The 144179-nt window shown below is 36.9% G+C and overlaps 5 protein-coding genes, 1 long non-coding RNA gene, 2 other non-coding genes and 3 pseudogenes across 8 annotated transcripts; 7 read left to right on the top strand and 4 right to left on the bottom strand.

Annotated features, from left to right (window-relative positions):
• Positions 1-16094: 16094 nt before the first annotated feature.
• On the top strand, positions 16095-18837 carry LOC143609167 (F-box/LRR-repeat protein At3g48880 pseudogene; annotated as a pseudogene).
• Positions 18838-31421: 12584 nt separating this feature from the next.
• On the top strand, positions 31422-33487 carry LOC143609158 (uncharacterized protein At1g01500-like; annotated as a pseudogene).
• Positions 33488-33622: 135 nt separating this feature from the next.
• On the bottom strand, positions 33623-35867 carry LOC143608676 (uncharacterized). The gene is made up of 5 exons (XM_077083647.1): positions 35752-35867; positions 34554-34730; positions 34374-34472; positions 34043-34288; positions 33623-33968 (listed from the first exon to the last, which is right to left on the bottom strand). The coding sequence occupies exons 1-5, from the start codon at positions 35827-35829 to the stop codon at positions 33708-33710; spliced, it is 861 nt and encodes a 286-aa protein (XP_076939762.1). The 5' UTR covers positions 35830-35867; the 3' UTR covers positions 33623-33707.
• An 8928-nt stretch (positions 35868-44795) lies between these two features.
• Positions 44796-46327, bottom strand: LOC143608668 (uncharacterized). Its single transcript, XR_013149308.1, has 3 exons — positions 46144-46327; positions 45789-45853; positions 44796-45409 (listed from the first exon to the last, which is right to left on the bottom strand). It is a non-coding gene; the product is annotated as an uncharacterized LOC143608668 (long non-coding RNA).
• A 1916-nt stretch (positions 46328-48243) lies between these two features.
• On the top strand, positions 48244-48316 carry TRNAK-UUU (transfer RNA lysine (anticodon UUU)). Its single transcript has one exon. It is a non-coding gene; the product is annotated as a tRNA-Lys (tRNA).
• A 1920-nt stretch (positions 48317-50236) lies between these two features.
• LOC143609147 (glucose-6-phosphate isomerase, cytosolic 2B-like) lies at positions 50237-54557 on the top strand (annotated as a pseudogene).
• Positions 54558-67630: 13073 nt separating this feature from the next.
• On the top strand, positions 67631-110109 carry LOC143609574 (protein ESSENTIAL FOR POTEXVIRUS ACCUMULATION 1-like). Its single transcript, XM_077084296.1, has 11 exons — positions 67631-67647; positions 68965-69053; positions 69136-70011; positions 70080-70197; positions 70277-70342; positions 70420-71112; positions 71207-73376; positions 73477-73643; positions 74206-74265; positions 74343-74814; positions 109990-110109. Exons 3-10 carry the CDS (start codon positions 69175-69177, stop codon positions 74729-74731), a joined length of 4500 nt encoding a protein of 1499 aa, XP_076940411.1. The 5' UTR covers positions 67631-67647; positions 68965-69053; positions 69136-69174; the 3' UTR covers positions 74732-74814; positions 109990-110109.
• On the top strand, positions 76163-78175 carry LOC143609136 (uncharacterized). The gene is made up of 2 exons (XM_077083980.1): positions 76163-77037; positions 77287-78175. Exons 1-2 carry the CDS (start codon positions 76163-76165, stop codon positions 78173-78175), a joined length of 1764 nt encoding a protein of 587 aa, XP_076940095.1.
• On the top strand, positions 102482-109960 carry LOC143609584 (protein ESSENTIAL FOR POTEXVIRUS ACCUMULATION 1-like). The gene is made up of 10 exons (XM_077084301.1): positions 102482-102583; positions 103477-103565; positions 103654-104736; positions 104808-104925; positions 105014-105079; positions 105160-108031; positions 108800-108963; positions 109048-109107; positions 109207-109488; positions 109782-109960. The coding sequence occupies exons 1-10, from the start codon at positions 102523-102525 to the stop codon at positions 109910-109912; spliced, it is 4926 nt and encodes a 1641-aa protein (XP_076940416.1). The 5' UTR covers positions 102482-102522; the 3' UTR covers positions 109913-109960.
• An 11581-nt stretch (positions 110110-121690) lies between the features above and the next one.
• LOC143609562 (proteasome subunit alpha type-1-B-like) lies at positions 121691-124113 on the bottom strand. The gene is made up of 2 exons (XM_077084287.1): positions 123750-124113; positions 121691-122283 (listed from the first exon to the last, which is right to left on the bottom strand). The coding sequence occupies exons 1-2, from the start codon at positions 124098-124100 to the stop codon at positions 121810-121812; spliced, it is 825 nt and encodes a 274-aa protein (XP_076940402.1). The 5' UTR covers positions 124101-124113; the 3' UTR covers positions 121691-121809.
• A 12521-nt stretch (positions 124114-136634) lies between these two features.
• LOC143609637 (small nucleolar RNA R71) lies at positions 136635-136740 on the bottom strand. Its single transcript, XR_013149453.1, has one exon. It is a non-coding gene; the product is annotated as a small nucleolar RNA R71 (small nucleolar RNA).
• Between the last annotated feature and the right edge of the window lie 7439 nt (positions 136741-144179).

Below are 144179 nucleotides of genomic sequence, written 5' to 3'. Positions count from 1 at the left end.
GAGTGATGTTCTAACTGGTCATGAACCGAACAGTTGAACACGGTTAAAACTTATATATTGATGACAATTAGTTCTGATGATCATTGATTAAGATATAAAACCGATTTCCGACCAATGTCATTGGATTTAAATGTGAAAATTGTTAGGAAACTAACTGATACGTCGTTGATATTCATCGTCTTTGACTTTGATTAGTCAAAATTCAATTTAATTTTTCACTCCTGATAGTCAAATGGAAAATTTAATTTAGATTCGTTACCTTTGTAACGAATGATCAGGTCAGATTCGTTAAATTGTTAACGAAAGACTATCTGTTTCGCTAAGGTAGTGAATGGACAGTGAAATTGATAGCGAATAAGTGTAACGAATCAGAGTTGATTCGTTAAAGTAATACACATTGGTTTGTTACAATAACGAATGACTTCACGTATAAGTATGATTCGTTATTTGTAACGAATGTAAAACATTAATTGTATAACGGATGTCTCATTCGTATAAAGTAATGAATGAGATGCTTATTCGTTAAATCAGTATGATGTATTTAAACAGTTTGCTGAATTTTTTTTTTTTAAACAGAAATGGCAGACGAGTTCATTCAACATCCAGTTCCCGAGCAACAACCAGCAGATAATCCAGAACAGCCTCAAATTTAAGATGAACCTGTTCAAGCTCCCGTCATGCTGTCATGGAACAAGAGCCATAATATTTGTGCCTATCTTGAGCCGAACTTTGAAGATTCTCTGATATTCGGGGGAATGATTAGTTTTTTGATTCGCTCGCAGAATCTACAAGGCCATTTCTACCCGTACAGTTGTTTATCAGAAGATAATACAAGAGTTTTGGAATACTGCTAAGTTCAATGAAGAAGATAATCAGATAGAAGCGATTATTCAGGAAAAATGGGTGGTGATTGATATTGGCGTGATCAGAGACTCACTGGGATTTAATGACACAGTTGATGACAGATGTGAGTTCGATAGAGCATTGATCAGAGGGTTATTTGGCCGTGTAAAGTATAATGGTGATTTGGACAGATCTATGTACAACAAAGCGAACTTGTATGAACAATACAAGTATCTGCTTCACATATTGATTCATTGTTTCGGTGGACGTAAGGGTGGATTTGACGAGTGCCGAGTGATGCTTCAATCTGCGTTTGTTGCCCTTGTTCTTAATAAACCATTCAATTTCTCAGAATTGGTTTATTATCATTTTAAAGAAAACATCACCAGTAGACATAAGTTTTTAATGTATCCCAGTTTTTTGCAAATGATGATAAATGATCTGGTGCCTGAATTGGAAAAAGATCAAGCAGACGTGATGAAGCTCGATCATATGAATGAAGAGATGATGCGACGTTTGAGATCAAACAAAGGTCAAAGCTTGGCAGATCGACCAAAGTTTAAGCGTTTGATTGGTCATCTGGCGAATATTGATTATATTATGCCACCTAATGATCATTGGGCTCATGACGATTCAGATTCAGAACGTGAAGGTGGTGATGGTGGTGATGATGGAGATGATGGTGGTAATTGTGGTCCAGGACCACAGGCCGAGTTAAGTTATGAACAGAAGCGTAAGAGTAAAGGTAAAGAACCGATGATGGAAAAGGGGGAGAAACCCAAGAAACAACGAGTTAGAAGGGGTTCGGGTATTGAGATACCGAGTCAGCCGTTTGTGCCTTCTACTGCTGTTTCAACTCCTATTATTCCTTCTACTGCTTCTCAAGTTCCAGTTCCACAAATTCCACGATCTCCTATTTCTACTACAATGTCAGATTTTCCTAGTTCTCCAACACCTGTGCAGATGCCTACTTCTCCAATGCCTCCAACTCTGACTTTGGCTACTACTGTGAGGCATGATCCTCATTTTGGAGACATATTACATACTGTATTGGCACGGATGCCTACACCACATCCAACTACTCCTGTTACTCCAACACCGTTGCCGAGGCCTGAGCATTCCTTTATGACATTCAATCGTCCTCAGGGTCCAATGCAACCAGTGCATCCTAATTTCTATCACATGGCTCCTCATGCTCAATGGTTTCACATGATGAATTTGTTGCATTTACAGCAAAATCAAATGCAAGCAGACAGAGCTGCAAATGAGCTAGCGCAACGGAATTTGCTGCGGCATCTTCTATCGGCTCAACGTGATAATATGGAACTTCGAGCCCTAATTGCTGCTTAGGGGGAGAGATTAGATAAGCAGGATGAGATCATTCTTCAGTTGACTTGTAAAGAAGATGAATTGAAGAAATTAAAGAATGATGAAGATGATCAAGATGGTGCAGGGGGTGGGGTAGATCAGCAACCGGGCGGAAGTTCCACACCGTCGGCGGGCAATAAGACTGATGCGAGTGTTGGTGGTGGGTCTGAAGCTAGTAATCTACAGATTTTTCCATATAAAGATTACACGAGAGCCAAACCAATAGATGTTATTCCGGCTAACATGCTTTTGTTTGTAGGAATGGATGGAGTTGTGTACAGTATGGTGAATGCAGATGAGATCGAAGAAGGTGAATTTGTTGATCACTCATTAACAAAAGAACAAATTGCCTTGCTTCTAGATCTAAATGAGGAAGAGGTAGATGTGTTGGATAAGAGTATGGATGTGGAAATGGAAGAGAGTGAAATACAGGCATTCCTCACGGGAATGTGCCTGACTTTGAAGAAGTAGAAGTTGAAGATGTTACTGCTGAGGAGTACCCTGAGTTTTACACCGACAACAACACTGACTCAGGTATTCCATTTTTCACTATTGAGCACTTTGATGCAGCAGAACGTCGGTTACAAGAAGAAAAAGAGAAGTGGAATAAAGCTGCAAAGACCAGTCACGTATCGACAACAGAGAAAAAGTGCAAACGTGCTTTGGATGGTATGTTCGAGCATAACGTAAAGAAGATGAACAAGATGATCGAGACCTTTCGTTATCATGAACAAGAGGAAGTCAAATTAACAAGGGCTCGAGCATCGGCATACCAAATGAAGAAGTACAAGCCAACTAAAGATGTGAGAGGTGATATGGTACCATGGCAGTATGATTCAGATCTAAGGTATATATTGTGAAGTGGGAGCATGGTATTTATTATTTCAAACGCCCACACGATATCTTATCTATGCCCAGATAGGATGTGAGAACCCTAGCCAATCGACCGTTTGTGAATCGTGGGGACGATAAGTGGGCTAGTTGGTTCTATAAGCAGTTATTACATGAAACCCGTTTTGGTTTCAAGTTCTTCAAGCCTCAGGTGCCTACTCATAAGTACATCGATGAGATTGATACTCACACAGGCTGGAGAAAGTTAATTTTACAGGTAAAGCCGCCGAAGACTATGAAGAGGGTTCCAATGAAGACATTTCCTCAGAGTCTATTCACCATGTTTAATTATTGGTACTACGACAATCGTACAGGTGAAGCGGTTATTGTATATGGTCACGATTCTAACACGAAGACAATACGTGTGATTGATCCAATGTGGCTGGTTAACTTATCTGAGTCTGACAACGATGCGCTATTTACTAGTCAGATCAGATTTGCTAACGTAAGAGACTATGAGCTTGCTATGCAGTTTCAGAAGGTGGTTAGAGTCTGTTACGCATACAAGATTCACAGTTGTGTTGACTGGAAGACGAAGATATTCCAGAACTAAGAGATAAAGAGCTCGAGACGAGGGGGAGTTTGTTGATGCATGTTTTGTACGTCTCGATCATCTTTATCAGGGTTATTAATGTAATAGTTTAATGTATAGGGGTTATTATGTAAATATGCCTAAATGTAAATTCGTCTAATGTACGTCCCATTCGTTAATCCAGTTTAACGAATGGAACATAACGAATGTTGGCCATTCGCTATCTTTAATGTAATAACGAATAAGGTTGTTTATTCGTTAAGTAAGTGTAACGAATGACTCATTCGTTAAGTTTATCTTAACGAATGAGGTCATCTTTCTATATATACCCCTGTAATCTATTCTATTATAACAGTTCTGATATTTTGCAATTTCTCTCTCGCTACTCTGCTGAATTGTTCACTCAACATACACACTACACACACATAACGTATGCAAGCCTAATCGTATTAGAATCAACATGTGTATCGTTGTTATCAAGATCCAGATCCGTATAGGTTCTTTCACACTCCAACCACCTTTTGCGGTTATATATATAGATACCATGAAAGTTTGCGATTATTTTATTTACTTCACGCGGATTTGATTTGACGATGACTTTAGTATTCATCACGGTTTTGCACAACATGAAAGTGTGCGGTATTCGTTTGCAAAAAGCCTCTTTTTGGCGAGCTTTGATTTACAAAAATAAAATAAAATATATTATGTTTCAAACATAAATATAAAAGTTCTATAAATATAATACAAGCATTTAAAATTTATAGTTATCGAATCTTCCAGAACAATCTTCTTTTTTGTTTTTCTAACGGGGCTTGGTTGTGAATCGGGTAGTCATTGTGAATATGGTATTTGTTGTTGTTGGATCCATATGAATGGCGAAACGATAAGGATACCACATATCCAAAGAGCCTTATTTTGTCATAACTTTGTTATAATAGTGAGAGTTTTGAACAAATATCCGAACCAGAAGGAGGCAATATGTAAAATATTAAGGACTGACACCGGTCAGTGTCTCAGTATAACGTTTTCTGTTGTCGCATCGCGAGTCCGTATAGCTGTGGCTGAGTTGGCGCACTATCTCCTACGTGTGTCATGCCTTCCTCGTTTCTCAGCCGTAGATTTCATGCACTTGTGTACCCTAGGTTTATAGATATTATAATCGTACGGCGATTATTTGGAGTATGATCTGTACAGGATGTTATAGTGATTGGAGCATGTGATTCATTCTGGGCCGGTCAGAACTCGTGGGAAAGTGGAGAAAAAGAAAACACTCATCTTCTCTTTTTCTGTTTTGAAACATATTTATAATAATATGTTAATAGTATATGATATATACTTTGAATTTTAATAATCCTGTTCTAATCTACTTAAATAACAGCCATTCAAACATCAGTCAAACCCATTGTAGAACAAAACTAATGACCATATGATTTTTAAAGGGTCGTGACACTAACACACCCCATATACGCAACTTATAGGGGCTCGAATAGGGTTATACGGGGTCCTATACATCTTGTATAGGACTATAGGGACGTATTAATGGATTTTTTTTAGCAAAAAGGTATGGGTATCTCTAGAATTCCTCTTTTCAAATTCGGGTAGCTTAGACGAGTACTGTAGCACATGCCAATTTTTGGCCGCTTATTTGGGTGCCATTCTGGCCATCTCTGCTATCAAACTTCTTTTGATCTTCTCAGTTTTAAAACTTAGCAGGCCATTTTTTGCCCTCTTATTTAGTTGTTTTATTATTAGCTAGACTCATTTAGGTTGTTATTTATACAATTGGACTATCAGTATTATTGAGCTCTATTATTTGTTTTAACCTTGATGCATAAGCCTCTTATGCAGCTGTTTTCTAAATTTATTTGTTCATGTCGAAGTACTAAATAGAAATATATCTTAATTTCTCTAAATGTTGATAAAAAAAAAAGCACGTCTAGACAGTGGCTGAGGCTTGCATGGCCTTCAGACCGGCACCGACTCTTTTTCTTCGGAGTCACTAATTTGAGTATTCATGAGATTTGCTTTAGGGCATTTTTTTAAGACTGACACGGTTTTGTGAAGCCTATAAGGAGCTATTGTGAGTGTAATTTAGAGTTTTTGATTTAATTTATAACTTCGTATGAGTTTTTTTTGGTTGTTTCAAATTATTTGATTTGTATGAATTTTGAATACTAATAATCATCTAGGCATAACAACTCGATATACACGAGATACACATATGAACTTAACTCATTTACTAACTTTATACTCAATTATTCATGTATCATCGTAACGTCCTTTAGACTGTCCGCATCAGTTCAGAGTAATTTTTTCCAAAAACAGCCTAGTCAGCGTGCCACATCAACTTTCCATTTATTTTTTCCACAAACATTTTTATCTACGACAATAACCTATTCATTCTTCTCACAAACAACCTAATAATTTCTACATCACCAATATAGAGGACCCACAAACCATCATCTTTCACCATCCTTGATAAAGGATCTTCAAGGATGGATGACCTCCACCTCAACCTCCACAACACTTGCCTTTTCCATCCTTCTCACAAATCTTCTCCACATAAGCTATGGATGGCCCTAATACGCAATATTTTAGAAAAAGAAACATATCCATGAAACATGTTAAATTATTTCACAGAAGTTATATCAACATCATTTCCTTGTTTTGTTTTATCTGTTTATATCCCTTCGTATACAAAGCAAGTACACGGATTCTTCTAACTTATGTGTATCATCGGACATCATACTCGCTACTTTTAAGCCCGTTTTTATAACTACCGTATTTGTTACTTACTTTTGATATTCAAAAATCAAAAACTTATTATTTAAGCATTAAAGATAGCTTATCCACATCAATGCAATATAAGACAATTTTAATGTCTCTACCATCCAAAACATTGTGTGTTTTTCCTACTAGCGCTTTAACTCATTAAAGATCATGTACCGCATTGTGTGTTTTTCCTTTGTATTCACTCTTGGTAACATATATAAATTACAAGATTATATGTGTAAGTTTTATGCGGTTCTGATTGTAGGCTTACTTAACAGAACCGTCTTTAAGAGTTGTGAAAAAATTTGGAACGAACGCGAAACATATTTGGGCCTTAAATTAGTTGAGTAATTAGATTTAAACATTTAACAATACATATATTTTTTCAAAAGAGTATATATAATTAAAAAAAAAAGTTTAAGCCTTTTGGGGCGTCGGGCCGGGATCAGAATTGGCCACCCGGCCCTGCCTCATAGCCGGCCTTGTAACTTGGGTTTCTTGTAACATTTCGGGTTTTTCATTTCTTGTTATCGTATCCGTTACCCGACCGTTTCATACTCGGATAATTTCGTCAATAAAATCCCGCATGATTTAGAATATATATATATATATATATATATATATATATATATATATATATATATATATATGGGTGGGTTCTAGTGAAAACTCCTCTTAAAGAGAAAACTTAAAAACTCCGAAAAATTTCTAAAAAACTATTTTTAACTTTTTTTTTAATTTTTTTTAAGTTTCTTTTTTTTCCATTATTCTTATATGTTGTTATTGGTTCCAAAAAAAATGAAAAAAAAAACTTGTCGGTAACCTCGCCGGTATAGTGCGCATGTGTAATAGTGTGCATTGCATATATGCAAAAGTGGTTGTATTTCATAGAATACAATACTATTGCACATATTTGATACACACTATTGTATATATGCAATATAAGACTAATACACACATCGAATACACATTAGTACGTATGTGTAATACAACATTAACGCACATGTGCATCACACAATGTTGTAAAACTCCCGAGTATGCGTCCGGGTACTCCCTGATTACTCCCCGCCTAGATCGAGTACTCCCCGCCTCGGCCGAGTACAACTTAGGTATTTTCTGAGTAATCCCCGACTACTCCCGAGTACTCGCAACTCCCCGGTCGACCGCCTAACGACTTTTACAACACTGGCACCACATCGACTTTTATTTTATTATTATTTTTTTTCCATATAATACCATGACGTGAGGTTGAAGGCTCACGTAAACTTAAACCAAATACAACTAAATAGGTAGCAGTAAGTGGGTATCGAATACGAAGAGTTTGTGGAAAATGTGTTAACCAAGTAGCTTAACGATTAAACTAAGATAAATGTAAATGACACAAAGTAATTTCCAAGTTAGTTTTGATTTGATTTTTAACACTAAATTAAACTAAACGAAAGTTGTAAACGAATAATTAAACAAGCATTCTTCTCGGGGTTCGGGTTATTGCTCAACACTCTTGTTAACATTCAATGGATAGACCGTAATATCTCGGTTTTGTGTACATGCAATTGTTTGTGATTAATCAAGAACTAAGTAGTCAGATTCCTAGAATGCGAGGTTGTTACTTAACAATCAATCAATACTATTCTTTCTAGTCCTTCCCACTAAATCTCGATTGCCAACGACACCAAGAACATATGGCTAAAAGCTAGATAGAAACAATATGGACAAGTTACAAACAATCACACAAACACAAGATTACGCTAACATAACATTTTAGATAATCAATCCAAGTTCAAGAACAATAACAAAAGTGTTTTGCAAAGAACCTTACATCCCGAGAGAAATACCATGAAACTAGCCACTCTTGGCTCGAGAGATCATTGTTGTGTCAAGAATCTTGTTACTAGAAATCCCAAACATAAAACCAATGATACCCAGACCCAAAATAGTGTTCTTGTTCCTCCCAAATTGCCCTTAGCCGTCCTAAGTGAAAAAGTAGTTGAAAAGACACTCCAAATCGGCCTATTAAAAGACAAGCATGTGAGTCTCCGCTTCGGACCGTGGGCCACGGTGTCAACCGTGGTCCACGGTTGACCAAAGTCAACCAGTCTTCCTAGCCAGACCGTGGGCCACGGTTAGGACCGTGGGCCACGGTCACCTTCACGGTGCCCTTTCTTCTCCACTGTACGGTGGACTCTGGAATGTTTGCTTCAGGACCTTGGTCCACGGTCTGGACCGTGGGCCACGGTGGAGCTCATTCCCGCGACTTTTTTTCTTCGTATCTCTCGCGTTCCAGCTCCGTTTTCTTCACCATTTTCGCCTGTGTTCTCGTACCGCCCTCTAGCTCCTCAAACCTGCAAACACACGAACAACCGTAGTCAACTAATTCCACAGAACTAACTTAATCTCGTAAGCATAATTATATCTTTTTCATCACTTAGTTGCTTTCTTACGGGTCGCCCGTCACATTCCCACACTTACCCGTTGCTTGTCCCCAAGCAACACTTGCAATCACAATTGCTTTCAAAACACACCACCAAACATACCACAAGTTAAGGTCTCGAGTCATACCTTATTCCCACATAATTAGAGGTTTGCACTAGCTTACTTGATATTATATTTTAAAACATAGAATTCTAGTCAACCTTAACATGCTTTCGGTCTTTACTCACACATAACACACCGTCACTCATTAACTCACTTATCGGTGACCGTTCCAAATATCACAATTATACTTGATTCTCCTCGCATACGCTTGTACCATCGTCAAATCTCCACCTACTCGTGCTTTAACACAAACGCAAATCAAGAGGTTTTAAATGGGTTGTAATGGGGCTAGGTGTAAAGGTATGGAATGAGGAATACTGAAAGTGGCTCAATTGATCCGACCCGACTTGTTACATCAAAACTAAAATAAACAAAGGAACACACTACTATATACATAACAGCTTTCATCACAAACTCGAACCACAAGGCTTTGAACATTGCCTCGACTTTTCCTCTTTTTTTTTCAATCTTTTTTTTTAACATATAATAACTTGCATAAACAATTAACTACTACTCTCTATTGATTGCTAACAAAACAACTACAATTACAAAGAACAACCTACTAAGCCGGATCGTCTCACAAATACATCAGGGTTTGATCAAATAAAAAGAATAGGTCCAATAAAGTTTTCTAAAGGAACCAACCCCCCGCCTCTCTCATTACCCACGCTCATATATGTAATTTATGAGGCCCAACCCCCAAAACCCGCATTCACACTCATCCGAGACGAGGCTTTAACCTAAGTGCCTCAATCACTTTTGCATTTATGCCAAGCTAAGGTCTCGAAGTGCATTGATGGCACAAGTTCTAACGGAGAATTACCAATTCGTCACCGCTCTTTGTTTTCCCAATACCCAAGTGACCGTGGGCATGTTATGTGATTTGATAAACCGAAAGCATGCTAACCTTGCCTAGAATACTACTCGACCACATTTTTAACATAGCTAAGCAAACTTGATTTGGGGGGGGGGGGATTATGACCATGACAGGGGACCAACAATTTGCCCCGCCAATCTTACCACTTTTCCGGTGTTTCTCTTTCAATTGTATTCTTTTTCATCAAAAATTTTCATTTCATCATCAATTTTTTTTTATTTTTTCAAAAGATTCCCCATCCCCACACTTGGGATACATTGTCCCCAAGATATGGTTTTGAGAAACTAAAAACACACAAAACACCGCCAATTGTCATAACCATAACATTCTCCTCTAAACCCCCCAAATACGCAAAAGATAGCATAAAAAACACCAATATACACAAAATATACAAAACAAAGTTCACCTGGTATGATGAAGTCCAATCGGTAGTAGGGTGGTTGTGGCGGCCAGAAAATGGAGGTCATAAAGTCCGAAAATTCGCCAAAGTTGAAAGCTCCACTTCCACCGCTGCTACTCTCTCTCGATGATGGTGGTGGTGGTGCCATCGACTGCATCGGATCCACCCACATGGAGTGATGCAATGTAGGCTCGGGGTATCGAACTGAGCCGTCATACGGTGGGAGAGAAGTGTAATCCACACTTGGTGGATCTGGAACGACCTCTTCACCTGCATGCCATTGTTCGTGCATTCTTCTGTTTCTGTCGTCCATATACCGCATGTTTGATTCGTGCTCGCGCGCATAGGCGTGAGCACGGTTCCACATCTCGTTGCGGTCATCCCTCTCTTTCTTAGCCCGTTCATGATAAGCCCCCATGAAATTTTGGTGGTCGAAAAGGCTTCAGGCCTCCTCCGACCAATTATCGAAAGTGGAGGGCCGATGCCTCTCCACCACCTCATTTATCGACCCCATGTGGGCCCAATTGTCTCCATATGAAGCATATCCAGAAAGAATAGTCCCAACCCCTTTGTTGGGATCCACTACCAACAGCATTCTCGTCACCACCAACTACCTCCATGTCATCATCGTCACTTCCTTCCTAAATTATTCCTCGTGGTCTTCACCCGGCTCTTGTTCAACATCCTCCCTTAATACTCTCCATTTCACATTACCGTTTTTCAATTGATGGTTCCTTTCGCTCTTTGTATACGTCCAACCTGGGCCCAATGAATCCAATTTATGTTCCGAAAAACCTTCTTCAACCCAATTGCGCCTGCTGGAATGGCGCCATGCAACTTCAGTATCGCCGTGATCAACCGGCAGTAAGGGATCAACTTTCTCTTGTTGCTTTCTCTACTCGTCCATATATTGAGCATGGCTAAGTAGCGAAAGGAAATTCTCGGCTTGCCACTCATTAAAGCGGCCAAAATGGGCATGTCACTGTTTCTTACCACCGAAATGTCACTCCGACGGGGTACCATATTGGAGAGACATATGGTCATCAACAGTTGAGCTTCAATTCTCAATTCCCTTCTTTTAAAATTCGACCCTGTACCTCTTCCCCCCTTCAACACGGACGATAATATATTATACCATTGCGGGCTTTTGTCCGGATGGTCAAACGAATCCCTGACCGATGGGTAGACGTACGAGTTGGCTGGCTTGCTATCAAACTGGGCAATTTGATTGAGTGTCTCGAAAGACATCTCCACCGTCGTTCCACCCACGGTACCGATCAATTTCAACTCTGAACCCTTCCTAAACGGTGGGCACCTCAACGTAGAAACCCACTCCACAATGTCCCTGTCATATAACACCGTGCTCTCTCCATCATAACACTGGAGAGCAGCTTCCCAACCTAATGCTTCGAATTTGTCGAACAAGCCAAACGCTTCAAACCCTGAGTCGTTCACATCCTTCTCACACATGAACCCTTTCAACCTTTCTCTTATGGTACTCATCTTATCCTTGAACAACTCATGTTTCCATTCTAAAGCATAACTCGATAACACCCCACCCTTCCAGTCGGGTTTTGGGATTTCTACTTGCACATGCTCTTGCTCTTCCCGTAACCGTTGTCTTTTGGCTTGGGCAGGCAGACCACTCGAAGATGTCGCCTTACCCTTCCCCTTGTCCGAATTCCTTCCCCTTGTCTTTTGGCTTTGGCTTTAGGAGTTTTTTAGTTTTCTCTCTAAAGGTGAGTTTTCTCTTGATCCTCTCCGTATATATATATATATATAATTTTTTTATGTTACTTTATCTAGAAATTGATAATAACTATCAAATATGTGTAAAAACAACCCTAAATTATCAATTTATCAACTTTTGTACCTACCTCAAAAACCAAGGACCTTTTTGCAAAATTTAAAATATCAAACTTCTTCTTCTTTACCTCCATCTCTCTCGGCCGACAACCCACACCCACAACCCATTTCTTGGCCATTAATTCTCGGGTATAATCAAAAATTAATATTGTCAAATCGTTTATTAACCAAATTCGAATCCCACCGACGATTTAATTGAAAAACTATTTAAATTGACAAGTAATACTTCATAGTCAAACCCGTGGCCTACTCCATGTTGTTAATCTATAAATAGTTGTGCATAATGCAATTCAACTCGTCCACACCTTCCCCTCGATATCACCATTCAAAACCCTAACTTAATTTTACTAAACGAAGCCGTCAAGGTTAGCATTAACATTGAGCTCAAGCCGTGAATCATTTTTGGCCATTAACCTTCAATTTGTTAACGTTTATGGTAATTGTTATATGCTTTTAAATAGTTTTTAATTAACATACAAAACCGCCAAATCAATTGCAGCAAACAATAATCAATCAAACCATTATGATAATCTAGGGTTTATGATTAATAGCTATGTATGTATATATATTTAATTTGTTGAATGCTAAACGAGTTAGCCGCCTGCCTTGATGGCAGGTGCATGAGTGTTAAAATGTTAGCCGGCCTGGGAGCGCGGGTTCGAACCCCCAGGCCCGATTTTGCTTAATATTTTTGTTTCTTTTGATTTTTTTCATTTTAATTATAATATAATGTTAAAAGAACCCTATTTTGATGAAACTGAACCCCGGAATTATTGTTACATGTTGCGTGCAGTGATTCGTCCTCATCAGTTCGGAATCCGGTGATGCTAGCGCGATACTTGGCAGTTTTCTAGTGGAAAGTATTTTAGAATGAATTGCTCTACCATCTGATTCCAAGTGGCATGGCCTCGAAGTGAAAATGGGAATAGTTTAAGTCTAGCTTGATCTTCAGATCAATTTTAGATTTTGAAAGTTCCACGATTCGAAGGAATCGGGAAATATAAGACAATGGATCTTCATCGAGAAGTCCATGAATTTGGACAGAGTTTTCAATCATATGAATGGTGCTAGATTTGATTTCAAAGTTTGCGAGGAATTCAGGTGGTGCAACACTATTGCCATAGCCATCGAGTGTCGGCTTGCCATATTGGCCATGTTTAGCTCGTTTTCAAGTTCCGCCATCATAGCCTCCTCCTGGTTTTCCTTGGTTGCTGTATCTCATTCCAGTTCGTCCTTAACTCCTTTGGTTGCTTTACTTGCTCGAGTATATGTTCTTCGGTGAAAGTGGCGTTCGCATTCAGAAAGTGGCGAAACGAGTTTGGGTGTGGATGTAGTGGACATACACTACTTAGGAAATTAAAAAGGTCTAATGGCACAACTAAAATTAAGCTAACGTAAGCAATTTATAAAAGTAGAATGACATAAATAAAGAAAATAAAAATCTTTTTATTCTTTTTGATAAGCTTTTAAATATAGACAATATAAACAATGACTTTGTAAATACTTGGATTATTTGTAAAAATTCACCAAGTGTCCCCGGAAACGACGCCAAAAACTTGATGTGGGCGTGTGGTATGAAAAGTTATTAGTTTTTCAAAAGAGTTTTACTTCACATAAAGTCGAGTTTTAATTTATAAAATGATTTTTATCTTAACTAGACCACACACAAATAGGCAAGTGTACCTATCGTATATGGAGTATAGTATGGGTAAGAACCAAGTCGATCCACGGAAATTCAATTCGTGAAGATCATAAGTAGAAAGTTCATATTCTTCATAATTGATTTATTGGTTTCTAAATCATGATACAGAACTCGCTAAAATTCTAAACCATGCCTTTTAAAAAACGAATAGGTTGGACAGGTGCGGGTTAAACCGGGTATTTGGGTAATGATCAGACCTCAACTGCAATTAAAAATAAAGCCTAGGAGCGGTAATATAATTATTCTCTTCCCATAGTTCCATTTTTTTCTTGTAGCACCACCATTATGTATCCGTAATGATGAAAGTACGGGAAGGGTATCATTATTATATATAATAATTAAGAAGTTTGGCGACGTAAACGTTGTCTCACTTTGTTTGTTGGCCTTTTTATTTGATTTTTGATTTTAATTTCGTGTCGGTTCGCTGCCGTAAAATACGGGAACTTTTTACCTTGGCGACGTAAACGTTGTCTCATGTTGTTTGTTGGCCTTTTTATTTGATTTTTGATTTTAAATTCGTGTCGGTTCGCTGCCGTAAAATACGGGAACTTTTTACCGTTGATACCGTCAAATTGTTCCCGCCAAATTTGCGTCAGCTCGCGATCGCAACCTAAGGTTTTTTTCATGCGGGTTTTTTTTCTCCATCAGTTCTAGACGAATTCGCGCCAGGTCACGACCACAACGCACATATATTTTTGGTTTCGCCACGATCTTTTTTATGTAAATATTTTAATTTGTTGTATTTTGAGTGTTGACGAATTAACTTATTGCTTTAATTTCGGTGTTGTAACCTGATACCAACCGAACTCGTGTGCTCACTGCCACAACACATGGTTCTCTCCGTACGATTTAGTGCTGACAACTTCGATTCCGACTGAATTCGCGTTAGTTCGCAAACGCAACATGCAGGTTTTTTTATCACTTTTTTTTGTCCCTCGATTCCAGAATCAACGAATTCGTATTAGTTCGCAACTACAACGCTCGTGTTTTTTTGTTTGCCACATTTTTAATATATTTTAAATATGTTAATTGTTGTATTTGGATGTGGACGTATTTATGGTTTGCTTTATTTTTGGCTTCGTAACTAGATACCAACCAAAGTGTTATCGGTTCGTAACCGCAACGCATGTTTTGTTTTGTTTTGTTTTGTTATGTTAATTTATTGGATTTTTGCGTTAACAAAGTTAAATTTTTTATTTTTTTCCGGATGGAGGGGGGTGGGGTTTATTATTGGTTTCGTAACCCGACACCGATCGAATTCACCTCGACTCGCAGGCGCACTACAGGATTTGATAAGTTGTACGAGTATAACTATCAATACATCAACCCGGCGCAACATGCCGGGAATCTTCCTAGTTATATATAAAATTAAAGTCTCTAAGCAATAATGATGTCTTATCATATATAAAACGGTTCAGATTTGATTAAATAAATACAGAGAAGATAACGGTTTCCTTAAGTTATGTCTTACTAACAATATTATTCCTTAACTGATCCTTGATCTCTCTCTATATATACACACGAACATGCATATATGTTGATGTAGGTTCATTTTTGTGTTCATAGATACATATATGGTAAATAACAGATATACACACATAAGTCCATATGAATTACATATTTATATGAAGTGCAATATTGTTTATTATTTGATACATAGATAAGTATGGGCCTAAGCCTAAAAAGTTTTGGGCCACATTTAAAAGATATGCCTATAATAGGATATTATTATGTAATTTGATCTTTTGATAAATAATGTTATTGTTTATTGGAAGCGTTCTAGACCGCGGCCCTCTTGATCTTGGTTCAAACTCCTCCACCGCACTTATTAACTTTTCGTATATTTTAGTATTCATTCATTTTAGTGTGGGCGGGCCGTATAGGCCCAAAAAAGACCAATTTACTTTAGTGGCCCATAATATATGGTATTAAATATCACACCACACTCAAGCGCTATCATAAACCTAATTCTTCATTCAATAATTTATTAGCACCACAGCCGTCATCATTTACAACCCTAAATGGTAAAGATTATTTGACAATGCTAGAGGAAAAGAAAGATCATTTCAAGGTAAGCATTCCTTAGTTCTTGTTTCATTACTTGTATATTTTCTATATTCTTTGGAGTTATTATTGTGAGAGAAATCCGTTTTGATTTTATTTTATGTTTTCGATTTTTTCACAAATATAGCAGGCTTACATCTAATTGGTTTCATGATACATGGCAGTGAAGAACACATACATCAACGGCTCACGACATGATGATTGTTCATAGCTATTTGTCACTACGGAGGATTGTTTGACCCAAATGAAGACGGGTCATTGGGAACGGTGTATGGTGGTTGGAAGACTTGTGATGCTGGCGATGATAACATGTAAGCTTGTAAATGAACATGAACAAAGGCATGTTCGTGCTTATTCATTTAACTTTAAATGAGCACGAACACTAATGCATAATCGAACACAAATTTTGTGTTCCTGTTCTTTTATTTAAAAAACTAGGTTATTAACCCGTGTGCGACACGGGTGGAAATATAGAAATCATCAATTAAATACTTATATAATTTCAAACGACAAGTTATTTTTTTAATATATTTTTTTGAGGCAATAACATTATTTTTAAGTGCAATTCATATTCATATGCAAACAAAGTACTGAAATACATAAACTTACAAAAAATGACTTTACATAGTAGAATGTTTACGAAGGAAATTTAAAACTTTAAAACATAAACTTCATAAAATTTTAAAAATAATATTAATATAAAACAAACAAACTTCACGAACATTATTCTGGAAAGCACGCAAATTAGAAATAAGCATCTAGGAAAGATTCTCGATATGCATCCAAGAATGATTCGAACTCCTTTTCTTTCTGGACGGAGAACACAGTTGATGACATAAACATTCATACACCAATCTAACAAACATAGTGACTAACTGACTACGAAAACTACTTTTACATTTCATGTAAAAAGTATTGCACCATAATAAACTGAAGCACATCCAAAACGCACTTAAGAACCAGAACAAAATCGAAACCTTTTTAAAATGACATGTTTTGACCATAATCAAATCGATACGTTTTGAGGATGACCCATATTAACCCGAACCAAATCGATATCTTCTAAAATTGACACGATATGACTCGAACTACATCGAATTAAAACTCATGTGAACATTTCACTTAATTTGTGAACTCTTCATAAAATTGACACTTAAAGATTAAGAAGAAAAATGAAGGGTAACACATATAATGTTCTTAGCTTTTGAAATCCTTTATATACCAAATGTGAATTCATTATTACTGGTTGTAAAGATCCAAAAAAATATATAAAATCTCAATGACTTCAACCCACTTGAAAGTTAAAACTCATGTGAACATTTCACTTAATTTGTGAACTCTTCATATTCTTTCATTTTTCAATAGACACTATAACATAAACACCAAATAAACTAAATACAAATTGAAACGAAAATAAATAAAAAACAAACAAAAACAAAACCGAAATCGAAAACCTAAATAATACCAGATACAATTAAAACAAAAGCAAAAAATGAAATGAAATTGAAAAACTAAAACTGATAAATTTGAAACCGAACCAAAGACAAAAACTGTAAAAACCGAAACAAAAAACTGTTTAAAGTTAAACTCATCTAAAACGAAACTAAAAAAAATCAAACTCAAACGAGATAAATTTATAAAAACTAAAACCGAAATGAAACCAGTATAAAAAATAACTAACATGAAACTTTGAAGAAAAACCTAAAATTATTAAGCAACACATGCATTATTTTATTAAGTTGAATTATACAATTTAATTTGAATTTTGAATTACTTTATTAGCAAAAAATTATGAGAATGGATGTTATTTTTGGAAAGAATTATTGTTTTAATAGTATAGTAGATGAAAATGTTCGTGTCCATTTGTTTAAAATCTAAACGAACAGTTCATGAACATAAACGAACAGTTCAACAAGATAAACGAACACAAATGTACATAACTGAACAAAGATAAGCAGTCATAAATGAACATATGTGAACAAATGTAAATGAATACAAACAAATAGAAAAGGAACATAAATGAACACACTTAACTAAACAAAAATGAACAAATATAAAACCGAAGTACATGACTCATCTAGATAATATTTAATTATTTTCTATTAATATATAATCGAGCATAAATGAATATAAATAAATGGGCATAAACAAATGAACACAAACAAACGTTCACGAACATAAATGAACAAACGAAACACATGTTAATGGTCGTTTATTTAATTAAAAGAATATAAATTTGTTGTTTATGTTCATTCGTTTATTAAATAAACAAACTTCCTGTCGAACGGTTCACGAACAGCTCATCGAACATTGGGTTCGTTTACAGTCTTAATAACATGCAGTCAAGCTCTGGCTAGGCTCATTTACTCCCCTATACACACATCCTCTTATTTACTTTTTATTTATTATGCTTGTAAATAACATAGGTACTCGAATCTCAAGCGTTTGGTGTCACCTATGTGGAATCGAATCAGATTGCGGGGATATGCAAGACTATTAGCATGAGGAAGGATCTAGAATCACTCACAATTCCAAGCATATTATATCCACGGGACTTCGTGGAACAAATTTCCAAACACCAAGAAATTCTCAGAACTTAAACTCATAGGCCCATGTGACATATTATTTGTTCAGACCCTCATACGACGTGTCCCAAACCTTATGCTAAGCCTTCGTTGTTTGATTGTTTACATTAATGCACTTCTACTTATCCTAGACGTGTTAAAGAACCTTGAGGTTCCTAACATATCTCATTGTATCATTGGAGACGCGTTGCCAACACCTACAACTACAAAAGTGGTTGAGAAGCTTGATGATTTGGTTATAAAAAACGGTAAGCAGTTACGTGAGTTCTTGGCATGCATAGATGTTACATGCATCATGTGCCAGAGGACAAGGAAGGATGAGGGGCTGCTGAGGTGGTATAGGACTATAGGTATGAAGAAGGACCGTGGGAAAAGGATGAGGTGAAGTCTCTTGCAGTTTGAGTTTTTAAAATCAGGAGGTTCAAAGAGTTTTTTTTTTAAGTTGTGGATAAAAAGAGAATAAATCTATGTTAGAACTTATATATAGGTTGCACCACCCAACTAAGAGATGCTCAATTGCTTCCTTGCATATACTATGGGATGTTGGTGAGGTATTATAAAGATTTTGATCAATTAGAGTTCTTATATAATGCAATAATCCTCACCAGTTAAAAATAAGCAGCCTGCGCATGGACAACCGCAGAAGAAATTGAAGCAGTATATAAATATTTTTATATGCTTGTTTTCATATGGGTAGGTTAGATTAAATTTCAGTTGTTACGTGTACTACAGTTGAAACCCAATTGAGGTTCACACTAAGTACATGATCATTAGAGTACTTGTGAAATATTTATATCAAGAATTGTTTTTAGTTATCAATTATTATATTTTAGTGTCAGATTAATTATTATTTATCTTTTATATCGGAACCTTCTTATTCTAGTATGTTTAAAGTTTCGCATATCTAAGTTGAGAAGCTTGAAGTTAGATTTCGTGCCTACTATTTTAAACTCATTCTTATCCATAGTTAACAATTTCAAGGTGGAATTCTTTTTAAGGAGGTAGAGTTGTAATACTCAGAATTTATCAACAATAACTGAAATTCAAATAAAAATAATAGTAATACAACACAAATAAATAAAATAATTCGACAATAAAAGAATGGTTATTCAAATAAAAATTGAAAACAATAAACAAGCATATTGAAAATAAAACTTGCAGATCATCACCCAACCAATGTTCATGACCATGACATGGCACACACCCTTGTTTTGAAACCACACCTAAATGCCTTATTTCCTACAACAAATTAATAAGAGATCTCATAGCTCATCACAACCCTCTCAGTTCTGATTAGGGGTGTTCAACGAATCGAATTTTGAAATTTGAAGCTGGATTCGAATACGATTCAAATTAGAAATAGATTCGACAAATTTGTTTCGAATTTAAAATAGCTAATTTGAAATTCGATTCGATTCGAAAATGAAGTTCGAATTAATTCACATTCGGCTAAAAAATATATTTCAATTTCAAAACCACTGTAAATTTGAGTTTTTTAACAACAAAAAGTACAAGTCTATAAAATAAATAATGTTATAATTTTACAAGAATTAACACAAGATTAGTGCTAAAACTTGAGAACTTTAGAAAATTTAGCAAAGAGAGAAAGTAGTGAAATGTATCACTTATGAATGTGTATGTATGAGGTGCATTTTCTCCTTTACATTGAGTTAGTATTTATACTACAAAAGATTAACTTTTTCTCTAGACAAGATTAACTATTTGATGGTCATTTGTGTGGCACGTTATCAATAAGTTTGACAAAGAGCTCATCCACTTGCTTGGAAGATCTAGATGGGTAAATCTTGATCTTGAATAGATATTCATAACACCCCCCCTTGGATGACACTTTGCAAACTTTGGGGACTTGAAGTACTGCCTCGTTAAAAACCTTACTAAAGAAAAACCCAATGGGATAAAAACTTTAGCTAAGGGAAAAAGAGTGCAGTTTGTAGCTCACCCTCAAGTTGCAGTATATAATGTGTTACATCCTCTGTACATGGCGCATGCCAATGTCATGAACGTGTTTCCGGAATGTTGCTGTGGGAAGTGCTTTTGTGAAAACATCAGCTGAGTTGTTGCTTGATTGGACATATCTCATCTCAACCTGATTGTCTTTAATAAGGTCCCCGAGTATAAGTATCTTGGTGGTATATGCTTTGTTCTATCACTTTTGATATACCCTTCCTTCATCTGCGAGACACAAGCTACATTATCTTCATAGATAGGAGTTGGACTTCGATCTTTCTCTAGTCCACTAGAGGTCAATATGTGTCGTGACATAGATTTTAACCATACGCATTCTCTTGAAGCTTCATGCAGTGCAATGACTTCAGCATGATTTGAAGATGTTGCAACAAGTGTTTGCTTTTGTTAACGCCATGAAATCGTAGTTCCTCCATTCTTAAATACGTATCCAATTTGAGATTTTGCTTTATGGGGATCAGAAAAATAACCTGCATCTGCATAACCAACTAACCCTTCTTTTGAATCGTTAGGATAAAACAAGCTTAAATCAACAGTACCTCAAAGGTATCGAAAAATGTGTTTAATCCCGTTCCAGTGCCTTTTAGTAGGGGCTGAACTAAATCTTGCTAACAAATTAACTGCAAAAGAAATGTCAGGTCTTGTACTGTTAGTAAGATACATAAGAGCTCCAATTTCACTGAGATATGGTATCTCTGGACCAAGAATCTCTTCATTATCTTCACAAGGACGAAATGGATCATTGTCAACATTGAGTGATCTAACAACCATCAGGGTGCTTAAAGGATTTGCTTTGTCCATATTGAAACGCTTTTAGAGTTTCTCAGTATAAGTTGACCGATACACAAGTATGCCATTATGCATATGCTCAATCTGTAAACCAAGACAATATTTGGTTTTTCCAAGGTCTTTCATTTCAAATTCTTTCTTTAAAAGAGCAATTGTTTCATTGATTTCTTTTTGCGTTCCAATTATATTTAGATCATCAACATACACAGCTATGATCACATATCCTGACGTTGTCTTCTTAATGAAGACGCATGGACAAATAAGATTGTTTGTGTATCCTTTACTTATCAAATAAGCACTCAAACGATTATACCACATCCTTCCAGATTGTTTTAGTCCATACAAGGATCTTTGTAACTTGATGGAATACATTTCCTTAGGCTTTAAGCTTAATGCTTCTGGGAGTTTAAATCCATCAGGAATTTTCATATAGATGTCACTATCTAGTGATCCATACAAGTAAGCTGTGACAACGTCCATAAGGCGCATCTCTAAATTTTTAGAGATTGCTAAGCTGATTAAATATCTAAAGGTTATTCCATCCATAACAGGGGAAGATGTTTCCTCATAATCAATCCCTGGCCTTTGAGAAAAACCTTGAGCTACAAGTCTAGCTTTGTATCTTGTAACTTCATTTTTCTCATTTCGTTTTCGTACAAAAACCCATTTCCCTACTGGCCTTACAAACTTTGGTGTAATAACAATAGGTCCAAAAACCTTTCGTTTGTTAAGTGAATCTAATTCAGCTTGCATAGCGCCTTTCCATTTATCCCAGTCATATCTATTTTGACAATCATTAACAGATTTTGGCTCAGGATCATCATCTCCACTCATGATGTCACTTGCTACAGAATAAGAAAATATTTCATCAATATTTTCCATTTCATCTTGATTCCACAAGATATGTGTCTGACCATAGTTTATTGACATTTCTTTATTATTATCAACATCCTCCTTATGGGAGGTTTTAGTATTCAATGTTTCATCAACATCATTCAGTTTGTGATTAACTTCCTTTTCAAGAGTTTTTATTTTTCGAGGATTTTTATCCTTTGAACCGATTGTTCTTCCACGTTTAAAACGTTTCTGAGATTCATGAGCCATTTTGTTATCTACTTGATTATTTGAAATCTCAATTCGAGCTAGGGCATTAGCAGCTGGTATGTGAGATTTAGTAACTCTGTTTGTATCAGTAAATGCATTAGGCAATTGATTTGCAATTTCTTGTATGTGCGTTATTTTTTGAACCTCTGTCTCACATTATTTAGTCCTTGGATCAAGATGTAACAATGTTGGTACATACCATGAGACATCATTTTCTTGTTTTTTCTTTTCTCCCCCTAATGCAGGGAAAAATGCCTCATTAAAACGGCAATCAGCAAAACGTGTTGTAAATACATCATCCGTTAAAGGTTCAAGATATCTTATAATGGAAGCCGATTCGTACCCAACATATAGTCCCAACCTTCTTTGAGGTCCCATTTTTATGCGTTGTGGTGGTGCAATAGCAACATACACTGCACACCCAAAAATTCTAATATGGGATATATCAGGTTGTTGGCCAAAGACAAGTTGTAGAGGAGAGTATTTATGATTTGCACTTGGTCTCATACGAATTAATGAGCCAGCATGTAAAATTTCATGACCCCAAACAGACATAGGAAGTTTTGTTCTCATTATTAATGGTCTAGCTATTAACTGTAGACATTTAATCATGATTCAACTAAGCCATTTTGTGTGTGTACGTGAGCAACGGGGTGCTCGACTACAATTCCCACAGACATGCAATAATCGTTAAAAGCATGTGATGTAAATTCACTAGCATTATCAAGTCTCACCCTTTTAATAGTGTAATCAGGGAAATGTGCTCGTAATTTAATGATTTGTGCAAGAAAGTTAGCAAAAGCTATATTACGAGTTGATAACAAAGAGACATGAGACCATCTACTTGATGCGTCTATTAAAACCATGAAGTATCTAAATGGTCTACATGCTGGATGAATTGGTCCACATATATCTCCTTGAATTCTTTCAAGAAATACAGATGATTGCTTTTCAACTTTTACAGGCGAAGGCCTTGTAATTAATTTTCCAAGAGAACAAGATGTACACACAGAAATTTTATCCGATTGTTGAATTTTTGATATTTCAATGGATGCCCATGAGTATTCTCAATTATTCTTTTCATCATTGTAGATCCTGGATGGCCTAATCTGTCATGCCATAAATTAAATGTCTCGAGATCACAAAAATTTTCTTTGACTGCCGTATGTGCTTGCGACACATTAATATGTGTATAGTGTAAGCCAGAATGGAGCATTGGCAGTTTTTCCAATATCTGATCTTTGCTTATGATATGCAAATATTTTTCATTACCAACAGTCTTTGACTGATTATCATATCCATTATGATATATGTTTTTGAAACCCAACAAATTTCTTGTTGATTTTGGGGAAAACAAAGCATTTTCTAATGAGCTTTGTACCATTTGGTAAAGCTAAATTAGCTTTTCCCACTCCTTCTATCAAGTTTGTAGGACCTGATATTGTATTCACGATCCCTTTTGTTGATTTCATTTCATAAAAATATTTTTTAGATCTAAGTATAGTATGCGTGGCTCCACTGTCCGCTATACATATATCTCCATTGACCTTGTGCTCCACTGATGTTCATTTTAATCTTGAAAGTATTAAGAAAAATAATAAGTGTATAACGAAGACATTAAGATATTTTAATTAGAACTTTATTTCATCAAAAGACAAACGGTACATAAAGGAAAAACACATAATTAAAGATAAAACACACAATTAAAGATAGTAGGAAACACACTCAGTTGTTGCATATAATTATTGTGGTCAAGCAACATTTGTTTCAGAGTTCCACATCAAAGTCTGCGTGTTCAGCTCAACACCGAGATCATCAAAGTTATCCACATGGTTCACTTCCTTCTCTTTTCTTTTGAGAGAGGCTTGGTAAAGTTCACATAGATGCGGAGTTGTGCGACAAGCCTTTGACCAGTGGTTTGTACTACCACATCTAAAACAGGAAGTGCCATTGTTTTCGGACCTACCAGCTTCATTCCATTTATTGTGTTGGTTGGAATTGTTATTTTGTGGAGCGTGATAATTGGTAGTTCTTTGATTTCGGCCACGACCACTGTAACAACTCGGGTTTTCCACATACGAATCTGTTACCCAACCCGTTTTATATTCGGGAAAATTTTAACACTAAAAAGTATCACGTTTATCGAGGAATAACTAAAAAGTATCACGTTTCTCAATTATTCTTTTCATCATTGTAGATCCTGGATGGCCTAATCTGTCATGCCATAAATTAAATGTCTCAGGATCACAAAAATTTTCTTTGACTGCCGTATGTGCTTGCGGCACATTAATATGTGTATAGTGTAAGCCAGAATGGAGCATTGGCAGTTTTTCCAATATCTGATCTTTGCTTATGATATGCAAATATTTTTCATTACCAACAGTCTTTGACTGATTATCATATCCATTATGATATATGTTTTTGAAACCCAACAAATTTCTTGTTGATTTTGGGGAAAACAAAGCATTTTCTAATGAGCTTTGTACCATTTGGTAAAGCTAAATTAGCTTTTCCCACTCCTTCTATCAAGTTTGTAGGACCTGATATTGTATTCACGATCCCTTTTGTTGATTTCATTTCATAAAAATATTTTTTAGATCTAAGTATAGTATGCGTGGCTCCACTGTCCGCTATACATATATCTCCATTGACCTTGTGCTCCACTGATGTTCATTTTAATCTTGAAAGTATTAAGAAAAATAATAAGTGTATAACGAAGACATTAAGATATTTTAATTAGAACTTTATTCATCAAAAGACAAACGGTACATAAAGGAAAAACACATAATTAAAGATAAAACACACAATTAAAGATAGTAGGAAACACACTCAGTTGTTGCATATAATTATTGTGGTCAAGCAACATTTGTTTCAGAGTTCCACATCAAAGTCTGCAGTGTTCAGCTCAACACCGAGATCATCAAAGTTATCCACATGGTTCACTTCCTTCTCTTTTCTTTTGAGAGAGGCTTGGTAAAGTTCACATAGATGCGGAGTTGTGCGACAAGCCTTTGACCAGTGGTTTGTACTACCACATCTAAAACAGGAAGTGCCATTGTTTTCGGACCTACCAGCTTCATTCCATTTATTGTGTTGGTTGGAATTGTTATTTTGTGGAGCGTGATAATTGGTAGTTCTTTGATTTCGGCCACGACCACTGTAACAACTCGGGTTTTCCACATACGAATCTGTTACCCAACCCGTTTTATATTCGGGAAAATTTTAACACTAAAAAGTATCACGTTTATCGAGGAATTACTAAAAAATTTATATTTATTTATTACATTTATTTAATATATATGTGTATATATATATATATAACTTTAGAAAATGTTTGTTTTTAACCCAAAAGTAAACTTTAAATCTTATCTATTTCCATCACCAAACTCCAGGGACTGAAATGCAAATTTTTCATATCCTTTTATAACCCACTTAACCAGATCCGAACCCATGATCCGTATATCCGATCCGTGACCTGTTTATCTTACTTGATGCACAATCCTCGTCATAAACTTAGAATTAAATCATGTTTTTGATTGATCTTTCCATTATCGGCCTAACCATCATCAATAATTAAGAAACAAGATCGTTTATTATACGTATTGATTCAATTGCTAAACCGACTTGACTTAGGATTGGTTATATAATCTAGGATTGATAAGAATTCAATTGCCCTCGTCTGCACACTCCTAAGACTATCGCCAACCAAACCCCTATAGTTAATTTGATTTTCAAAGGCCGATCATATCCTGTTCGTCACTCACCTCGCCGGCCCTGTTAAGCTTGCAATTGATCTATTTTTAATCAACGATACGTGTAATGATTTATATGTATAAGTTCGTCTGGGATTGCTGTTCATTAACCCTAACATTAATTTATCAAACATTCAATGGATTGTTTGATTTCAGATCTAGGGTTCATAATCAAAATTGGGGTTTTTCTAGTTCTGTATATATTAAACCGTTTCATTCCATTAACAACTGACACACCAGCGCGAGTGGCTGGTGTGTGTGTGTTCAATCCAGAAGACGGCTGAGGTCGCGGGTTCGATTCTTGGCCACCGTATTTTTTTGGTATTTTTAGTTTCCTATTGTTTTAATTGATTTTAATTGTTTATAATATATTAAAAATTAATATTAAATATTAAATAAACAATATTTTATTTAACCGACCTCATAAAGTTAAAAGTTTCGTGCCAATTAGTCTCGTCATAAGTTTTCATGTGTGTGTGTGTGTGTATCGTATTTATAATAAATCATTACTATTTTATTAAAAACCGACGCCAATATTGATGTTTATCGTTGTTAAAATATCTCTATAAAATTGTTCATATTTGTTATATATATATATACACATATACACACACACACACACACATATATATATATTATATGTTTTAAACAAAAATTATAATAAAGGTATTAAACATATTAATATATTTTTTGCAATCGGATTTCGTTAAAAATTTCTAGATATAAATCTTACGATAATTATATATTTAAATGTTTATTATAATAGATCTCAACTCATATTTATTTAAACTAACTGTACGTAAGCCGATTTCATGACAAACAATGATTTAATAATTCATAGAGATCAATCGTTCAATCCATATGTAAGGCCACGAACCGCGGGAACCCCACAGTTGGTAATCATTCAAAACACTTTTAAAATAATTAAACTTAAAAACAATTCTTTTCATTAAAATAAGCATCACAGAGTATAATTCAGCGGAAAACGTAAATAAGTAAATGAGTTCCCAAAACCCGGGAATTTTGCCCAAAATCAACATAATTATCCTTAAATAAAAACTTTTAAAAATAAATGTTTAATAATATTATCTTCAATTCCCATATGCCCTTCACCGTCCAAGTAGCTTCGTGCACGTCCAAGCGATAATGCATCCTCTTCCTAACCTGAAACTCACACTAACATGCACACAAAATCAGCTTGAGCTGAGTGAGTTCAAGTTTTAAGTAAATATATCAGTAGTAATAATTATGATAGTCATACCAAAAGTTTAAAAAGTAAAAGGGTGCATCCATCAAATCATCATTACCGAAAACCAAACATCCTCATACATACATATACAAAATGTATATGTAAACATCCTTTCAATTACATCCCTATATATATAACAGTATATGTATACATAACATCCACGTATAACATCAGGGTCGAGCAAACGTACAACCCAAACACGTAACATCAGTGCATGCAAACACAAAGTAGGCATACACAACATCAGTAGTCGAAACGACTACAACATCGCCAAATATAGGCCAAGCAATAATGTATATATATATATATATTTAACATCCCAAGGCCTACCATATACTAGCAAGCCTATATAAATTCGTTTAAAACATTTCATCGTGTAAGAAAACACTTAGGTGTGCATGCTAGCCCAAAAGTAAAAAGAGTAAAAAGGGCATCATAAACTCACCTGAAATCAATCGAACACCTACAACGAGCTAGGAAATCCCTAAGTGCACAATCACAAGCAAAGGCCTGTAAATTATACACAACGCGTTACTAAACTAGACCGTAAGAACACTCTTGCCTAATGGGCCGTTCAAGCCCAACATTTTGGCCCAAGGCCCAACAACTTGGCCCAAGGCCCAAGGGTAATCAAATCGGGTCGGATACGCGTGTAATAAACCTTAAAACCATTTGTTAAACGAATCAGCCCCAAATGGACCAAATTCCATTTTAAATCTTTTCATTCATCAAGATTATGCCACCCGAGTTGATAGGGTTGACGGTTCCTTTTTACAACTCTCACTTTAACATTTAAACGAAAATTAACGCACCGCCGACTCGATTGACGAAGCACTAACCAAAACAGCCCCGAGCATCAAAAAAATATTTTTTCCACAGCCCTTAAACCCCCCTAGGGCTGTACGAACTGATTTGATCGGTCACCCGATCAATTAACGCATCAAACTCAACAATTTGCAAATCTACACCCGATAAACCCTATTTTTGAACTAAAATCGATTGACCGACCTAAACACCTCCAATGACCACAAAATTTTAATATGATGTAAATGCCATACCTGGGGATCTTTCTACACCAAAAACTCTAATTTTTATCCACGAGAAGTGGGTCAATTACACCTTGGCCGAAAATCTGTCCAACGAAAAGTTTCGGCAAAATTGAGCATCAAAACGATTAGGGGTGAACAAAAAGAGTGTTGGGGATTGTAGTACATACCTTGAACTACTTATAGAAGCTTGGAATTGATCAAAAAGTCGAAGCAAGGAAGGGAGGGAGCTGGTCTTCTTGGCCGATCGGACAGGCTGCTAATAGGGTTTATTTTTTTTTATTAATGTTATAACATAAACATTTTCATTCTAGCCCCCGGAAATTTAATAATAATGCAACTAGGAAGAAATGTTAAGCGATTAGACGTACCGGGATGACGTAAAGGCTTCCGAGAACCGTCGGATAAATCCCGAGAATTTTACATACTCTACAAGCTTTAATTCTTCAAACCGGAATTTACGGGCGTTACACCATAACGTACCCAATCATAACTATAGCTCAAATCATACGGAAACCCTAAATTCGGTATACGTATTGTATCTATTATAATTCGCTCATAATATTATTTAATTAGGATTCTTGTCGATAATTCTCGAAGAGGGTGATTATCGTTTCTTGTCGTATTCATTCTCGTTTGGCTTACTCAATCAGGTGAGTTTATCATTCCCCTATTTTACTCAATTTTCTAAATATTTGGGGACATATGCGTACGTATTAGTATTTCATACTATATATATATATATATATATATATATATATTCAAACAAATACATACGTGTTATTGTGAGTAATTTAATCAAACTTACGTGCTACTTGCTTACCTGTGTTACCATTCAATCAATCGTATATTGGAATTACTATTCAATCAATCATATAGCGGGTGTTCCTGCTGGTGACCAATGCCCAATTCGCTTGGCAACGGTCTACATACTTGCTTGTGTTTTGATTATATTTACCGCACTTGTCACGTTATGCTTATTTATTGTATTGTGTCAAAACTGGTGATATTCTCACTCAACTTTATGTTGACAAAACTCCATTTTATACGCATATGCAGGTTAATGGTATTGAAGATCGAAGTTTGGATACGTAGACGAGACTTTAGGATATAATCAAGTTAACCTTTATTTGAGTTTATGTTGTATCTTTAAACTGTTTATTGTATTTGGATATTGTGTGTATAATTGAAATTAACTAATTAATTAGATATTGTCACATTTATTTCATGATAGTATCTTCGAGCCGTGAGCAATCGGATCACGCCCCGGCATTTCCGCCTTAGGTTGGGGTGTGACAACCATGGCCACGACCACGTCCACGGCCATGAAAATTTCCTCGGTAATTATTATTACCTTTGAAAAGACGATTTCGACCATTAAAATGGATTTTATCAAAATGGCCACGACCACGGCCTCGTACCCACTTTTTCCTAGAATCTTTAGTATCATTATTAGTAGCAACATTTGCTTCTGGGATTGCTAGTGATCCGGTGGGACGAGATTAATGATTTTTCATTAAAAGCTCATTATTCTTTTCTGCTACGAGGAGAAATGAATTTAGATCATAATATCTTTTAAAATTTTGCAACCTATATTGTTGTTGCAAATTTATATTTGATGCATGAAATGTGGAGAAAGTTTTCTCCAACATATCTTCCTCGGTAACAGTTTGCCCACAAAATCAGAGCATTGAGCATATTCTGAACAAAGCAGAGGTGTACTCATTTACTTTTTTGAAATCTTGGAACCTGAGATTGTTCCATTCATCTCTAGCAGTGGGAAGTAGAACTTCCCTTTGATGGTCAAATCTGCTTTTTAATCTTTCCACAAAACGTATGGATCCTCACAATTTGAATACTCAAATTGTAACATCTCATCAATGTGTTTGTGGAGGAAGACATCGGCATTTGCCTTGTCTTGTTCTTCACAATTATTTCCCTCCATTATCGTTTTCAAAACACCCATTGATTTGAGATGTCGTTTAACATGTGCCGTCCACGGCATATAATTATCTCCGGTGATGTTAAGAGCCGGAAATTCAAGTTTTGCGATGTTTGCCATTTTATTACTAAACACAAATAAGATAAACATTAGGATTACATACTTATTAAAATTAAAAGAAAATACAAAGGTAGAGCTAGAAATAGATAAAGGAAAATGAAAAAATCAAACTCCTTAGGTAGGAGATTACAAATTAAGAACAATAAGATTATCAGCATTATGGTGGTTAACACCAAAACCGGATGGATCATTTCTTGAAAATTATCTTGAGTAATCTTGAGTTGAAGAGTGTTTATGGTGAAAGAAATGAAATTGAAAATTGGAAATTTATAGGGTAATTTTATACCCGTTTGATAACGGTTATATTACCGTTATAACCATTGCATAACGGTTATATATATATATATATATATATATATATATATAATATTAATTATTTTAAAGTAAGATAACAAATATTAAATGAAGTTTATTTTATAAAGTATATAATTAGTACGCACAATGATAAGAATAAAATGTTAGTAAACATAAATAAATGTAAGTTTTAACTGAAATATTAGCGTGCATATATAAATAAAAGTTAGTTGCGATGAACGTAAAAGTTAGATGCGTAAATAAAAGTTAGTAAAAGTTAGATGCTTAATTAAATGTTAGATGCATAAATAAAAGTTAGATTGTTAGTAGTCTCATTGTTGTCAAATTTTAATAACATTCTTTATTCTTACTTATTATTGGTATTTATATATGTATGTGTGTGTATATATATAATGTATAAAATTAAAGAAGTGTTTATGATGTTTATGTGGATACCTTTGTGTCTAATACCTTTCTTAATTATGATATAAGCTGCTCGTGCTGATAACGTGTTATAATTTTACAAGAATTAACACAAGATTAGTGCTAAAACTTGAGAACTTTAGAAAATTTAGCAAAGAGAGAAAGTAGTGAAATGTATCACTTATGAATGTGTATGTATGAGGTGCATTTTCTCCTTTACATTGAGCTAGTATTTATACTACAAAAGATTAACTTTTTCTCTAGATAAGATTAACTATTTGATGGTCATGCAGTATGGCACATTATCAATAAGTTTGACAAAGAGCTCATCCACTTGCTTGGAAGATCTAGATGGGTAAATCTTGATCTTGAATAGATATTCATAAGAGATAAATCATTTAAAGTTATCGCATCCAAAATATTCAAAATGGTAATGTCCAATTACATTAATAATTAACCAAAAAACGATGAACTTTCAATTTTTAATCTCTATAACTTAAAAGATTTATGTAGTTTATCTTCTCATAAGTGTGTGTGTGTGTGTATATATAATAAAAATAAAATGCATACTTTGAATTTGAATTTCAAATCAAATCAAATTTAAAATCATAATTTCCTATTCGATTCGATATTCAATTACTAAAATCAAATGATTGAAAATTGAATTCGAACCATCAAATTCGAATGTGAGTCGAATCGAATTACGAGTTATTCGAGTCCAATTCGAATATTGAACCCTCTTAGCAGAGGTTGCAATATTGGCCCTAATCATTTCAAATTGGTCAATTTGGGTTGCTTTGAAAATTATATGGGTTGGTTTGGGTTAGATATTTTAACTAAAAGGGGCAAGATAAGTCGCTTGAAATTCCACCTTGTTATTTTCGGTTCAAAATGGGTCGACAAATTTAAAGAAATGAGTCGATGTGGGTTAATATCCTAAGAAAATGTAGCAGGTTCGGGTCGGAACGGGTTCTCCGGTGGCACAGATTTTCACACGAGACAAGTTTCGGCACAAAACAGGCTTTGGATTGGAACGAGTTCGGTTCATGTTTTGAGCCGACATAAGTTTTCACACGGGATGGGTTCGGTTTTGGTTTTTTGTTTTATTTTCTTCGATTTTTCGGTTTCAATTCCTTTCTCAAGAATTTTTTTTTTACAAAGACAGTTGGATGAAACATTTTAGTCTTTTTTATTTTTTTTTATTTTGATTTACATATCTTAAATCGTGATTACTTGCTCAACTTTATGTTGATAAAATATATCTATTTTTCGCATATCGCATGTAGCTATTTGGGATGATTGAATATGCAAGACTTAGTTAGACTTTAAGTTTTATTAAAATAAAGAACAATATATTTGCTTTTAGTTTGATGTAATAATTTTGAATTATAATGTTTGTGAAACTCTTATGTACGATGATTTGAATAAATTAATTAGTTATTGTCACTTTATATTTATTTAGTGCCCCGGCATGTTCCGCCTTAGGTTGGGGTATGACAAAACGTAACTCGGTTTAACTCTTGATGAACCCCAACTTTGTTGCATCTAGATGAACCCTAAGTCGGTTACATATCGTGAACCCTAACTTGGTTGCATCTCACTCATATGTTCTATAATGTCAAACCATTACTCGGTTTATATAACTTGCTAGTCAAAACATTACCAATTATAATTACAATACAGTTAATTATGACCGGCTTGTTAACATTGAGTTTACCGACTTGTGACTTGGAGTCTTAAATTGTGTTACTTGTTAACTTGGTTTGATATGCGCGTATCTATTTATGGTTAACGGATACACTCTGAACCATATACCTTTGATCAGAGGGTAGTTGTTGTTGTCTAATTAAGAAGAAACCGAGTAGACAAGCAATTTTAAGAAGCTAGATTTGTTAGTATAGACGGTATAAGGTTGTCTGGTAGTGTGAAAGTTGAGGTTTTTGATGCATGGTCAAGAATCAAGATCTTATTGATGATATCTGACGAAAAGGGTAGTGATTTTTGGGAATTGGAGTTTGAATAACGCTCTGGCGGTGGTGTGTGATTCAATGCCGATGATTGAAGTTTGTGTTGCTTTCAGGAACACCAATTATATATACTTTAACAAAAACATTGCAGATTAGTCATTACAGAAACATGATGTTAGTTTCCAATTACATCCCCGAGTATGAAACCACAGAGCCTTATAAACCTGAAAATTATGAGGCAGAATACATGCATGGAAGGTGAAGATGGTGCACTCTCGTGGTTCAATGCTGGTGTTTGTCTTGGGGTCGGGGTTACAGTCGTCGGTCTTCTTGTTCGGACATACCATTCGACCACCCGAAACTTTAAAAGACGCTTATAATAATTCCTCATTTTACCTTCACCTCATATATGTTATAGAGAAAGTAGAAAATTACTTATAATACCAAATCTATAAGATTTGTGGTACTTTAAGCGAATACAGAGGTCGATTAGGAAGGGTAAATGTATCATCATACTTAACCGCATATAATACAAGGAACAAGCAAAATTCAACAAGAAGATCAAAACGAGCGTGTAGTCTAGCCACGGACAGACCCTGGTTAGCATGGCCCGGACTCGTGTGCAGTCCCGTTAGTCTTTTGGTCCACACCACCCCAGTATTTAGCGGTTTTGGCATCGTCCTGAATCATTAATCTTGAAAATTCTTCATGGACATACTTCATAGTCGCCTTCCCGCCAAACTCAGATGGAAGATTATCCACATCAAAACATGATTGCATGAGCTCCACACTTTCTTTATTCTTCGGGTACACAAACTTCACCTTTTGGAAGGTTTTCGGGTCCAAGAAGTACTTGACAATCTGCATAATATTAATCATGTTGTTCAACTTTCGGTTGTATTCATTCATAAACAGCAATGATAGAAAGTGCAAACCCTCCAAAACGCGTAAAAGATCCGTGGTGGGTTGTAGAGAAACGCCACGGCTAGCCTTTGTGGATAGTGGTTCTGTAGTATGCTGATCGTTTCACGGGCTGTTTTAACCGACACGTTGGTGCTTAAAGACAATCCGGTGAAATCTATGAGCCACACCATTTCTTCCTGACCTTCCGGAAGATTAAGGATCGCGTTTTCTATCAAGTACACCAGATGTCTAATCTGGTTGTCCATTTCTTTTGTGTTCTGAAAACATTCGGTTTAATAATTAGTTACAAAGAAGAAAAACACGCGTGTAGATACTTAGAAGCTCGGGTTATCAAATGATCACCTGCATTCCGGGTCTCATTATCAAAACTGTCCGTCCAAAACGGTCACGAAAGTTTGATCTGAACACTTTCCCGGTTTCACCTTCGACAGCAATCTCGGGCTGACAAGACGAAAGATTGGATTTTTTAGTATTAAGTTGATGTACCAACATGATTTAAAGATAGAGGAATGAGGAACTAACCCAACGGATTTCTTCGGGTTTGTAGGTTGATCTCCATACAAGTGTTTCCTCCAACATCTTTTTAGCTTTGTCTACGTTCCAGTTTCGAGCTTCAAGATATCTTTTTAAGCATGCATCGGTGCAGTATTGTGAACTGCGGCTCGAGAGGGGACCGAGAGCTGATTTAAGCTCATTTATCTGCAACCATAGATTCAACAATGAGAGCTCATATTGGATGGGTACTATAGAATTCGATTCACTTATATACGCAAGAATCGAATTGTATTTGATTCATATAATGCGCTTGTTTACAGCATAATTAGATTATTTGTAATGCGCATCCTTGAAAAATCCAAGTATGTTATGTGGCAACGAGTGGTGCGCGTTTATGAGTATCGGGTACGTATACCAGTTTATGGTCTTTTCTGTTTAACAATTTAGGGCCCGTTCGTTTCACGGACTTTTTTTAAAGGATTTGGAATTGGAATTGGAATTGGAATTGGAATTGGATTTGGATTTGGATTTGGAATTGGAATGGAATAGAATGTTTGAGAATCCCTTTCATGTGTTTGGTTGGCTAATATGTATTGGAATTGGAATCTTCTTCATTCTCGGGTTTTTTTTTTTTTTTGAAGAACGAGGACAACGAAGGAAGCGTTTTAGTTTTTTTACATTTTTCGTTTTTGATTTATATTTTGAGTTATGATTTTTTTATTAATTTTTTTGAATTTTTTTTTGAGGGGTTTTTATTTTTCATAACAATCCTTTAAAATAGGTGGGATTTTGAAATCCCATGAAATGTGGGATTTGATGGTATACTTTCCATTCTCATTCTTTCATTTAATGAAACGAACATATCAATTCATGGGATTTAAAATCTCATTCCTTAGAATTCCTTCCAAATCCTTGAAACGAATAGGACCTTAAAGTTTCTAGAAAGTAAACATACTATTTATCATATGTTTTAAATTTATAAAATATATTAACATATCGGAGAAACAAGTTCGGTTATTGAGCGGTTATTATCTAGTTCCACGCCCGTCTCAAACCCTCATATGAGGTCCCATACATGAATACTCCCAAATCTTTCGAGTTTTCCCTATATGAATATATTTGTCATTCCTAGTTTATCGTTAGAAATGAATGGTATTTAGAAACCGACGTGATCACCGTAACTCTGTAAGTACAAAACTAAGGACGCGTGACAACAAATGGTTACCTTAGACTCGGGATGCTGCTCATGATGCTCTTGTTCTTGTTGTTGTCTGCGAGACCCGCGAAGCCGAAACATGGACATGATGAGTAATGCTGCAACAGATGAACGATCGAATCAACTTAAAAGAAACCAATTAACTACAAGGATGACAAAGTTTTTGTTACACTTTGAAAACGTTATAAGTGACAAACACCCAACAACAAAATATCGCATAGGATTTGTAACCAAAGTTTATTTATTTAATAGTAAGCCCGGCGATGGTCACGTGGACAAGAAAGTCGTAGGAAGGTGTGACGCATACCGAAGTTGACCGAATAACATTGTGGAAATTATGATACTTGGAAAACTGTTTCTATGGTCTTTAGTCTTTACAAACGACTCCAATAAATTATTTTAAATAATTACTATGACTAATAGATATTTGGTAAGATGATGACAGCAAATAAAGTTTATTGCACCCACCTCATACGGTGTGGATTATTGACAAAAACAAACAAACAAACAAAGTTACATGCTAGAATTATTTACCAATTAATTATTTATTTTCTCAATTAGTAATTATATATTTTATGTTAACGGTTTACTTTCTAATGTATAGCCCGTTAAACCGGTTTAATTAGTCGTGATATAACATATTTTAACATTATTATCATGACAGATTGACAGATGCCACAAAATTAAGATCGTAACTAAATTTATTTAAAACATAAATCAAATTTACTATTACTTAAGGTGTCAATTTTCAACACAGCATTGAATGTAAATTTAGCTGATTATGTTTGAAGGTTAAGAGTCTACTAACTAGTTAACACGGCTACTCTAGGTTCATAAATGAGTTAATACAGCTACCCGTTTAATTAACTGGTTAGGTTGTTCGTTGCGGAGGAAAAGGTCTCAGGCGCCATGGGGACATGGCGTTGATTTTTGCAGGTTTCCAGCGTCATCCGGCGCTATGCGGATGGCGGCAGAAGGGGAAAAGGGATGGCCGCTATGACGAGCTAGCTGTTGCTTTCTGATGTGGAAGGCCATAACGCCGGCCAGCGCTATCGGCCACGAACAACCTTACAGTTACAATTTGGTTTGTAATACCCACTAAAAATTAAAGCAAATTATAAATTTAGTTTCACTTTATATGATCTTAAAAGCCTGCCTTCATTTAATAGTTTTATCTTATACCTATGTATTAGTTGACACTAATTTGTGTTATAATTACACTAGTCACATACATTCCTAAATAAGCTAACCCGAAAAACAAATTTAACTTATGTATCTTCTAGATTATATTGCTAATTGTTTAACAAGATTGATTAATAGAGTTTTCTACAAACTAGGGTTGTTCGTTGAGCGCTAGGTTCATTTACAACCCTAATTACAAACTACCAACCAAAAGGCCTATATGAATGGCATGCCTATATATAGTCTGTAGAGTCTGCCTCGAGGCCACCGGACTTGACTTAACTTAAAAAAATAAACAAACAAATAAATAAATATTAATAAGCATATTTAAAATGATTGCCGTCTTGATCTAACCAAAATTAAATATCGAATTGAAAAGGAAATATAATAATAATAATAATAAAATAACGGATGATCATGCAGACTATGTCTAACCGGTTGATTTCCCATGAATCATGGATATATGATATATCAATGGGTTTATCATCAAACACTGATTTAACATAAAGATCGATCGAGTAGCTAGACGTGTGTATGTAATAAAAACAACAGACGCATGATTAATCGTACCTTGATCGGTATATTGTGGAAGTCAACCTTAAGTTAAGAGCAGAAGTGGAGAGAGATGTAATATCGATTTCTGTTAGTTTGTTGGAGGTAGCTGCACTCTTGAGACAAAGGGACGAAAGAGCTTTTTTCACAATTTATAAATGAAAGCGTTGATACTGTGGGTATCCTTTTCTCATTTTAGCGTGGCATGTTATATATATTCAAGAATTGAGAATAAACAATCACTAATTAATACGCATAATATATGCATACAAACTACAAACTCCAACGACTACTTACTTTTTAGAGAATTATTAGTTTTTAAGGGTCGTTTTCTAGTGTTTAATTATTTTTACACGTTATTAGTTTTTATTTATTGTGAACATCATTTTTATGACTCGTTTTTAGGAGAAGTTCTCGGATAAAAACTAGAAAAATATGAGATGGAGGTGGGGCCAGGTGGGAGTTTTGGGTGTAAAAGATGGTGATTATGTGATAATATTTTTTAGTGTTTTTAGAATTCCTTATTATGTGAGTTTTTGATGTTTTAATTTAAACTTTAAATAATGATATTTTTATGATGAGTATGCTAACTAAAAGTGTTTTTTCTTTATTGGGATGCTCTTATATAAGGCTGAGGGGTGTGGGGGCTCTAACGGGGCCGCGAGTGGGGGCTCCAGCCAATAATATTGTGACGTGTGGCAGAGAGAGAAACTGGATAAGGGGGTGTTGGAGCCCCCGGCCCTGGTGTGGAGGGGCTCCAGCAGGGGCTCCAGCGGATTTTTTTTTTTATTTTTTTATAAATATATTCAAAAAACGTATTATTAAAAAAAACTCATAAATTATTAAAAAAACACACATTAAAAAAAAAACACATTAATATCTAAAAATAAAATAAAAATTAAAGTACTAAAAAAACATTATTCTTATTCTTCGGCTTGGTCTTCTTCGATCAACCTCTTTCGGATACGTTCCTTTTGCTTTTCCATCAGCATTTGATCGACCGGATTTAGGTTACTGAAGTCTCTTGTAAGGAAGTCCAAATCTCTCATTCGACTTTTTTCCTTTTTGTCATTAGAGACCACCTCCATGGTTTTGTTGAATTTATTGAGGGATTCAACAAGATCGACGATGTTTACGGCTCCCCCCTCAGCCGGTTTTTTCCCCTTGGCGTCCCTTCCCAATGGCCGCCTCCTCGGCGGTGAAGACGTTTCCTCCCCCGCAATGTTTAGGTCGAATCCAACGCGGCAATCCGACCCGGCGGAAGTGCTATACGCTCCAGACGAACTAGTTTTAGTCCGTTTCGGCCCTACTTCCGCATCAAGGTCCGGCGCCACCAGCTCAACCCACTTGGAACACCTTTTCAACCTCTCCCACAACTTTAAATCGTCCCACGTCTTCACCATCCCATACCTCCGCAAACACTCCTGCATCCACTCTTCGACAGTGAAATTGTAAACCGCCAAATCATCACTACCACTTGGTCTCATACGACCGGCGTTCCTGTTGAAAAGATTAGTAAACAAGCCGACAAATTTTCTGATTTCGGACCACCTACCCGAAATCATATCGGCGTTTCGCTCTGTACTCCCAACGAGCGTATAGAACGTCTCCCTAACCTTTGTCCAAAAAACCTTGCTTTTTTGGTAGTCGGCTGCAAAATGAATAATTAAATTAGATTTCCAGTTAACTTTTTTATTTAACTTTTTTATTAAAAATCATTTTTAAAAACGTTAAAACAATTACCGCAACGCCGATCCTCAGAAATGACTATCCAAGCCCGACACAAGGCTTCCTTCTCATCCGATGACCACGGAGTGGTTTTCCGTTTCGTCCTCGGAGTCGAAGCCGGTCCCGGCCCGTCCGTTGCAAGTTGTTTTTTCCGGTGGACGCGTCTTCTTGCTCCCATAGCATCAACGTGTGATTCTTGTGTCTCTGGAACAACAAAGTTAGGAGACGGTTGTATGTTGGATGGTTGAAAGCCGGATGTTTCTTGCGGCCCCGAATAAAACATCGGTTGGTCTGGTGACGACCATAAATCGTCGTCAATATAATCTGAATCTAGGTTTGGGTACCAATTTCCAGACATTTTTGGGTATTATATAGGAGTTTGGGATATTATATAAGGGTTTGTAAGGTGAAATTGTGTTTTGATATGGTTGAAATGGGAGTAATTTGGGGTATTATATAGAGGTTTTAAGGTTTTTTTTTTTTAAAATAATGAGCTCCAACGGCTCTTTCTCTCGAGCTCAACGGCTCTTTCTCTCTCTTCTCCCGCGACCACACTCACGCCTGCCTGGGGGCTCGCGCTCGCGCCCCGTTCGCGCCCCGGTGGTGTGGGGTTAGCGCCTGGGGGCGCGAGCGGAGGGGCTCTCGCGCCCAGGTTAGCGCCCCACACCCCTCAGCCTAAACACATTGACACACATATATAGATTGAGCTACCAAGCATACAAATAACTAGAATTAGTAATCTAGTTGAACCCACACCACCCAATCAAAACACACCACCTCACTTCAACCGAAGGTTTAGCAATCTTGCTCAACCAGCTCCTTACCCTTTCAAAAATATAAAACTAAATAAATAATATATATATAAATAGTTTATCTCAACAATTAAATAAAGCAAGTACTGTAATTAATACTAATTAAAAAACATAAAAAAAAACTCAAAAATTAATTGGAAATTAGAAATAACAACTACTTGAAGAGGTGCGGGGAATAAATCTGTATAAGTACTTGTCATAGTCTAAAGTGTTTTACTTCATTCAAAAACTCTGAAATGATATCATCGACATCGAAGGATCTATCATGTACTTCAGTGATATTACACTGTCGTCATCCATTAACAAAAATAGGTAAAAAGCAGTTGTAACTGTATTGTATATTATATATTTCTATTGTCATATTTATTATGTACTTTCTAATAAACTTGATAATACATTTTTAGCATGTGGTCCATCCTTATTCCCAAACCGGACCAAAAATATATATAATTGAGTGATAGGTACCCCATGTCCTGAAACGAGGGGTGTAGGAAAGAGTAAAGATAGGGAGCGTATATTGCGTTTGGCTTCTTGGAATGTAGGAACATTAAATGGTAAGTTGCTAGAATTGGTAGATGTGCTTAAAAGACGTAGGGTTCAGATAGCATGCCTCCAGGAGACTAAGTGGATAGGACAGAGAGGGGCTGAGTGTAATGGGTATAAGTTGTGGTACTCGGGGTCTGATGGAGCTAGGAATGGAGTGGGGTTTCTAGTGGCTAAGGAAATACACACTAGTGTGGTGGAGGTGATAAGACATAATGACAGGATTATGGTGTTGAAATTAGTACTGGGAGAGGAAGTAGTGGCAGTAGTCTCCGCCTACGCGCCCCATGTAGGCCTAGGGGATCAGGAAAAGAGAGAATTTGGGATTGCCTAGACGCAGTGGTAGGGGGCATACCTAGGGGGGAGAGGATTTGCATAGGAGGTGATTTTAATGGACACATTGGTAAGGCTAACGATGGTTTTCAAGCCGTACATGGGGGTTTCGGTTTTGGTGATAGGAATGAGACCGGAACAGATCTTCTAGAGTTTGCGGTGGCACATGACCTAGGTATTATAAATTCTTATTTTAGGAAACAAGATTCTCATTTAATCACTTTTAGCAGTGGCGGACGCGACACGCAAATTGACTACCTTTTGATGAGGCAAGGAGACCGACGTTGGTGGAAGGACTGCAAAGTCATACCTGGGGAGGCAGTTGTGACTCAACATCGACTACTAGTGACAGATATAGCCTTCAGAAATAAGCTGACTGTTCGAGAGAAGAAATGTACACCGAGAATTCGATGGGGAAATTTGAAGGACGAAAATCTCCTACTGTTTAAGGATAAACTCATGCTGCATACGCGGGCTCGACTAAATGGGGACTCAACTCATATATGGGAAGCTATGGAGACAAAGATCATCCAAGTAGCAAAGGAGACTCTCGGGGTCACAACAGGAAAGACAAGTGGGCATAAGGAGTCTTTGTGGTGGAATGACGCAGTGCAAGACAAGATAAGGGACAAACAAGGATGTTTTAGGGAGCTAATGAGGTGCACGAATGAGGAGGAGCGAGTGGAATTGAGGGACAACTACAAAACGGCCAAGATAGAGGCGAAGAAGGCAGTGGCGGAAGCAAAGAAGGCGGCCTTTAAACGGATGTATGAAGGTCTAGAAACAAAAGAGGGGGAACATGCTATGTTTAAGATTGCCAAAGCCAGGGAGCGTAGAAGGCAAGATCTAGGACCGGTGAAGTTCATAAAGGATACAGATGGGCATGTACTGGTCAAGGAGCAGGACATCAAGCTAAGATGGCAAACCTACTTCCACAATCTTTTTAACAATGGGAGAGCTTTCCAAGAAGAACATGACAACACAAACTTTCAACGACAACAATCGAATAACTGCTACTGCCGACGGATCACACGAGAAGAGGTGAAGGATGCACTTAGGAGGATGGGAAGGTCTAAGGCGGTTGGCCCAGACAACATACCCATCGAGGTGTGGAAGTGTCTAGGGGAGGAAGGAGTCATGTGGTTAACTACTCTGTTCAATAGTATTCTCAAATCAGGTAAGATGCCAGACCAGTGGAGGAGCAGCGTTGTAGTTCCTATCTATAAGAACAAAGGAGACGCCCAATGTTGTGGTAACTACCGAGGAATCAAACTACTAAGTCATACTATGAAGCTATGGGAAAGAGTGATTGAGGGTAGACTTAGACGAGAAACTCAGGTTACGGTCAACCAATTTGGCTTCATGCCGGGGCGTTCCACCACAGATGCAATACACCTTCTAAGAAGATTAATGGAAAAGTATATGGAGAAGAAGCGTGATCTACACATGGTGTTTATTGACCTAGAAAAGGCCTACGACAGTGTGCCACGACAGGTGCTCTGGGAGTGCTTGGAGGGTAGAAGAGTGCCCAGGAAATACATAGAGATAATTATGGATATGTATACCAGGAGTGAAACAAGTGTCCGTGCGCCAGTGGGGGATACTGATTTCTTTCCTGTAGAGGTAGGTCTTCACCAGGGGTCAGCGTTGAGCCCGTTTCTTTTTGCAGTAGTCTTGGATGAGTTGTCAAAGTCGATTCAGGGGACTCTCCCGTGGTGCATGATGTTCGCAGACGATATTGTGTTACTTGCTGAGAAAAAACAAGATCTAAACATGAGGCTTGAGGAGTGGCGAACAACCTTAGAGACAAAAGGTTTAAAGATTAGCCGATCTAAGACGGAGTACCTCCACTGTGATTTTGGTGGGATAAACGACAATGAAGACGCACAAATCACAATTGAAGGGCAGGTGGTCCCGCAGGTAACCAAGTTCAACTATTTAGGATCATTTGTACAGAGCGATGGGGAATTAGACAGTGATGTCACCCACCGAGTTCAGGTAGGATGGTGTAGATGGAAAGCAGCCACAGGTATATTGTGCGACAAGAGTTTCCCGACTAAACTAAAGGGAAAATTCTATAGGGTGGCAGTTAGACCTACAATGCTATATGGAACAGAGTGTTGGGCCATCAAGAAGGCACAAGTGCGGAAGATGGAGGTAGCAGAAATGAGAATGCTACGTTGGATGTGTGGGCACACAAGGCTAGACCGAATAACAAACGTTGTGTTTCGCGAGAGATTAGGGGTGGCGAACATAGCAGACAAGATAAGAGAGTGGAGATTGAGATGGTTTGGACATGTAAAGAGAAGACAGACGACGAATCCTGTTAGATCCGTAGAAAACATTACTATAGAGGGGAGGAGGGGTAGAGGACGACCGAAATTGACTTGGGATGAGAGGATTAGGCATGATTTGATAGACCTAAACCTCTCCGAGGACATGGTTGAGGATAGGAATTCGTGGAGAAGTTGAATTAAAGTTAAGGATTTTTAGAGAGAATTGAATACCTTAGGGCTTATACTTAACTTATTTAGGTCGCATACCATAATGGTATTTCCCTTACATATATTATTATTATTATTATTATTATTATTATTATTATTAGCTTTTATATAGCTGTTAAACTGTGATCTTATTATTAATATTATTATAATTAGTAGTAGTTTGTATATAACTGTTAAACTTTGATTTCCTTTATTTTGCTTCATACACATGTACTTAGAGCCGATGGTCTCTCTGGAAGCCACCTCTTCATTCCTTTGGATGGAGGTATGGTGTGCCTACATCCCACCCTCCCCAGACCCTACTTATAGCTTTTCTGTCGGTGGGATTTTACTGGGCATGATTGATTGATTGATTGATTGATTGATAGGTACCCCGGGTTTAAAGAAAGCATCGTCCTTGAATACATTTGAAAATAAAAAATAATAATAACCTTAGGCCCATTACTATTGGTTTCTATCTTTAACCTTTTTGAGTCGCCTGCAAAAAGTTGTTTTTACCTGATTTCATAAGTTTATCGAGTTCTCACTATTGCCATAAAAATTATCAATATGTGTTGTATATAATTTAAAACACTTATTTAAATATTTATAGTATTCCTTATTTACTCAAGTTTACAAGATCAAGTTATATATTTGAATCGAGCAAATAAACTTTATTTCTTTTAATTAACATGACTTTCTAAAAGGTCGACGACAAAAAGAAAATGATTCAATATTATTATGATGAAAATATTCAAATTATTTTCCGGATTTATTTAAAGCTATTATTTAACGTCCAATTCACGTGGTTGATAAAATACTTATTCTTCACTGTAATATATAATTTTTTTTTTTTTTGAATTTAGAGGATGTGATTGCCAGCTTTGAGACGAGCATGTTCGGTTTTATAGATAATTGAACAAAACATCTAGGGGGTGTTTGGTACAGAGAATGGAATTGTAGAGAAATGGAATAGAGAAATGGAATTGCAGAGAAAGGGAATTGGTATGGAGAATGAGAATTGACTGTTATGTTTGGTAGTACAGAGATTTCAGTAGAGAAATATAGCTGAGAATCATTTCTCTTGTTTGGTACATAGAAAATAAACAGAGAATTATATCAACTTTATCATTAGCACAAGTATTTTTTTCATAACAAATATTTATTAAAAAATAAAAAACATATAAAAAGATGCATAAATTCCAACCAAAATATGCATTGATCAAACCAATTCACATACAAAACATAGTTTTTAAGCAAAAAACATCAACCATAGTTAAAACCAATTCACATACAAAACATACTTCAACCATACATCACAAGGCACGTAACATTTGAAAACGTTGAAAGATGGCTTAAAGAGCTTCGGGACCACACAGATCACAACATTGTGATCATGCTCGTGGAGAACAAAGCGGACCTTCGACACCTACGGGCCATTCAAACAGAAGATGCAAAGATGTTTGCGCAGAAAGAGAACAACTTTTTCATGGAAACATCAGCACTCGAATCGATAAACGTTGAGAACGCTTTCACCGAAGTGTTGACTCGGATTTATCATGTCGTGAGCAAACGGGCGCTCGACGTCAGTAATGATTCTACGGTACCATCAAAAGGCAAAACAATTGATGTTGGAGGGAAAGATGATGTACCTACTGTCAATAAAAATAATGCAGGGTGTTGCTCTAGCTAATGTTCAAGGTTGAATAATATATGTTTGTACATTTATAAATATGTAAGATGTTTTCATTTATTAAAACATACAGAAAAAGAACATTAAAACTTGAGAAAATTTTGGCAAAAAATAACCAGAGTTAACAAGAGACCAAAACCAATCAATGATTTATGCAAAGTTGCTTTTAAGATAATTTAAATGATAAAAACATAGATACCCCAACAATAGGCATGTATAAATCTCCAACATAAAACCAACTAAACGTTACACATAATATAAAAAACTACCGGTTTCCAACCATCATTCATCAGTTGCCAAACAGCCTCATTTCCTTGCTTCCGCCTTCTTTTGGTCTTTGGCTGAAAACACAAAATGGGGTTATATAATCAGTGAGCGCCTAGCGCGAAAGGTTGCTTTACTAAGTAATATAAACGTTAGCACTTTAGTTTGTTCAACTTTTTATGTACAAAAAAGTATGTTTTATACTTCTATCTAGTTCCAAATAGGTAGCATCATTAACCAAAATCATACATTCATACTATCTGAAAAGTAGACCAGTGTACAATATAGTTTTTATTTAACATAGTTGCTATTTATAACTTCTAAAATAGTGTTTTGTGTCAAGTTGTCAACCTAACCAAATCATGAACAAGACTAAAAAAACCTTTTTGATGGAAACCATCGTTGACCCGTTACCAAACCCAGCTTTTAAAAAACAAAAAGAACTTTGAACATTACCAGCCTTCTCTTCTTCTCGCTTCTTAGCAGCTTCTGCCTTTGTTGTCGGATAAGAGCCAAACGCTCTGACAAATACAATACACGAATCAAAGTCACCATTTGAATATATATAGATGAAATAAAAAGTCAATAAAAGAGCTAAATTATAAGTCACATTTATTGGAATTTATATATATATATATATATATATATATATATATATATATATATATATATTGGCCATAGTAGCATTAGAAATTAGTAAAATTATCAAGTTTTTTTCCAAAAAAATATACATATATAAATGCTATATGAATTTCATGTGCATATTTTGCACAACAATTATATAATTTCAAATAAATATCAGAATGCCCACCCAAATCCTTTCTTGCTTGTTCTGTTTTACCCTGTTCTTGCAACTTCATATACCTTTCATGAGCCCTCTGTTTCGCAATTTCTTCACTGCAACATAAAATTAAACACGTGATTTAAATGCATTTGCGCTTCCTCGTTTTTCATGAGCATCCGGTGATATTATAATTATATGCTTACTTAAACCAATAGCAAAACAAACAGGTAAGAAAAAGTAACAAGTGAATTGATTGAAACTTGAAAGTTGTTGAAACTACTCAAATGCGTATAATATCATAAATCCCTTTGTTTGTGAAAATTAGATCATTACTTTTCTAAAATAGCTTTTGTGATGATATTTAATACATGGAGTCCTCAAGTGGTTCAGATGAAAGCTAGCATGTTTTGCCCAAACCCAGTTCAAGCAAAACATATTCAATACTTGTGGCTTCCTTAAAACACCAAAGTGGATACAAAAGAAATAAAAATGAAAAAAGAAAGAATTTACTAACCGTTACAAATTAACCTCCATATTTACCTTTTTGAACGTGCGTGGGCGAGAAGAAGTACCGGCAACTGCAACCACCAAGAAAAAAACAAAACAAAATTAATTATCGCGCTAAAGAATTATCAAATTTCAACCGTTACAACAAAAAGATATATTTAACAAGAAAGGTTCATTGATCATGCACAAGGTCAAAACTCAATAGCATGGTTGTAAAAATCCCGACTAGGCGCCTATTAATCCCCGATTAATAATTGGTCCCCACCCTACTAATTAATTTTGGTCTAATCAGTCTAACGGCCAACCAAACTCGGAATAAATCAGACTTGGTCGGCGTTTTCTGGCCTGATTCCAACCAAAATCAGCGGTTTCCAGAGATATTCCACCCCACCGCCCGACTAGTGACTACCACAACCTTGCTCGATAGTCAACACTCATCTGGCATATTGAGAATCTTTTAAAACATTGCTCCTTTGTTGCATACTAATTTTATATTAACATTAATTAATAAGTTAATACATAAAGTAGCAGCTCCTCTGTTTAACATGTAGTGAATTAAACCCATATTAATCAAACAGATTCACATCTTCAAACTGATTATTCCAATGACCATCACATATAATCATCAATTTGAAATCACAATCTTAATTTAACCAATCACAAGACCTAACTTCAGCTAAAACCCCAAATTGAACCCTAAATCAGCGTAAGACGGATCCACTCATGAATTGCAAACTTACATACATCAGATATGAATCGAATAACAATCAATCAACAATAGAAACGAATATTAATGGTAATAAAAGCAGGAGTGTATTGAATTGACATACGCATCTCTTCGGGAGTGGAGAATTGACGGCGGCCGGTAGGCTTGCCCTTAAACTTGCCTCTTCCCATCCTCCCAATTCGATCTGCAACAAGAGATTGATTTGAGGGTTTTGAAATTTGGGATTTGTTCTTCAAGAGGAAAAAGAAACCCTAGTTGTGTTGTAGAAAGAATGAGAACTCCTGCTTGTTTCATGTTTAGGAATCAAAACCCTAGAAATCAAAATCAAATGGTTGCAAACTTGAATTGAAAATATATTACAAATTATGGATAGTTTGAATCCGTTGAAGATAAAGCAATCGTTACCAGTGGTTTTGTTGGTCCGGTGAAACGCGGCAAGCTCAGATGGCAGGGAGAGGCGTGAGGCTGAGAAATGAAATCAGAGAAATCCATTTCTCCGCTTTTTGTAGAGAAACAAAACCAGAGAAATGGAAATGGTTTATTTCCATTTCTCACCTCTTTCTTTCATAAACAAACAAGAGAATTCTTTCCAATTCCATTTCTCACCCCTCAATTCCCTCTACCAAACACCCCCTAGTGTGAAGTTAAAGAAAAGACACCAAAGAAATGGAAGGAAAAGAATCAGAATCATAAATGATCAAAAACGTGAGCCATCAAGTCAAAAAAATCAATTCTTTTTCTAGAAGATGGCAACCTTGATGAGAGTTGTCTCCCAAAACCTCGTTGAAAATAAACACACTTTTTAAGAAACCCATACTCGTCAAGAATGATTCTTGGTGAGATAAATGATCTAAAATATATCTTTTAAATTATATGTGGAAGCCTAAACAAAAGCCGTTCTAGCTCAGTTGGTAGAGCGCGTGGCTTTTAACCACATGGTCGTGGGTTCGAGTCCCACGGATGTCGTTTAGATTGCTTTTGTGATGTGTTGGCCTCTTTTTTTCTTCTTTTTATAATTTATCAAAAAAGTGTTTCTTTTACATGATTTGATATACCTTGCAACCACATTTAAACAACTTTACACATATTCACCACTTTAAAATGAACATCGATATTATTACATGTTTATTATAAGTTATAACGTAAAAATTGAAATATACAATAAACAATGATTTACCTTCGAAGTCCTATTATCTTCTCACCAACAATGTGATGGAATAATAATAACAAACAATATTTTCACGGTTCTTAAATAATAATGTTGTCGATCTACTTATCTCTCGTTGCTTTTGTTTCAAGAATCATTAAGAAACTTAATGATCACTTTTTCGTAGTAATTTTGCGGAGTTTTTCATCTAAATATATATGGGTTTAGTAAACCATTCTTTATGATCAATTTTTATAAAAAAAAAATTCACATAAGAAAACACTAAAAGCGACTAATTAAAGGATGTCACTTTACTTTAACGGGTGTTTGGGATTTCTTGGCATTGATCTCCTTATAGCTTATACCTTATAAGGTGTTTGGGAAAGTTTGGTTTTGTGAGTGCATAAGTCATAAGAAAGTAAAATAAGGAATCCCAAACACCCCCTTAGTGTTAACTATTGCTTGTGGCCTAGTGACAGGAAGGTTTAAGTTTTCTAATAAAGAGTCTTGTTTTGAGTTAGGTTTTGCGAGTTTGTCGGTGCGAATCCTGAGCCACCCAAGTTTTTGTCCCACACAGTGCGGAACCAGAATTTTTTTCTATTGGTTCGGCATTTTTCGATGCTCAACTTTTTTCTGGCGTCAGGTTTTCGGGCTCAAATGGGTCGGGTCGGTCATTCGATGAGATCAATAAACCGCAATATCACGATAATAATAAATGTATATCATCAACATTCATTAAAATACAAAGTCTTATTTAATTAAAAAAAATGCATATTATAATTATTCCCTACGTATTTTCATGTTTTGAAAACGATTCATAACATCTTCAATCGTGACTTTAAAAAAGAACTTGTTTTTAATAGAACAAATGCAAGCATCATATATAGTCGTCACCCATCTGATTACGCAAAATCAAGGATAGATTGGGCGTGAGGTCTTGATTGATTGAAGTCTTGAAGCAAGTAAAGAAAGAGGCGGTCGACTGTCGTTGTTGTCATCTGGTTGATGTCCGATAGGTAAGACGATGGCTGAAGCTTTGAGGTGAACTGGCGAAGACGATGAGGCGATGATCGTCTGGTCGATGGAAACATTATTTATCGATCGCTGAGGCGATGGATTTTATTTTTGTTCTTTTATTTAATTTTCACTTGGGTATTTTGTTTATAAATGTTAATTGTGTTGGGTTTATTAAGCAATTCCACGAATAATATGAACCCGTTTTTTATAATCTATATACGGGTTACTATTGACTCGTTTATAATGTTTCTTAGCAATTTTTAAACTTTTCATACTTTACAAAAACAAAAAAACAAAAAGCATCATCATCATCATCATCATCATCATCATCATCATACTCGTACTCAGTATATCCCATCAATAGCAAATATGCATATACATATTAATTACTATAAAAAATTTCACTAAAATTTTCCTAACTAATGGGTTCTAATATTATTTTTCTAAAGAATTGGTTCGAACCCCGTGATCTCAATGTGGCTCCGCCGCTGGTCTCGCAATTTGTTAAGCCACTTTCATCCAAGAACGAACAAGCCAGCTTGATCATCTCTCCTGTGGCAATCGACTCATAAAGTGACTGTTATTCGTAATCGTTCTTCAATCTGATCATCTCCAGGTAATTTATATCCTCTCAAACCCCGTTACTATTCAATCAAATCAGAACATGTTGTGTGGAATTGATTTAATTAAATTTTATATTTTTTTCTTGATAATCATTGCAGATGGGTAGTTTAATCTCTGACACTGCACCATGGAAAGACCTGAAGGTTATTAAACTTTATTGATTTCTACCATTGCATTCATTATTATTATTTGCAGGCCCATGTTGGGGAAATTGATAAAACACATTTGCGTGATTTGATGAGTGACACTGACAGATGCAAGTCCATGATGCTGCAGTATGTATATATGATTGTTTAAACTTCTTATTATCAATTACTACCATATGTTTATCTTTCGTTTGCAATGGGTGTCAATATCTTGGATTTTATAGCTCAAAAACATGTCATTTATTTTTATAGCATATACCCATTTAATAAAGTTTTTTTTTTTTTTTTTAAATCTTGGGTTTGTTTTCTTGAATTTATTATTTGGGATTAGAGAGTGATTAGTGTCTCTGTTCATTTTGGTTTTATTTAGTGAGTTTGATGGAATATTCTTGGACTATTCACGTCCGCTCTTGATACGGTGTCCAAGCTCTTTAACCTTGCCGAGGTAGATGTAACCGCATTATCATTGTATTTATTTATGAAATGTTGTTATTACTTATTAGCCACCAAAAAACCCAAAAATGAAGTGAAATATTTTCTGATCGGTTTCTTATTTTATAATGCAGGAAGCACGTCCGAAACAAAAGATTAATAGTATGTTCAATGGGGAGCATGTAAGTAAAGCTATAAGCTTTAATTTATTCGGATCTTGTTGTAGAAAAGGGTTTAAGAAAATAGCTGAATCAGTTTGATATATACTTCAGTTTAACAGCACAGAGACACAGGTCGGTGCTTCAAAGGACACGACAATAAACAGTGATGGAAAGAATGGGGTACCCAATGTTTGGCAAGTTTTGGACAAAATCCGTCAGTTTTCAGCTAAAGTTCGCAACGGATCTTGGGTAGTTATTCTTATTATAAACTGATTGTATGAAACTTATTATGATTATTATTATTTATATCTGGGTGTTTATGTAGTCTGGCTAATGTTGATCCAGTAGACGTAGCAAGAAATTTTCAGGATTGAATCCCGAGACCACTTTAGGTGATATTACTTTATTATCTGTATAAGTTTGTATTTATTTCAGGTGATATAAAACTTTATTTTCTTTTATGATTAAAGATGTGTTCATGTATTTAATGCAGTTGTTGTGGTTTCAAAGACTTTAACTACAGCCAAGACGATACTGAATGCTCGGACATTGAGGGAATGGGTCTCGTCTGCTTTAGGGTTAGTGCACCATTTATGTTTCTCTCAATAGTTTTGGATCCGATAACAATCCAATTTTATATATTTTGTACATACTAAACATATCATTTCGCTGCTTTCAGGTCGCAGGCTGTTTCAAAGCATATGGTTGCTGTTAGCACAAATCTTAAGGTTTTATTCTTTATCGTTTTTTCGTTTTAATGTTAAGGTGTAATTTGGTCATTTCTTAAAAATCAACAGGAAAGTTAACCTCTATCTAATTTAAGACAAATGGTGTTACCTTTTACTGTTTTGAGAAACTATTGGACTAAAGATGTAATTATTTCTAGCTTTTACCTTTCTATATATTTAATGCAGCTTGTGGAGAAATTCAGGATTGATCCTAATAATGCTTTTGCATTCTGGGATTGGGTTGAGGCTGTTACAGTGGTAAGATAGATAGTCTTTTATTATTTAGTTACACAAATATTAAAAAAAATTATAATTAGTGTGATATGTGATTAATCATTTTGACCCGCTTCGGTTTGCAGTGCTGTTGGAGTGTAACCTTTATCTCTCCAATGCGGTTTTTCAGTCGTTGAAAGTACATTAACATTTGAACTTTGAACTTCATTTCTCATCGGATGATTTTACCAAATTTACTAAATCTTTTACTTTAGGTTTCTAGAAGGTGCTAGAAGCATTGGTCAGCATTTCCAATCTGCCGCTTTTGCGAGTAATATACCTGTATGTATAGGTTAGTTGAATTGCTACATTTTTATCGTGTCTTTGTGGTTATTTAACGTACTAAACGTTTATTCATTTTGTTTGCAGGTTCTTTTAGGTTTGCTGAGTGTATGGAATGTCTCGTTTCTTGGATATCCTGCACGAGTGAGTTTTATAATTTATATATCTCACTTGCTTAGGCTTGTAAATGAACCGAACGAACATGAAGTCACAGACAATTAAACAAACGGGGTTTTCTTGTCCGTGTTCGTATGTTAAGAAAATGAGCATGTTTGTGTTCGTTTATTAACAATATAAATTAAGGGTTTACGAACGAATATAACTGAGCTAAAACCACTTAAAAGTAATGTGCACAACAACGCGTTAGGCCTAATAAGTTATTAAGACTAGACTAAGTTGAAATGGACCCAATAATTTTAAATGAATATATTAACGAACATAAACTAACGAGACATATATGTGTGTAAACGAACTTAAATGAACGAACGTCACGAACATATATGAACGAACGAGACATGTGTTCATGCTCATTCGCTTAACTAAAAGAAAATGTTTTGTTCATGTTGGTTTGTTTTTTAAATGAATGGACATAGTTAGATAAACAAACTTCCCGCCGAACGTTTTACGAAATGTTCACTGACAGCTTGGTTTGTTTACAGTCCTGGGTCGCTTAAACTGTTCTTAGTTGAATTTTTTAACATGGTTTTTGTATCTTCACCAGGCTATTCTACCTTACACTCAAGCTTTTGAAAAGCTTGCTCCACATATTCAGCAGGTATATTATTATTTTTATGGCACATGCCTTACTTTTTTAATTTTTTTTATTTAAATTTATGTGGGGTCTAAAAACTTTTTGTTATAGGTTAGTATGGAGAGTAATGGGAAAGGAGTATTTATTGATGGTGTCCGCCTTCCGTTTGAAGCAGGTGATATTGATTTTGGTGAGCCCGGAACAAATGGCCAGCATAGTTTTTACCAATTAATTCATCAGGTAGGCTTGTACTGTGATTGAAATTTCTTTTATAGTAAAGCTTATGTCAACCGTGTGCATATGGTTTCATATTTGCTGAAACCTCTGTTTCTTTATTATTAATTTTGGAGTCTTCAGGGGCGTGTTATTCCTTGTGATTTTATTAGTCTTGTCAAGAGTCAACAACCCGTCTATCTTAAAGGTACTGTTTAATTTTCCTCTTTTCTTTTGTAGGGGCAGTTTCTGGCACGACACGAAAATAATCATGTTTTGGGTTGTGATATGCAACTTGTTTAATAAACATGTTGTGTGCGGCTTGACATATTAAACTTGTTTAATTAAATGGGTCGTGTGTGGGTTGATCTACTTAACCAATGTAACTAAACAAGTTGTCCCGTCAACCCGTTTAATTAAAAGGCCAATCTGCCAACCCGTTAAACCTATTAATTACAACCTGTCAACCCATTTACGACCTGCTTACCCGTTTTACTCGTTTAGATAAATTGGTTAAAACTGGTCGTGTTTGGATTCAATCGCATTAAACTTTACATATAAATAAACGTAGAGATGTCATTTTTAATATATAGTTATACCAACAGTATCTTGTTTTCTTTCCAGACCCCCGAACAATTTCAAAGTGAGAACGTTGCAGCTCATCTTGTTTCTCACGAGGTAATTAATCTTCTTCATTATTTTAATTCTTTTAGCATGCAATTAAACGCTTGGTCACAAATTTCATTTTCATCATCAAACCTTTACCGGGAATAGACCGTCACTGAGCCTTCTACTTCCATCATTGGATGCTTACAGAATTGGTGGTCAAATCTATGTATCTGGTGCTGACATCATCTTACAGAACCTTTTTTTTTCATGCCTGTTTAGTTACTAGCTATATACGAGCACAGAATTGCTGTTGAAGGTTTCGTTTGGGGAATCAATTCTTTCGATCAATGGGGCGTTGAATTAGGAAAGGTATGCATGAAAAAGGAAAAAGAAAATATATATTGTTTTTTCATAAAATAGATAATAACATTATTTTATTGACTTGCAGTCACTAGCATCACATGTTAGAAAGCAACTTCACGCGTCACGTAAGAAAGGAGAATCGGTTGAGGGCTTCAATTTTAGTACCACAAAGCTGCTAACAAGATATTTTGAGGTACAAAAAAGCTGAACATTATGTTTAAAAAGAATTACTGGATGTTGTTACTTGTAACCAACACTAAATTTGGTTTTGGCAGGCGAGTGCAGACGTGCCTTCGGAACCCACGACACTTCTGAGTTCTGCCGAAGATGTAACTACTTGCTTGAATGCATGGCACCAACTTGCTTCTTTTTGTAACTACATGACTCATAATAATCCCTGCCATTTTGAGTTGATCCAGTATGATGTAACTATTGTCTTGGTTTTCTGTATAAGATGCTAGTTATGGAATAAAATTACGGTACTTTGTTATGATTGAATATTGAAAGTTACTGCAAAAATTTTAAGAAAAACTTGAAACTGGGTTAACTGCACACCAACTGTTTTGATGAAATGTTTCATCAACCTCAACAACTTTAGAGTAATGACTAATGACCACCTTTCATTTCAGACTTGACATGTGAAAGGTTGGAAAATATCAATAAAACAACACAAATTAGTCAAGCCATCTGATAAAAAAAATAGTTGTAATAACAAGCTAAAAGAACCTTATCATAAAGCATAAATTTGAAGAAACTTAGAAACATATCATTTTATATTATATAATAACTGAATAAGATAATTGGTTGTTTGCATTTAAAGCCACCCTTCAACAAAGTCAGCATATGCCTTCTAAATACACCAAACTTTCATTTCTTCTTTCTAATTATCAACAATGGTGCTTCTGCTTCCTCCTGCACCCCTCTCTCTTCTCTACATTCTCTCCATTGCCACTCTTTACTTGATGATATGCTACGCGGTCATCGGATACATTGCCAAATCCAGAGTCAACTCCCATGAAGTTGACCAACCATCTTCCGGGTTGTCCTTGGAAGAGTTAAAGAAGTTGCAATGTTTTAGTCACAGGGTCAATGAAGGCGACGAAGAAGCGTTAAGTTGCGCGATATGTTTGGATGATTTTATAGATTTTCAGGTATGCAAAAGGTTTCCTAGTTGTAAACATGTGTTTCATAGCCATTGCATTGACCTTTGGTTGGTTAATAGAAGAACTTGTCCAATTTGTAGGACTACTTTTGATAACTTGCTTCATGTTGTTTAAGGCTTTTTTGTATTTTCATTTTCTTGTTTTGAAAATATTGGGATTCTTTACTTTTGTTGGTCTTTTTTTTACACCAACCTAATTTGTTTGCATTTAAATAAAAGAATGGTAGGTTGGTAAATGTGACAAGAAGGCATTATTTGATAATTACCCGAAATAGAGATATTATACATAAATGGATTTGTTATGCTTTCAACATCAAGATTATGTTGAATGATTCTCACGCTCAATTATTATCAATACAGTTATTTTTATAAGAAATTGGTTTAGTTTATAAAATAAATAAATGTATAATATTAAGTTCATTAAAAAGTAAAAACTCAACCTAAAAACACATTATTTATACCTAAATATGATGAACCCTGACTTTACAACGAATGATATGTATTTTCATTGTTTGGCTTAAATTCTAAAGTTTGATTTGTTCAATTTGTCCCTACATAACATGATCGATCAACGCAAAATCTATGCATCGACCATGCGCATATTATGCACCACTGTTCTTCATCAACATGGGATCTTTTGGTTTTGGTCACGGTGTGTTAGTATTGGCATAAACATATCATTTTAGCATCATCTTCATTTCTCCCTTTATACGAACCATCCACGTGAAGTCCATGTATAAAGCTAATTTCATTTCAAAAATGATCATATTTCTTTATGTTAAAATCGTCACATAACAAGCAAAAATTCTCTTTATTAAGCATAAGAGATAATATAGACGACCCAAAATTGGTATAGTGTTTGTAGGCTTGTGATGTTACATATCTGAGGGCTACATGAAGGATCGGCTTCGGCCCAATTTCATTTAATAGAGTTTGATGTATTTTTGTTAACTTCAAATTGTTGTCAATAGAGACATATAGTTTATGCAACGGCGATTATGTTTGTTATCGACAACGTGATGAATACAACGTCGGCTATGTTTGTTATATAAGAAAAATGAGAATCTCATTATGATGAGTTTTTAATTTGCCATACATACTAAATATCCATAACTAGATGTGTTAAATCTAAAGAATTGAGTTAGGTCTCATTCTCAACGGTATTGTTTGGTGCTGAACCCACGGGTAATGGCAATATTTGAGGTTTCATATATTTAAAACGTTGTAAAATTTCTAATTTTAACACTTAATAAAATTTGATTTTCGATATTGCACAATCCACGATGATGAATTTGTGAGATATATCACCCATCTTGTTGTTAGATAATGGTAAAAAATGCATCTTGATTGTGTAATAGAATCAATTTAAAAGCACATTTTGAACAAAATAAATTGACAAAGTAATAAATTAATTAAAAAAATCAAGACAGTAGTATATCAAATAAACTAATAAATTAAAAGTAAAATTTACTTTCAAATTTCTTTTTCTTTTTTTCATAATATTTAGTAGCAAATATTCATACGTTGTAATGTTTGTGGTTGATTAATGAGTGTCAAAGTCAACTACCTTACATTCGTTAGATCAAAAGTCTAGCCAGCAATATTATGCATGTGTTATATGTGAGCTTAAATGTAAAAAGTCACAAAATAAATACATATATTTTCAAAAAAAAAATTATTCGGGGTTATCTTTCTTCTATTGAGAAATAACAATACGTTGAAATGTATACTTATTTTCAATTCAGCGTCAAACTTATGGTCATGTAGTGTTTTCTAATTTTTGGTGTTGTGTTTCTTTTCAATGTTTTTATGTTGGGATGTTTTTATTTGTTGTTAGGCTTTAATGGAATTTAAATGCTGCTCATTGGATTTGTGAGGGCTTAACAAAGAAGAATACTTGCTGGATTGGATTCGTATGGGCATAATAGCTTTGAGGGGCATAAGTCCAATATGAGCCTAGCGCATAATTGGGTACAAGTTGTGTCTTGATGAAAAGAGGAGAAGTGTATGTCTTCATCTTCTCAATCGTTGAAGACCATCTTTGAGGATTCTAATAAACTCAGTTATAGTGTATTATGTATGCTATTATCAAGTTGTTCATAAAGTCTTGTAGCTCTTAATCCTTTAATTCAATTGTCTATGCTCTTTCATTTTGCGACACCGTGAGATTCTTGTTTGGGAGTTTGAGAAGTCATGTTTATAATTTTCTTGAAGATTTCATATTTGTGATGTAATCACTTGTTTCCATAGTCCATTGTTGACCGAAAAATATATCGATAAGATGATCTTCGCCTCTCTCTTCATTCAACAACATTATAGGTAATACCTTAAGGGACAAACTATGAGAAATTGACTACTTATGAGACCTTACCGGTGATAAATTTTAATCGACAAGTTTGTGTTTAAGAGCATCTTTGATATGCGATTCTTAACATTTTTTGGAGGTCGAGTGGGTGAGGTGAGGAAAAAGGTGGGTGAAGTTCTTGGAGACCAACAATATATAATAGCTTAAACACATTCATTTGTTAATTTTACAATTCAGTTGCAATCTTATCAATATAAAAAAAATGTAACCCTAACAATTATTGAAATACAGATTAATATATACTATTTCCAACAACCAACTAAGTAAAGAAAAAATAGTTTATACAACAAGACATACATGTAAGTAGAGATGATATATAAATAACCAACGAAACGTCTAAAAGTTATATATTAATAGTTTCTAAAAGTTGTATATATTAGGAAAATTGGTTTTAAATAATGCTAACTATACTCTATTGGCAAATGACAGTCCCAACTTAACACTTGGCTGGTGACGATTCCAACTAAAGATGTATTTGTTTATAACAGTCCGCGACTAACGGACAGTTAACTCCGTTAGTCCGATGCTTACGTGGCATGCCTAGTTGTTCAAAAATTGCTTGTGTGGCAGCTTGCGTGGCAACAAGGCTTAATAATAATCAATACCATAATCTAAATTTTTTCTAACGGACCATCTTAATCCTTGGAGCATTTTTTTCAAAACATCACCACCACAGCCGGTTGCCACCCACCTCCATGACAGTCACCATCATTGCCGGCCATCACCCACCTCCACCACAACCCACCATCTCTTGCAGCACAACAACTCCCTCCCATCTCCCCTTTTCTCGGTCCAATACTGCCAACACTTCCTTATTTGGCGAGACGCCATCACCTTCTCCGATGAGCCACCACCGAAAGCCCTAATCTGCATCCGACCCAACGACAACGGTTGAAACCTTTCAAACCCTAACGCTAACTTTTATTTACCCACTCATTGAACACACATGTGGTTCAACAACAGAATTTACAGTCAATTTCAATTCAACTCATCACCAACGTGTTGCCGTTCTCCATAGGGTTTCAATTTCAAGTTTGAGATATTACGAGCATAATGCTCATCGTTCAATCGTCGATAGAATCGGTTTATGAAGAAACACTAACCGGACCCCGGGCAGATTACGAGTAACCTGGGGGTTAGATAGATGTTTCCCACGAGGGGTTAGACCCAGAGAAGATGGTTCTTCTGATAACCTGCAAAACAGACACCGTGAGCTTGTCACTGAGAAGGGGGGGGGGGTTCCTCCTTGTGACCACCCTCCGGCGTGAGAATCAGACTAGATTGCTCTTTAAATATAAATGTATATTAAGAGATTGCTAGAGCAGATATCAGGAATAATATGGTAAGATATGATAAGATATGTTGAGATTAGGTGATCATACCATTCGTGGTATTTATAGCCGAAGGTAGGTTTCCAAGGAGGTGTGGCCGGCTGCAACAGTATTCCTGTTCCACCAACAGTGGCCTACGAACGTGCCCTGCTGGTAGTTGGTGGGTAGGCAGCGGCTAATAGTGACCAGGCCTGCTGTGTACTATTCCTTTTCCACCAACTGCCGGCTATGCACGTGGTATGGCAGTAGTTGGTGAGTAGGCAGCGGCTAATAGTGACATACAGTACAGGAGCATGCTGCTCGCCATACTGTTGTCAATAAGTTGTCGTATCTTTAGTCAGATCTTTTTCCCATACCTCGTCAGGTACAGTACAGAAGATCTTCCCGTATCGTACGGACTGGCTTATTTGGGCGGGAGTATTCCCCCTCCCGCCCTTGTGCGGGATTGTTCCCGGCTTCGCTCATTCCTTCAGGTGACACTGAGTGATTGAGAGCCAAGTGCCTTGTGCGTGTAGCCTTGCTGCGCGGGTGGCCTTCCCTGATGGCTTGTATCCGAGGCTGCGGGGACAGGCGGAGTCCTTCACCATTGGGAGGCATTTCCTGCGGGAACAGCTTGCGTACTGCGCGTAAGGACGTCACGTCTCTGAGCATGGTTGGTCCTGCGGATCCAGTTGGTTTCTGCGCAGACGTTCCTCTTCAAGGTGAGTCTTGCGGGTCCAACTGGGCTCTGCTGGGACCTACCTCTTCAAGTCCCCCCAGTCCAATGTTCTTCTCATGCGTGTTTAATAAAGTGAGGTGAACTTTTGGACTTAAGCAAAGGGTTTTGAAAAGGGTTTTTTAAGGTTTTCCTTGGGGATTCTTCCCGCGGAAGTCCTTGTCACTTGCAGAAATTCCCGAGTTTCCTGCTTGGTCTTTGGGTATGATGCGGGTAGGTCTGTAACCTCCTCGCAAGTCAGGAGCGTTGAGTCCCACTTGTGTGGATTCTCCATGAGGTTTTGGTAGTTTTGAACATAGTGATCAATTATGTTAAAACCACCAATTCCATCATGGAGCTTTAAACAACGTAGTTCTCGACGTTCCCGCTATGCGGGGATGTTATTTCCGTTTCCGCAAGCATTGCCCAGAAGATCCTTCTTGGTTTCAATTCCCAGCGGAGCGCTAGGTATGTGAAGGGTTTTGCCTTAACACTGTACCAGCGCTCGTCTTACGGTTACTTTAGTTCCAAGGTATTCCTGGCGTCAATTCCCTGCGGGTGCTAGGTATGTGAAGGGTTTTGCCTTTACACTGTACCCGCACCCGTCTTATAGTTACTTGGTTGCCGAGGTATACTTGGCTTCAATTCCCTGCGGGTGCTAGGTATGTGAAGGGTTTTGCCTTAACACTGTACCCGCATCCGTCTTACGGTTACTTGTTTGCCAAGGTTTACTTGGCTTCAATTCCCTGCGGGTGCTAGGTATGTGAAGGGTTTTGCCTTAACACTGTACCCGCATCCGTCTTACGGTTACTTGTTTGCCAAGGTAAGGGGTATTTTCCCGCTTACTTTAGAATCTTTTTGAATTTTGAATTTTGAAATTCGAAGAGTTGGTGGAAAGATAAGAACAGTCCAAACCTCTGAAACGTCGTGCGACGGTTTCTTCTGACTGTGTCAGGACGTGCAGGAAGTTATGGTGACGTGACAGTACATGGTCATTCCAGACGCTTTTTCAGGCGCGTGGGCGCGATTTTTCGGGCGCGTGGCCTCGAAATTAATGGTATGCGTCCTGTCAACAGCTGTTGCCAGCTTGCTTTTTGCCACGTGTCATAGTTTCATTGCACCTTCGTTTTCTCTCTCTTCCGCATTAATTTCATCGCATTAATTGCGATTAGTATATAAAGGGGGAGAGGGTTCTTTGTAATCCACACTCACTCTTCTCTTCATCTTCTAAGCGATTTCCGGCGAATACTCACCTTTTCAGGCAAGCATTCCCTCGAAATCGTTTTCTTCTTTCTTTTACAAGATGTCTCGTGATCTCGAATCTACGGCTGACGACAAGAGTACTGCTGGCGAGTGCCAGTGTGCTCTGCCTGGTGATCTGTATCGGTACGTCGTCAGGAAGTTCATGCTCGAGTCTCTCGAGCCTGAGTTTCCTGAACCCCACCAGACGGTGTACGATGCCCCCAGAGGCAAGATCGGGGTTTATGCTGCATTCTTTGTCTATGGGAATCTTAGGTTCCCATTGACGAAGTTTGTTTACCGTGTCCTTGAGAGGCACGGCGTTCATTTGACCGAGTTGCACCCCATGGCGATCGCCAAGATTCGCCACTTCGAGTGGGTGTGCCGGATTTTGGGCATTGAGCCCTATGTTGACCGCCTGATGACCTTCTATACTTGGAGGTGCATCCAGGGGTGGTACACGTTGATAACCCGGGTTAAGGGTTTGAAGATTTGCGCGACTGAGCGCAGTCTTCGCGCGTGGAAGCGGGAGTTCTTCTTCATATCCGCTCGCGCCATCCCCCTTGCCATGAAGTTTAAGAACGGGCAAGCTCTTCCCAGCCTTCACGCCTCCAACTACGAGGAGGCGGAATGGTTTTCGAGGATTTCCCGGGTCCAATCTCCGGTTTACCGGTTTGCGGAGTCCGGGATGGTGATGTTGGGGATGAGCCGGGTGTGGAAGGCGGCGGATGCGCAAAAGGTTCCGATTGTCCTCGAATACGGTTCGAACTCTGTTCCTTACGGTATGCTTTGTTTCTTTTTGTTGATTCTGAATTTCTGCTAACTTTTTTCCTGTTTATTTCAGAGGGGAACGACTTGCAGTCGCTCCTGAACCCGCGGGAGGCTGACGGTCCCGCTCGGATGGGTACTCGCGCTCTAGACGAGAACGAGTTGCCCATCCTCGAACAAACTGCGGATCGGTTCGTGGAGGTCTATCCGCAAGGCCATGAGATCCTGAGCGCCAGGCGGCCAGGTAAGGCGCTCTTCAACCCTCGACCCCTCAATGTTGAAACCTCTGCTGGAATTCCTCTAATCGTATGTTCTGATGAGGAATCCGCAGATGGTCCTCCGTTGGTGCGGAAGAAGAAGGCTGCCGGCGGGAAGGGAAGGAGAAGGTGGCCTCCACTGCCGATCCGGTGCCTCGGTCTGACTCGGAGACCGAGAGCGAAGAGGTGGCGGGGAATCCCGGTGGTGATAAGATCACCATTCCGAAGGCTGTGACAACTGTCACCGAAGAGCCCAGGATGACGACGGTGACTGGCGTGAAGAGGCCGGCTCCATCGGGTTCATCCCCGCCCGTCCGTACTTTCAGGCTCAAGAAAACCCGTAAGTACAACTTCCTTTAGCTTTTATCTTCATAGTTTAATATCGTTAACACTTATCTTCTTTACGCAGGCGTGGATGTTGACGCATTCCAGGGTGGAGTGCAGAGTACCTCTCCGCCAATGACGGTAGGCTTGGTCAGCCTACCTGAGGCGACGACCCAGGCGCCTGCGCCTGCTTCCGCTGGTTCAGTTGCTCACTCCTTTGAGCCGACTGTTCCAGCTGAGATGACGTCACCGCCGGCTGTGAGTGCGATTTTTACAGCATCTTTCACCGAGCCGGCGGTTACTATTGCTGCGGATTCCGCGGCGGCGACCGCTGCGGCTGCTACCATGCCCCCGTCATCGGCAACGACGGTCGATCCATCAGGTACGCATGGGGCTTCTCACCGATTTCTGCCACATTCCCATCTGCCTGACCTCTTGGATGGATTTCCCTTGGGTTCGGTGATGGGTTCGGCGGCTATCGGCCTGTTATTAACCCTACAGGTGCGTAGGGTTCTTTTGTCCCTTTTTTATATTTTTTATCATCTTTTCCTAACTGCTTTTTGTTTTTTGCAGTGTCGGATTCCAATGAAGTATATGTTCCAAGATGGAACATTCGCCGAGGAACAACCCTTCGCACCCCTGTGGAGTGCGTGGAATGGGCTCGTCACGCTGCTCCCAGTGGTGCGTTGGGGGAAGCCATGGCTAGCTACCAGGAGGGTAGGCTAACCAATGAGCTTCGGGTTCTCCTGGCCCGGATGCAGCCGCGCGTCGAGCTGCTTTGTCGTGAAAACGACAAGTTAAAAGCAGCTCGCGTTAAAGAAGTAGCTCAGGCGCGGGCTGTCCGGGAGGAGAACCAAAAACTTACCGCAGTGGCTGCGGAGAAGGAGAAGGCCTTCAAGGCCCTCGAGGTTGAAGTTCAGGCTCGACTCGAGGCCCGTTCCAAGGCTGCCCAAGCTGTTAATGAACAGCTTCGGCTGGCTAAGGAGACTGCGAGGAACGCAACCGAGAGGGCCACCAAGGCTGAAGCTGTTGCTGAGCCTCTACGCGTGGAGAATGAAGAGCTTAAAGCCAAATTAGAGGCTCTCCAGCAGGCTCATGATGCCTTGGCGATGGAAGACGCCAAAAAGCTCCAGGAGATCTTGGACCAGAGGGGGGTGCTTGACCATACTGAGCAGAAGCTAAAGGGCGTCGAAGAGGCTGCGGCTAAAGAAGTGTTGCTTGCCAACCTCAACAAGAGTGAAGCCGAACGCGCCCGTAACGAAGCTCAAGCTGCCCTCGAAGAAGCTCTGGTTGCCAAGGAATGGCTTCTTCGAGAAGCGTTGTCTCAGGTATGTTTTCATGTCTTTACGCTTTTCTTTGTAAATAGAAAAGGTTTTTGACACTTGTATTTTCTTTGTAGGTTGTGCATCGGGTCTTCTCAGAGACATCTTACGACGATGCTATGAGCGCAGCCCTCAACGCTTCTCACGAGGATGGGGAAAGGGTCGGCTTCCTGCTTGGTCTAGGGTTCGTTGAGAAAGGCGTCCCGCCTTCCAACTTCCCTTTATATAATGTGGATACTGAAGCTGTTTACGACCAAGCAGTGAACCAGTATGCTGCCTTCCCGCATCCGGTGGTGGAGAAGGTGAATGAAGTCGCTGCTGCTGATGATGGGCTAGCTATCCTTAAAGCTTTCCTTGAACTGCCACGCTCTACTGATGGTGCTGGTCCAAGTGGAAGTGGCCCTGAAGCCTGATCCTGAAGATCCCTTCCCACTGCTAGGATAGATTTAGCTTGTATAGATTTATTTTCTTGTAGGCGGGTAGTTACCCGGCCATTCTTGTAATGAATATTTATGAAATATAAATCTTTGTGCGGGTAAGACCGTTTCTTTTATTGGATTCCTTGCTTTATAAACGTTATATGACTTGCATACTTTAGTTTAAATTAGCAATTTTCCAAGTGTAGAATAAGTTAACCTTTGAACGTGGTAGATAATAGGTTGAAGTTTTGCTTCCTCTTTCGTGATTGTGCGGGTAGGACCGTCACTTGCACTTAGTAGGATGGCTAAACTTTACCCGCGTCTAACCTGCGTGTAGGTTTTCCTCATCTTTTCTAAGGATAAGTTAACCTTTGAACGTGGTAGATAATAGGTGTGAAGTTTTGCTTCCTCTTTCGTGATTGTGCGGGTAGGACCGTCACTTGCACTTAGTAGGATGGCTAAACTTTACCCATATCTGACATGCGTGTAGGTTTTCCTCATCCTTTTTGAGGATAAGTTAACCTTTGAACGTGGTAGATAATAGGTGTGAAGTTTTGCTTCCTCTTTCGTGATTGTGCGGGTAGGACCGTCACTTGCACTTAGTAGGATGGCTAAACTTTACCCATATCTGACCTGCGTGTAGGTTTTCCTCATCCTTTTGTTAGAAATTCTGTTTTGAACCGTTCAACGCGCGGTTGTCAATAGGTTAGTGTTCAGTTCCCTTTTTCATGATTCATGCGGATAGACCGGCACTTTCATTTAATGGGATAACTGAACTTTTCCCCTTCAACTGACCTGCGTGAAGGTTTGTCGTTTTTTGGGTTTATACGGGTTTTGCCGCCTTCCCCATGCAACGACTTTCCACGTAATTATGCGGTGAAAACCGGCATATTAGTGTTGAATAAATTAACCGTTCGACGCTTGGTTGTTGATAGGTTAGTGTTCAGTTTCCTCTCATGATTCATGCGGATAGACCGGCACTTTCATTTAGTGGGATGACTGAACTTTTCCCCTTCAACTGACCTGCGTGAAGGTTTGTCGTTTTTTGGGTTTATGCGGGTTTTGCCGCCTTCCCCATGCAACGACCTTCCACGTAATTATGCGGTGAAAACCGGCATATCCGTGTTGATAGTTCATAAAAGTATAAATGTAAAACCATCAGCATCGATGTTTTAAGGAGAATCATTTCCATTAGAAGTGGCTCTTGGCCTTTTCTTTACAAATTTGGAATTGATTTACATGCAAACTGTGTAAATGAGCTCCCTTCCATGCTGTTGGGATGGGAGTGCCATCGAGCCGATACGCACCTGGTTCGGGATCTCGTTCTTTACGCAGCATGTAGTCTCCACATTGAAGCTGGAATTTTATTCGTGTTTTCCCCTGCTGGGGTTCTACACGCATCAGCCTGCTCAGCGTTCATTGCGCCACGAGGTGCGCGAGCGTCCCATCTCTGACAAATGCTTCGACCATGTCCTTTACGTCTATGCATTCTTCGGTGTTGTGGCCTTTTGTCCTGTGAAAGTCACAGTATTTGCTTCGATCAGCATTGTGACGATGTCGGATTATTTGAGGCTTTGGCCATGGGAGCTCCTCGGTGGCGAATATCTCGGTGACGCTTTTGGTGAGCGGCGTCCATCTGGAGTTCTTGTTTGACTGTACGTTATCCCTTCCGCCCAACCGATGTTGTAAGCCAGATGAGGTGTCAAAGTTTACCCTTGACTGCCAAATGCCTAGCTTTCGCTTTTTGTTTAATCGGGCGGTAAGCACGTTGTCTTCCCTTGTTTTCTGGGTGTAGAGGTTTGTGCTCTGAGGGAGATCTCTACCCAGTTGCTTCTCGGTTTCCGCAAAGCGTTTTGCTGCTGTCATGATGGCATCCCATGTGGATGGCATGCCATCTTTACCAGTTAAGGTGCGGATGAGCTCTATGTCGTTCGCGCCCTGGATGAAAGCAGCGCGAACAAGATCTTCGCTAATGTTACCCAGACTTAGCTTCTTCGAGTTGAAGCGAGTGATGAAGTCTAGCAAAGATCATCTTTCTCTCGAATGCATTTGAGGATTGTCCATTGCTCCTCGGTATACTTTCTTTGCTGGCTGAAGTGCTGGCTAAACTTCTGTTGGAAGTCTGCCCAGTCGTAGATGTGGTTGACCGGTAGACGATCGAACCACGCTCTAGCAGCCCCCACAAGCGTCATTTGGAACATGTAACACCACGTAGGTTCCGTCCAACTGCTGACGGTTGCCCCCGCTATGAATCTGTTCAAATGATCATCGGGGTCAGATATACCATCATATGTGCCTATGCTTGACATTTGTTTGGCACTTTTTGGGGCGATTGCTTCCGCAATGTCCCTTGCAAATTTGGACGTTCCCGCATTTGCAACGTTTGGTCTGAATGTTTTGGAGAAGTCACGTGGACTTCCACCTGTGCTTTTTGGTTTGAAGGCTTGTCCAAAATGCCTTCTCGGTAGAATCGGTTTATAAGATGAATCGAAAATCAGATGACTCGGAAATCAGATGAATCGAAAATCAGATGACTCGAAAATCGAAAATCAGATGTCCAAAATGCCTTCTCGGTAGTTTGATTTTATTCAATCGTCGATAGAATCGGTTTATAAGATGAATCGAAAATCAGATCCTCTGGATCTGAAACTTTATTACCGACGTGTTTAGGGTTAATCGGAAGCAGATGACTCGTTTTAGGGATGATTTTAGTGTGCTTGATTTTGAGGATAACTTTGGGTAATTAGAAGGCCATGGAAGATGATTTTGATAAAGAAGTTGCAGCTTTGAGAAAAAATGGTAGCGGTGATGGTTCTACAGGAGAGGGAGAGGGAGAGAGAGAGAGAGAGAAATAAAATCAAACTACGTCACATAAGCAATTTTTTAACAAGTAGGCGTGCTATGTAAGCATTAAACTAACTGAGTTAACTTTTCGTTAGTCAGAGATCGTTAGAAACAAATGCACATTTAGTTGGGATCGCTACCAGCCAAGTGTTAAGTTTGGACTGTTATTTGCCAATAAGGCATAGTTAGAATTATTTAAAATCAATTTTCCTATATATTAAAGACACCAAACCAGCAACACGTTAAATGCTACTTTAATTCCACGAATATAAACTCACATCACACACTAAAAAAAAAGTTTTAAAAAAATCAAATAACAATGAATGTAACAAATCAATTGTTTAAAGATTCAACATACTTAAGACACACGCTTTGAAACATAGCTTACGTCATTCTTACATATCCTTTGACTAATCAATCAAGTAAAGACGCGCGGTGTCATACTGACAGGGAGCTGATACGATAAGTCAGACGGAATAATTAATGTCCGGGATTCAAGGACAATACATGATGTTACAAACATAAGTAAAGTGACACCGACAAGAAATAACGGAATACTTTATGTCCGGGATTCAAGGACAGCACATGACGTCACGAACCCGAGCAACAAAAGTTTATAGAATTTATATTTTTATTTTTAATTTTTATTATTATCTTGAGTGAGTCAGTACATTTGCCCTTTGCTGATGTATTTCCCCCGCATTCGTGTCAATCTCGCTCACACCATCCTTCCTTGAGCATTCAAAACACAAATACAAACCCTTGGCGTCTGTGTGTCTTCGATCATCAATGGCCGGCATCGACAACACCTCTCAGATCTCCAGAGGTTGATTGCTTACTTACTCAACCCTAACTCCTTTTTCATTCATTCATTTCGCAAAACCCTATCTTATTATCTCTACGGATTCATTGTTGATTTTTAATCGCCAAGCTGCTATTTTTGTATTCTGTTACTGGTTATCGAGCCGCTAAATGTGACGGATATTTGTTCGACGTTTTGTGTTTCTCGTTAGGGCATGTATTTATTTGTTTTGAGTACGAAATGGTTAGGATGAGGTCTTCTATTGACTCTACGGTGGGATATTTAGGGTTTTGAAATTACGTAAGTGGACTAATTTGTGTTGAGGCTGATTCATAGGGTTTCAAGTGTATTATGAGAGTGACATCAGTTAGTGCTTTCTATATTGTGTTTATTATCTCCTTTGGTTATCACTTTCATTTCAGGAGTCAGGTCTTGGTTTCATATCTATCTACACACACACACACACACACACATATATGTTTATTCTCTTAACGTGCTTGGCTGCTTGCTTTTCATTTTATGCTCTTAATTTATCATTGCTTATGTATTCATGTGCTTACTGAATACAATAAGAAGCCCTAACTTGTTTCGTGCTCATATGCTGATGAAACAGAGGTGTTTTTACAAACAGAGGTGCACTAAAAACAACTTACAGTTCAAAACTTCAAGTTTGGATTTTTGTATTTTAAAGTTCACAAAGAGTTAACATCTAAAGGTCGATTTATGTATTTTTAATCTTTACAAGGAACTGTTTGTATTTAAATTGATCAGGCAGTTTTAGGGCTTTGTTTGTTAGTGTGCTGCTAATGGTTTTTTTTTTTTTTTTTTTTTTTTTTTGTGTTTATAGTTCTAGGCACTATTGGATGATGATTATGTACTTTATGCACGATATATGACTCCTTAAAACCCTCTGGTAGCCTCATGCATGCTTATACTTAAAAAAAATTGAGGATAACGCTCGAGTAAAATCATTTTTATGACTTGAGTACTTTAGATGTGTCATGTGTGTTTGTAGTGTTTCAGTTTTACGACGAGTAAGATAATTTTTTAACTGAGTACTTTAGATGTGTGTTTGTAGTGATTCAGTAGCCTAACACTGGTCCAGTTTTTTGTTAATGCTACAAAGTTTTTGGCTTTTCTCGGACTCAGGCTCAATTTAATTCGAGTATAGTACAAAGTTACTGATGGAGACATCTAGGCTGTAATGAAGTTATTTTAACGATACTATCTTGTTGAACTTTCTGAATGATTGTTAATTCTGCTCTTGATGACTTGATACTTATTGTACGCATATCTTATGTGGATTTGCTAATTGTTTCTTTTGGCTGTTTAATTGTGTAGATGGGCATGGGACCGACAGTTCCATTCCGCTTTCACCACAGTGGCTTTTCTCTAAACCTGGAGAGAACAAGGCAGGAGCTTTAACTGGAGTATGTGGCAGTTGTACCTGTTACACACACAAGCTTCACATATTTTCAGTTTTGGTTGCTGAGTACCTTTCTTTGTTTACAGGATGGCCCCACCAGTCCTTTTCCAACATTTGGCAACCGCATGGAGTTTATGAAATCACCTGGAAATGACAACCACACCCTTGATTCCCAAAAGAAGAAGGATGTGTTTAGGCCATCTGTGCTTGATAACCGTGAAAGGTGGCGCGATGAGGAAAGAGAGACAAACACCTTTCGCAAGGACAGGTGGCGGGAGGGTGATAAAGAGGTTGGAGTTGGGGATAACCGCAAGGTGGACAGGTGGACTGACAACTCAACTGGAAAACACTATGGTGAATCACGTCATGTGCAATCTGAAAAATGGGGTGATTCTGGTAACAAGGATGCAAACCATGATCAGACTCAGAGGCGTGAGAGTAAGTGGAGCACACCATCTGAAAAATGGGGTGATTCTGGTAACAAGGATGCAAACCATGATCAGACTCAGCGACGTGAGAGTAAGTGGAATACAAGGTGGGGCCCAGATGACAAGGAAACTGATGTCACTCATGAGAATGAGGTCCCTCGTGAACGGGAGGCTGACCATCCTCGCCCATGGAGATCCAACTCAGCACTTAACCGAGGAAGAGTGGACCCGCCACATCAGCAAAGCCCGGGTTTAAACAAGCCGACTCCTATGTTTTCTCATGGCCGGGGACGTGGTGAACATTATAATCCAACGTTTTCTGTTGGGCGAGGAAGGGGTGCCCCTGTAGGTGAGAACGGAGATGATGATTCATCACCTATGAGGTATAGCAGGACGAAGCTGCTTGATGTGTACAGGGTAACTGATATGAAAGCAAGTGGAATGATGCTAGATAATGTGGTACCAGTTCCATCACTAACACAGGATGAAGTACTGGAGCCACTTGCGCTCGCTTCACCTACTCCGGAAGAATTGGTAAGGTTAAATAGTAAGTCACTTTCTGTTAAAACTTATCTGGAATGATGCTTCTATTTTGTTGGCAGTTTATATTGAAGGGGATTGACAAAGGGGACATTCTGAGCAGCGGTGCTCCTCAAATTACTAAGGATGGATCAGGTGGACTCAGTGTGGCTGATGCTCAGTCAAGAAGGACCAAATTTGGTACACAGAACGCTATTTATCAGTATTATTCATATGTAAGAGTGAGCTTGTTATATGATCAATATGGCTTTTTGAGCAGGGAGTAGAGAAGATCTGCCACTTGCTTCTGACAACTATAGAGATGAAACTACTGACAGCCTCAAAAGTATTTATTCAGATTATTTTGTGTCATGCGCAGAAACTTGAAAATTTGAGAATTGACAAACCGTTTTTTGTTTGCAGTAATGGGAGAAGGTGGTTCTTATACCAGAAATGATGACAAAGGAGATATTAGAGAATCAAGGATGCCAGGTCAGCCTGGTGCACCTAGGAGATCATTATCCATTGGACAACGTGGTCAACCAAACTCAGGTGACTTAAGGGACATGCCTGGTGACATGAGGACATGGTCACAACCTCAAAAGGATATGTCCAATGAATGGAGTAGCAGCAGTTTAACTAGTCCAGTTATCAAAAGGCAGCCACCAGGAATTATAGATAGAGATGAGACAAGGGTAGTTTCTCAGCCTGCACCTGAAGATTTAGTTCTTTTTTACAAAGATCCTCAGGGTGCGATTCAAGGTCCGTTTACTGGCAGTGATATCATAGGGTGGTTTGAAGCTGGATACTTTGGGATAGATTTGCTAGTACGTCTTGCTAATGCACCACAAGACTCACCATTTGCATTACTTGGCGATGTCATGCCTCACCTGCGGGCAAAAGCCAGACCGCCACCTGGATTTACTCCAGCCAAACAAAGTGAAATCAATGATGTATCCAGTATGCCTGGTTTTATCACTAGTGGTAGTAGTAAGGTTCAAGCAGGGTTGGGTGACCATGCTATGATGAAAAACGACCCAGTTTTTCAACATGGTTCGACTAAAGAAGCTGAGAATAGGTTTATAGAGTCTCTCATGAGTGGTGGTCTCTCTGAAGGTTTGTTTTAAAATTGAATTTGCTTTCATAGTTTAGAACAGGTGGTGTGATGTTTGTTATATTTTTTTTATTATCAAATTTGTTTGCTTTACAGGTATGCAGGGATACTTTGGTAACCCTACCTCAATGCCAGCCAGAGGACCAGTGAGTGGGGATAACCTGCTCCAATTGGCCAAGCTGATGCAGCTTGAAAGGCAAAAATCTTTGTCTAATCCTTACTCTCTTTGGTCTGGGAGTGGTCCTCAACCTGAAGTTCTTCAGGCAACCACAGTTCCACAACCAAACATGTTTTCAAACCCTTCAAATCCTGAAGTTATGTCCATTCTTCAATGCTTATCAGACAGACCCACCTCCTCTGTAAATAGTTGGTCTAACTTCCCTGTTCAAGGTGGGTCCGGGTTGGGCAACTCACTTCATGGTCAACATTTTCCTGTTCAGCCGGGCTATGGTGTCCAACAAAGACTGCCAACACAAAGTGTGCCTTCACTAGCAGGTTTACAATTTGACAATCCTTCTGGTCCGCTAACTGCTGAAAAGCTTCTTTCTTCTGAGCTCCCTCAAGATCAAATTTTAAGTTTATTGCAACAGCAACACATGAATCCTCAGATTCCCATACCTACACAACATCTGTCAGTGTTGGATGAATATTTGTTGCTTAAGCAGCAGCAACAAAAACAAGAACAGATGCAGCAGCAGATGATGCGCCAGCAACTTCTCTCCCAAGTTCTCAAGGAGCAACATTCCATCCAACAAAGGTTTGGTGAGCAGTCTTGTGGACCAATGTTGACACCTGGGCTATCTGTTCCCAATCCTGCAGTGGATCCACTTGTATTCCCACCACATGAGATTTTGCAAAATCAAGTTCCTAATAGGCCGGATGCACCTATGCCTGCAGTTGGCCCTCAAGCTTCTGTGCATTTACCACATCAGTTTATGGGCAATACAATGCCACAAAACGGAGCTGAGGTGCAGGGGCTGAATTTGAAAGTCGATTTGAAAACAGGCCAAAATGATACGATACCTGTTTCCAACGCTGAATTTTATTCAGAGCCCGTAGACCATTATGAAAAACATTTGGTTGTGGGATCTGTAGATGATGCTAGTTTGCAGGAGCCACCAACTGATGTCATTGAGCCACCAATGGTTCAGAGTGAACAATTTAATGAAGTCTGTGCTCCGGAAGAAGAGAAACCAGTTGAAGTTCGCGAGGTTAAGAAAGCTTCTGAGAAGAAGTCAAAGAAACAGAAGGCTTCCAAGGCACAATCCTCCGATGCAGTCAAGTCAACATCTAAAACACAGCAGCCTAAGCAATCTGAACCTGAATTGACCAACGCCAATGAGGCTGAAGTTGTAGTCAACAAATCTAGTGTGGTTACTGAAGAGGATGCAATCGTTTATAGTGATGTTAACCCACAAGATAACACACAAGTTCAAAGTAGCCAACGAGCTTGGAAGCCTGCTCCTGGGTTTAAGCCAAAGTCACTGCTAGAAATTCAGCAGGAAGAGCAGCGGAGGGCCCAAGCCCAGGCCCAGGCCCAGGCAGAGATGACTGTTTCTGATCTTTCATCATCTTTAAAGTCAATGAGTGTGTCTAGCATCCCTTGGGTTGGTATTGTTGGCAATTTAGAGAACAAGCCTATGGAAACCAAGAAAGATTGGACCACTTCTGATGTTTCCAAGAACCAGCAGCAGCAGAACGAGAGCCAGTTGCATGATCATTTAGCTGAAGACGTGCAGCCCATGAAATCCAGTGAAAAGACATCTGCGACTTCGGATTTGATAGATGAAGGGAGCTTTATTGAAACTAAAGAGTCAAAAAGGAGTCGTAAAAAGTCTGCAAAAGCGAAAGCTGCATCAGCGAAGGTTGCTGTTGCTGCTGTTCCTATTGAAATTCCTGTGAGCTCCAGTCCAAACGAGAAAGCCAAAAGCTCACGGCAGGAGAAGGTTGCAGCGCCATTGCCAGTCATTCCTTCTGGTCCTTCACTTGGAGATTATGTTGTCTGGAAAGGGGAGACTGCCACATCGGCACCTGCTCCAGCTTGGTCTACTGATTCAGGTAAGGTTGCAAAGCACACCTCTTTGAGGGACATTCTTAGGGAACAAGAGAAAAAGGGTTCTTCACAAATATTAGTGCCAACACCACCACAAAAACCTCAATCTCCTGTCAAGGCATCTCCTATCCAGATGATGTCACAATCCAAAAGCAAAATTGAAGATGATTTGTTTTGGGGTCCATTAGATCACCCCAAGCAAGAAACAAAAGGGTATACCCTGCTACATTTAACTTTCCTTTTATCTAAATATTGATGCATGCTTAATGTTGATGTTGCTTTCTTTACAAACATTTTTGGTTGATGCGTGCAGGTCTGATTTTCCACAACTTGCAAATCAAGGAAGTTGGTCTAAGAACACTTCTGGAAAAGGAATTTCTATAATCCGACAGAAGTCTACTGGTGGCAGGCCCGAAATTTCTCTTTCCTTTTCTCCTTCATTGAAGGGAAAACAAGATCATGTGTTGGCTAAACGATCTGGTAAAGTCACTTCATTTGAGATAATGTCAAGCTTCATAATGCTGATTAGTTCCTGGCATAACGGGCAGGGTAGCAGGTTGGGACGGGTTTGGGTCAGGATCGGTGGCTTTAAAAGATGGTTATTTTGGTTTAGGTCAGAACTGTATTGGCAAAAATGCATGTGTCAAAGCCGGCCGTTTGAAAAGGCACTTAAATGTCAAAATTATTGACTCAACACAGCAGTTTTTTCCAACCCCGTTTAGTTTAATATGCAGTTTTAGCGTGTTTTTAACATAGCATTTTATAACTCGGAACTCCTTTTTCCATCATTTTTCGCTTTTATAATTTTGTTAACAGTATATACAATGCAATCAGCAAAACATTACAAAATATTTGAAAAAGAAAAGACTGAAGGTCGTTTCAAATCATGAACACATTTGAAGACATCTACTGCACTATATTTGAGAGGACCATTAGTGAAACAGGATTATAAAATAACAGCCAAGTATAAAAGTAGACAAGACGACAGCTTCTTTCCTATCATTACTGAGATTGATTATAACTGTGTACTGTGATTATTCAGAGGCTATGGATTTCAGAAACTGGTGCAAGAGTGAATGTGCTAGACTTCTTGGATCTAAAGGTTTACAAACTCTCACCTTGTTTTCAGTGTTTTTATTTGTACATTATGTATTCACTTTTTAAATGTATTGGTTGTAGATACAAGTTTTCTAGAGTTTTGTTTGAAGCAATCAAGATCAGAAGCAGAGATACTCCTCAAGGAAAACCTTGGATCTTATGATCCTGATCATGAGTTCATAGACAAGTTCCTCAATTACAAAGATTTCCTGCCTTCGGACGTCCTTGAGACTGCCTTCCAGAGTGGGAATGACAAAAAGATGAGTGGCGGCGATGAAGGCCTTTTTTGGGACTCTGAGGTGGTTGGTAGCGGTAGTCAAGCAGTGGCGGTGGCTGCAGATGGTGGTTCCGCTAAGGTAGCAGGTAAGAAGAAGGGGAAGAAAGGAAAGAAGGTGAGTCCTGCGGTTTTAGGGTTCAATGTGGTGAGCAACAGGATTATGATGGGAGAGATCGAGACAATTGAAGACTAGGTGGTGCATCGGGTGAGGGTTGGCTGGTTGGTTTGTTTTCTTATTGTAGTTGTAAATACTTTTGTCTCAAAAGAGAGTTGTCTGTCTGTCTGTCTGTCTGTCTGTACATGATAATTTTGGAGTTTAGGGTTTAAGAAGTGCTCCATCAAAACCTCTCTTATGTTGCCGGAGTTGGTTAATTCAAGAACTGCACTCAACGTTTTCAAACACAAATTGGTAGTACATTGTTCTTGATAATAAGATCTTTTTATTACTTGTTTTAAAATTTTCTAATATAGTTATTTTTATTACTTGATACAACTTTTTTCTCTCTACTTTTTTCTCTCCGTATGATCCTTTACCGTTGCCAAACGTTTACATTTCTCCTGCGGTATCACCGGAAAATCCTCCAGCATCAGGTAAGTCTCTCCTCTTCTCTACTCCTCCCTTTTCCTCATCACAGGTGCCTCTCAAATCGCCACCACGTCACCGATTTCGAAACAAAGACCTACAGGGGAGTTCGTCCTACATCTACTCGCACACTACCTACGGCGTATATCACTTGTGTCGAGAAAATCAAAACGAGTACCTCCGACGGTGTTCCTTCTTACCCAACAATACTACTTACTGGTATTAACAGTGGGCTGAATTCCTTCCGGTTGAACAAAATAACGACGACAGCGACGAGACCAAGGATCCGGGAAACCTTTTCTGGACTATATCACATGCTCGGGTAAAAAAAAAAAAAATCAGGTTGTGCATATCTATCTACTTGGTTGAAAACTATTAAATATTTTATTATTTTATCATAATTATAGCTTAAACTAAATCATATTTAAAAAAAAAACTTGTATCGTGAAGGGGCTGCTTTTATGATACATATATGTTTAAATTTAAATAAAAATAAAAATAAAAATAGTAGTAATAACGATAAATAATAATAAAAATAAAAATATATAAATAAATAAAAATAAAATAAAATAAAAATTCAGATTCTTTTTTATAGCCCTTCACTCCCGGTATTTATTCAAGATCACCGGTAATACATCTTCGGTCATACATCTATTACGGCCGTTGTGTGTTTTTCTATTTTTGTTTGTGTGACTAGCTACAACCATAGACCGTAGGAACCATGACTTTTCCCTAAGATCATGTCCTAGGACGAAGGGTGTAGGTAGGGGTAAAGATAGGGGGCGTACTTTGCGTTTGGCTTCTTGGAATGTAGGAACCCTAAATAGTAAGTTGTTAGAGTTGGTAGATGTACTTAAAAGGCGTAGGGTTCAGATAGCATGCCTTCAGGAAACTAGATGGAAAGGACATAAAGGAGCCGATTGCAATGGATATAAGTTGTGGCATTCGGGATTTGATGGGGCCAAGAATGGGGTGGGCTTTTTAGTTGCTAAGGAACTATACACTAGTGTCGTGGAGGTGATAAGGCATAACGATAGAATTATGGTGTTGAGGCTAGTACTAGGGGAAGACGTAATGGTAGTGGTTTGCGCTTACGCACCACATGCCAGACTAGGGGACCAGGAAAAAAAAGAATTTCGGGAATGCTTAGATGCGATCGTGGGAGCCATATCGAGGGACGAGAGGATATGCATAGGAGGAGATTTTAATGGACACATTGGTAAGGATAACGATGGCTTTCAAGGCGTTCATGGGGGTTTTGGTTTTGGTAATAGGAATGAGACCGGTACGGATCTCCTAGACTTTGCCCTAGCCCATGACCTTGGTATTATAAACTCGTTCTTCAAGAAGAGAGATTCACATTTGATCACTTTTAGGAGTGGGGGACGGAACACGCAGATCGACTATCTATTAATGAGGCAAGGAGATAGACGTTGGTGGAAAGACTGCAAGGTTATACCTGGAGAGACAGTCGTGGCGCAACATCAATTGCTAGTGGCAGATATAGGTTTTAGAAACACAATGATAGCGCGGGAGAGGAATTTTAGACCTAGGATTCGCTGGGGAAATCTGAAAGACGAAAAGCTTTCACTTTTCAGAGAAAAACTCGTATCATCGAACTTGGTCCAACTAGATGGGGACTCAAGTCAGATGTGGGAGGATTTGGCGACAAAAATTACTCAAGTGGCGAAGGAGACTCTAGGTTTTACAACAGGAAAAGCTAGTGGGTATAAGGAGTCCTGGTGGTGGAACGAGATAGTGCAAAACAAGATAAGGGATAAACAATGGAGCTTTAGTGAGCTTATGAGATGCACAAACGAGGAGGAGCGAGTCGGTTTGAGGGAGACATACAAAAAGGCCAAGAGAGAGGCGAAAAAGGCAGTGTCAGAAGCAAAGAACATGGCTTATAAACAGATGTATGAACGTCTAGAAACAAAGGAGGGGGAAAACGATATGTTTAAGATTGCCAAGGCCAGGGAGCGTAGAAGGCAAGATCTAGGGGTGGTGAAGTTTATAAAGGGAGAGGATGGGCGCATATTGGCAAAGTAGCAGGACATCAAGTTGAGATGACAAGTATACTTCCACAATCTTTTCAACAACGGGAGCGTTCACCAACAGCAAAATGAGAACACAACTATACAACAAAGGAATAATTGCTATTGTAGACGTATCACACAGGAAGAGGTGAGGAACGCACTTAGGAAGATGGGAAGGGCTAAGGCGGTTGGCCTGGACAACATACCGATCGAGGTATGGAAGTGTTTGGGAGAGGAAGGAGTTATGTGGTTAACCACTTTGTTTAATACTATTTTAAAAACCGAAAAGATGCCAGATCAATGGAGAAGCAGTGTAGTAGTCCCTATTTATAAGAACAAAGGAGACGCCCAATGTTGTGGTAATTACAGAGGAATCAAGCTTCTAAGCCACACGATGAAGCTATGGGAAAGAGTTATTGATGTTAGACTTAAACGGGAAACTCATGTCAAAATGAACCAATTTCGTTTCATGCCGGGACGGTCAACTACAGAGGCAATACACATCCTAAGAAGATTAATGGAAAAATATAGAGATAAAAAGCTTAGCCTGCACATGGTGTTTATTGACCTAGAAAAGGCGTACGACAGTGTGCCACGTCAGCTCCTTTGGGATTGCCTAGAGAGTAAAGGTGTTCGTGGAAAATATATAAAGATAATTAGGGATATGTATGCCAAGTCTGAAACAAGCGTGCGTGCACCTGTTAGGGATACGGACTTCTTCCCAGTAGAGGCAGGCCTTCACCAGGGATCAGCATTGAGCCCGTTCCTTTTTGTAGTAGTCCTAGATAAGTTGTCAAAGTTGATTCATCCTTGGTGCATGCTTTTCGCCGACGATTTCGTGTTGATCGCAGAGAGTAAACAAGATCTGAATATGAGGCTAGAGGAGTGGCGTTCTGCTCTAGAGAGTAAAGGTTTGAAGATTAGTCGGTCAAAGACGGAGTATCTTTACTGTGACTTTGGTGGGGTAAACGATGATGAAGATGTCCAAATCGCAATTGAAGGCCAGGAGGTTCCGTAGTCAACCAAGTTCAAATACTTGGGATCGTTTGTGCAAAGTGACGGGGCCATAGATAGTGATGTAGCCCATCGTGTCCAAGCAGGATGGTGTAAATGGAGAGCTGCCACAGGGGTATTGTGCGACAAGAGGTTCCCTACTAAATTAAAGGGAAAATTTTATAGGGTTGAGATTAGACCTGCGATGCTATACGGAACAGATTGTTGGGCCATCAAGAAGACACACATGCGCAAGTTGGAGGTAGCAGAGATGAGGATGCTAAGGTGGATGTGTGGACACACAATGTTAGACTGAATAAGAAACGACGCTCTTCGGGAAAGACTGGGGGTGACTACTATATCAGATAAGATAAGGAAAGGCAGATTGAGATGGTTTGGACATGTAAAAAGGAGACAGACAATGGCTCCTGTTAGATCAGTGGAAAGCCTTATTATAGAGGGGAGGAGGGGTAGAGGTAGACCCAAATTGACTTGGGATGAGAGGATCAGGCGTGATTTGCTAGAGTTGCACCTCTCTGAGGACATGGTTGAGGATAAGAGTTCTTGGAGACGTAAAATTAAGGTTAAAGACCTTTAGAATGACGGGCTATTATTATTACTATCCCTTTTGCTACTGCTATTGCTATTGTGGTGGGTGTTGTGGTTGTTATTAGTATTACTATCGTTCTTACTATTAATTCTACTTTTAGAATTATTATTTTCTACTTATTATTATTTACTAAATCCTACCATGTGTTGTGTTTTTAGTTTACCTATAGTGAAATGTTGAATTAAACAGACTAATATCATAGTACTGTAGTTGATTGTATATATATATATATATATATAAATATTATCTGTATATCTATTTACTTTTGAGTTGGGGGTCTCGCCGGAAGCAACCTCTCTATCTTTAGGGATAGAGGTAAGGTGTGCCTACATCCCACCCTCTCCAGACTCTACTTATGATAGCCTAGACTATTTGTAATGGGAAATACTGAGTATGTTTGATTATGATTACTTGTAGAAGATACACCCCTAATAGCCAAATGGTTGGTAGGCTGGGAGTTTTATGAAGCTAGAAATGACATCTTTTGTGACCTTTAATTTGGGAAAATCTATAAGCTTTTTTTCTTCTTTGTATTTGCTACTTCTCACTTCATACTATTTTGTTGTCTCTGTGCTAGAGAGAGATAATATTTTATTTTGATTCGTTACAAAGTAAACAGATTAAGAGCATGTTTGGGATTGAGTTTCAGAACAGATTATTGACTTATTGGCTTTTTTGAAAAAGATTTGTGGCTTTTAGAAAATATCTTTTTAATCATTTCAAAAGGCTAAGCTAAAATGAGAAAGATTTTTGTGATTGTTATACTTTTTTAGCTTTTAACTTATGATTTTTTGAAATAACCAATAAGTCAATAAGTTGTTTTCAAACTTAATCTCAAACGTTTTTTTTTTTTTTGAAAACACTTCCTATAAAATTTATAAATTTGTTAATTAAATACAAATAGTGTTCAAATAAACATAAAATGGTTCTTTTACCCTGATATAGCATTTCTTTTAAAAAAGCTGTTTTATAGTAAATCATGTATCCTTTTCATGTTGGTTTGTACATTCTTGTCACCGAGGTTTTGCTAATTTGTGTGAGACGTAATTTGGTTATGGTCTCTCTGCTCATGTTGTCAAAATCCAGCTCTTTTGTGGGAATTGACAAAAATGATTTTTAGCCGTATTTGGCATTGGTTTAGTCATTCTTGTTGTCTACCGATGTTATGATTTGATGGTTGTTCTCAACATTGGCAGAGAGGCCGAGAAAAGGGAAAAGAAAGATGGTAATTCCGACACCACAACTAGAACCACCATTAAAACCACAGTCCTCTCAACCACAACCAATACCAATGCAGGAAAGGTTAAGTAGATGCTTAGACAACTGTAAAATCTTTCAACCAATACTAAATGATATAGGCGTAGGAAGCTCCAGCAACTGACCATACCATTCCAAACCCAAAAAAATACAATTCCCCCTGATGAACCCATCAACCAAGCTCAATTAGAAGAATGGTGGACTAATGACTGACAGTTCCACACAATGATGGCAAATCCATACGCACCATTTCAAGCCGAAACATTCAACTACCCCAACATAACACCGGAGATGACGGCAGAATTACACCACTATGGGGAAGAGTTGATAGACACCGGCAATAGACTGAGGAATATTAGAGAGAATATTACTTGGAGATGTTATGATCGGGAGCCCCATATATGAAACTGCTAACATATAAATAATGTATATGTGTTCATTATTGTAATTTCTTTCTTGTAAAAAAAATAAAATAAAATGTGTGTGTGCGTGTGTGTATGAGATCATGTGAGAACTATTTTGAAATTGAGAACCATTTTGGACAAAAAAAAAACAGTTTAAAAAAAAATAAAAAAACGTGAAAATAAAAAAAGGAAAAAATCCAAAAAAATTTCTTTCATCCCGGTTTCATTAAAAAATATCGGTTTAGCAAAAAATATACATATATGTATAATACTTATTTTTTAAGTTTTATACATGTTATTTTTATGCACATATATACAACTAAGATAAATGATAATGTACATATGTGTACATTATATAAATGGAGATTAAATAAAAATTTACATATGTGTATAATTACCGGTTGTTTTAATGAAAATGGATAAAAAATAAAAAAATTGTTTTTTTTACTTTTCTAAATTTTTTGTTTTATAATTTTTTAAATATTTTTAGTGGGTTTTTTGTGGCCTAAAATAATTCTCAAAGTTCTCAATTTCAAAAAGTTCGCTCAATATCCTCACCACACACACACACACACACACACACATATATATAGGGAGAGGATCAAGAAAGAACTCCTTAAAGTGAGAACTAGAAGACTAATAAAGAAATATTTTAATTTAATTAAGAAAATATTTTAAAATTTTATTTTTGCCATTATTCTTATATTTTGTTACCATTCACTCGTATAAAAAAATAAAAAAATAATAATAAAAAAACTTGTTGTAGTGCACATATACAATACATCGACTTTTTTTATTGCATATATGCACTAGTGTGAATTTTGATATGTGCAATAGTGTTGAATAGCATATATGTAATTTTTTGTATTATATTAGTGCAATAGTGTTATATTATATCCATAAATATAAGAAAATCAATATAGTGCATATGTGCATTAGTGTTGTATTACGTATATGCGATAGTGCGTTTTGAGTACAATTATTAGTGTGTATTTGCATATACTCAATAGTGTATATTGTATAATGTAATTGTCTTGTATTATATGCTATAAAACACTATTGTATATATGTAATACACATTAGTGCATATATGCATTACATCAACGGTTTTTTTTAGGAACAACATCATCTTATTAGGAGGAAAGAAAAAAAATCGCAAAATATTTTTTTTTAAAAAGTTAAAAATAATTTTTATTAGTTCTCTAGTTCTCTCTTTAAAAGGAATTCTCTCAAGATCCCACCCCTATATATATATGGAAAATATAGATTAGATGTGAATAAGATGATGCATATATATATATATATATATAAATAGAGTAAATGTCGTAATGATCGACGATTTTGACATATTCTATGACAATGTGTTATTAATAGCTTGCTTACTCTATTATTTAATTACGATATTAATATTCCCTTCTTGTTTGCAATTCAGATGTTGAATGAAGTTCCCTCTAATAAAAACAATCGTGAAAATGAGCACAACCATGAAAATTTCAATCAAGAAAATGATCTGAATATGAATGTTATTGAAAATATGATAGCTCAGAATCGCTAAAACAATCCCTTTAATTGTTGATATTATTAAGCAACCAGTAACTGTAATTAGGGATAAGACCGAGAGTAACAAACGAAAGACTAACATTGAGGCTAGTAATAGTGTGAATGAAGGAAATATAAATAAATCACCCAAAAAATCAAAGACAAGAACTAATTGTTGTACTTATAATGATTTTTTAGCCTGTAAGCCAACTGAATTTTCTGAAAATGAATGATCAATTTCAGCATTGCACTGGGAAGAAAAGACAGAAACTGTTATAAGAATCGGTAAATGTGTTGAAGAAGATAAAATAATGTATGCCTCAAATCTCTTCATTAGTTAAGCATTAGAATGGTGGAATACAGTCTTTCAGACGAAGGGAAGTAACATAATTTATACTATGACCTGAAAAGAATTCTAATATAATGCTAAATATATATATTTCCCGTGTATAGTTTGTATAATATTTTATTAGTTTTTATTCATTTTTGTTCAGAATTTGTATACCACTAACATATTTGTTTAATGTAGGTTCCAGAACTTGATCGTGATTAAAAAAAGGCCAAAAACGAGCTAAAATGGAGAGCCAGAAGGATCAGGAATGAACCAGGATTGAACCGGAACAGGCCAGTCAAAACCCCCCCCCCCCCCATTTAGGCACGCCCCACGGCGCGACTAGGGGGCTCTTGGCTGGCCATGTGGCACGTAGACATCAGAATTCCAAAAACATCTACGATTTTGATCAGTTTTGGGCATTGCACATTATATAAACACCTCTAAACTTAACCCTAAGCAAAACCTACGAACCAGAGCCGAAATTGGTGTTTCCCGAAGCTTATGATTGCAACTTTTTGCGTGTTTGAAGGTAAGGAATCAACTGGTGAAGTGCTCCTCGATCAAGAACATAGACTACGGGCTATATCACCTATTTTCTTCCGTTTTCAATTATTTTCACCATGATTTCTTTGAACATTATTTCGTTTGATTTTATAATGATAGGCTAAACTTTATAGACTGCCTGGGTGTGATGAACCTTCGTTAAAGTTTGATTTTACATGGGATTTGTTTAAGTTATAGTTTTATGAACTAAGTAAAAGGTTTGATTATACTGAATTGATGCATATGTGTGCTTCTGATTATTTGATGAGTTTTATTATCCATAGTTGCCTTGGTAATCGTTTATCATATAATAGGTTGCTATTAGGTCATCTACAGTGTGTTTTTGACTAGTTTATGATATAATTGCAATAAGATCATATGAATAATACTAATTAATCAAATAAACCTAAGTGTGCTGCAAATCTAAATAGCTGTGAGATGCTAGATTATTGATAGGTCTTTGTTGACTAAGATTTCTAGATTTAGTTATTCGTAAGGAGTCTTTCTATGTTTGATTGATTAACTTTGTCTATCGAGTCAATTAAACATATTAAACTGCCTTTGATTTCCGTGCTGTAAGGTAGGATTTCACATAAAGGAATTTGTTCATAATTAATTAGGTGACCGTAAGAAAACTTGATTTTTAAAACTGGTTTACGTTAAAACTTATTAGAAACCCATAGGTGTCTTCTTGATTAGGGTTAGGGGTTCTGTTCAGGTTTTCTTTTTAAGTGTCTATTTTACGATCTCAGTTCCATAACAAGCATCTACTGGTTAATTGACAACTGCAACTTAGGGATTATAGCCTAAGTAGTTTTTCATCATTATCTAATTAAAATCAACTTAAATCATCTTTTGTTTAAATTACTTGTCTTTTCTTATTTAGTTTTTAATAATAGTTTAATTTTAGTATTTTAATAAAAAAAACCCCTTTAAACAAATATAAATAAATAGTCATGTCAGTTAGCTGAGTCTAATTAGCTAGTTAACGTAATTTAAAGAGTCTAGTGGGTTCAATATCCAGACTTACTTAGCTGTACTAGAGTCGACCGATTCACTTGCCAGTTAGTAGTTTTAGTTAAGTTAAGAGTCTAGAATTATTACTTAGTGTCTAGATCAGCGTAATTTTAGTTAATAAATTTATAACTACTTTTAGCACATCAAATTCAAAGAAATAGTAGAAAGGAAATTTTGTCCTCCCAATGAAAGATAAAATATTGCTACTATGTTTTTAAACCACAAGATAGTGGGTGTGAATTTTCGTGAGTATAAGACAAAATTCTTCGAATATGCAAGATTGGTACCGACTTTGTCTTTGCCAGAATCAATATTAATTTCTCGTTATATCTGGGGATTAGTAAGTGAAATCCATGATCTGGTAAAGTCTGTTAGACCTCAGACTATTAAGGAAACAATTGAGCTAGCCAATACCATGACAGATGGATTATTTCGAACACAAGAAGAAAACAAAAGGAATGATCTAGCCCAAAAAATTTCCCAAGAACTTCCTTCAAATAAAAGGAAGAAAGTAGCATAATAGTCCCATGCTCAACCTTTCTGTAATATTTGTAGAAAGAGGCATTTAGGGAGATGTGCTTTTGAAAAGACTAAATACTGTAATTATTGCAAGATGGCCGGTCATATGGATGAAGAATCTAGAAGAAAAGAAATTGGTGTTTGCTACAACTACGGAGAACCTGGCCACATCCATCCAGAATGCCTAAAACTGATAAATGTGTCTGACAACAAAGCAAAGAACGTAGATGGACCTAAGAAGAATGTGCGAGCTTTTCAGCTTACCGCGCAAGAAGCAACAATGATTCCGATTGTCAGGGTACGTTTCTTATTAATGATGTTTACGCTAAAGTACTATTTGATTTCGAAGCAAATCAAAGTTTTTTAAACACAAAAATTTGTCAAGCCCTAAATCAACCATTAACCAAGCTTAATCAAGTCCGCACGGTAGAAACAACCGACGGGAATTCCACTCATATTCGTGAAATTCTTCAAGAAGAAAATATAGACTTACTAGGTCACAAGTTTAAAGCAAATTTGCTACCAATGAATGTAGCTGGATTCGATGTCATATGAGGAATGAATTGGTTCGCAGCCAATCATGCTCGAATCCTATGTAAGAAGAATTCTGTTGAGATTCATACGCCAACAGGAAAGATTATTACAATTGAAGGAGAAAGTTTCTTAGCCTACAAAGTTCATATCAGTAATGAAAGCAGCAAACTACCTAAGGAAGCAAGGCGTAGTGTATATGATTTCTGTAATCATTACGCCAAAGAAAAGGAGCTAAAGGAAATTCCGGTAGTATTGGAATATTCTGACGTCTTCCCGGAAGATTTACCTGGACAACCGCCTGATTGTGAAGTTGAATTTCGAATTCATGTGATACCAGGAACAATGCCAATTACTAAAACACCATATTGATTAGCGTTAACAGAAATGTTAGAATTGAAGAAGCAATTAGACGAATTGCTAGAACACGATTTCATACGACCAAATTCATCACCTTGGGGAGCACCAGTACTGTTTGTTAAAAAGAAAGGTGGGTCGATGCGTTTAAGTATCAATTATAGATAATTAAATAAGGTCATAATTAAGAATCGGTATCCACTATCGAGAATTAATGATCTATTTGATCAACTTCGAGGAGCTTAATATTTTTCTAAGATCGATTTACGCTCAGGATACTATCAATTAAAAGTGCAGGAAAAAGACATTCCTAAAATAGCTTTTAGAATGAGATATGGTCACTACGATTTTACAGTTATGCCGTTTGGTCTAACCAATGCACCAGCTGCATTCATGGATGTGATGAATCGGATATGTAAACCGTATCTGGATAATTTTGTAATCGTTTTTATAGACGATATACTTATTTATTCCAAAACTAGTTATAATCATGTCAAACATCTTTATACACTCTTAACACTGTTGAGAAAAGAGAAGCTTTATGCTAAGTTCTCAAAGTGTGAGTTTTGGTTACAAGAAGTGTGATTCCTAGGTCACTTGATTAACCATGAAGGTATTCATGTGGACCTAACCATAATAGAAGTTATCACTAAACGGGAAATTCCTAAAACTCCTACAGATATTCAAAGTTTCTTAGGATTAATAGGATATTATAGACGCTTCATTCAAGATTTTTCCCGAATATTAGTTCCGTTAACCAAGTTAACATGTAAAAATGTCAAGTTTGAATGGGGACTCAAGCAGGAAGAAGCTTTTGTAACTTTAAAGCAAAAGTTAGCAAATGCCCCGATACTTACATTACCAGAAGGAACTGAAGATTTTGCAATTTGTTGTGATGCTTCCAAATCAGGATTGGGATGTGTACTAATGCAACATGAAAAGGTTTACGCATCCAGGCATCTGAAAAAGCATGAAGAGAATTACACAATATATGACTTGGATTAGGAGCAATAATTTTTGCCCTAAAGATCTGGAGACATTATCTGTATGGCAAAAAGTTTACTGTATTCACAATTCATAAAAGTTTAAATATATTTTTGGGAAAAGGAGCTTAACATGAGGTAAAGACACTGGATGGAAATTCTTAGTGACCATGATTGTGAAATTCAGTATCACGAAGGCAAGGCTAATGTAGTAGCCGATGCATTAAGCAAAAAGAGCATGAGAAATCTAAAAGGGTGCGAACTCTAAGGTTAGAACTTCAGATCAACTTAATTGATGAAGTAAAGAATGCTTGGAAACAAGCAATGGAAGTAAATAACATTGCTGATGAGAAAAGAAATGGTACCATTGATCAATTGGTCAAAGGAAATGATGAGATTCTCTGAATGGGAAACAGAATCTGGGTACCAATCATAGGAAATTTACGAGAAAGGATTCTTGAAGAATCTCATAAATCCAAGTATACGATGTATCCCGGAAAAGATAAAATGTATCAAGATTTGAAGAAAATCTATTAGTGGATAGGAATGAAAAAGGACGTAGCCAGTTGTGTTTCGAAATACTTAACTTGTTCGCAAGTTAAAGCTGAACATCAAAATCCATCAAGATTACTTCAAAAATTAGAAATGCCATAATAGAAATGAGAATTAATAACAATGGATTTTGTTACTAAATTACCTACAACAAGAAGAGGTAATGACACAATCCGGGTGATTGTGAATAGATTAACAAAATCAGCTCATTTTGTACCAATGAAGGAAACTTCTAAAATGGAACAATTAGATAAACTATATGTAGACAAAATTGTCTCATTATGGAGTTCAATGATCCATTGTATCTGATCGGGATAGCTGTTTTACTTCTCATTTTTGGAAAATTTTTCAAATAGCCATGGGAATGGGGTTAAACTTGAGCATAGCATACCATCCACAGACTGACAGTCAAAGTGAAAGGACCATACAAACATTGGAAGACACGCTAAGAGTATGTGTAATAGATTTTGGTGGAAATTGGGATGACCATTTACCACTAATTAAATTCTCCTATATAACAATTATCATACAATCATTAATGCTGCCCCATTTGAAGCACTTTATGGATGAAAGTGTAGAACCCTAGTGTGTTAGGTAGAAAAAGGAGGAAAGCAATTATCAGGTCCTGAAATTATACAAGAAACTACTGATAAGATAAATCAAGTTAAGAAAGATTGAAGACTGTATGAGATCCTTAGAAGATTAAGCGGATCATCGACGTAAACCACAGGAATTTTAAGTTAGAGTGATGTGCTAAAAGTAGTTATTAACTTATTAACTAAATAAACGCTAATCTAGACACTAAGTAATAATTCTAGACTCTTAACTTAACTAAAACTACTAACCGGCAAGTGAACTGGTCGACTCTAGTACAACTAAGTAAGTCCGGATATCGAACCCACGAGACTCTTTAATTACGTTAACTAGCTAATTAGATTCGACTATTTATTTATTATTATTGTGGGGTTTTACTAAAAACTAATATTAAATTAATCACTAAGACTTAAAGACGACTTAAACTTGGACTTAATTCAGATGATGACAAGCAACCACCTAGGTTAGAATCCCTAATGCATCAATTATCAAATAGTAGGAAAATGCTAAGTTATGGAACCGGTATAATAAAATAGTCACTTAAAAAAACCCGAGCAGGATCCCTGACCCTTCTCAAGAAGACACCTATGGATCTCTATTAAGTTCTTAAAAACACCAGTTTAGTTAGACTCGCTTACGGTCGCTAATTATTTTATGACAAGTACCTCTATAAGAAATCCTACCTTACAGCGCGGAAATCAAAGGTAATTTAAAGAATTCGCTCGACTAGATAGACAAGGCAAATAAACCAAACCTAGACGAACTCCTTACAGAGAACTAAATATAGCAATTTATCAACCAAGACCTATCACATAATCTATCACCTTACAGTTATTAATATTGTTCCTATGGTTTTATTGCAAGTCAACCATAAACTAGTCAAAAACACATAGTACACGACCTAACAGAATCATATTATATGAAACAATCACCAAGGAAACTGTGAAACAATAAAACTCGTCAAACAATCCTAAGCACACATATGCATCAAATGAATAACAATAAACCTCTTACTTAATCATAAACCATAACAAAAGCAAAGTCCAAACTAAAATCCAACGACCATACTCAAGAACAAAGCAAATAAATAAGTTCAAATAATGAATTCATAACGAAAACAAAGAAATTCGAACCGAATAATAATAATGTTTGGATGAGTAGGTGTTGAACCCGGATACTCTCTATTTGAACCAAAGGCTTTCTCTTTCTTTTCTTTCTTTTGCCTTCTGTCGATCTTCCTTCTTCCTCGTAGCAGCCCCTGTGTAGGGTTTTTTTTTCCTTCTCTTTCAAAACCCTCAATAAATATATGTTTCTGCCACCTCCAAACAATTCCCGTGGCAAAACGTTTTCTCCAAGTTTTGATATGGACCTTCTAAATCTATTGGCCCGGCCCAAGAGATGGATTAGCTCGTCAATCACAATTCAAACCCACCAAACCTTTTTTCCTTTGCTACTTATTTTATTACCACTACTAATAATAACAATCTGACCAATATAGCTTAGTATTTCCTTGTGACCCATAATCTTTCATTCATCAAACTCCCAATCAAGTGTTGTACCGTTCTAAAACTCGTTTCTGTCTTGTAACCATTTATTACATTTATTATTTATGCCTTCTTTAGTCACATGTCCATAATCATAGCTCACAAATTCCTTTCCAAAGCACCTGTTACAAAGTTGAATTAATTAGTGATCATTTTAATAAACTAACAAAATCAACTCTTGTCATAACTTGTTGAATCACATAACTAATAAATAACTCATTCTAATTCTCTTTTTAAATAATTGTTATTTTTAAATAAATTTACTCGTTTTAGCCCGTTGTCTCTTGAAATCTTTATAATTTAAACATGAGACTAATATTTAAGAAGAGAATAATAAATAACACGTTTTAACCACTTGAGACTAATATTTAAGCAAAATTAACTTAAAAACAATTCAAAAGTGTAGGAAATATTTGTATAATAATATATATAATTAAGAACACATCATAGAGATTAAGTATTACTAAAAGAGTCTCCATGGAAAGGAATAGTTTGATTCGGCAAGAAAGGAAAGTTGAGTACAAGGTTTGTTGCACCATTCCAAATTATTAAACGAATTGGACCAGTAGCCTATCAACTAGAGTTACCAGAAGAAATGACATGTATACATGATGTATTTCATGTAAATAATTTAAGGCAATGCTTAGCTGATGAATCATTAAAAATACCCCTTCAAGATATAAAGGTAAATGAAAAATTGAAATTCGTTGAGAAACCTTTACAAATTGAAGATACAAAGATCAAGAATCTCAAACATAAAAGAATTGTTTTGGTCAAAATGGAATGGGATTCAAGACGTAGACCAGAATATACTTGGGAATTGGAATCAGTAATGAAACGAAAATATTCACATTTATTCCAATAGATCTCGAGAATGAGATTTAAAATAAGGAGGGGAGACTATAACAAACCATAAAATAAGCAAAAAAGAAAAATGGAGAAAATAAAAGAAGTGAGTGTCATCCACATTGGTGAAGGAAGAAAAATGGAATGTTTCCACCTTGGTATAAATAAGAAAGTGAGTTCTTGCCCCACATCGCTAGATTACAAAACTTGTAAACTCTTTATAAGAAAGAGATCTTACATGATAATATTCTTATATGACAAGTCACACCCAATGGTCCTAGCAAAAAGGAGGGTGCGAAGCACCCGATGCGCACGCGCATGGGCAAGGGCACGGGCTCGGGTAAAATGCGATGGGCGCAATGTGGCTCTTTGACAGCTAGCTCCGTTGCACTACGCGAAGAGGTAAACCTAAGCCTCGTCGCGCTACGCGAAGGTTTATCAGTTATCAGAAAAAACTTTTGTCCTTCGCGCTACGTGAAGATAACTTAATTAACCATTCGTGTTATGTGAAATGATAGTTACGCACAAGTGCCACACTGCCTACCACGTGGTCTAGCTATGGCTGACTCAGCAACACATCTCCCTCACTCTCTGCTTTATTAAGAATATTGGTATAATATCCTCAATTATTCGTAACGATACCCTCTCCGATCATAAGAAGCTTTTTGTACAAGAATCCGAAAGCTCTGCCTGAACAAGGTAAGACATTGTGTCATCGTGTAAAGTTTCTATTCTCGTGATTATCGCTATGTTATTGGGTTTATACTAATCTAGATATACTACATTGTGTTTAACCTAGGTGCTTAATACTAGGAAGCTCTTTAACTATAAACTTGCAAGGTGAGGCATTCGAGTTTTTGTACAACTCACATGTACATGAGACAACTGGTTTTCCAATGCTTTTATGATGATTGTTAAACTTATAAAACTCATGATAGATAGTCCAACTATTTTCAAAATATTTTCAAAAGATTTTAATTACATTACAATGATTAAGTCTGTGTAGACTTACGGGATGGCTACTACTGGTATTATGGGGTTTTGTATACAAGGCTTTTCTAATGGGATATTACACGCTACTTATTGGAAAAGTGTTATGTTGGACTCGGTCTGTCCAAGACACATATTATTATTGATGTGGCTAGTACGTTATGATCCAAGTCGGGTCATACCCAATAACAAGCTAGACAAACACCAATAATATTTGTTTATATATGCTATGATCATAACAAACAAATATTAACACTTGAGTTATTTGGAAAGGGGTTTCTAAATACATTGTACTTGTGAAATAAATAAATCATATGGATCATTTATACTTTGAGAGAGAGCATTCCATAGTGTTATTTAAGATGGTTAAATAACAATATGTGAATAATGGTTACCAAGCATGTTACCTATATTATGTTATATTATTTTGTGAAATAACACAATGTGAGTTTTATGATATAAAACTTATTTAAAGAAAAAAAATATAAAAAATTTGAAATGGGTGAGAGGGTGCCCCCCCCCCCCTTACTCTCTTACACCTTTTATTTTATATTATTATGTTTTCTTTAGTGGAGACATGCATTGGATGTGAGTGGGTGCCATGGGTGGTGCTTCCATTAACTCCCTAACTCTCTTTCATTCATTCTTACAACATTTTTGCAAGTAACAAAACATTCCTCTCTTCCTTTTCTCTCCCATTTTTGGCCATAAGGAAGAACGTCAAGGAGGAGTTGGTTTTTCAAGTGAATCCTAGCTAAACAAAGGTGTATTGTCGGAGGCTTGGGGTATGCTAGCTTGAGGAGCTTCCATATTCAAGTTCTTGCCTTTCAATCACTCTTTCTTCACCCGGTTTTGGTTTACTTGAAAGGTAGTTTAACATGCATGAACTTATAGTGACATGCATGTGTTTGATAGAATGTATTTCGTATATGGATTCGGGTTTGGGTTTTGCATGTATAAAATTGGTTTTATACACTATAAACTAACAAGATTTAAAACATTTATCCGCTGCGTTTTTGGTAAAAGTAAGGTTTTATGACTTTGATAATCTTGTTAAAACCCAACAATGGCATCAAGAGCTGCTTATACGAATGCATGCTTCACTAAACCCGAAAATTTTCGGGTTTATGGTGGGGTTTTACCATATGGCCGAAAATTTTAGGGGTTTTGGTTACCCCATGGTTTTTCAAGGTTATGCTTTACATGCATGTGGTAATCTTGAAAAGCTAAGTCATTTGGATGATTGATTGTGTTGTTTGGACAAAAACCCGAAACTTTCGGTTTGGTTGTTTTTTGGGCCGAAAGTTTGAGGGAAAAAGGGGAACCATATTGGTCTTGTATTATTGCACATTTGGATGTGTATTGGATGTTCATAGCCTAGCCATGGCCTTATGTTTGGTTGAATGATTGTGTTGATGTGTTTGTTCATTCAAGTGGTTGTTTGTTCATTCGATATGGTTGTAATATTTATTTGGGTTTGTGATTTATTTATTCATTCATTTGGTTTGTAATAATAAGTAGATTAGATGCATTTCTTTTACTAGAAAAATGTATTAGGACATATTTTGTAAAAGAAGATGCAAGGATAGAAGCCCAAATAAAGTGGAGACCACAACACGGGGGTGAACACTTGGAGCATTTGGATGCGGGATCAAGTGGGAGTTCACCGACACAAGATTATGTCCTTTCGGGTCCCTTAGGAAAGACCTTTTTGACACACTTGTCTTCGGTCAACAAGTGTAGTCAACATTAGGAGGCTATGGTTATGAACTTGTGGTTGTATGTTTTATGCTTGCATGGTTGATTTTCTTTTGTTTGTGTTATTGCAATATAGTTTGCTAACTACTTAAAATCAACAACTAGCATAAAATTGGTTCCTTAAAAATCGTTAGGTAATAAAAATTGGTTTTATTAAAGTATAATGATTTCATAATAAAATGGGTTTTATTAATAGGAATTTTTAAAATGGGTTTTTCAACTTAATACCAATCATTTGAATGCATGCATGAAAGGTACATAAAAGCTTCTCCAATCTAGAATTTAGAAAACTAAAATCCCTTTTATAAAATAAGTCGAACACCATCCTTTTATACAACACTCGAATCACTTGGGAACTCGATATGGGATAAAGGTCACCTAACCATGTTGGAGGAAACTTGGGAGTTTGAGGTGGGTTTACCATATAAGTGGGATAAAGGTCACCTAACCACTTGTATATGTAAACTCACACGTGTGTATAAGTAGGACGACTTAAATTGGAAACCATGTGAATAGGGTCACCGAAGCATGGTATACAATGGTGTTGATGGGATTAAACATGCCAACTAAACATAAGATGTTTAACCGATCCCATAAAACTAGAAGTTGCAAAGGGTTGCAATTGTCAAACGTTGACTACCTTGTTAATTTAAATAGTAGGATAAATGTCACCTAACTACTATTTGAATGTAACGTTGGGTTCTAGATTTTAATCATTAATTGCTAGGAGACATAAAGGGTATTAACGATTAAAATTAATTATTGATATCGAAAATACTAAAATTGAGCTTTGTTATATTTGTAGATGGCCGCAATCAACAATCCACCTAACGTTATTATTCCACCCGTTAACAACCTATCACTAAGATCTATTCTCGATAAGGATCGTCTAAACTATACCAACTTTATGGATTGGTATCGAAACTTGAGAATCGTTCTCAAGCAAGAAAAGAAATATTACGTGATAGACGAGCCTATTCCCGAAGAACCTAGCATTGACGATGCCGATAACTATAACAATTGGATAAAGTACAATAAGGATTTCTTGCAAGTTTCTTGCCTCATGTTGGGAACTATGATTCCCGAAATTCAAAAGAATTTTGAACTTCATGGGGCATACGACATGATCAACTTAAGGAAATGTTCCTTACACAAGCTAGGGTGGAACGCTTCGAAACGGTTCGAGCGCTTCATGCATGCCGTATGGAAGAAACCCAATCCGTTTCCTCCTATGTGCTTAAGATGAAAAACCACATTGATCGTCTCAAGCACCTTAATTGTCGCGTCTCAAACGAGTTAGCCACGGATTTGATCCTAAATGGGCTAAACAAGAAATTTGAGACTTTTGTTATGAATTATAACATGAATGGGTGGGACAAGAGCATTGGTGAGCTTCACGCAATGCTCAAGAAGGCCCAGACGGGAATGGGTAAAAAGGTTTTACCCGTTCTCACGATCAATGAAGGAAGCAATAGGAAGAGGCATCACCCGGAATCTAAGGCAAAGGTTGCCAAAGGTAAGGGACAAGTCATGGCTAAGTTCAAGGGAAAGGCGAAATCGGGACCACCCAAACCAAAAGAAAAGAAGCCAAAGGTTTGCGCGGAGGATCTATGTTTTGGATGTGGGGAGATAGGGCATTGGATGAGAAATTGTCCAACCTATCTAAAAGAGTTGAAAGCTAAGAGGGATGCGGGCAAACCTCGGGTACAACTTTCATGATTCGTGTTGATCTTAATATTATTTCCTCTAACACATGGGTATTGGATACCGGATGTGGAACTCATATTTGCAATTTGTTGCAGGGGTTCAAAGGAAATGAAGGATTCAAGAAGGGAGATATTAGTCTCTTCATGGGCAACGGAGCAAAGGTTGTTGTCGAAGCCCCAGGGGACTACATTTTGAAGCTTCCAGATAGTTTGGAAGTTATTTTAAATAATGTTTTGTATGCTCCTAGTTTGACTAGGAATATTATCTCTGTTTCCTTGTTAAGACAATATGGTTATGATTTTAAGTTTATGGATGATTGTATATATGTTTTCATGAATGATGTATTTTATTTTAAAGCAATGCCATCTAATGGCATTTATGAATTAGTTCATGATAACACATCTTATGATAACATGTTGTACCAATCAAGCACCAAAAGACTCAAAATGGATTTGAGTAAGACTTGTCTTTGGCATTGTCGTCTTGGTCACATAAACAAAGATCGCATACATACACTTCAAAAGAATGGTCTTTTGGAATCAAGTGATGATTCATTCGATAAATGCGAGTCTTGTATGTTAGGAAAGATGACCGAGGACCCCTTTAGTGGAACAAACCAAAGGGCAAAAGACTTATTAGGTATCATACATTCAGATGTATGTGGTCCTTTTAAGGCAATGACAAGGAATGGTGAAAGATACTTGATTACCTTTATTGACGACTATAGTCGTTATGGGTATATGTACTTGTTAAGACACAAAGATGAAGCTTTTGAAATGTTCAAAATCTTCCAAAATGAAGTACAAAATCAACTCGATAAAACCATCAAAGTACTTCGTTCGGATAGAGGAGGTGAATACCTAAGTGATGCATTCCAAGATCATCTTAGAAGTTGTGGGATCATCTCACAACTTACTCCACCCAGAACACCACAACACAATGGTGTGTCCGATAGGAGAAATCGAACTCTATTAGATATGGTTCGATCTATGATGGCTAGAAGCACATTGCCTCTATCATTTTGGGGTTTCGCTTTGCTCTCCGCGGCCCGTATTCTAAATATGGCCCCAACCAAGAAAGTGGACAAGACACCTTTTGAAATATGGAATGGAAGGGCTCCATCATTAACATATTTAAAGGTATGGGGTCGTGAGGCTTATGTCAAGAACAACACCCAAAACAAACTTGAAAGTCGGTTCACTAAGTGTATCTTTGTAGGATATCCCAAGGACTCCATGGGATATTATTTCTATAACCCAACCGAGCAAAAAGTGTTCGTTGCTCGAAAGGCCGATTTCTTGGAAACTAAGTTCCTTATGGAAGGTACTAGTAGAACAGTGGAACTCGAGGAGGATCGAGAACCACAAGCCGATACACGTTTGGTTGACACTAGCAATCAACAAGAGGTTGTTGAGAATGATGAAATGGTTGATCAAAACACACTAAACGTTCGCAAATCCGGTAGAATTAGACATCCACCCGAAAGATATGGATTTTTCATGGATGGATGCTATGTGGTAGATTCGGATGAACCCACCACATACCGTGATGCAATGTCACAATCCGATTGTGACAAATGGCTTGAAGCCATGAACGTAGATATGCAATCCATGCATGACAACCAAGTATGGGATTTGGTTGTACCACCTCTTAATTCCAAACCGGTTGGAAGTAAGTGGGTTTTCAAGAAGAAAATCGATATGCATGGAAACTTGGATACTTATAAAGCAAGACTTGTAGCAAAAGGTTTCACTCAAACTCAAGGGGTTGACTATGATGAAGCTTTTTCTCCCGTAGCAATGCTAAAGTCTATTAGGATATTGTTTGCCATAGCCGTACATTATGACTATGAGATATGACAAATGGATGTCAAAACCGCTTTTCTAAATGGGCATCTTGAGGAAGATGTCTATATGGTTCAACCCGAAGTTTTGTCTATCCACAACATTCTAACAAAGTATGCAAGTTAAAGAAATCAATCTATGGATTGAAACAAGCATCTAGAAGTTGGAATCACCGTTTTGATGAAGAAGTTAAGAAATTTGGATTCATCAAAAATGGTGATGAAGCTTGTGTGTATAAGAAAGCTAGTGGGAGCATCATTACCTTCTTAGTATTGTATGTTGATGACATACTACTATTTGGGAATGACATTCCAACCATGGAAGGTGTAAAAGCATGGCTTGGAAGTTGTTTTTCCATCAAAGATCTTGGTGAAGCCGCCTATATTTTGGGAATAAAGATCTATAGGGATAGATCAAGGCGATTGATAGGTTTAAACCAAAGTGCATACATTGACAAAATCCTGAAAAGGTTCAAGATGGAGAACTCTAAGAGAGGTTTGGTACCTATTCAAAGAGGAACGATATTGAGTGCGTCTCAATGTCCAAGCTCAAAGGAAGAGCAAGATAAAATGAATGGGATCCCATACGCATCGGCTATTGGATCCATCATGTATGCAATGGTATGCACTAGACCGGATGTGTCATGCGCTTTAAGCATGACAAGTAGATTCCAACATAATCGGGGAAGTAGCCATTGGATGGCGGTCAAGAGTATATTGAAATACCTTAGAAGGACTAAGGATATGTTTCTAATATACGGTTCGGGTGAGGAGGAACTCGTCGTAAAGGGTTACACGGATGCGAGTTTCCAAACCGATCGAGATGATTCTCGATCACAATCGGGATATGTTTTCGTTATGAATGGTGGAGCAGTCTCTTGGAAGAGCTCGAAACAAGATGTGGTAGCTTTGTCCACCACAGAATCGGAATACATCGCCGCCTCATTGGAAGCTCAAGAAGCTGTGTGGATTAGGAAATTCATTGCCGACCTAGGGGTGGTCCGTACCATTTAGGACCCTCTAGAAATCTTTTGTGACAATGAGGGTGCGATTGCTCAAATCAAGGAACCTCGTGCTCATCAAAAGACGAGGCACATTGAGCGGAGGTTCAACTACATAAGGGATGAAGTTGAGAAAGGAAAGATAAGTATTCGCAAAGTTCACACCAATCAAAACATTGCGGATCCACTCACGAAGCTCCTTGAAAGGCCAAAGCATGAAGGTCACACTTGTGCCTTAGGACTTCGATATTCTAGTGATTGGATATGATCTAATTTTGTATTTGGATATCGGAACAATTGTTATTTTCACTCATTCATATGATTATGGTTTATCATTATGACATTTTGAGTTACATTCCATTTTAGCATGTTTAAATCCATGAATAAGTTAATTATTCTAAATGTCCGTAGTCGCTCATAATTGTGGGAACAAGTATGAAGGTAAGACTATTATGAACTTGGATTGGTAGATATTCATAAGGTATGAATATAGAGCAAAAGGTTGCTGCCAAGGTTTATAGATATTTATGAGATATAAATATTGGACTGACCCACTCTCAAATGTTACTACATGGAATCTTTTTGATTGATCATAAGTAAATTTGAGTAAAAGGCGAATATCATAGTATCCTCCGACCTGAGATACATATAGGGTCTTGATATTCACCAAGTTTTATGCTTTGACTTAGTTCTTCGCTGCTCTGAAACATGACAGTACATAAGTCTAAGATCAGGTACAGTACTAAGTGATTGTGAAAGACATATGTAGTCAAAAGGGGATTTGTCCCTCTTATTCTTTGAGAGTAAGATGTCTAAGGCCTGCAAAGTTAAATCAACAGAGAATGATCACTCTGTGTCTCCGGATTTGACATGACATCTATGGCAAAAGGATAAATGATAGTTTCACCTAAATCATTTCAAGTAAGGGACTTGAAGGGGATGATGTTATTGAATGGCACTTCGTCATGCTTATTAGGGGTAGTAAACCGTAGTTAGGCGGTATTTGCTACTTGCATCAATCTTCTATTTATCTTGTGCAAGTGGGAGATTGCTGGACTCGGTCTGCCCAAGACACATATTATTATTGATGTGGCTAGTACGTTATGATCCAAGTCGGGTCATACCCAATAACAAGCTAGACAAACACCAATAATATTTGTTTATATATGATATGATCATAACAAACAAATATTAACACTTGAGTTATTTGGAAAGAGGTTTCTAAATACATTGTACTTGTGAAATAAATAAATCATATGGATCATTTATACTTTGAGAGAGAGCATTCCATAGTGTTATTTAAGATGGTTAAATAACAAAATGTGAATAATGGTTACCAAGCATATTACCTATATTGTGTTATATTTATTTTGTGAAATAACACAATGTGATTTTTATGATATAAAACTTATTTAAAGAAAAAAATATAAAAAATATGAAATGGGTGAGAGGGTGCCCCCCCCCCCTTTACTCTCTTACACCTTTTATTTTATATTATTATGTTTTCTTTAGTGGAGACATGCATTGGATGTGAGTGGGTGCCATGGGTGGTGCTTCCATTAACTCTCTAACTCTCTTTCATTCATTCTTACATCATTTTTGCAAGTAACAAAACATTTCTCTCTTCCTTTTCTCTCCCATTTTCGGCCATAAGGAAGAACATCAAGGAGGAGTTGGTTTTTCAAGTGAATCCTAGCTAAACAAAGGTGTATTGTCGGAGGCTTGGGGTATGCTAGCTTGAGGAGCTTCCATATTCAAGTTCTTTCCTTTCAATCACTCTTTCTTCACCCGGTTTTGATTTACTTGAAAGGTATTTAACATGCATGAACTTATAGTGACATGCATGTGTTTGATAGTATGTATTTCGTATATGGATCCGGGTTTGGGTTTTTGGTGTATAAAATTGGTTTTATACACTATAAACTAACAAGATTTAAAACATTTATCCGCTACGTTTTTGGTAAAAGTAAGGTTTTATGACTTTGATATTGTTAAAACCCAACATGTTAGCCAATAAGAAATATGACCACACTCACAGATACGGTCGAGTGACAAGTACCTTTCGGTAATTTGTAAGCAGGCATATGTAAAAATATCTTAATGTTGTAACTATAAAACGTGTCATTTACAAATGAATGTACTCACCAGTATTTCTTGCTGATCAAATATTTTTAAATATGTTTCAGGTGACTTGTTAGAGACATAGGAATGATGTCTGCGGGCCTTCAGCTTAAATAAGTGGCTTGTCATCAGAATAAAGAAATGCGTTTTGTATAGGGTTTATCCCTATAAAACTTATGTTTGTATAAAAATGGATTTTATTCCCAGTTTATAAAATAAAGAATCGTGGTATTTTTGTACTTTGATAACTCTTCCTAACTACAGTCCTGATGAATTTTCCGTTGCTATATATTTAAATAATAAACACCGATACCACTACTCGATGTTCGCGGCTCCCATCCCAGAGTATAGGGGTCAGGGGGTGTGACAGACTTGAACATCTACAGCGACCGTTCAAGAGCAAGACGGACTACATATACACCAATATGGAAGTATTTGATAGACTCAATATTCCACCAGAAGCATCTAATTGACTCATTCAAAATTATACAACCATGAAAGATATGTCTAGTGATGAGAAGGAAACCATTGAAGAAACACCAGCCGAGAATCAAAAAGTGACAGAACTGGTTCTGGCACAAAAACGACCATTGAGAATCGACTTTAGCGGTTTTTAAAATGAATTACTATAATAGATTCCTGTTTCGGTTTTATTTTCCAGTCATTTTCGGTTCCGATTCCGGTCTAGTTCGGACTCGTTGCACAACCCTACTATCAGTACCATAACGAAGCTCACAAATACCAACCGAAATTCATGTCGCTTTGATCATAAGTTGTATTTGTTTTTGTTAATATGCTAATTTTTTTATTATAAGCAACAAGAGTGTCCCTACTGTCTTCTACTTCGACGAATTAATGCTTTAAATTTAGTGTCAGTATCATAAGTTCATAATCAATACCAACCGAATGCACACAAATGCACCGCCACAACACAGTGTGTACAAATTTGGTTCTATTTTAATTTTAGGAAGACTAGATTGTTACAATCCAAACTATTATCAATTGGCTAATGTTAATCTCTACTAACAATATTAGTAGTGGCAATCCTAATTTTCAATTTTGTTATCAATAACAATCATAGTCTAATAAATCGTTAACTCCATTTATTTTTGATGAATTGGCGTGTGACGTAGCATTTGAGTAACAATGGCTAAACTTTTCAATTATTTTAGATTTAATTTTTAGGGTTACTGGATTTTAAACACCCCAACTTTGACCTATTGGTCGAGATTAATCCAAAACTCAATAAATGTTTTATGATTGTCCAAACTTTCAACCTATTATCATCTAGCAATCTTTTCATGTCATCAGAAAGCTAAGAGCATCCAGAACAACAAATCTTCATAGACCGTCATATCAGCTCCACCTCAGATTTCAAACTTTTCTTAAAAACCTTCATTTTTCCACAACAACAAACCTACACAAACCATATTAAAAAATATTAAAGTTGTATGCATATATGTAATATATATGTGTGTATGCGAGACAGTGGCGGATCTATGGGTTATCCAGGGGGTGCCCGGGTTACCCCTCAACTTTTCCGGTGAAGTATAAAATTAGTGAAAAATTATGTTTTTCTTCTTCTTTTGGTGTATTAGGATACCCCTGAACAAATATTAGGATACCATTGAGAAAATATAAAGAGAGAAAGTGTGAAGGTTTCATCGGATTTTATTTTGTTTTTCCGGCAGCCATACACAGTTGCAAGAGGATGAAGATGAAGTTTTGTTTTGTAGTGTATTTATGTTTACAAAGTAAAAAGTATATAAGCATTCAAGTTACCTTTGTCCTTTAGTGTCATTTCATATTTTAATATTTATTAAATTAAAATCGTAAAATATTTAATATTAATAACATGAGACATAAAGAGACATAAAGTTATCAGTTCATCAATAATTTGGATTTCTAAATGTTATTTACTTATATATTTGTTGGTATAGTTTATTTAGTTAAGTGTACTTGTTTTATTTATATATAAATTAAACATATATTTATACTTCATTTAATTTTTTACTTTATTGTTTTATTTTATGTTAAATATATTTTTAATTCACATGTAAAAAAATATAAATAAAAATATATTACGTTTTTGGTTTAGCCACAGTTTGATACATTTTTATTGTTATTCTTTTATAACTTTGAAATAATGGTGTTTTTTATATCTGAAATAAGTTGTTATGATATATTTATTTTTGTATATGTTTTGATATAAATTTTATTAAAATAATCAGTTTTACGTTTCGACATAAATTTTATTCAAAATAAGTCAGGTCAAGATGTTGTTACAAACAACTAGAGTTGTTAGAAATTAAATCCATTAAAAAATAAAAATTAGGGGTCCATTTTTCCACTCGTATAGGGCGGGCCTCCAATGGCTCTTGAATTCTCGGTGATGGCCCTGTATTAATGTATAATAAAAAATTGGGTTACCCCTCAAATTTTATCCTAGATCCGCCACTAATGCTAGAGAAATGACCACATCATCATTTTGTTTCTAGTTTGTTTCTGCGGACTTTCTACAAACTTTGAAGACAAAATCCATCCCTACAACAAAATATTTGTGACCAAAAAGTTTGTCTCTTGTCACATGGATTCAAACCTTGGGCTTTGTAGCCCATTGTAGTTGCTCAAGCGGGATTACTTTTTGGTTAGTATGAGATTCTAGAAGAATACGCTGAAAGTTAGGAATGTTAGAAAAAATCTTCCCGGTTGAGATTAATCTCACCAATAGGTCAAAGTTAGGATTATTAAAATCCAATAACCCTAATTTTTATCATGAGATCATCTTCATTCTTCAATATGCTCATATATGGAATTTCAAAGTTAAGGGTGTTCAAAAAGCTCGCGACTCGTAGCTGACTTAATAAAGTTTTAATAAAACTAGCCAACAAAAAAAGAAAAAAGCCCCTTAATTTGAAACAACATGAGCCGAGTTCAACCGAAGATCGACTCGTTGGCTTGTTTAACTTCAAGCTTGAGCTTGAACCTGGGCGAGCTGCTTAGTTTAATTTCAAGCTCGAACCCACCTTAGCTCGACTCGTGAACCATGCTACAAGGTGCTAACCGACCTTTTTTTGCTTGAATCCGCACCATGCTACCAGGCTATCTGTGACCTGGTCCTTCTAAGAAAAATAACCGACATCGGTAAGTAATAGTTTGGATTATTAGAACCGAACCGAACCGAACAATATGACTTTATCTGAGGCTCCGTTTGGGGTCCCTTATATATCAGTTCTTTCCCCCGCATTCGTGCTCACACATTCCTTCATCCCGCAGTCAAAACAAAACACAAACCCTACGAACCTCCTCCCTCTGATCGTCAATGGCCGGCAGCAACGCTAACTCCGATTCGACTCTCCATAACTCCTCTCAGATCTCCAGAGGTTACTCTCTTACTTAATCAATTTCTCCTTTCATTTCGCTAAACCCTATCTTATATCTACAAATTTCACTCTTTATTTTCTCGATTCATGAATGTATTAATCGCGAAGCTGTTATTTTTGTCGATTCATGACGGAAATTTGCTCGCCGTCTCGTTAGGGCATGTATTTATTTATTTGAGTACGAAATGGTTAGGATGAGGTCTTCTATTGACGATTTAACTCTACGGTGGATTATTTAGGTTTTGAAACGAACACAAAATGGACAGTGACAGCAGTTAGTGCTTTCTTTATTATTATTATTATTATGTGTATATATTTATCAATTTAATTGTTTTGCTTTGTGTATGCGAATTTGTTGTTTCATGCTTTGTTTTTCACCTCAAATATGCATTGAGAGCTCAATTGGTTTTGTTTGTTTGATGAGAAAACAGAGGTGTGCTAAAAAATTACATTTAAATACTTGATTCTGCTTTTGTATATTTCTGGATTTCTATTGGCATTTAGTTTATCCGGGACTAATGGTTTTATTTTATGCACACATGTATATTCTAAGAAAGCAAGTGTAACAAATAAAATTTTGTCGTAGCTTAGGACTTAAGATGTAGGGGTTCTTTGAAGATTAAATGCCGGCATATATGATTATACAGTTAACACCTAACACTGGTTTCTGTACTTGCTAATGCTACAAACATTTTTTGGCTGCTGCTTATTTAGTTATACTTGAGAGACAAGTAGACTCTGGTGAAGTTGTTTGACAGTACCATCTTATTGAACCTTTTGAGTGATGGTTGAAATTTTAAAATCTGTTCTTGATTGCTGGATCTGAATGCTGATTGTATTTAAATTTTTGTCTGGGTTGGCTAAATGTTTTTTCTTGCTGTTTTATTGTGTAGATGTGCAAGGGACTGACGGTTCCATTCCGCTCTCGCCACAGTGGCTTCACTCGAAACCCGGGGAGAGCAAGACTGGAACTTTAGCTGGGGTATGTGACAGCTGTACTTTTTAAGATGGATATTTAAATATTTCAGCTTTTTGTTTGTTAAATAGCTTTCTTTTTCCTATGTTTTCAGGAGGCCCTCACCAGTCCTTTCCCAACATTTGGCAACCGTGTGGAGTTTATGAAATCACCTGGAAATGACAATCACACCCCTGATTCCCAAAAGAAGAAGGATGTGTTTAGGCCATCTGTGCTTGATAACCGTGAAAGATGGCGTGACGAGGAAAGAGACACAAGTACCTTTGTTCACAAGGACAGGTGGCGTGAGGGTGAAAAAGAGGTTGGAGTTGGGGATAACCGGAAAGTCGACCGGTGGGTTGACAACAACTCATCTGGAAAACACTATGGTGAATCACGCCATGCACCATCTGAAAAATGGGGAGAATCTGGTAACAAGGATGCAAACCATGATCAGACTCAGAGACGTGAGAGTAAGTGGAACACACCGTCTGAAAAATGGGGTGATTCTGGTAACAAGGATGCAAACCATGATCAGACTCAGCGGCGTGAGAGTAAGTGGAACACACCATCTGAAAAATGGGGCGATTTTGGTAACAAGGATGCAAACCATGATCAGACTCAGCGGCGTGAGAGTAAGTGGAACATACCATCTGAAAAATGGGGCGATTCTCGTAACAAGGATGCAAACCATGATCAGACTCAGCGGCGTGAAAGTAAGTGGAACCCACGGTGGGGCTCTGATGACAAGGAAACTGATGTCGCACATGAGCATGACATCCCTCGTGAACGGGAGGCTGACCATCCTCGCCCATGGAGATCCAACTCAGCACTCAACCGAGGAAGAGTGGACCCGCAACATCAGCAAAGCCCGGGCTTAAACAAGCCAACTTCTATGTTTTCCCATGGCCGGGGACGTGGCGAAAATTATAATTCAACATTTTTTGTTGGTCGTGGAAGGGGCGCCCCTATGAATAGCAGTTCTACTAATTCACAGTACCTAGCTGACATGGGCGACAGAGGGCCTGATGACATGTCAACTATGAGATATAGCAGGACAAAGCTGCTTGATGTGTACAGGATAACTGATATGAAAGCCAGTGGAATGATATTAGATGATGTTATACCAGTGCCCTCACTAACACAGGATGAAGCACTTGAGCCACTTGCACTTACTTCACCTACTTCAGAAGAATTGGTAAGGTTAAATAGTAATTACTTTAAAAAAAACTTATAATAGGATTAAAATCATGCTATTTTGTTTGGCAGTTTATATTGAAGGGGATTGACAAAGGGGAAATTCTAAGTAGCGGCGCTCCTCAAATTACTAAAGATGGATCCGGTGGGCTTAACGTGGTTGATGGTCAATCAAGAAGAAACAAATTTGGTACAGAGATATCACTTTTGTTAAGATCATTAAAATGTAACAGTGAGTTTGTTGTATGATTGTTGTTGAATGTGGTTTTTTTGATCAGGGAGCAGAGAAGATATGTCACTTACTTCTGACAACTATAGAGATGAGACTGCTGGCAGCTTCAAAAGTATTTATTCAGATTTTATTCTGTTACTCTCAGACACTTGGAATTATGAGAATTGACCACAGATTATTTCGTGTTTGCAGCAACAGGAGAAAGCGATCCCTATGCAAGAAATGATGATAAAGGAAATATTAGAGAATCAAAGATGCCTGGTCAGCCTGGTACACCTTGGAGATCATTATCCATTGGGCGTGGTCAACCAAACTCAGTTGACCCGAGGGACATCCCCAGCGACATGAAGTCATGGTCAGAGCCCCAAAAGGATATAACCAATGACTTGAACATGAGGGCATGGCCAGAGCCCCAAAAGGATATAACCAGTGACTGGAGTAGCAGTTTAACAAGTCCAGTTATCAAAAGGCAACCACCAGGAATTATAGATAGAGATGAAACAAGGATAGTTTCTCAGCCCGCACCCGAAGATTTAGTTCTTTTTTACAAAGATCCTCAGGGTGCAATTCAAGGTCCGTTTACTGGCAGTGATATCATAGGGTGGTTTGAAGCTGGATACTTTGGGATAGATTTGCTAGTACGTCTTGCTAATGCACCACAAGACTCACCATTTGCATTACTTGGCGATGTCATGCCACACCTGCGTGCAAAAGCCAGACCGCCACCTGGATTTACCCCTGCCAAGCAAACTGAAATCAATGATGAATCCTGTGTGTCTGGTTTTATCACTAGTAGTAAGGTTCAAGCAGGGTTGGGTGAGCATGCTGTGAATAAAGGTGACCCAATATTTCAGCATGGATCTACTAAAGAAGCCGAGAATAGGTTTATAGAGTCCCTCATGAGTGGTGGTCTCTCAGAAGGTATGCAGGGGCACTTTGGGAACTCTACTTCAATTCCAGCTAGAGGAACACAGGGTGGGGATAACCTGTTCCAGTTGGCTAAACTGATGCAGCTTGAAAGACAAAAGTCTTCATCTAATCCTTACTCACTTTGGTCTGGGAGTGGCCCTCAACCTGATATTCCTCAGTCAACCACAATTCCACAATCAAACATATTTTCAAACCCTTCAAATCCTGAATTCATGAATATTCTTCAAGGTTTATCAGATAGGCCAACCTCCTCTGTGAACAGTTGGTCTAACTTCCCTGTTCAAGGTGGGTCTGGGTTGGACCCGCAGTTCTCTCTTCAGTCAGCTTTTGGGGTCCAGCAAAGACCGCCAGCACAAAATATACCCTCACTTGCAGGTTTACAATTTGAAAATCCTTCTGGTCCACTAACTGCTGAAAAGCTTCTTTCTTCTAGGCTCCCTCAAGATCAAATTTTAAGTTTATTGCAACAGCAACACATGAATCCTCAGATTCCCATACCTACACAACATCTATCAGTGCTGGATGAATATTTGTTGCTTAAGCAGCAGCAACAGAAACAAGAACAGATGCAGCAGCAGATGATGCGCCAGCAACTTCTATCCCAAGTTCTCAAGGAGCAACATTCCATGCAACAAAGGTTTGGTGAACAGTCTTGTGGACCAATGTTGACCCCTGGGCTATCTGTTCCCAATCCTTCAGTGGATCAACTTCTATTTCCACCACATGAGACTATGCAAAATCATGTCCCTAATATGTTGGATGCAATTGCTCGTATGCCTGCTGTTGACCCTCAAGCTTCTGTGCATTTACCACATCAGTTTATGGGCAATACAATGCAACAAAACGAAGCTGATGTGCAGGGGCAGAATCTGGAAGTCAATTTTAAAACAGGTCAAAATGATACGATACCTGTTTCCAATGCTGGTTTTGTTTCAGAGCCTGTTGACCATTATGAAAAACATTTGGTTGTGGGAGCTGTCGAAGATGATGCTAGTTTGCAGGAGCCACCAACAGTTCAAAGTGAACAATTTAACGAAGTCTATGCTCCGGAAGAAGAGAAACCAGTTGAAGTTCGTGCAGTTAAGAAAGCTTCTGAGAAGAAGTCAAAGAAACAGAAGGCTTCCAAGGCACAATCCTCTGACACAGTCAAGTCAGCATCTAAAACACAGCAGCCTAAGCAATCTAAACCTGAATTGACCAAGGTCAATGAGGCAGAAGTTGTAGTGAACAAATCTAGTGTGGTTACTGAAGAGGATGCAATCGTTTCTAGTGATGCTAATCCCCAAGATAACACACAAGTTCAAAGTAGCCAACGAGCTTGGAGGCCTGCTCCTGGGTTTAAGCCAAAGTCACTGTTAGAAATTCAGCAGGAAGAGCAGCGCAGGGCCCAGGCTCAGGCCCAAGCCCAGGCCCATGCAGAGACGACTGTTTCTGATCTTTCAACATCTATAAAGTCAATGAGTATGTCCGGAACCCCTTGGGCTGGTATTGTTGGCAGTTTAGACAACAAGCCTATGGAAACCAAGAATGATTGGACCACTTCTGATATTTCGAAGAACCAGCAGCAGCAGAACAAGAGCCAGTTGCATGATCATTTAGCTGAAGACGTGCAGCCCATGAAATCCAGTGAAAAGACATCTGCGACTTCTGATTTGATAGATGAAGGTAACTTTATTGAAACTAAAGAGTCAAAAAGGAGTCGTAAAAAGTCTGCAAAAGCTAAAGCTGCATCAGCGAAGGTTGCTGTTGCTGCTGTTCCTGTTGAAATTCCTGTGAGCTCCAGTCCAAACGAGAAAGCCAAAAGCTCACGTCAGGAGAAGGTTGCAGCGCCATTACCAGCCATCCCTTCTGGTCCTTCACTTGGAGATTATGTTGTCTGGAAAGGGGAGACTGCCACATCGGCACCTGCTCCAGCTTGGTCTACTGATTCTGGTAAGGTTGCAAAACACACCTCTTTGAGGGACATTCTCAAGGAACAAGAGAAAAAGGGTTCTTCACAAATATCAGTGCCAACACCGAAACCTCTATCTCCTGTCAAGGCATCACCTATCATGATGATGTCACAATCCAAAAGCAAAATTGAAGATGATCTGTTTTGGGGTCCATTAGATCACCCGAAGCAAGAAACAAAAGGGTACACTCTTCTTCTACCTTTCACTTTTCAATGTTTTATGTCTGGTTTTCACAACCTGCAAAGAAGTTCTTTGTGCCGTTATATTAGATGACATATCAAAAACCACCACAAACATCATATAAAAGTAGACATAAATACATTTTCAGCTAATAATAATCTCATGTTATAGTCTAGTGCACATTGATGTTTTTCCATTGCAATCTAGGTATACGCTTTAGAGAGGAGCTAACCAACATTTTCTAGTAACCTACTATTTACAAGCTAACTAATATTTTCAAGTCAAGTATACATGTCTTCTTTCCTGTCTGGCCGCAAGAAAGCGACTCGATGGCAAGAAATCTTGGATATCCTGTTGGGCTACGGGCTACCCAATCATGCCTGTCAAATCCTCTTACCCATCTCGCTTTAACCATGTGAGATGAAATGAGATCAAACTACAGTAAAAATCAGGTGGTTAGGAGGATTAGATGGGGATGGTTTGGTGACCCTGTAGCGGTTAATTTGTTAGTAGGTTGCTAGAAAATGTTAGCTGATTTTTAGGGTTCACTCGCTCAAGTGTATACCTAGATTTTATCAGTGAAAATTCCATGTACTTGGATTAAAACATATTATTATTAACAAGTATTGTATTTTTATCTACTTTTAATATGATGGTTTTTGAAATGTCATTTTATCAACATGTATCATCTAATATCACTGCTTCTCAGTATCGTTGAAAGTTTTATTCCTGGTTTCGAAGTTGTAAGTATTTTTGGTTGATGCATGCAGATCTGATTTTCCACAACTTGCAAATCAAGGAAGTTGGGCTAAGAACACTCCTGGAAAAGGAGTGTCTGTAAGCCGACAGAAGTCTGCGGGTGGCAGATCTGAAACATCTCTTTCCTCTTCTCCTGCATTGAAGGGGAAACAAGATGTGTTGGCTAAACGTTCTGGTAAACTCACTATATGAGATAATGCTAATTTCATAACACTGGTTAATAAACTTTTGAATATAAATTTGTATTGTGATTGTTCAGAGGCGATGGATTTCAGAGACTGGTGCAAGAGTGAATGTGTCAGACTTCTTGGATCCAAAGGTATTACAGATTATCAACTTGTTAACTAGTTTAATCACTTAATGTGTTGATACAAGTAGTTTTTCTTTTTATTTATTTTTGTGCATGTAATGGTTGTAGATACAAGTTTTCTGGAGTTTTGTTTGAAGCAATCAAGATCAGAAGCAGAGATACTTCTCAAGGAAAACCTTGGATCTTATGATCCTGATCATGAGTTCATAGACAAGTTCCTCAATTACAAAGATTTCCTGCCTTCGGACGTCCTTGAGATTGCCTTCCAAAGTGGGAATGACAAAAAGGTGAGTGGCGGCGATGAAGGCCTTTTTTGGGACTCTGAGGTGGTTGGTAGCGGTAGTAAAGCAGTGGCGGTGGCTGCAGATGGTGGTTCCGCTAAGGTAGCAGGTAAGAAGAAGGGGAAGAAAGGAAAGAAGGTGAGTCCTGCGGTTTTCTGGAGTTTTGTTTGAAGCAATCAAGATCAGAAGCAGAGATACTTCTCAAGGAAAACCTTGGATCTTATGATCCTGATCATGAGTTCATAGACAAGTTCCTCAATTACAAAGATTTCCTGCCTTCGGACGTCCTTGAGATTGCCTTCCAAAGTGGGAATGACAAAAAGGTGAGTGGCGGCGATGAAGGCCTTTTTTGGGACTCTGAGGTGGTTGGTAGCGGTAGTAAAGCAGTGGCGGTGGCTGCAGATGGTGGTTCCGCTAAGGTAGCAGGTAAGAAGAAGGGGAAGAAAGGAAAGAAGGTGAGTCCTGCGGTCTTAGGGTTCAACGTGGTGAGCAACAGGATTATGATGGGAGAGATCGAGACGATTGAAGACTAGGTGGTGCATCAGGTGCGGGTTGGCTGGTTGGTTTGCTTTCTTATTGTAGTTGTAAATACTTGTCTCAAAAGAGAGAGTTGTCTGTTTGTTTGTCTGTCTGTCTGTACATGATAATTTTGGAGTTTAGGATTTAAATGGCGCTCCATCAATTTTGTGACCTTTTACTTATTTCAGCTGTAGAAGATACACCCCATATGGCCGAAAACTTGGTAGGCTGCCTGGGAGTTTTATGAAGCTAGAAATTACATGGTTTAATTCTTTTACAAATTAACCGCTCAAATTTCTATTACATGTGTGGATTCTGATAACTAGTGGATTGATATCTAATCCATGCTTTGGGCGAAGGGTTAGATTGGTTTAGATTTTCAGCTTGGTAGAAGATTTCTAACCAAGCTGGCTCGTTAAAAAATTCGAGCCGATCTTGAGCTGACCTTGCTTGGTTTGGCTGTTGAGCAACCTTAATCTTAGGAGTGTATGAGTTCCAGGCTTATGGTTTGTTTCCATCACATTATGTTCAAGGACGTTGTATTTGGCATATGTATATTATATGTTGCTCGTTAGATTACATGTAGCCATGTAGGATGATGTTCCAGTCGAATCCCATCTATAGCTAGCTATTGCTAGGGTATGAGAATGGTGAGATATACGCAAACTATACCTTCATCCCAGAGAATACAAGTATTGTTTTCAGTAAGACCTCTGGTTTCGCAACTACATATGAGTAATGGTGCACAAACTGGGTATTTTTAGGAACCGGAACCGGGTATGGTCAACCAAAGTCAAAACCGGTTCGGGTAAGAACCGGTTCCGGGTATAGTTGTGTATTTGATCGGATTTTTTTTTTTTTAAGTTTCGGGGTAGGAGAGAGTATGGTTTTGACCAGGTATTTCCGGTTCTGACGGGTCGTCGGTTCCGGTTTTGGGTATGGCTACTAAGTCCTACACCAAGTACCCGCCGGTACAGGAGAAACCGGTTCCGGATCGGGTTCGGAACCGAGTATTTTGTGCACCTCTACGTATGAGCGTGAAAGCATAACACGAAAACAAAGAGTATTAAAAATTGGTGTTAGTGTGCTGTCAATAAGAAAAAATAAAAGGTGAGACTAACTTAATGTTTTTAGACCCGGCCCGGATGTCGACCCAGACGTCTTACCGGGTCAAAGGTTGGACCGACCCGGAGAGGGCGGACCGGACATTGACCCGGATGAGGTCAAAAATAATATAAATATATATAATTTTTATATATAAAAATAATAATCTAAAGATTTCCTTTTTGGGTTAATTTCCATTTGTTTATTAATATTTCAAGATTTCATAGAAGAAATTATTAACATATACAGAATTCATTTTCAGTTTTGGAATAATTTCCAGTTGTTTTACATCACAGTTTGCTATTTATACATTTATAGTGTTTATTTTTCATCAAATAACATGTAAATGATGCTTGGTTGGATGGTTAGGGTGCCTTTTTCCAAGTTTATCATCTCGGTAGTTGCATGGGTTCGAATCCCTTCCTGTGCAACTGGTTTTAAATATCCTAAAAATTGGATTTACCGGTTCAGCTGGCGGGTCACCGGTTCCAGCCGGACCGCGAACCGGCAATCCCGGCTAATATTAGATTGGATTTGCTTATTTATATTTTGTTGTTATTATTAGATTTATTCTTTTGCTGATATAAGTATTTGTTGGTATTTGCTGTTATTATTTTGTTCTTGATTTTGATTCTTTTGTTGTATTTTTTAGGTTTTTTTCTTTGTTATTATTAATAATTGTTTATGTAGATTGATATTGTAGTTGATATTGTTTCTTATGTTCTCGTTTTTTTATAAATTGATATTATTTTCTGCGTTCTCATGTTAAGACTAAAATGCAAATGAACCTTCCCCTATATATATATATATATATTGATGGATCATGCGAGAAGTGGTATTACAGTGAGAAGTGCGAGAAGTGAATATCATCCATTGATTACACACATCAGTGGTTGAAAAGAAGGGATGGCATTTTTGTAAATATATTGATAATGTAATCTGGTGTTTGATGTAAAAAAGGGCAAAATCGTCACAATGTGTAGGATGAAAATCTATAACATCAGTAATCCCTTGTTTCACTCCTAAAACGCTCGTCATAATCATAGTGCGAAATCCGTCCATGAAATTGCAAATGATGCAAGGAATCGACTACCTTAGCTACACTAATTTTGTTTGAAAGCACATAGAAGTCGACCATCAGAGCTAGGTATCATGTTCTTCTCAACCAGAATTGGGGGTTTTGTAAACCTAATCGGTGTCGAACAAGAGAAAAAGATTTGAGGTATGTAGGCAAATTTTGTGTTGTTTGTTTCAATTAAATTAAAATATAGACTTAAAAACATAAAAAAAATGTGGCTTTTATTATGTGTATTTGTTACAGAAAGTGCGTATTTCACAAAAGTGATTTTTTTTTATTTGTTTTTTGTTTTCTTCAATTGAATTCGATAGTTATAGTAATAAAAGATTTCCATACCCATTGGTAAATGGAATTTTACAAAGCTTGAATACATCAAATTGTGTTATAATGTTTTGTTAGTAATATATCTGGTGTAGGTTTGATTATTCAAGAACATCGATCGCATCAAAGGATTCCTTCACATCGTATTAAAAATCAAACGTGGAAGGATTTCTTCACAGAGCTGGTTTTGTTATAGTGTTTTCATCTATGAAGCATAAGTCTCAGCTAAGTTTTGTCTATTTTTTTCTCATTTTAAATAACTCAAGACCACACAGATTTCATATTAGAGATACCTACATTCATAATCCAAACATAATTTTCGTTGATTAAATATTGATTTGGGGATAAGGGTTCTGGTGTAATATCAATTCAGGTGAATTCCTATTTTGTTCATATAAACCTAGTAACTAATATACTTATTTACAATTTTGATTTCCTTGAATTGGATGTCGTAACAAAAAAATGGTTTTAGTGGATTGCAGGTTTGTGTTTGGTACATGTTTTGTATATTATACCTCCTGTATGATCCTTATCTTTTTTTTATTTTTTTTATTTTTTATAAATTTGGTTCTAATTTGTGAATTATGAATAATTACGTACAAGATTTAATGGTAAACATAGAAATTCGGGATCTTGATTCAGTTATGTTTTCTTGTTATTCTACTTTGGGTTAAAATTGAATATAGTGTGATCTATATGCCAATTATAATTAATGAGCCAATAGTTAACAAATGTCATATTGTAAGATTATTATTTTTCATAGTTTGGTTTTGCTATTTGGATCAAGAGTTACATGATTTTGTTTATTTGGGCAGTTAGGAGGAGTGAGAGAATCACAAAGAACGAGTCATTTTGCAAGTCCTATGTTGCATAAGAAGTCCTACACCATTCCTTTTAAGGTCTTTGTATAGTTTTACGTTTTACCTAAAATGTACGTACACGCTTTTCATAGTAATGTGTAGGCAATCTGTATACTAAGACTGCATAAGTTCATATGTAAAATGTGTAGGTAATTTTTAATATGTGTAGGGCTCTTTAAGTTTATGTGTAAGTTCATGTTTGATTATGTCTAGGACTATGTGTAGATAATTTGTAATTTGTGTAGGGTCTGTAAGTTCTGTGTAGGGCTCTGTAAGTTCATGTCTGATTATGTGTAGGTAATTTGTAATCTTTGTAGGGATCCGTAAGTTCATGTCTGATTATGTGTAGGTAATTGTAATCTATGCAGGCTTTTGTAAATTCATGTGTAAATCGGCTCATCATTATTATCTAGTATGTTTTGATTTTAAAAATTAGTCGATAGTGGTCACTTTGATGCCGAGAATAAAAGAAGGCCGAAAGCAGATAAGTGTAAACACCCTTAGATCTCATATTTTGGGGCAGTCTTGAATCTAAAAAATATCTCATTATTATTGTGTATGTACTTTGTTAACTGTGTAGGTTCATGTGTTTTTGTGTATGCACTTTGTTTCTGTGTAGGTTCACATACTTTTATGTATATGTTGGTATATTTTTTAAAGGGTTTGTACAATGTACGTTGAAAGCTTTGTTTGTGTAGGATGTTTAATTGGTTTTTTTTTTTTTTTTAAGGATGTGTATGCTGTAAATTTATATATTTAGTTTATGATGGTAAATTTGCTATTATGTGTTTTTTTTATTATGAGGTCATGTTATTTTTAATAAAATTCGTAACGGCAATTTATTATTTTCATTTCTGGCTTGTTATATATTAATGATTATATGTTTATTATGTCAGATGTATGACGTTTGGTTATTTGGAATTTATGCTCTTTAAAAATTTGGCGTTTATAGATTTTACAATCTCAAGATCGAGGGTTGGATTTTGGTGAAAAACAATATCAAGCGCATTATGAATGACGATGTGACTAAAATCACATAGCCAGCTGTATATGAAGGTGTTACGATGTTGCTTAGATTACAAATTTTAATGTAAACTGTTTGTAAACCATGTAGGTGTTAGTGTTGATTAGAATTACATAAGTTGCTATTTTCGAATTTGGTTTGTGCAGGCTGGTTAATGCATAAGTTTAATAAAGAATTGCACATTGTGTTGGATTGTATGTATGGTTAAGAGACATAAATATAAGATTTGTGCATGTTTAGTTAAGAAAAATAACATTACTTTGTGTAAGTTATATGTGTAACAAATTAGCTTGTTAATATGTTAAATTATTATGATATGTTATTATGATGTTGGATATTTAAAAAAGTGTACTACGCACACTGGTTACGTTAAATCTATTGAATATAAAAATTTGTGTATTTTGTTTTGGTTTTAAAACATAATAAAAAATTTGTAGAGTTTAAATGTTAAAAGTGAAAACGTCAAAAGATATTAGACTCTAATAAAAAGAATACTAAACATCAAAAATATGACTCAAAACATTACCATATATTTAGAATTATGCATTTTATTTTTAGTACTGTTTTTCTATTTTTTGATATGATGAAGGTTGATTTACAATCTCGTTCTGTCTAATTATGTAACATAGAAAAAAAAAAGCATATGGTTTTGGCTTGATAATATACACAGTAAAATTGATTCAATTAGCAAAATTGAAATGCACGATAGATTGAAAACAGTTGGACTTAGGCTAATTTGGTGATAATCTTAAATTATTAATTTAGGGTTATCTTCTTATTTTTGAAATTCATTTAAATTATAAGAAAAAATAGGAGTTCAGTTAAAACTAATTAATGTGTACTTGCTTTAAACCTACCAAATATGAAACAAACTATTTTTACTAATATACCCTTATTATTAAATTAATCTTAAAACAAAAAAAAAATTGTGATTGGTTGAATTCATTTCTCGCACTTCTTGCACTAAGAATACTTCTGAAATGAACCCAAACCTACATATATATATATATATATATGATTATAATGTTGCTATAAATTTATGTATATAACAATGCATTTTATATGTTTTTCGTTCAGAAAAAAACAGAAGTTACAATTTCTTTTGACAAAATTCTAGTATTATTTAAAAACCGAAAAAAAGGTGACATCTAATGGTTTGCAATTAGTAAAAATAATAGAAATGATATTATCTAATCTATATATTGACATGGTTTATGGAGTTTTTGCATGAATGGTAAAGTTCTCTTCTTTTTTTTTTTCTTTTTTTTAAGTTGAACAAGAAAATAAATGTTTAGTTTTCATTTCTTATGCACAATATTTGTGTACTTGAAGTTAAGCAGCAAAATGCTTAATTTTTTTATTTTGATTTTAAATAAAGCTAATATGCAAGTGTTTTTTTTTTTCTCGACGTATGGTATAAACTTTGTGGCGATTTGATTTTAAATAAAGCTAATATGCAAGTGTGTTTTTTTCTCGACGTATGGTATAAACTTTGTGGCGACTCTAACTAATACCATCAGTATCGACATTTGTTTTTATGGTTTTTGATCATGTAAAATATGCATGTATGCGTGTATCTATAAATTTGATGCGCTACCCGGACTCTGAATGGGTACTAACTAGTTACAATAATTGAATAGTGAATTGATTGGCTTCTAGAAAAAAAAAAGGTGTTTCGACAATAATTGCATCTTCGCTATTCCGATTTTGTTATTTCACATTTTAGGGCACATGTATAATATTTTTATATTGTATTTAATAATCACACAAACAAATAGTAATTGTCAACTTGCAGTAACCCATACATGTCTTGGTGGCGTCTTCGATGAAGGCCTGAAATTTTTTAAAAGAAGAATATTATTTATATACCAAATGTTTACCTACGATACCGGATACCGGTACCAAACCGAGCATTTTCGGTACCGATATTAAGTGTTTGGGAAATTCGAGATCGGTGGTAGTTGTCATAGTATTGTATTGAGCTCATTCCTACTAGCATAAGCGTAAATTAGTTAATAAAGTTTTCATAAGTTATCCCATATAAGTTGAAATAAAGATTTATAAAACTAACCATGTGAAACTTGATAAGATATGCATGGCATAGACTAAAAGAATAGAAAAAAAAGTAGTCATTCTTTGAACTTTATACTCCTATAAAACTCAATAATATATAAACACTCATAATTCTAGTTGTATAAGAAATCATGGAGTTCTATAGTCTCTCATTTTCACCAACTACAACATCCATTTTCGTTATTCTTGTAATAACTTTCATGCTACGGGTGCATGGCCTACAATCGGACACCTGCACCTTCTAGGCGGATCTCAGCTACCTCGCAAGGTTTTAGGTGACATGGCCGATAAACATGGCCCAATCTTTACCATCAAGCTCGGTGTTCACCATGTAATTTGGTCGTGAGTGACGGGGAGGTAGCTAAAGAGTGCCTCACCACAAACGACAGGATTTTTGCTAGCCGACCCAAATCAAAGGCAGTAGAACTCATGGCCTATAATTATGCTATGTTGGGATTCTCCCCATTTGGGGATTACTGGCGACAAGTTTTGCAAGATTATTATGCTCGAGACTCTCTCACAGAAGCGAGTTGAGATGCTTGAACATGTTCGGGTTTCAGAAGTTAGAGCATCTGTGAAGGATATCTATGACGCGTGGCTAATGAACAAAGATAGTGAAGGTTCACATAATATGGTAAAGGTGGATATGAAACAATGGTTTAGGAACTTGGTGTTTAAATTTATGGTTAGAATTGTTTCAGGGAAGAGGTTTCAGGTCAACGATGAAGAACGGTTCGGTTTCAAAATGTGGCAAGGAAACTTGTGGAGTTGTTAGGAACGTTCGTGGTGTCGGATTTCATTCCGTTTGTGAATGGTTTGGATATTGGAGGATATGAGAAAGAAAAGAAAATGACAGCTAAAGAGATGGACAACATCATTGAAGGATGGTTAAATAAGCGAAAGAGTGAGGTGCGACAACAAGAAGGCGACCAAGTTTTCATAGATGTGCTAGTTTCTATTCTCCAAGATTCATCTAATGAGGATTTCCCAGGTTATGATCATGACACAATTATCAAAGCAACATGTCTGGTAAACATTTTAACTAACCATTATAAATATTCAGCTCTCTTGAAATTTAAAATAATAAGCACACGCTAGAGGGTGTTTGCGCAATGTAAGTAAGGTAACACAAATACTAGTATAATCACATAACACAAGTAAACGTTTAAAAATTAAAAAAATATATATATAAACAAATTAGATTAATGATTTTTTATTTAAACAAGATGTAAAAATTTTTAAAAACAAGAACTATTATTATAAAAAATGAAATGATTTAGTTTTTTTTTTCTTTTATCCTCTCCACAATTTAGTATTGTGAAAATGAACCTCACGCTATCCTATATCTTTATTTGCTTAAGTTAAACGCATGTTGCTTATAATCAAGTCCAAATAATATTGCAATTGTGCAGGCAATAATAATTGCTGGCTCAGACACGACATCTGTCACTTTAACTTGGGATTTATCTTTATTACTTAATAACCCAGACACATTAAAAACTGCCCAACATGAAATTGATGAACATGTTGGAAGAGACAAACTAGTGAAGGAGTCAGACATAAAGTACTTAGTTTACATCAATGCCATTATCAAAGAAATATTGCGTTTGTATCCAGCTGCACCACTCTCTGTTCCTCATGAGTCCATGGAGGATTGCGTTGTGAGAGGCTACAATATCCCCAAAGGCACACGCTTGTTGGTAAATCTTTGGAAAATCCATCGTGATCCAAATATATGGTCAGATCCTTGTGAAAGCGCGGGAATGAGTACCAGCAAAGCAATGCCATTGGAGGTCCTTCTTGCTCCATGTTTATCCCTTAAAATGTGTCATGTTGGCGTGTGATATATAATATATATCACTTCAAATCATTTACGAAATAATGCCACAGTCCAGATAACAATATAGCACCTGAACTCTTATTACTATAAAAATTTAATTTGAGTAGTTACATTTTTAGTATTCTGTTACATGTGTTATATTCATATGTTTGTTTACAGTTGTAATTTGTGAGCATCTCGTTGTTTGTTTGAAGTTATGTAAAAAGGTTATGCAGCACTCAAATACTTAGGACTTATGGGTTTAGTTTACTTTTCTGTTTTCGAGCATTTCCGACAGGTCCCTCATCTCTATCTCTATAATTCTACTAAATATCACTACATTTCTCTCTCATATTCAATTATATAATATTTTTTTATACATTTATCATTACAGTTTTCTCTCTACTCTACTCACAACTAATTCAACAAATATTAAAAAATAAATGGGGGGCAAACAATGTTCGTCCATGTTTACAAAAAACCACTAACTTTTCTCTCTCTTTTAATCACAACCACTTTTTACCTTATTCTATAATTTGCAAAACTTACTCACAAAATTTTAAGAGAGCTTTTGAAAATACTCTTACTTATTTCAAAAATAAATTAATAAGTTGCTTCAGCATTCATTATAATCCGTATCTAAGGATTTTTGTGTCCGAATTGGTAATGTCGTGTGAATATATCAAGCAATTCAAGAACATTGTGCAATCTATGTGATTTTTCCTAACAAACTTTGAACATAGATTTATTAAAACAAATATGTAAAGATAATAATAATAATAATAATAATAATAATAATAATTATTATTATTATTATTATTATTATTAGTCACCTCTAGCGAATCTAATATGTTTTCTCTCTCAAAATAAAGTAAATTACAAGGTTGGTCAAAATTAGTTCCTAATTTACTTCTTTTTTAGAAGTTATGTATTTGGTTGTCAAGGTTTATTTTCTCTTTCGTCTAACATCCAAAACTCTGACCTAGTTAGATTGGAATGTTAAGTTGGAGATTTTGAAAGGTAATTATGTCATTTATTTATGAAACAATTCCATGAATCGATACTGAAAAGTCATTAATTAAGTCCTAGTCATCAGATTTAGGGGTGCGAACGAGCCGAGCCGAGTTCGAGCTTGACTAGGCTCGAGCTCGGCTCGTTTCGAGCTCTATTTTCAAAGCTCGAGCTTGGCTCGTGAACAGATTTTGAAGCTCGAGCTCGGCTCGAACTCGACTCATTTACTATTTATCAATTATTTTTTATATAATTATAATTATTTTTATATATTTTTTTCTATTATAATTTTATATATAAAATAATATATATTATTTAGTTATTTTTATTTATTTTTTTCTATTATAATTTTATAATATATATATTAATTAATAATCATTTTATATATTATTTTTATTTATTTTTTTAATAACATTATATATATTAATTAATAATCATTATATATATATATATATATTTAAAAAAATTATATAAATAACATGCTTGTCTAGGCTCGTGAGCCGGCTCGAGCTCGATAAGTGAAGCTCGGGCTTAGGCTCGTTTATTAAATGAGCTTATTTTTAAGGCTCGAGCTCGATTAAGCTCGGCTCGATCGAGCTTTTTAACGAGCCGATCTCGAGTAGCTCGGCTCGTTTACAACCCTAATCAGATTCAAAAGGAAATATGCAATTTGTGTCCTAATCACATATATTTAATTATATGGTATGCTCCAAGTTATAAACTTATAATTGATAAACCGGGAACATACAAAACAAAGAACACGTTCAAGTTTGTGATCAAATTTGATCGACTCTTTTCGGTTTTATTATTGACTTAACGAAAAAATTTCAAAAGAGTTTATATATGATAAAAACGTATTTCCTATTTTCTTATTTTGGAAGTCCGGTTCATCGTCACACTATTTTCACACCAGAGGTCTCTTGACAATATTTCTATTTAAGTTATGGAGCGAAAAAAAATTCTTTTATCCTTATTTTATTTGATCAAATAAAAAGCACCTTTAGAATTGCCAAATGACAGAAAAACCACAGACAAAAAAAATATAATAAATATATAAAGCAACGAACCCATAAACTTAGTCAACAAACTAGTACAAATACTAAAAATAAAATAACCTAGCTTGATTTTTCTCTTTAGCTATTCTTCTTGTGATCTTCTCTAAACCGTTCATTCAAGATCAAATCGTACCACCCTTATTTCCTGTCAGTTAACCGCTATTTACTAATTCCACACTCCCTCCCAATACCGAGTCGGTTCATACCCAAGATCGAACACATCTAATGAAGCTTTGCCTTTTACATCCCCTTAGTTAACATATCTACAAATTGCTCGTTGGTGTTCACATACTCCAAAGGTATCTCGCCTTTTAAGTACTTTCTCCCGAATAAACTGTTAGTGCTCTTCAATATGTTTCGACCGACCTGCCCACTCATTACTTAATTTTGTAAGCCCATCGGCACCACGTCTTTAGGTTTGGAAACTAATTCCCACCTTTGATTTTCAGTTAGGGCCTCGATCTCGTTTTTCTTAGGGGGTGTTTGGCCTAGGTTTTTTTAACATGCTTATAGCTTTTTTAGCTTTTTTTTTTTAGAAAATAAGCTTAGTTTGGTGTTTGTTTTAGCTTTTTAAGCTTATGCTTATAAGCTTATGTAAGCTAATTTTAAGAAGCTAGTTGGAAAATGGTTTTTAAGCTTATTTAAGGAAGATTTGTGTAAGGGTTTAAGTTACCCATTTGCCCTCAAAGGAAATGGTTTAATCCATCTAACTCCATTTCACTCATATTAATTTTTAACAAATCAATTAGTAATTAATACATAATTAATCCATATTGTTCATTTTAACCCGTGAAAAACATATTTAAAGTGTCATTTCATCCTAACCTATTGTCCATTCGGTTATGTCACACACTTCATTAAGCAAGCTCGGTTGCACAATTTCTTCCACACCCGTTGCCATATTAGTGCACCGAGGATTTTTTTTTCTGCCATGGGTTGACCGGTGTAACCCGACTGCGTGACCTGGACCTCATTGCTGTTGACTGGACTCCTCGGACTTGTTATTTGGTTGTTTGACCTCTTCGCTCGGTTCTGATACGTTTGGACTTGTTGGGTTCTATCTAACCTTGGCAAAATGAATGAATCAGGCGACATGTCCAAACAGAATCAGTTCAAAAACAGGTCGGTGGTCAAATTGTTGTGCTAAATCCAAACGTTTTCTTAAATATATGAATTTGGTTTGAGTCAAAACATGTTCTCTACAAATTAAACTCTTACTGAAACGAGTAGTTCCCGTCAACAAATTAGACACGAGTAGTTACAGTCTCTTCGGACGTATGATTGTATGAATATAACGAAAAAGATTAGAGAAATGGTACCCTCAGATGTTTAATAAAAGCTTTACTTGAACATGAAAGCCTGTCATATTCCAAGCTTTTAAAAGTTAAAACTTCACTTGAAACTAAATAGATTGCATCATGACCGCAAGATTCCCAGGCCATCCACCATATATAAGTTAATCAAGAGTCGAAAAGGTCCACCATTCAAATAAAAACTCAAAAATAAAAATAACAATTCCAACAACATAATGTCCATATAAATTCTAGCACAAACAGTAGGCAGTTCTTAGATATCCATGGGAGCTGCCTCTTCCTCAGCCGCAGCTCCTCCCTGGTCAGCAGCTGCACCACCAGCAGCTTCATCTGCAGCACCGGCGGTTGCAGGGCCTTCTTCCCCAGAAATCTCAAACTCATTGATCAATGCTTGTACAGTTTCTTGATCCAAGATATTAAATGCTTCTCCAACTCCAACTACAGAAACCGTGCACACTGTGCTCGTGAGTTTCTCACCTTGCAGCGTCTCTCTAATGGCAAACAGCGCATCCTTGATCAGCTCGTCTCTAGAAGATTCCGGGAAGTTCTCAAACTTGCGTTCCAGGTATGTTTTCGCTGCTTGTGAACGGGACCCGATAGCAAACGCTTGATACTCAAAGTAGTTTCCACTGGGGCAGTTGTAATACAGATGAGCCCCAGATTCGTCCAACCCGGCTACCAACAGGCCCACACCATAAGGACGTTTCCATGAACGTTGAGTACACACCTGTCATCCCAAGAGAGACAAATGTATATTATTATAATGAAAGATTAGAAACTCAACTTCTTATCCAAGCAACACTGATGTTATATTATAAAAATGATTCAAAGTTAAAAAGGGACCCGTCTATTTTGTTAATCCCTGTAATTGAACAGTGAATTGACTGACTCCTAGAAAGAGTATGCGTTTCCACACTGAACTCTGTTATCTTTCTACCCACTCAGATTATCTATTAGCCTGAACATTAATCCTTATTACTGCATCTTTTATAGCACATTTATAGTATTTCTATATTATATTCAACAATCATCCAAGCGGATAACAGTTGTCATCTTGATTCAGCAGCATTACTTAACATTAATTCAGTGGACAGTAGAAGATGTTAACAAAACCATTTAGATCTTAAATGAATTAAAATATGTAATAGAATGTACAAGAAAACTTGCATAACACTAAACCTAACATAAAAATCCACTACATAGTGCAAACTGAAAAGGAAATGAGAAAACCAATCTGCAGCTCTAAAATCTATGGTTCATGATGTAGTGATTTATGAAGTGGGCCTTTTATTCAGCAATCCAAAGCACAAAGAAGCAAATAATTTCCTAAAGAGACTCGTCATGAACAATCTGAATAGGGTGTTTTCCAACTAAAACCTTAACGAAAGTCACACACAGAAAAATTACAATTAGAACTTCATACACCTATAACCTCAAACAAGCGGTCATTTATTCATGGTTCATGTAATTGTAAAGTATCAAGCAAGTAAAAAAGAAAACACACAAGTTGAATACAACCAAAATAGAAGTCCTATTATATAATCACTGCAAATGTACCATTGATATACAACTCCTACCTTCAACATATAATTCACACATAACGCCACCACTGATCAACATAATCAACTAATAATTTGGTTTTAAAAGCATGAGGCACACCGAGGCGACAAGGTCCCAATCTGAGGCGAAAAGCGCAAAGCAATGGGCTTTTCGTGCGCGAGTCGCACAATGTTATATAAGTTCTTTATATTTTATATATTTTCTATAGGTTCATAGCCGCATTTACTCAATACATAGGCACAAATAAAAATATATAAATTACATACATGCACACCCACACATTTGTAATTAGGCGCGCCTTTTTAAACCAAGACTAATTATAACATTTTTTTAAATCAAGAAATCACAATTAAAAAACAGAAGAAAACATCTATCTTGTTCATCTGAAATGCATAACTATTTTCTAACTTAAACCATTGAGCTCAAGTTTATTTCTCACAGCAGCAAGTATCAGTAACCTAATACTAATTACTAATTAGCAAAAGGCCCCTATCATATAAAACTAATTAAAACAACAAATAACAGATATCTACCAATTTCCCCAATTAAACCCTAACAATTTAAAACATGCATACAATTACACAAAAACAACAACAACAATAATAATAATAATAATATTGTTCAGAACATAACCTGAGCTTTATCAGCCAATTGAACAACCAAGCGGCCAACAGGCAGAGGAGACTCATAAGTATACCCGTAATTAATACATTCAGATCTCATATACCGCGACAACACACGGCCGTCAGCCGTAAGACCGGCGATGGCAACGCCGATATGGTCATCGACCTTGAAGATCTTCCGCTGGTGAGAAGAGAGCTCGGAGTTGGCTTTATTGACGCAGGCGAGAACGGCGTGAGTGTTGGATCGGAGACCAATGGCGGCTGATCCTTGCTTCACGGCTTCCATGGCGTACTCCACCTGGAACAGCCGGCCCTGTGGAGACCACGTGGTCACATCTGTGTCGTACTGGTTTCGGAACATGGCTGTTTGTGATTGGTTGCCGGATAATAGAATTTGTTTGATCAACTCTGGTGAGGGTTTGCTTGAATATAACTTGGAGAGTGGGCTTTCTTTTTTATCAAGACACAATGAAAATAAATTATTAATTAATTAAATGTTTTTATTATTATCTTTTTTATATTTTTCTCAAATATAACTAGAGGTCTCTACGCGCGATGCACAAGCAGCTTGGGTTTGAGTAAGCTCAAGTTTGACTCGTTTAATTTATAATAAGCTCAAGCTCGACTCATTTATCATTTATTAATTATTTTTTATATATTTTTTCAATTATAATTTTATGTATAAAATAATATATATTATTTAGATATTTTATTTATTTATTCATAATATTATATATATATATATATAATATATATATATATATATACTAATTAGTAATTATTAAATTTATATTTTCAAAAGTTATATGAATGACATGCTCGTTTAGGCTCGCAAGTCGACTCGAGCTTGATAGGTGAAGCTCGGGCTCGGGCTTGTTTATTGAACGAGCTTACTTTTAGGCTCGACTCAATCGAACTTTTTCAGGGCCGAAATCGAGTAGCTCGCGAGAGGCTCGGCTCGTTTGCAGCCCTTAGCTTAAAAACGGACCCGAATATTAAAGCGCGGATATGTAAACACATTGTAACGATTATCAATTTGACACAAAAATTATCTAAATATCAAAAGAACTTGATCTGTATCAGTTCAACTCATTAAAAATCGATGCAACACTGATACTCTGTAAGCTTATGATACAAAAAAAAAATACCTATTGCGAATACAACTTTGTTTAAGCGCGCGACATCTATAAAAATAAATATGTCATAAAAAGTATCATATCTAACCATTACAAAAAAAAGTCAATAACGTATATATGTGTGTTTGTGTGTGTGAATAACGGATAAGTATCATTACAGAACTCTTAAATTATTTAAGAACTTTAAGGAACTCATAATAACTCTTAAATTTATATGTTAATATTATTTGAGTCAAGTTTTATCACTTTTTATATTTATATATATGATCACAATTATACAAATTAGTTTTTACACATGTCTAATTTTCTTTTACACATATGGAAGTTTATTATACATAAATTTTACAAATACGTAAACTTGTGATTTGTATAATGTTATTATATAAAAGAATTAAAAAAATATTTGGTTTTTAAGAGTTTCTAAAAGTTTTTAACTTTACTGAGTTTTTAAATGAAAACTAACCCTGTGAATAATAACAAAAATATATGTTGGAAGAAAAACAAATGTTAAACTTTGGGGCTAAATTGGAAAGTAAACATAGTTTAGCAAAATAAAGTTATAAGACTCAAATTAAAACAGTCTAAAACTTTGTGTGCTAAATTGAAACAATCCAAAACCCAAGGTATAAAAACTAGAAAGACATATCCTTAACCGGAGCAAATAGGGTTCCTTTTATAACTAGTATAATTGAAGAAAAGAGGAAATCATTCTTATCGATTTAATGATTGCCATTAGGCCTCTCTCGTGGCTACAGAATTTTCTTTTTACGGGTTTACTTCTATGGACGTCTCAAGTATGATAACCTAGAACGCTAAAAAATTGGGACGATTGATATTCCATCAATCGGAGTTGGGTAAATCCCTACCGTGGATTAAACGATGTAAAAACTAGATTTTTATCATATGGAACCTTTAATACAAAAGGAATCTTAAGTAAAGAATCGTAAAATGTATAGTGTACATGCACTTACATGGAGGATACACAAAAGTAACGAGAGAGAAAAAATGGTTAATTACATAACATCTTGTATGCCTATGGTTAGTGGCTCGGTGACCATATACTTTGAAACAAGTTTGAGCCTGGTCAAACAAAACCGGCCTAGTAAAACTCTAAGTTCAAACCAGTCAAACCCAGTCACTTCCTTCTTAAAAACCGGTTTGGAACATAAACCATTTTCACCATAACCGAACTTGGCTCTTTGACTCTGCCCGACATGTTTTAAACCTAAGCCAGTTTGGGCCAAAAACCTGATTTTTGCGCCTTTAGATAACTAGGCCGGTAGTTAGCGTCATACTAATGGGGCTATAGAATGGATAATAAAACTAAGCCACAATCACACTATAGTACTATATTGTTTGTTTTTTGGTTTACCAATGAACTCATAAGCATTTTCAATACTTCCCACTTGAATAATTCAAACTACGCTTTGGTTTGGGTTTTTGATTTTTTTTTCCTTTTTGCATCTATTTGGGCCATGAACGATGTGCAGAATAGATTATCATTAACATTTACACCTCATTCTTCCTACAAATATGTCTAGTCTTCTATCAGATCAACTTTTTACTCATATTTTTCACATACTCATTTTAACTCAACACTGACATGCTTGTTCTTTCCACAAACACCTCATTCTATCCACACAAAAAATGTTCTTTTTAAAAAGGTCACCATACCCGCATTTGAGACGCACTTGATGACATGAGGCTAGTTTATGAAGTACAAGTGTACAACCCCAACGCAAACCTTTTGCATTCTTCCCACAAATGGGTCGCTCGCCGTGTTAGATGTGCAGGCTTAAGAACACATGCATTGCGGAAAGCCATATAGAACCATCCAAAAAGATCGAATAATTTACTTTCATCTTTATAAATTGCAAAGCTGTGTAAATGAAATATAATTCTATTGGATTTAATATTTTAAGAAATAGTTTTCTAAAAGTTTTATAGAAAAACATAGATCAAAATGTCTGGTTAAAAGTTTTGTAAAAGTTTATACCGAAAATAGTGTTTTATATAAAGGCAAATTCGAAATAAATAATCCTAATTTTTGTGTATTGGCTGATAATAATCCTAACTTTAAAAATCCATTACCAGCGGTCCCAACTTTCAACTATTTTTGTCTCAATGGACCTCCGTTAAAGAACTCTTAACGCCGTTAAGTTTTTTTCTGAGTTTCAAACCGATGTTTTAGGGCTTTTGATCGGAAGAACGATACGATTCAACTGATGTAAAACTTATCACGAAACTGTGATCCAAGCGACGAAACAATATTTCAATTTGGGTGTTTGAATTTCCGATTAACATAAGTCAAGTCATTTGAATCACTGTTTCGTGATAAGTTTTACATCAGTCGAATCATATAGTTCTTCTAATCAAAAGCCCTAAAACATCGGTTTGAAACTCGGAAAAAAACTTAACGGCGTTAAGTATTTTTAAAAGGAGGTCCATTGAGACAAAATAATTGAAAGTTGGAATCGTTTGGAAAATTTGGCCCGTTTGGAAAATCTATGAATGGTTGGTAAATTTAGGGTTTTGATTACTAGATAGTGTAATTATTTGTTAATTAAAAGTGAGGGCTTTAGACGCGGTTTATATAAAAACCGTGGCTATAAAAAGGCTTCATATTATTTGACGCGGTTTTATAGCTTTAGATGTGGTTTTTTTACACAATAGATTTTTGTGGATTTTAAGAAACCTTTTTAGACGTGGTTTTGGGGGTGAACCGCGTCAAAAAAGAAATATCAACCGCGTCTAAAGCTTTTTTTTATACTATTGATCACTGGTAATGATTTTTAAAGTTAGAATTATTATCGGCTAATACACAAAAGTTAAGTTATGATTATTTATTTCCAATTTGCCTAGTATAAAAAAATTATGTGCTGTAATTTTAGTAGTGTACAAATCATATTTCTTTTCTACAAAATTAGTTTCTTGAAAGAGAAAATGATTTCAGAAATTAAAAAATTTGGATAAAAGGCAAATTTAAATCCAATCTATGCCCCAAAAAGAGAATAAAGCAAAAGTAGTGATCGATGGTGGAACTGGAACAAAAGCTTTATGATGACCATATACTATTACTAGAGTTACACTTTGATCGTAGTTGGGTACGAAGCTAGAGAAACGTAAATTCGTAAACGTATGACATTATTATCCCCTTACTAAGTTATCTTATTATATACTAGGATAATAACTCGTTTTACACACGGGTGGAAAACATATCAACAAACAATATAAAATATAAACTACGCATTCAGTCAACACAAATATTTGACATAACTTTTTCATCCTCAGATGTTATAAAAGATGTTAAACTATGTCTATAACATAAAAAGAAAATACTTTATAAATAAACAATGCAATGAATAAGAAATAATATAACATAAATGAACCATTAGGCCTGAAAAAAAAATAAAAAACACATATTAGTAAAAGATTTTGTAATATTAATTGAAAACTAAGTTTACAAATACATACCAGCTTTAAACTGTATCACATTAAGTTTTCGAAAATCTCTTTGTAAACAGCTTTATTTATTTTTTTTAAATGTTCCTAATTGTTCTAAAGAATGTTTTTTTCTTTTTTCTTTTAGAGTATCTTTTATGAATAATTTTCAGAGATATCTATATTTTTATAGCATTTTTCATGTCTTTTCTTAATAAATAAATAAATAAATAAATAAAACTTAAAGAACATTCGGTTTGATCACCATTCACCGGCTCTTCTTCTTTCCTCAAGAGTAAATTAAATCATTGATAAAGTGGTTATTAATTAGAATAAATAGACTTAATCATGAAGTTAATTGCGTTAATTTGAATAAATAGATTTAAATGAAACAGAAACTTAAAAAGAAAGACATACATTTGACAATGTGGTTATTAATTGGAATAAATAGACTTAATCATGAAGTTAATTGCATTAATTTGAATAAATAGATTTAATTTTAGAATTAATTGAATTAAATTGGAATGCTGATTTTAATTTAGTGGATTAAAAATAATTGTGAATATGTGGAAATTATTGATATAAAAATGTGATTACATGGAATCCTATGTGGATAGGTTAGAATAAGGACATGTGGAGAGAATCATTTTGCTTTAATATATTAGTAAGAATTACCCATTCCTTAAAAATCAATTACATATTTCCCATACCTAAATCATGCATATTACAAATCTCCCAATTTCATTAAAATTAACTAATTAAATGACTGTTCTACCCTTAATGACACAATTAAAAAAGTACTTAAATATATTGTGACAACCGGTCAAAAAGTCAACATCCATATGACTTTTAATATTGTTTAATCATATTTACGATACATAAGCATACTAGAGTAAATGTGTTGTTCATTTGATCATTCATAGTTGATTCATTACGTGTGCCCTTTTACATAAACATTTAGTGATAGGGAGATCACTAGTTCATATTTGTAAAGTGACTGAGTGATCACTGGTTCATATTCGTATAATGATAAAGAGATCAATGGTTCATAATATATACACACAAACAAGCAATTTTATAAAAGACATTTAGCAAAATGTCACTTATGTGTACCTATGTATGTATTTATGTATATGAGTGATAGAAAAGTACTTATACATGTATTTTATACTACTAGGCTTGTATTTAACAACATTTTTATAAATAAAAGTGAGGTCCTAAATGCCATTAATTAGCATTAAACTCCCATAACTATTTTTTTTTGTTTTGAACCGTAACCCACCATACACTCCACCACCTTTCCTTCTTTATTGGTCGTGGCCATTGGAAACTAGATAAAATAGTACAAAGGACTGATATTCAAAGATCTTAAATCAAACAAAATCCAAATTCATCACATCCATCTTACATCTTCGGTCCATACTCCTATTTTGTTTCTATTTTCTTGGATGTTACTTACACCCCACTCAAACACAACCATGCTTATTATTTTAAATGAAAAGGAGTGGCTACGATTTACCCCTTGCATTCCATGTAATCCGTACATACATTTTGCAAGATCAAACAAACACAACACAATACAAAATGCACTTTCTCTCTATCATCTCTTTTCTTGAAACCGAAACACACACACACGTATCCACCCACACTCATCTACACAAGCCTTTCTAAGTTTAAGCAAGTTAAGGGAAGATTAAGTTGGTGTTGCAAGTATTTGAAGTTCAAGTTTCTTTTCTTCGTTAACCATCATCGTTAACCATCATCCATCTTGCTGGTCCGGTTCACTCCTGGTTCGGTCCAGTTCGTTTCCTGACGCATCGGTTCTCCGGTTCGGCTATTTTTTGCTCGTTTTTCGCCCTCTTTTCACCGGAATTAAAACCCGAAACCTAAAACGTAAAACCATGTTAGCAGTATACAAATCTTACGAGAAACCGAACATAAACTAATAAAATATTGAATAAATGTACACGGGATTTATATATAATAAACGTTATATCAAATATTCCCACACTTAACCTTTTTTCGTCCCTGAAAAAGTCTCATTGCAACGGGATCAGAATCAGAGAAATACAGTCTAACAAACATATAGGTTATCTTAAAATCTAGAATAACGCAAAAACTGCGATCACCGATATTGTTGTCCACTTAAACCCATGCGTTTGTCTTTACCGGGACAAATAAGATCCATCTATTATTATTATTATTATTATTTTGTATATAATCTAATGGAACCCACGGTCAAGACCCGCTTTATTTTAGGTTTTACTGGATCAAACTACCCCAACTTGATTTAAACCTCATAATAGCAGATTAAAATATTGTTTCACATTTTTTATGAACAGCTAAGACAATCAAGGATATTGTTTATCCACCTAAATTTAAACATCAAAGTATGCCAAGCAGTCATTAGATACGATTAAGGTTCAATTATTCAACTAACTAGCAAGTGTTCCCCACTACATGACATACCCCCGTTATCAAGCAATACCTCGGACCCATTACCACACGTGATTTTATAAGTTTCCATCTGTCGGTTTACATACGTCGTGTCTCTAGTTGATCCTGTTCTTAATGGTATGGGACGTAAGTAAGAGGACCACGTATGACTAACAGCGGGATGATCACTGGATCATCAAGATTTTACTTCACTGTAAGATGTAAGTGAGTGTAATGTCAGTAAACTGCGGGTTTATGCTTAAAATCTTTTATTATTAAATATCCGAAGATACCCAGATGAACAACCGTAAAAAGACCCTGGTCTCCGAACCCGAGGCATCCCATCAATACAGGAATTAAGGCTATAAAACCATACGCCTATGAAGTGTCAAACACTAAAACTAAAAGTGCAAGTTTTAAGTTTATATCACTATCTACACAGTATACTTTAACGTTTAAACCTACCCAAGCATCGTATGATAACGTATTCAGATTTCTATAAAATTTTTAATTTTCTACTATCAAACTAAAAATGAGGCTTGAGTATGATCGACCTTTCATCTCGTATTTTATACAGACTTAACATGTTTCCCACTAAAAATCATATTTTGTCATTTAAAACCAACTATCAAACTGCCATTTCATTCTCAAGGCTGAGCCTACCGACACATCCCAAGTTAAGTGTGTGTTTTTTAATTATATTTTATTATTAGTAGTTTGAAAAACCGATTCCCGATAAATATCCTCATATCCCATTTATACGCAAAAAGAAACAAAATCAAGGGACATTTTTTCAAAACTTTTTTTTTAATAAAAATCTAAACGAAAAAACTAAAAAGAAAAAAAACATATGTATTCTCATCCCCACACTTAAAATTTGTATTGTCCTCAATGCAGGGATGGAAACACGACTCAAAAAATTTAAAACAAAGCCTAATGATACAAAAATAAATAAAAAACAAAAATATAAAAGCAAAGTAAAAAAGAAAAAGACTTAGCTGGTAATATGCGAGTAAAGTATGACGCTAAAGTCTTCGTCCATAACTGCCCACCATCTCCGAACTTGCTCAGCAACTAGTATCTTCTTCTCTCGTAATACAAACGAAAACGACAACAACAAACAATATCTAAAAATTTATCTTATCAACTTGATAGATATCAAGCATTCAAAGTTTATAACCAAACCAACCAACCCAACCAATATATAATATGAATAATAGCAGCAAATAAAAAGTATACGACTCCTGCTGCTTCATCCCCACACTTGCATGTTTCATTATACTTCAAGGGGATCTTCACACTATATTCCTTCAAAACTTAAAAACCAAATAAAAACTATAAAAAAACTACGTTAGTGACTCAAGGAAAAATAAAAATAAAATAGAAATAAAAAAAATAGAAAAGAATATACAAACTCTACACTTGAGTATTCACTCAAGAATCATGTGTGACAATTCAGTGCGACGGATCGAGAGGAGTTTCCTCCACCTCGATTGATTCCTCCGGTCTTCCAAGATAGTGCTTTAAGCGATGACCGTTCACCTTCCAAGACGTTCCATTATCCGGATTCTCCAACTTTATCATCGGCCCACTAAGTTGTATTCGACATTTTAAGCCTGACCAAAACTCATCCATAAAATCCCCAAGAGGTGTACTTGGATTCATGCTATGAACGACACGCATGAAATCAATGAATATCTCTTCTGGATGTGGTATATAATCCGTCATTACACCAGATGAGTCCTTACAACCAACAACACTCCCCATCCTATCATATATCGGGCAAAATTTGGGCTCATAGTAGCACTCTATTAAGATCACTGCAAAGATAAACGTAAATAGAAAAGTATCACGAGCACCAGAGAATAGCAATAAACAATATATTAAAAGAAAAACTAAACTAATTTAAAGCAACTAAACTAAACTATATTAACCTAACTCCTACGAATCAATAACAAAAGGAAAAATAAAATAAAATAGAATAAAAACTACTTAGACTCCTACGACTCAAAAACAAAACAAAATACAAATAGCACGTATGTAGCAAGTAAGTCTAATCAAAGCTAATAACGCAATTACCAAGAATGCCCGGCAACGGCGCCAAAAACTTGATGTGCTTGAAATAGTTTAATTTTTATTAACTAAATTAACTAAAAATAAACAATAAGTAATACTCTAGACTCTCTAAAACTCGACTAAACTACTAACCGGCAAGTGAACCTATCGACTCAAGTAAAGCCAAGTAAGTCCGGATATCGAACCCACGAGACTCTTTAAATTACGTTATTAGCTAATTAGACTCGACTACAAAACACGACTTATTAATTAAATTTGTTTGGCGGATTTAAAATACTAATTTAATACTATAATTAAGAAACAAGTAATTTAAACGAAAACGAAGTTTGTCTATGAAAATAAGATGATGATGACAAAACTACCTAGGCTAGACTCCCCTAAGTTTCAGTAATGAATTGACCCGGGAAAATATTTAGTTGTGGACTGAGATCGTAAAATAGACACTTATAAGAAAACCCAAACATGACCCCTGACCCTTCTCAAGAGAAAGTTATGGATTTCTAACAAGTTTTAACGCACACCAGTATTAAAAATCAAGTTCGCTTACAGTCACCTAATTAATTACAAAATAGTTCCTTTATACGAAATCCTACCTTACAGCACGGAAATCAAAGGCAGTCTAATATATTCAATTGACTCGATAGACAAAGTTAACCAATCAAACCTAGACGAACTCCTTAAGAATAACTAAATCTAGTAATCCTGATCAACAAAGACTTACCAATAACCTAGCACCTTACAGCTATTTAGGTTAGCAGCACACTTAGGTTTATTTAATTAATAAGTATTATTCCTATGATCTTAGTGCACATCAATCATAAAATAATCAAAAACACAAAGTAATTGACCTAATAGCAACCTATCATAATGACAAACAACAATCAAGGCAACTATGGAATAATAATAATTAATCAAACAATCCTAAATATCCATATGCATCAATTTAATATAAGTAAACCTTTAACTAGTTCATAAAACCTTTAACTAGTTCATAAAACCATAACGATAAATCCCAGATCAAAACACAACGTCAAATTAGGTTCATCATAAGCCTAGGCAATATATAAAGTTTAGCCTAGCATCTTAAAATCAAATAAAACAATAACAGACGAAATCATGGCGAAAAAAAATAAGAACGGAAGAATAAAGGTGATAAAACCCGGAATCTTCGTCCTTGACTATTAAGCACTTCGCCGGCTGATTCCTCGACTCCAAAGCTGCCGGAAACTGACCTCAGACACCTCAGAACTTACCAAATTCGTCTAGAACTTTAGGGTATGATTAATGGTGAGTTTAGGGGTCTTTTTATAGGCAACAGGGGTCCAAAAACAGGTAAGTCGGCCAAGAAAAACGAAGTTTCTGGAATCTGGCACCGCCATCATGCCGCCGCGCTGCACGATGGGCTTCCCCCTTCCTGTTGCACGGTGCTCCGGCCAAAAGGGGGGTCTGGTCCATCTTGCTGGTCCGGTTCACTCCTGGTTCGGTCCGGTTCGTTTCTTGACGCGTCGGTTCTCCTGTTCGACTTGTTTTTGCTCGTTTTTCGCCCTCTTTTCACCGGAATTAAAACCCGAAACCTAAAACGCAAAACCATGTTAGTAGTATACAAATCTTACGAGAAACCGAACATAAAGTAATAAAATATTAAATAAATGTACACGGGATTTATATATAATAAACGTTATATCAGCCAGATACACCAGCGCTATCTGCCGTCCTCTTATTGTGTCGGACAAGATCTGCAATAGCACGAAGAATGCCCGCATGAAAACCTTCCGGAGTACCGGACGATGACCCCCCGCTAGTCGAGTCTTCACTAGAAGAAAGGACGATCATCTCGTCCGGTTGCATAATGGTAAGAGGTTTAGGGTTCAGGATGTACACACCTTGGGCCACGGCAGAATCATTAACCTCCGGCGCAGTCCGCCCATGAATAGGGAACAAGAAGTTCCCCTTCGTCTGCTCAAGGATCGGCAGTTTTTGATGCTCCTATGGAAGCCGGAACATATTCCCAACAACAGTCGGAATAAGGACTTCAAAAATGTTGTTCCCTCCTACACCTAAAGCAAGTTAAAAAAAAAAGGAAATGGTAACAATCACTTACTTCCATCATCCTTGGAAAAATATGGGACCTTGATATTTGTCTATGCATGATTTTGGTAAATTGGTGTTCTTCAAGTTTATGACATGTTCTTGAATAGAGTTTAATGGTTGAATGCTTGTTTTAATTCCTAGTCTTGTTAGTTTGATATATGCTTTTGGAAAACTATGTGTTGAGTATTTATTTATGAACTTAGTTTGTGTATGCATACTTTGTTTATATCACTAAGTTAGGAATGCTAATGGAAATTAACTTGGTTATGAATTTTAACAAGCATGAAACCTATCACTTGATATTGGAAAATTGTATGGTGATAATATGATTCTTTGAGTTGGTTAATGTTTGCTAGAGAATAAGGCCATAATCCTTAGTTTATATTTTTCTAATTTGAAAGACTCATGTGTTTAACTAGTGTTCTTGAACTTGTCTATTTTACATGATTCTAGGTGGTTAGTTTGTTGTTTTCATGCTAGTTTTCCTTTAATTGTGAGATTAGGTAGTTTTGACAAAGTTACTAATCTATGGTTATTAACTTGTTGAATACCCATCATGATGTTTTGTTGTTAATATTAGGTTGCCTTGATTGGAATTTGATATTGATGCTTAATACATGATGTTTGCCATTATCATTGTCATTTTGTCACTAAGTTTAAGTGGATGCATAGTCTAAGTAGCTTTGTTTGGATTGATTGTTAGTTGTATTTTATTTACTTTGTTATTGTTGTATGCTAGTTTAGTTACTTGAAAAATTATTTGGATAGTTTGTTTGGTTAAATTAATTACAAATATTTAGTATCAAAAGTTAGCGGTGTCCATGGATTGACACTCGGTTCTTACCGATACTTTGTTACAAACGATAGGTACACTTGCCTTTCGTGTGTGGTTTGGTTGTTGGTGAAAACCATTTTTAAAACCCGATTTGTGTGAAACTTTTATTCAAATTTTATATATATATTCGCACACGTCAAGTTTTTGGCGCCGTTTCCGGGGACACGGTGTTTTACTTTTGAAAACGATACGAGTAATTGATTTGCCTTGTTGATATTTTTGCTCTATGTTATTTTAGTCTATTTCATTTTTATTCATCTTGTTTTTATTGTATTTTATTAGTTATATTTTTAGGTAGTTTTTCGTGTCTTGTTTGTTTCCATTCCGCGTTTCTTTCGGGTGATGCATGTCCACCACACCCGGTCCTGATCTGCTTTCCCCTCTTTCCGAACCCGAGCGACATCTTCGAGAAGGTTTGAGGAGGAGAGCACGCGAGATTGCCGAGGTCATTGAAAACGAAGTTGTGGAGGACGACGCGAATCCCGGGGTTGAAGAAATGGCGGATCCAACAATCAAGGTCGCATGGATGACTTCGCCATGCCGTCCCTCGATGGCTATGGTAGCGGTGTTACGGAGCCCGAGATTACCATGAGTTTCGAGACCAAGTCGAGTATTATTCATATGGTCAAAAATTCCGTTTCTTTCCATGGCCTCTCGAACAAGGACCCTCACTCTCATGTTGCGCATTTCCTTCGATTATGTGCGACATTCAAGATCCAGGGGTGTACAGACGATGCCGTGAGACTCCGACTTTTTCCGTTCTCACTTCGCGGGGCTGCCTTGGAGTGGTTAGAGGCACTCCCTTCCGGTTCCATCACCACTTGGAACCAATTGGTTGAGCAGTTCTTCTTCAGTACTTCCCACCCGATAAAACTGCAAGATACCGGGAAAAAAATCACTGGTTTTCGTTTTGATGATGACGAGTTACTTCATGCTGCATGGGAGAGGTTCAAGGGCTTGTTGAGAAAATGCCCTCATCACGGTTTGAGTCGCGGTTTTCAGTGTCGTACGTTCTTTGATGCTTTATCCGGAGCACAGAAGCAGGCCGTTGATCAGGTTGCAGGAGGAGATTTCGGTAGGTGTACTCCCAATGAGGCGTTGGATGTCTTGGAGCGAGCTGCTAAGAAGAGTTTTGCATATAATCCGCCTCGTAGTATTCCTTCCACTAAGGGCGTTCTTCATGTCGATTCTAATACCCTTGTTTCCGCTCAGTTAGAAGCCTTGACCAAAAGATTTGACCAGATGCAATCCGATCTGGCTAAGTCTAGCTCTCGTTGTGGGGTGTGTGACAGGAAGCACCAGACCAGTCAGTGCTAGCAGGCCATGGTGGTGGAGGATGTTGACTTTGTGGGCCGCCAAAACAATGCCTATAGCAACTCCTATAACCCGGGATGGAGAAACCACCCAAATTTCAGTTGGAAAGATGGTAGTGGCAGTCAAAATCAGAATCAAAAGCCACCGGAGTTTGACCGAAATCCAAATTACCAGAATCAACCCCAGAACCAATCTTACCAGCAAAAGCCTCAGTTTCAGGGTTCCAGCAGTAGTGGTCAGTCTAGTGGTGGGTCAAGTGTTGAAAATCTTTTGACTCAGCTTTTGGCTAAAACCGAGACCTCAAATAAACTGGCTGAACAGAGGAACCTGAAGATTGATGAGACTCTCCAGAGACACGATCTCGAGTTGAGGAATCAGAAAGCGTCCATTCAGACCATTGAGAATCAGGTTGGACAGATTGCTCAGCTCCTCTCTGCGAGACCACATGGTAGCCTTCCGAGTAACACTGAGATTAATCCGAATGCCGAGGCTGAGGCGATTACCCTGAGGAGTGGTAGATCCACCATTCCTGTTGTGCATCGGTTTCCATACCAAAACCGATTGCCGATGAGATCGAAACTGAGACTCCTGGTGAGGTGCACCCAAGGGTAACCCCAGAAAGTACCGCACAAACCAGTGAGCCAGTCAGGACTTATGTTCCTCCCATTCCATACCCAGGCCGTTTGAAGAAGTAGAAGATGGAAGAGCAGTACGGGAAATTCTTAGAACTTTTTAAGTAGCTTCACATTAATCTTCCGTTTCTCGATGCGTTGAAAGAAATGCCTAAGTATGCTAAGTTTCTGAAAGAGGTCCTCTCGAATAAGAAGGAATTAGAGGAGCTTTCTTGTATGACTTTGAATGAGGAGTGTTCAGTGGTCCTTCAGAATAAACTGCCCAAAAAAATGACCGATCCGGGCAGTTTTACCATTCCATGTTTGATCGGTAGTTTGTCAGTTAGTAACGCTTTAGTCGACCTAGGTGCTAGCATTAACTTGATGCCTTATTCTGTTTTTGCAAAGCTAGACCTGGGTGAGCCTAAGCCTACTCACATGAGCATTCAGCTTGCCGACAGCTCGGTGAAATACCCGAGAGGTATAGTTGAGAATATGCTTGTGAAAATCGACAAATTTGTGTTTCCTATTGATTTTGTGATCTTGGACATGGATGAGGATAAAAATGTACCACTCATCCTAGGTCGACCTTTCCTAGCCACTGCTAGAGCTCTCATTGATGTCTGCACCGGCAGAATCACTCTTAGAGTTGGAGACGAGGATGTGACCTTTGATATTGGGAGATCCATGCCCCACATGATCATGATGACGTGCTCTACATTGATACTGTCGATTCTTGCGTTTGTGAGCACATACAAGACACGTGTGAGGAGTACTCTTTTGATACTCAGTTGTGTGTTGGAGGGATTTCTGACTTGGTCAGTGGACCTCTATTTGAGGAGTTGGTCTGTGGTGTGGACCACAAGCCTCCTGAGAGTTTAGAGAGGATTGAGGATGTTGATCGCGTTGCCGAGCCTAAGGCAAAACCTTTTGTTGTGGACCCATCATCTATTGAGCTTAAGGATCTCCCGTCCCATTTGGAGTATGCCTTCTTAGAGGATGTGTCCCGCCTTCCTGTTGTCATTTCTGCTATTTTGTCGAGCGAGGAGAAGGTGAAGTTGCTCGCGGTTCTAAAGAGGCATAAGCACGCGATCGCCTGGAAGATCATGGATATAAAAGGGATCAGTCCATCCTTTTGTACCCATAAGATCTTGATGGAGGAGGAGTACAAACCCGTGGTGCAGCACCAACGGCGTCTCAACCCTAATATGCAAGACGTTGTGAAGAAAGAGGTCATCAAGCTTCTCGATGCTAGATTGATTTATCTGATCTCTAATTCCCCATGGGTGAGCCCGATGCAGGTCGTCCTGAAAAAGAGCGGTATGACAGTTGTTGTGAATGAGAAGAAAGAATTGATTCCTACGCGTACCTTCACGGGATGGAGAGTTTGCATTGACCATCGCAAACTCAATGATGCCACGAGGAAAGACCATTTTCCACTCCCCTTCATTGACCAGATGTTGGAGTGTCTATCGGGAAAGATGTACTATTGCTTTCTTGACGGTTTCTCGGGATACTTTCAGTTCCCCATCTCTCTTGAGGATCGGGAGAAGACGACATTCGCATGTCCCTATGGCACATTAGCCTACCAGCGGATGCCCTTTGGACTGTGTAATGCCCCAGCCATGTTTCAGAGATGTATGGTGGCGATTTTTCATGATATGATCGAGGACTCCATGGAGGTTTTCATGGATGATTTTTCTGTCTTCGGGAGTTCTTTTGATCATTGTTTGAGAAATTGGGAGAGAATGCTGGCCCGATGTGAGGAGGCCAACCTTGTTCTTAATTGGGAGATATGCCACTTCATGGTGAAGGAGGGCATTGTGTTAGGGCATAAGATTTCACAAGCGGGGCTTGAGGTTGATCGAGCCAAAGTTGACACCATTTCGAAGCTCCCGCCACCGAATTCGGTGAAGTCTATTAGGAGTTTTCTCGGTCACGCGGGATTTTATCGGCGATTCATAAAGGACTTTTCCCAAATCGCCCACCCGATGACGAAACTCCTCGAGAAAGATGCCCCGTTAGTTTTCTCCTTCGAATGTCTTCGAGCGTTCGAGCTGTTGAAGGAGAAATTGGTGAATGCCCCTATCATGGTTGCCCCCGACTGGTCCTTGCCATTCGAGTTGATGTGTGATGCGAGTGACTTTTCAGTTGGGGGCGGTTTTAGGTCAAAGGCGAGATAAGCACTTTCACCCGATTTATTATGCGAGTAGGACACTGAACGATGCGCAGGAGCATTACACGACCACTGAAAAGGAGTTCCTTGCTGTTGTCTTCGCATTCGATAAATTTCAGTCTTATCTTGTCCTTTCTAAGACCATTGTGTTCACAGATCATGCAACCCTTCGTTATCTGTTCAGTAAACAAGTTGCGAAGCCGAGACTTATTCGTTGGATTTTATTTCTACAGGAGTTTGACATTGAGATTCGTGACAAAAAGGGTGCTGAAAAAGTCGCGGCCGACCACCTCTCCCGTCTTGAGTGCTCAGCTTCATCGGAACAAGTGGGGGTTCATATAAATGACAATTTCCCCCACGAGTTCCTCATGCATATCGAGACATGGGATAAGGATCACCCTTGGTTCGCTGACATTGGGAATTTTCTTGCTAGTGGGATCGTGCTTAAAGGTCTGACTCACAAGAAAAAGAAGAAATTCTATTCTGATGTGAAGCATTATTTTTGGGAGGATCCTTACTTGTTTCGTCTTGGTGCCGATCAGCTCGTGCGTAGGTATGTGTATGGTGATGAGGCTCGAAAGATCCTGAAACACTGCCATGAAGGCCCGACCAGAGGAAACCATGGAGCCACATCCACGGCAAAGAAGGTCTTTGACGCCGTTTTTTTCTGGCCAACCATCTTCCGTGATGCTCATGACATGGTGCAGTCTTGTGATGCTTGCCAGAGGGCAAGCAACATCTCATCACGAGACGAGATGCCCCAGCGACCGATTCAGGTCTGCGAGGTTTTCGATGTGTGGGGCTTCGACTTCATGGGACCTTTCCCGACTTCTTTTCTTGTTTTCTTTGTGGGGCGGGCGCCCGGACCTGCAAATTCACAAATAACTCAAATAAGTACCAAAAACAATGAATTTGCATGGAGTTCGGCTAAAATATGAGGAAAATTTGGTGTAATAAGATGTACACGTTGTGTTACATCAGACCTCTTCAGGATATGGCCACAAATGACTCATCCCCATATGCACCAATGCAGATTCCGGAATGAGACCCATCGGAGTAGGAGTCTGTGTCAAAGTGGCGTACCACTCCTGACCCTCAACGTCGGCAACAGGAAGATGGGAGAATTTCTGGACCAGCGAGCGGCGGGTCATAACCTTCGGGATAGCGTCCGCGTTAATCTAGTAGAACTTGTTCTTCCATTCCTGAGCGCTCTGCGGGGGCTCATTCCCTATCATTTTCTTTTGTACAATGAAACTGAACCAGCTCCCGCGAAAGCGATCGACAGTTGGCTCCCCTTCCATAGCCCTACAACAAAACTCGAAGTGACGAAGTCTTATAAGGCCGGATGGATGCATCTGAGATATATGAATCCCAGTGACATCAAGAAACTGGCCCAGAAACTTCGTAATAGGCAACCGGAAGTTGCCAGTGGTGAAGAACTCACCGTATAAGGCAATCTTACCGGCCGGCGTCTTATCGCCGTCGATCCCGGAGAAGGAAGCTCCGGCCCCGACTCCGGTGCCAACCCATAAAGACGGGTAATATCCTGGAAGTCAGCTACATTCCAGTTGATGTGGATATTCTCCATAAAACTCTTCGAACCATCCTTCTTCACATCCTTACTCTTTGCTCCTTCCTTTTTGCCACCAGCCATGATAATCAGAAAACGGTATGGAGATATATGCAGAAGGTAATAGAAAAAGAAGATGAAGGAGATGAAAAGTTTGGAGAAATTTTTGCAAGTAAATCGGAAGAGTGAAACGCCTCTCCCTATATATACACATCGCAATTAATTCGAGGAAGAGGGGTACAACTCACCTTTATCAATCATCCAATCAAAAAGTGACACGTTAGGCGGGAACTGACAAATACAAAATGATTTTGAATCAACCACCTAAACTACGTGCAAACACCTCGAGCACCACCTTCTAACATGATTCAGACTGAAGACGTCACATCCCAGATAACAAACAGTACCCCCAGTTCAAAAAGCAGCAGGAATTTCAAGGTCCAACAAGTTCAACCAGCAACAAAGGGCCAGAGCAGGGAGTCCATAATTTCACCCACAACATTACATCGCGAAAGCAACAATGGACTGGGGGGATTTATAGAGGTAGGGTAATAAATCTACCCGCGGATCCTTAATTCGACCCGCGGATCGTCAATAAACATCCGCGAAAGGAACATTTGGACCAGAACACTTATAGTCATAACAAAGACCAGCATATTCACCCGCGGTCCATAAGACAAGCTTTGCGAACCTCTATCGTAACCCGCGGATTACCAATGAGCATGCACGGGAGGAGCTCGCAAGCAACACAAGGGACTCATCACACGCATGATCCCCCACGTGATATGGAAGAGCAGTTGTAACAAACTATTTCTAGAAGATTCCCCCAATACCCCCTGATAGCGACATAGACCAATGGAAAGATGACACATGGACACGTAATGGCCATCCCACGACGTGCACATATAATGGCGGTTCCATAAGCGGGTCCAGGTTGTCACATCTTATAAATGCTCGACACGTGTCCATTCAGGTAGAGGAGGAATATTACGATAGTGGCAACTCCACCAATCATATTCCCCCACATTCGGCTATAAATACCAAGTTCATCCACTTCAGGTATTCATTCACTCTCACAAGCCTTACGCAAGTTACTGGGATTCGTACTTATTCCTATCAATACAGTACTTATTCTCACGCCGGATGGTGGTTACGGGAAGACCCCCCATCGTGTCCTTCCCGTGACGAGACTCACAGTGTTCTGTTTTGCAGGCAGATAGCTTGGATCTGACTTCGTTTTTATTCAGTAGACTCACATCTGGAGTAAACGGAAGTTCGGACTATCCAGTTCGGACTTGTGTTTCTTCAACCACATACCTGGATTTTTTTATTTTATTTTTTATAGTTTATTTTCTCTTAACTCTTGTAAGTTAATGCTTCATTCAAGTAGGTTTATTATATGAAAAAATTAAATTTCTTAGGGGTTATGTAATCATTGATATTTATTTATATTTTGGTTGTTAAGTATATACATAAAATCATATAAAAGTCATAATGGTATTTAATTATTTATTTTTAGAGCTGAGGGTCTCTCTGAAAGTCACCTCTCTATTCTATTGGATAAAGGTAAGGTGTGTCTACATCCCACCCTCCCCAGACCCTACTTATAGCTTTGTTATTGGTGGGATTTTCCACTGGGTATGATTGATTGAATGATTGATTTATAGTAGCACTTATATGTATGTAATGCATTATATTTTAGACTTCGTAATAGTTGTTATATAGATAAAATTATAATGTAAAAAAATGTATATTGAAATTCCAATAGGTATTTTTGACAAACTAGCGTGTATGTGTGATACCCACAAGCATGACCAATACCCGATGGCGTATAGGGCGGGATATGAGAATGTGATTACCAATACCCGGCTTGAACCTAGGCCATTGTCACCCATATGATCAATCCAGCTCGATAAAACCTGAACCTGAAGAACACATGATAGATTAGGGATTAGGGTCAGATTTCGGTTCTGGATTTTAACTTTCTCAAACCCGAAGAACCATACTCCAAAAACCCGAACATACAGCCAGCTGAAGTGTCTTAACACCCATAACTAAAAACATTTAAATAGAAACCATAGAGGTTTGATAAACCAAATTAGCCAAACACACACTAATTATGGTGTACTCTATTTAAGATTTTATTAACATTTTATGTTATTTTACAACTAGTCATCAAACGCCATTTAAGAAAAGTCAGTCATCAAAAAAAAATAGTTTTAAATATATACTCCAACAAATTTTGCTAGCTCTTCTCGTATTTAGACTGGTAAGTCGGAATAGAAACTATATACGTAATCTAAAATACTCTTGAATTGTTTTCATATAGATCGACTATTTATAGGCATACTGAAACAACGAATTGAATGAATGATAGGATCAATTCAATGATCTATCCAATTATGATGTGGTGTATATAAAGGGGTGTTTGGGATTCGCTATTTTACTTCCTTATAATTTTTCATTAAGTTAATAAGTTGCAGCATTGTAACCTATAAAACTTTTGCTCTCACAATATAAGCAATTCCAAACACCTTATTACTTTTCAAAAAGTTAATAAGTTATAAGTTGATAAAAATAAGCAATCCCAAACACCCCCTAAGCCACCTCAAATTTACAAGGAGGTGTTTATAGATTACTAAAATATATGCCACCAAATACACAAATTATTATTATTATTTTTATTGCGTAACAAAGGAGCTTTAGGTAAGAATCATCAATTAAAAGGTTTCTACCCTGATAATATCAATGAGC

The sequence above is a fragment of the Bidens hawaiensis genome, unplaced genomic scaffold, assembly GCF_021521415.1.
Source record: "Bidens hawaiensis isolate Kalapana, Puna unplaced genomic scaffold, B.hawaiensis_p1.1 tig00002181_1, whole genome shotgun sequence".
In the NCBI taxonomy this organism is placed as follows: domain Eukaryota; kingdom Viridiplantae; phylum Streptophyta; class Magnoliopsida; order Asterales; family Asteraceae; genus Bidens; species Bidens hawaiensis.
This window is presented reverse-complemented; position numbering and strand designations above follow the sequence as displayed.

Bases quoted from the DNA above. Each gene is read 5' to 3' on its own strand.
- LOC143609584 (XM_077084301.1), top strand. From the start codon at position 102,523: ATGGCCGGCAGCAACGCTAACTCCGATTCGACTCTCCATAACTCCTCT. The intron at 104,926-105,013 runs GTACAGAGATAT...TTTTTTGATCAG, and splicing joins ATCAAGAAGAAACAAATTTG to GGAGCAGAGAAGATATGTCA. The intron at 109,489-109,781 runs GTAAGAAGAAGG...CGGTGGCTGCAG, and splicing joins TGGTTCCGCTAAGGTAGCAG to ATGGTGGTTCCGCTAAGGTA.
- LOC143609574 (XM_077084296.1), top strand. From the start codon at position 69,175: ATGGAGTTTATGAAATCACCTGGAAATGACAACCACACCCTTGATTCC. The intron at 70,012-70,079 runs GTAAGGTTAAAT...TTTTGTTGGCAG, and splicing joins CACCTACTCCGGAAGAATTG to TTTATATTGAAGGGGATTGA. The intron at 70,343-70,419 runs GTATTTATTCAG...TTTTGTTTGCAG, and splicing joins AACTACTGACAGCCTCAAAA to TAATGGGAGAAGGTGGTTCT.
- LOC143608676 (XM_077083647.1), bottom strand. From the start codon at position 35,829: ATGTCCATGTTTCGGCTTCGCGGGTCTCGCAGACAACAACAAGAACAA. The intron at 34,731-35,751 runs GTAACCATTTGT...CTATGGTTGCAG, and splicing joins AGCAGCATCCCGAGTCTAAG to ATAAATGAGCTTAAATCAGC. The intron at 34,473-34,553 runs GTTAGTTCCTCA...TCGTCTTGTCAG, and splicing joins AACCCGAAGAAATCCGTTGG to CCCGAGATTGCTGTCGAAGG.
- LOC143609136 (XM_077083980.1), top strand. From the start codon at position 76,163: ATGGTGTTGAGGCTAGTACTAGGGGAAGACGTAATGGTAGTGGTTTGC. The intron at 77,038-77,286 runs GTATGAACGTCT...TTGCTATTGTAG, and splicing joins AACATGGCTTATAAACAGAT to ACGTATCACACAGGAAGAGG.
- LOC143609562 (XM_077084287.1), bottom strand. From the start codon at position 124,100: ATGTTCCGAAACCAGTACGACACAGATGTGACCACGTGGTCTCCACAG. The intron at 122,284-123,749 runs GTTATGTTCTGA...TTGGGATGACAG, and splicing joins AATTGGCTGATAAAGCTCAG to GTGTGTACTCAACGTTCATG.